This window comes from Fistularia commersonii, chromosome 8 (assembly GCF_037954325.1).
Source record: "Fistularia commersonii isolate RoL2024-O1a breed Wild chromosome 8, RoL_Fcom_v1.0, whole genome shotgun sequence".
Lineage (NCBI taxonomy): Eukaryota > Metazoa > Chordata > Actinopteri > Syngnathiformes > Fistulariidae > Fistularia > Fistularia commersonii.
Window position 1 is genome coordinate 15,090,795 of NC_141291.1, and position 123,850 is coordinate 15,214,644.

The following is a 123,850-nucleotide window of genomic DNA, read 5'->3' on the forward strand; positions in this document are numbered from 1 at the left end:
GCACGAGTTACTATGGAATGAGGGCACATGCAAATAAAACAATGCCCCCCTCCGTCACCACCACCCCCATCCCTTTCAATGAATGCCAGCTGTTTGTCCACCTGCAGAATTATCAGTGACAATGCTTAAATATCATTGTGAATATGCAAATGCTGGTCTTTAAGAATGGCGTGATACCTGATGTTCAAACACCAAATGAGTACAACTCTACAGGCCATCATGTCTTAGAAGTATATTTTCAGCTAAGTTATGCCGCAATGTCATCACCTGTCCATCAGAATTTCTTATGAGATTCAAGTTTAAGATTCAATTTCCCCAAAATACTTGTATTTGTACAATTGCATAATGTAAATTGTTTTTTGCATTTAGTTGGGAATGCCCCAAAGAGTGGACTTTGGTTTGTTGCACTCAGAAAATAGATATCAAAGGGAAGGGAGAGTCCAAGTGTTGGCCTGTGAAATTACTTTGTTTTATTGCCTTTAGCACCTGCTGACACTTTGAGCTGTGAAACATGACACTGGAGACCTACCGGTATTCCTCGGGCTCTGATTATTCAATGAGGATTCCAGAGGAGAAAATATAAGTACACAATTGATCTCAATCTTTTATTTCACCATCACACCAATTTTAAATATACATGAGTTCCATCCTCCTCTGTTCAGTGTATGATAAAGTTATTTTTTAGGTTTCTCTTAGAGCAAAACCAAACGACAAAACAAAAGGAACCGAATACCAAGTTTAGACCCAAGAAAAAAACAAAAAAACACTGCAACACAGAGACAATTTGGAACGGACAGAGAGGGAATTATGATCAGTGTTTCTCTTCAATGTCACGTTACAAAAATGGGCAACAAAAATTCAACAGTAGTGATAATATTCAAAACATAATCTGGACAAAAATATACAGAAAGAAAATAATTAAGTGAAGTGCAAATCTTTGGAAGTTGGAATAAAGTACGTTCTTCATTAAGACATAAATAAGTTATAAAATAGAAGCCATCAAGACAGAGACCAAACAGACCTTGAGGAAATAAAGGCAAGACAACTGTATAATAACTTCAAGTAGGCAATATTCTGAGCCATATAGACACATTATACAGAGGCATTTGGAGAGTCATTTGCGGTTCACACCTTCAGAATTATTTCGGTTTCACGTGCATACTGATGCATACGGTCCACAAACCTTTAGCTCCAAAATGGTAGCCGCTAACAATCCAAGAACAAAATATGACAATATGACAGGCTGTGCTCAAAGTTGTTTTTAGGAGACGGGTGAGACTCTGCTGAAACAAGAAGTTCTGTGATGAAAATTAAAAACAAATTCTGTCCAGAAATATCCAGGAAAAGAAGTCCCTTGTTATTAACTTTGGGTGAGCCACAATACTGTTCAGTTCCATCCTCTCTCTCTCTCGCTCTTTCTCTTTCTCCCTCTCCCTCCCCTTCCTAGTTTCTGACATCAACATATGAACAACACTGACTCATAAAAGCAAATAAACAGTATTGGATGATGATGCTTTCATCATAATTAAGCATTAAAGAGGATATGAGCGGAGAGGAAACCGACAGCTTTCACTGCAAAATAAAACCGGACATTGATGCTCATCAAGCAGGTCCTCCTGCTCCACCGGGTATTTTAAATTAAGTCACTGTCAGGAAACTGTCTGTTTGAAATCAATCTACCAGGAGCAGAACCAACACATTTTCCTTTAAAATGAAATGGTTCCAAAGACTTGCCAGCTACTTCAGGCTCAGTCACCAGGGTTGCTATCACTTCTTTCTCTGGAAGACGTTAGCCAGCATGGCACCCGAAGTGGTCAGCTGACCCATCTTGCTCAGGAATTTGGTCTTGGCATCTTCACCCACCAAGCTGGAGGCAATGGACATGGATCTATGAAAATATCAGTGCCACATTTTCATTTAATCTATATTGCAGCGAAAAGGGGGTGCAAAATTCTGAAAAACACTAGTAAGGTAATCAACCATTGCGTGTGATGATGACGATGATGACGATTTCACAGTTTAAGAAACAGAATAAAATAAGCTTTTTGGGATACAAGTTTTATTCTATATTAGATTTAGGTATTTTAGTAACTTAAGTAAGAATGACTGAACAAGACCAGTTGATAGCAACGGCGGAATTTTGATGCACTATTGTATAACAGCAATTTCAAATTTTGTTAAATTATTTATTCCTCAGGATAGTCGAAAACCAAGACTACTGTATTGTTAATACACCCAACAACCCCCGCTTCTTATCTTATTTGCTGAAGAACTCCTGATAGTATTTGCAGTGTGAGAGGAGAAAAGCAGTTTGCCAGTTTTGCCCCTCCTCATTTCACAATGCAACGGCTTTCTGAGTTCCTCTTTTGACTTTGTAGGAATTCTGAATGGAGCAGGCATCAGTACTGCTGCTTTATTGCTTAATGCGAGGACAAAAAACAAATATCGTCACTGACAGAAAAAAAAAAAACGAGATTTAGTTGGTTAAGCGGTCAACTTCATTTTTGCCTCCACAATAATTCCTCCAAATTGAGGAAAACTTTGGACTTTTCACTATAAAAACACAAGAAGGAATGTAACACAACTTCAAAAACCTCTTTTTGAAATCTAATCTGTTCGTATAAAGAAGCCTTAGAACAGTGACAAAAGAATATCTATGTTTGTCAAAATCTCTTAAAGTTTATGTGTTTAAATTACAGATCCAAGTGAGAGATGCTGCTGACAGACTTGCCAGACCAGATTAAAGAAAGAGAAAATTTTTCGGCACTGACACAAATATTTTGACCTCAAGAGTCACGGGGTATAGGGTTTTGGGAATGGCAACCAGCTACAAACACCTATTTTTAATGTATTAAACACGTTCAAAGAATAGGGGAAATATCACGTCTCATTTTTGTGCTGTTTCTGTGAGCAAACCGCCATAAGGAGTGGGGAGTATACCTATTTATAGGCGTAGTAACCATCTGCTTACACTGGAACTTCCTCCCTATAGGTCTACCATCTTCTTGACAACTATTTAAAAACCATTGCTTGCTACTACACTGTCTCTCATTTATTTAAGAAAATACTCTGTGCTTCATTAAAGATGACGTGACGATGCGAATGGGGGATGTGCGCCTGCTCTTACCCTTGTGCGTCTGCCATGCCCCTGTTTTCCACCTTAATCTCACACTCTTTGATCATGGAGCTCAGAATCACCTGCGAAAGATGTGAGAGATGTTTCCTGAAAATATCACTAGTGAAAATATCACCTGTGCAAAGATGTCAAAATGCAATGATGTTTGTATAAAACTGTAATGAACTAAAACAAAAAGAAAAGTCAATGCTTGGGATGACTTATTGTAGGCAGGCTCCTGTAGAAGACTATCCGGTCGGCTAAGTTTGGAAACAAACTACTAGTCTACAATTGGGTTTGTAGACATCAATAAACAAAGTAAATGAAAAATAAGCTAACTGTTAGTCACCTTGGGGGAAAATACTCACATGAAATAGACTATGAGACACAAATAAAGGTGTATGTGTAAGTTTCCCTGAAAGGAGGTTAAAAGTCAGACTTTGTCATCACGTCATTGCTGGGAGCTGTTACACTACATGAGTGAAGTTGCCCAATTCTGATGTTTTCTATGCATCCTAAAATGCCTACAAGAAAAAGTAAATAAAAGGCCATTGAATACATATTATCATCCTAATTTGCATGTGGAAATAAATCAACAAGACTCATACGATATTTTCTATTACTGTGACCCCCAGGCCAAAAAAATGTGATGACTCTCCTTTTTAATGGGTACAATCAGTTTTCTTTGCTGCTGAAGAAAAGGACAAGGCTCTAAGGATACTTTGGTGGACAACAGCTTGCAAATTTTTCACTTCTGTTGTCATCGTCTACCGAAAATCATCCTGACCAAGTGATAACAAATGTCTCACTTCCTATTCTGCATTGGTGGCTATACCTTTGTGTATTTTCATCTTTGCATGTAAAAATGTGAATAAAACTCATCTCTTACAATCAATTAAAGCAGTCACTATAAAAAAAACAACAAAATAAATAATAGAACACAAACAAAAAAAATAATAATAAAAAAACAAAGTATCATGTATGCCAGCTGACCTCATGCTCAGGAGAGAGTTGCTCCATGTCTGCCCGGAGACACCTGAGGCCTGGAAGGAAGTGGTTAACCATCACCTCCTCAGAAATGACTGCGCAGGATGTTAAGAAAAACTGGCACAGCTTGAAAATTAAGCACCAGGAATGAATAAATGACATTTTTCCATACAGATGGACAGGCCTAATGCACCCCTTTAAAGATTACTATGCATGCCACCCCCTACCTCCAAGACATTAGAATACTTACAAAATGAAATTCCGGTGTTCTTCAAGGTTAAACAGTGAGGAAACCACAGGACAATTCAAAATTATTAAATCTGTCAGCAACCATAAAAACAAGTTATTTCCAAATTCTTTCCTCTTGATTGAATTAAGTCAGCATGCTGCTATGTGGCCAGCTCCACCCTTATGCTGAAGTTGGTTGACCCAAAGGTTCCAGAACAACTCGGTTTCAACCAAGACTGCATGAGTTCTGCCACCTGTCATTGCCACTGTAGCCATATGGGACATTGACCAAGGAAACTTATATTTTTAGAGAAGTGGATGTACAATTTATGGGTATGTTGTACTACTTACAAGACAAGAATTGCAGTGGGAGGTAAATCCTCTGAGTTCATGGCTATATGTTCTGGAGGAGACTCCAGCAGTGTGAAATCATAGCCTAACAAAGATCCACAGGAATGAACCTCAGACCAGCTGTTCTCTATGTCTACGTCTGTGTGTGTGTGTGTGTGTGTGTGTGTGTGTGTTGTAAATTGGAGGGATGGGGCTGCCAGGGGAGAGACAGGAAAGTGTGAAAAAGAAGCCAAAGAAGCAAGAAGAATCAGAGAAGAGAGGGATGGCATAGACCCAGAGGAGAAGGAGAGCAAATGTGAGACCTATTCTGGGAAGTGTAACCGAGGATTGAAGCTGATCCTTAGTTTCTTTTCTCCTCCCTCTGTCACACTCTCACTCTTTCTCTCGCTCTCTCTCCCAACCTTTCCTTTGCCTAACCAACCCTGTAATTATCTCGAGCCCTGAAATGAAGGCAGCTTATTTTCCCCTTTCTCGTCCTGCCAAATGATAGACAAACTGTGCCAACACACACATGCACACACTCAACCACACACTCAAGCACTGAAGACACAGTGATACATAAAGACACAGGCATGACCAGAGGTCCATCTGACCAGTCCAACTACAGTTTTAAGAGTTATTCAAAATGCCACTGACTCACACTTGGGACAACTCACTCTGAACTTTTAGCCAACTTTGACATAGACTTATGGTAAATACACGTGTTCAACATCTCTAGGATTTCTTATAAGAGTACTAAATTGCTACATGCAATTTATGGGAGGTTTCAGACACTTTTAAACAGTTTTGGAAATAATGTAAATTCTAATTCCAGCAGACCACTTCATGTGAGCTATAAAAAGATACAGCAGCAGGAGAGGGCACTGTATGCCTCAAACAGCTGAGTGGCAATGTCGATCCTTTTGCTCTCCACCACCTGACTGTTGTTAGCGAGAGCTAGCTTGTGAAGGTGTGGCAGTACAACTACAGAAATGAAAACAGATAAGAGAATAACTTGCATCATTAGACTTTTGGTGGGAGGACATGGGAAGCTTGAAGACATGGCATCAGATTGGGGGTTATTTTGAAGAATGTATTTGCTTAATACATACATTCATCTCTAAAGCGAGGCTCTGCGTTGGGCCCGACCCTCCCAAATGTCCTGATGATCTCTATGTGCAAAGAGTGTTGATCTTGATACTGTGGGTCTTCCAGGAATGATGCCAGTTGCATTTTGACTCGCTCAAGTAGCTACAGACATAAAAACACTTGCATCAGGGGATTTAAATAGTTAACAGTTTTCTTACACTGATTCTTCATAAATGGACATAACATTTTGGTATCACAACATACTTCACTTCATTTAGTATATGATGATTTTGTCCCATATATAAAGAATGTTTTTCATCATCTGGTGATAGCAAAGAGCCAACAGCACCAATGGGTTTAAACACAATATGGAGACAGTAAATGCTGACCTTAATGTGGACAGGTACTAAAAGTCGTCAATAGTCTAAACTACGAAAATCTGTAGTTTAATGTGTACTATTATAAATACTACTTTTTTTTTAGGTTCTTCTGATTTCAAATAGTTTGGAGAGATTAAAAATGCATGACAAACTAAAGCTCATAGGAAGTTCATGTAGTTTCTAAATTTGTTCATATAAACAGTAGTCTTGAGTGATTGACACTTTTCTGCCCCTACCTCTTTTTGTGTCACAGTCTCCATGATGGTTCCAAAGGCAGGGATAGTGGATATCCTCACAGAACTGAAAACAGCAGGAGAGCAACATACTGGTTTGATTATTCAAATGTTGTATTCAGTAAGTTGTGTGGTTCATTTTGGAAACGTGCAAGAATTTTCATTGCCAGACTAAGTTTACCATTTTTAGATCATGTTATAACTAACTCATAACAGCTAAGGTGGCCTTATGGTGACACACTATCTAATATATAATATTGTCGGACAGTTTTCGGATCAAAAGTCTGAAACTAGTCATGTTCACTTGTGATTTTTGTATCAAAATACTGATGTACTACGGCAATATTGATTGCCAATTATACCAAATTCATGGACAAAAAGTATTGACAATAATCAGTGACTGAAATGATCAGTAGAAGGCAAGGTTAGTGGGCAATGTTAGATAATGTTTCCACTGGCACAACGGTAAAAGAAAGACCATAAAAAATGGTCTATCTTTGGATTTGAAGATCAAAACCAGTTTGTCTACAGAAAGACATGTTCTTTTAATAGCATCTTTATTCTGATCACCATATTTCAAAAAGGTAAAAATAACATAAAATCATCTTTCAGTATATATGTATATATACCCCCCCATCTACCCCCACACACACAGGTAAGCGTTAGCCCATTTGTATGTATGTGTCGATGCAGAGAATGATATGATGAAAAGGGCTGCATTCTGACAGTGGTAATATTTTTCCCTGAATATTCTCTAAAAACAAAAACAAACTGACAAAAAAACATCCACAGGCTGAACCCCATGTGAGGTCTCATCTTTGAATAACTTAAGTCATGGTTAGACTGCCCCCTGTTCATTTGAAAAGGACAAGCATTTCTCATCCAATGTAAACTGTCATCACTGTAGCTCTGTGACTTCTAATCACAGGATTTAGAGGACAGGATGTTGGAGGAGACACAAAAGATGCCAGACTCTTCCACTTAATTTTTATGGCTGGTTAAGGCAGATGCCTTGTCAGCATAGTTATTGGAGCTTGGGAGAGTGTTCTAGGAACATGCTGTGAGACACTGAAAGGATGCTGCCCACAAAATGACAATGTTTAAAGAAAGTTACTTTTGTGTTGACTCACAATTCAGGCCCACTGCACAGAGTTATTAGGGCCGGAGCCGCCCGGCGATCTACTAATGCTTCACTCATGCCTCGGAGAACCAACTGCAAACCCACCACACAGCAGGATGAGAAAGGGAGAGGCAGGGAGGGAGAAGGTAGCAACAGAAAGAGAAGAAATGAGGCAGGCAGAAGAGAGAGGAGAGGTGACAGAAAGATGTGTTGACAGTGGAGATGATATAGAAAAGAAAGAAAGAAGAACGAAAATAGAAAGACAGCAAAACAGAGAAAGTTGAGGTGAAAACCAACTGCTTTTTGGGGGTTTGGCCTGGAGGAGGGGCCCTGCCTCTATGGATCAGAGTAGGAGGGAAGAGGAGGAGGGGGAGGGGTCACAGATGAGCATGCTGGAATTGTGCTATTGCGGCATGCGGGTGACATGCAAACAAATCTGGCATTGGATAACATGACTGAGTAGCGGTCAGTGCTGATGAGACTTAGAAAGCTGCCATGGATTAATGTTGCAGAGTGATAATACAAACATGCTCAGTGTTAGTGTTAACAGTGGTCACAGTGATGCCAGGTCTAATCCTGTATAGGAGCAACTCCATACAACCACTGAAAACTAAACCCTATGGTTAAGAGCAGGAAATCAAATTGGAAAATTAAAAGAAGGCATCAAAGAATTCTGAATGGCGGTGTGGACGTAGTTCTGCTCTGTGCTAAATATGCTCCTGGCAGGCACAGACTTGTTTTCAGTGTGACAGCTCTCAGGCAGCAGCGAGAAGGGGGGAGAGAGACGCGTTGTTGTTGTTGCACTTACATTTCAGGGTCGGAGGATAGTGTGATGAGAGCCGGCACCACTCTTTGAGCTACCAGCGTCTCATTCACCCCCTTCACCAGCAGCTGATCGGTTTGGACATAGCCAGCCGTGATGTCACAGAGGTGGGCAGGGCATTGGGAAAGAGCGAGCAACACCGCCAATAGAGAGAGAAAAAAAAAGGCAAACAGAAAAGGGAGGGGAAAAGATGAACAAACACAAAAAGATTGGAAAGAAGTGATATACAATGACAAGAACCATAGCTGCAAGGCACGGAATGGCACTGTATGTATCAAGCAAGTGTTTGCACACACATTCGCACGCACATACACACATGGAGACACAGTCATGCATACACCGCTATGAAGGGGAAAGGAAGCTACTGAAGCTAAACTGTATAAATATAACTACAACTACAGTAAGGTGAGCTTAAGACTGTGGATTCTTCCCAGACTCCAGGTCAGACTAACCTTAACCAAGTATAAAGCAATTAAGTTGCTGTTAAAGCTAATCTGATTCAGGATCTGTGGCAGAGGACCACACTTCAGTCATATTTGGTTTGGACAATGGTGCAAAAATAAATGTCATGGAATGGTGACAATGGGGTGTGCGAGGAAAGGGCAGGTACATCACAATAAAGGCAAAGGGGGGACGTGAATATATTCCACCACTCCTCCTCCCACGGTTTCAGGTCAACATAAGAGCAGTTGCTCATCTAAAAATATATCCCCATTCCATACATTGGACATTAACATGTGCACTGATCTCAATGGACACGTGCTGTAGATTGGATTGTTTAGACAGACACTTCTAGGCACTGAGTCCCACTTGAACTACAGTGAAGAAAAAGGGGAAATACCCCCCCCCAAAAAAAAAATAAATTGCTGGATTACATTACCTGAGTGACCTGAAAAACTGAAGACACATCAAAAATATTTAAGAGAAACATCTCTGAAAGGAAACAAATGGCTGAACTTGTGACAGCAGGTTGCTGAAGTTAATCCAGGTCAATAATGTAGGGCATTTAGTAATGCAGTCACATTTGAGACCAGTGCACATTAAAATGTCTGACATTAGCTGTAGGAAAAGTGTGACCATACAGGTGGACTGGGCACTGACAGTGACGTAGGAGTAAAAGGGATCTTTCATCACAGCTGGGAAACAGTACACCCCTTAAACAGTAAATGCATATTAAACGGCAGCAACAGCAAGCAGAGCTGGCACACAGAGAGCGAAAGGGTTAACAGTTAGGCATATATAAAAACAGACTCATGGTTAGGTTATTATTAAGCCATCAAAACAATTACATGTAACAGGTATAAATTATGATATCTAGTTTAGACTATATCATTTAACCAATGTTTTTAGATCTATAGAAAAGTTTAAAAACAAATAATATCAAATATTGTAGGTGGCATGCAAATTAATAAATTAACATTTGTGATCATTGCCGATAATATAATTTTTTTTTTTCCCTTTTATGTACCTCAAACATCCGTGCTGCGGTACAGCGGACCAGTGCTGAGGTATGTACCACACCATACCAAAGGACAGTCAGCAGCAATTCATGGTACACTGGGTTAGCACTAAGAAGAGAGCAAAAGTCAGTCTTTAGATCCATTGAGAGGAGGCCTGATTCTGTTCCTGTGTGATTACAATTTCTGATGAGGATGAAAGAGGCACTCTAAAAGGAGGTACAAAAATCAGGTTCTGTGATAAGCTACAATGGACAGAGGTTATCTTGCTGTGGGTGTAGATTTTTTGGAGTGTGAATCTCACCCCAGCTCAACAAAAGAGGCCTTCAGGCTGTCAAGAGGTGCATGGGACAGTGACAATGTTGTCATAACGTCCTCCAAGAAACACACTAACAACTTGCGATCTTCTTCCTTCAAAAACATGACAGGATGTCACGTATATCACATCAACAATGATGGAAATAGACAGTTACAATTTCAAAAATGCACATGTCTTATAATGAAATGCAGTTTGTGTTTGAGAAAACATCTTTTATCAATAAAAAAATAGAGTACTTCTCCAATCCTTCTCCAATTACAAATACCATATAGTTCATACTTTACAAACTGTAACACACACGAGGAAAACCAGTGACTTTTAAACTGCTTTAAGTAATACAGTAATACCAGCAACACAGAGGAAAATCCTAAAATGAATCTGACATGACATGACAGATTTATCTAAGAGGACACTAAAAATGAACCCAGAGGTTAGAACCTTGTGATAAATCATCTGTGATTGCTATTTTCATGGGAGCCTCTATGTACAGAAAACAGACAATAAATTACCTGGTTATAACATGTCAGCACTCCAGTGGCGTAGATAGGGACTGTGGCTTTGGTAAGAATACCATTCCCTGCTGAAGCATCTGATGAAAAAACAAAGCCACATTGAAACGATTACCATTTCAAAAGTAGTTTTTGAAATCTTTTTTGTGCATATGTTGGGTTACATTCTAGAGTGGAAGTAATAATATAAATATGACTCCTTGATGGACTTTTTTTCGTGAGTGTTTTTATCATTACAGTAAAAAAAAGTTGAAAAAAATAATCATAGGATTCGAAGCATATAACAAATAATTCAATAATTTAATTTAATCTGGGAGCATTTAAATTAACTTTCAATAGTCCATGACAATGCTTGAAATTATTGAATGTTTTACACCTTTTATATTATGCAATGCTTTTGATGCCATGACTATTTACGGCAATGTATTTACAGCACATAAAATGATGTGTGGTTTTTAAAAAAATGTATACTGACAGTGAGTCTTGCAATGTAAGTCCAAGATAACCCAAACGCAGACTGGGCCTCAAAACAAAACTCATTTCACATTTCATAAACTGCCACAATACTAGAGATAATTCACTTGGCAGCCCGCTGAAACCAAGCATTTCTTGAGACATGTCCGGAAGGAAAGATAGAAGGGAAAAAAAGGGGGCTGCAACAATCCATGACTGAAACCGAATAGCTTCTGTCTTCAACTAAATTTCACCACAATCTCTTTGAGAGCTGAGAAAAACCATGTACATGTGTTAGTGGAAGTTGATCTGCACTCACCAACATTCTCTTCTGATAGTCTTAGAATCTCCTGGAATTGTGGCTTAACCTGAAAAAGGTCATGAGGTTAAGCTAAAAATCAGATTGGTTTTCACACACACGACATCTATTGTAATTATTTATCCACATTATCTTATCTACATAAAATCAAGCCATCAAAAGTAGTCTTCTACTATGTGTTAGTACTGGAATTTGCTGAATAAAACAAGAGAAGGTGTGGGATTTTTATATATTTTTTTCTTACTGTATATTGAATGTAAGTACTTGATATAAAGAAGTACCTTATTAGCTATGTCTAAACTTGCTCCAATCACAATTTCAAGACTTTTATTGGAGAGTGGGAGCAACAGTTCAAATGTTTTTGTGCTTTGTGATAGTGAAAGATTATATCAGTTTACCTTAGTGTTTGTGAAGATTTTACCAAATGTGCGACAAAACCTCCAAAAGAAGCGGGAAAACTCATGGACGCAGGTGGATGAAGCAACATTGATGCGTCCTACAATCTCAATGAGCTGGGGGAGACTGGAGACAAAGTACATGAAAAGAATCAGCGATTGCCAGTATGTCCATTTCTGGCTTATTTTGATTTGGGTCGGACAAGTCTCGCATATGAATTCTAAACAAACCCCAAATTTGTGTTATGCCTTATGTACCAGGCAACTCACACATCTAAAGGGAAACACAGAAGTGTAGCAATAAAATGCAGAGTTCAATTTCAAGTGGAATATATTGAAATTAAGTAGTAGGGATAGAACTATTCAACTTTGTTGAACCTGGGATTTTGCATCAGTGAGCTGGCCAGGGAGTGGTAAAGCTCCAGATCATTGTATAGCTTCACTGTGATCTGGGCAATGCTGCCAGTTCTCTATGTTGGATCCTTGAGCTGCTTGGGCAACAACTCCTTCATCTCACTAGACAATCCTTAACACATGCTTCTGAAGATTTTTAGGGGAGATATTGAAGCTGCCAGAGCAGAGATATTGTTGTATTTTGACATGATTATTGATCATTAAACTAGTTTATATGTGGGGCTGCACGGTGGGGCAGTGGTTAACGCTTTGAAGGACCTTGGTTCGATTCTAACGGGGGACCTCTCGGTGTGGCATTTGCATGTTCTCCCCGTGTCTGCGTGGGTTTCCTCCCACAGTCCAATATTTGAAAAATTGGGAAAATCGCCAAAGTGTGCGAATGAGAGAGTGCATGTTTGTCTGTCTGTTTGTTGCCCTCCCTCTCGCCCGATGGCAGCTGGGATAGAATCCAGCATCCCTCGCGACCTTGAGTAGGATAAGCCGTAGACAATTGATGGATGGATGGTTTAAATTAAATAGTGCACCCGGGGTCAGGTCACTTAAACATCTAACAAACCAATCATACACTAAGTTATTCCATTTCTGCACCCCACAGTATAATTAATATTAGTAGTCAGAGAATAATAATAATAATATTAATAATTATAATGATAATAATTGCAGCTAGAAAGATAGAATGATGTGATGCTTTACAATTTAAAAAAAAAACTGTTTAGTACGGTTTTAAAGCGAGCAAAAGTTGTATTGAAAAACAGCATGCAATCCAAAGATAAAGAAGTCTCTAAGTATCTACACATGTGTGCATGAATGTTTGTGTGTTCAGAGCTCTCACAGTTGGTTAACCACCCATAGCAAACTTTCCCAGCCAGTAGTTCCTTCATGCTCAAGCTGGTGGTCATAGAGTTGTAGCAAGGCACTAAGCATTTCCCTGCTGCCTATGATGGTTGAAACATCCTGAAGGGGAGAAGCTGGCCTTGGGAACCGTGTTACTGCATGGAAAAAAGACACGGGAACTGTACTAGTTGAAAACAGTCAATCAAATTAAGAAAAAAAAAAACAACTTGTGAACATATGCTAAGAATGCCACCATCTGAGGCAGTTCCCTTCCATATGTGTTGTTTTACCCTCTATTGCAGGCATGTCTCCATGGAGTTTAGCTTGGCTGGTGAAGGGTGCATTCTGCAACACCACAGCAAACAGTGGCGGAATAAGAGACTGCAGGGCTGACAGGAACACGTGAAGCTTGTGTTCATCTAGACCGTGCTCTCCTTGCTGTAGGGTATGCATAAGGATAGAACAAGCAATGATGAGAGTTGAATGATGATTTTGAAATTGACTGGTACATGTCAGAATAGGTTGCCTCATCAAACTTACCATAAGTAGCTTCTCTATTCGTGCCAAGAGAGAAGGGATGAGTGCAGTTTGTAGGGTGCCTAGTTCTGTTGTCCAGGCAGCAAAGGCAGGAATAAAGACCTGGTGGACTGCACTGACCACCCGCTCTGAGGGGTCCCCAAGTGACAGGAGCATCAGCTCAAAACCCTGACAAACATGCAGATATAAACAGATTCTGATGACAAGCTAGTAATTAAGAAGTTGAAATGTGGCAGCCCAATTACTTTTCAGATGATGTACGTTTGAAGTAAGATGAATTATGAGAACAACACATTATCTTACACATTAAATTACTACAAGAAAAGGAAAATAATTCTCATCTGGTTTTGCCAAATTTTCTCCTAAAATATATATACAGACCTGGGAGTATTTGTCTGGGTCATCAATATAACCCATGATTATACCAAGACTCTTGACCACAGCTTCTCTGACCATGTCAGCCTTATCCTCAGCAAGCATCTGCTGTAACATGGACAACACTAGCGAACTACGAATCTCTTTCTGCAAGGACACAATGGTAGACACATTCATATTTATTTTATCAACATATTCTCAAACTGCCCCATGTGTGAACAACAATTTCTTACAGGCAGATACGGCGCTAAGGCTCCACAGGACTCCGCCACCAATAGTCTTCTCTCTGGATATTTGTGGTTAATCTGCAGAGGAAAAGAACAAAAATTTTACAGAAGTTGAGCGAAGCAGACGGGAGGGCAGCCACCATGGAATGGAAACAACTCAAATATCATCAACATGCTGACCCTGTGGAAACCACTATTTGTCTTTCTGGGGAGATTCTCAGCCTCCAAACTGCTGGCAGCTGTTGTCACCATGGCAGCCAATTTTATTTATCATAAAACTGTTGCATAAGGGGACACAGGTGGCAAGGAAAACAATCCCTCACCCCATGTAACTCAGAGATGCCATGGAAGTAGTAGCAGCCACTTTAAGATCCAGGGCCTGCAGTTATAAAAACACTGATGTTCCAAAAGTAAGATAATAATGAGTTTATAATACCATGCTGTATTAAGATGCACAGGAATTTGGTCAAGTCTTAGTTTCTATGAACGAGAAGGCAAGTAAGAGGCCCTCTTTGTGTTAGCAATGCAGCAACACTCAACATCTCAAGCCACCTGTTGTTGATGTACTTTACCTGTTCCCAGCACTGAGGAAGAAGTTCAGCCTCAACACGTGTGGGACCCACATGCCTTGCAAATGCAACACACCCTGTCAGAATCATTTGTCTACAGAAACACAAACATGGGGTGACACAGTTGATTAACTGTATTGCTTCCGTTGGGAAAAAAAAATCCATGAAAAGACCATTTACAGACCAAATATAGATGTATCTTGGCCTGTAAATCTTAATTTGCAGACATACACACCTCTGCTCATCATCTGGTCTCTTGATTAGGTTAAAGAGGATATGAAGGAGTTGGTCTCTTTCTTTAGGCTGTGGGTGAAGGCAGGCTGTACAAAGGATGAGAGGAATCAGCTCCTAAGTAAAGGGGGGGAAAGCAAGACAGAGAGATGGAATCAATTCAAATATTACTAATCCTAAGTGAGACTGCGGTTAGGATTACACAACAAAAGGTCAATAGTAGTCAAGCAGGTCTAAGGTCTTAGGAGTAAAGGCAATAGGGAGCAGGGATTTCACTTTGAGGAGAGAGAAAATGGGAAAACACAGTAGGTCACCACGAAAAGGAACAGGAGACCAAGGAAACAACCTTACCTGAAATACCTTACTGGTGTTATCCCTTGACTCAACTGTTTCAAGTCACACACATAAAATCAGAGCTATATACTGGGCATGCACACACCCAAACACCAGGGGAACCATGTACATGTACGCAAACTGACAGTCACACATAACAAACAAACACACACAAACACACACACACACACGCTCGCAGGCCCCCGCGCACGCGCACACCTCTTGCAAAAGTGGCCTTACAAAAGCAGCTCTATCCGAGAGTTCAGACAAAGTTCATGGACCTTCCAGCCTGAGGAAAAAGCTCAGCTGCCTTTGAAACAGGGCTTCCATGACCATACTGTGGTCAGTCCTACATTCCCGCCACACACACCCAAATTAAAGAGTGCACACAGTTAAAAATATGTATTTTTTCTTTTTCAAATTGTATTTTTTCCAGGAAGACATGATATTTTACTGCCAAGTGCTGGAAGAATAAGCTAAACCCCAACATTGAATGGGCCTGACAGACAGACTTGGTTAAAGATAGGCTGGAATGAGTCACTGGCCCAACCCTTCAAAAAAGTGCCATATTGGTTAGCTTCTAAAAAGAATCCGAAGATCATTTAAAATGTGTTTAAATGTCAAATGAAATGTGGGTTCAATTGGTTCAAACATTATAATGGTGCAAAACCTTTCAAATCACACGACGTGCATGAGTTTTGCACTATGTATTCACAAGAGATGTGTTTTAGAGAGATGAATGCACAGGCCTGATAAACTACTAGTTCATTACTGGTACACCTAAATAGCCAGACCCCGTATTGATTGGGTGCTCTTCCTGCATGAACTTCTGTCAAACTGATGTGAAGACTCCTTCAGGAGACTATATACCTTGCCAGGGAAGGTAAACACCGTGGACAGGTGGGGTAGATGGGATGACGCCTGAACCAAGAGACCAAGGCGCATGATAAATAGTTCTGGTATTTTTCTACAAGGACCAGTACATAAAAAGCCTGTATCCAACATTGCCACCTCCCAACCCTGGGCAAGTGTAAGTATAATGCCACATCATGAATATTAGATAACTGATTAACTGTTACACTGTTCCATGGAGAAACACAATTTGGGCTAACTGTTGTTGATAAGGATGGAAGAGTTTTGCTTTTTTCTTTTCTGGATTAGAAAAGGGGACTATCATGGGGAATATAGGATTATCATTGCTTATATTTATTTCCCTCATCACGGTTTGAAAAGCACATACATTTGTAATTCCTCTTGTATTGGTAGAAATTCAGGTTTTTCAGAATACACAAATGTGTATAATACTTTGTTTTTTTTTTCTAAGATTGACGAATTGATGAAAATATTAAAATTTAACAAAGCTAAAAGACTGCACTTTATAATGAACTACTCTCAGGATAAGGATAATTGGGGGACACACACAACACAATTGTTGTCTAATGATTCACAAAGTTTCTGATAGCGTAGCCAGGTGGTATTTCACGGTTTCAAAAACCTTTTGTTCTTGAGTGTACTCATAATCAAACAGAAGGCGTGTCTCCAGACACTGGCTGAAGAAGTGTTAGGCGTGTGTGTGTATTATGGCTAATGAATCTAACCGACAAAGTACAAAGTCCACTTGTCTCAAACAACTCCCAAGGCCTAAAATGTATGCTGTGTTGTTACTTTCCCTCCATTGTCACCCTTTAGGTTTTTTTCTTTTCTTTTTTTTTTTTGATTTTGCAAAGACCTCAAGTTTTCCATAACTGTTGGTTGATTAAAACAACATTTCTGTGGTGATATGCAAAGCACCCCGACAGGGAACTACTCCAACAAGACTTACCTCTTATCAATTTTCACTGAGTGCCAAATTCAAGTATGCACCATTTACATAGACACGCAAACACAAACTGCATAAGGTATAAAGACGTGGTGAAAGCACCTGTCTAGGTCTTTCTGCATTGCACTTTACAAGAAGTTATAGCACCGCTGAAAAGATGATTAACTTCACCCTTTCAAGGAAGAGCTGAATGACAGAGAGCTACCTGGAGTGTTAAACATTATATGCATACAGTGTTTTGTTATGCTTATTGGAATACAGCCTAAAGCTTCTTATGAAAATGATGAAAATAAAAGGTTAAATTAATCAGATCAAATGCACAGCCAATTAGGCATATATTAGCGCTGTAGTAAATGCAACAAATGAGGACCTAACCAGAAAAGGGTTTTTTGAGGGTACACTGGGTTAAAGAGACCGACATAATCCACCAGAGGCCAAAACTGCATTTCTTAGGTTAATTAATGAAACATACGCCTTAAATTCATTTACATATTTTCTATTACAATTAGTCCCTTTTGAACAGTTCAAACTACACAGAAAGGGCAAACTATAACTCTTTAAGTAAGAATGAGTATGTGAATCACCATCCAAGAAACAGCAGTTTTAGCTATCTGGGGCACTGTTTTTTTTTTTAGTTACTTTTTTTAAAATTCTGGAACGTAGAGCTCATGATACAACCATGCAGATGAGTGTGTGAAAGACTCACCTGGCAAAGATGCGCAACCATTCTCTAGAGGAGAGGCATGCACGAGAGTGAGAGAATGAGTGAGACGAAAAGAGAAGGATAAAAACCAAACCAAAAGGCAAGAGGGCAGCAAATGTGAGTGAGAGACAAAACAGCATAGGTACAAGTGAACAAAAAAGTGAGCACATGAAAGATGATGAATTTTTTTCATCAATAGATGGACACAAATCAGCTGAGCTTTTGCAAGTTGTGGAAATCCATTCCTCCTTCTTTGTGAGTGCTGCACATTTCTTGTAGTGGTCTTACCTAAACATTATTAGGATATTAAAACTAGAGAAATTACCATTAACTAAACCCAACTAAAATACATACTTGTAATTGGGAAAAATTCAAAGCCGCCTTGTGTTGTGTTCGAAGCAGCATTACAGTCAAGCTACATTTTGGGAAGCCCTGTGGCACAAACCAAGAAGAGGGTGGTGTTCCTTCAAAGCAAACAGTTCGAAATCTTCTCAAAACAGCAGATGGTGAAAGGGGTGAACCAGCAACAAAAAAAAAATGTGTTTGAACATGTTTATCTTGTTCAACAAAGCAATTAAACTGAATTCTGATTGAAGCTGTGGCAGCCAGTTTTTGTTATGCATTGAAAATTTGAATTCTGGCAGTACACTCAAACACATTGCAAATCAAATTTCAAACACGATTCACTTTTAGATCATGTGTTTGTTAAAACATCCCAATCAAGTATTAGTATAAATAATAATAAAAACGACAGCTTTACTGTCATGGCACACTTGAGGAGTATTTCCACCCTGCTTGACCTGGCTGCTGTGTGTGTATCTATTGAAGTAGGAGGCGCCGATGATGGTCACAGTAATGAAAGGGCTAACAGAGGGGGTGGGGTGGGGCTGGAAAAGCAGTTGAACAAGTTTTACCTCTCGTTTAGCAAGGAGGACATTCGGGACGATGTGAGGGAGACAGCGGCCCAGCATTAACATCACACTCTCCTCACTATCTGCTATACGGGAAACCTGAAACCAAAATGGGCATTACATTAGCCTGTGTTGTCCCAGTTGCACGGTGTATATGACTGTATCAAAGTATGGGTGCTGACCTCTGCTCCCAAGCGGCTATCTGAACACATTCTGCAGAAAGACAGCAGGGTTTGCTGGAAGGCTGGGGATAACGTCCTAGGACACCACAAATAACAAGTGACTAAAAAACAGTGTCTCCAGCCCACATCATTCAGTTGGAGCTTCAGAGATTTCCTTGACCACTGAATGACAGCGAAATGGGTTAGCCCATCCTGGGAGCTTAGGGTTGCCACTCTCCCATATCAAGGAGGGTGTATTTTAACGAAAAAGACCAGAGCGTCTCTCCATTTGTACTTTTTCTGTCTTTAACAACTAGTAAACTGCAGTTAATCGTAAAAGGGTGGACCTACAGTGTAATTACTGTCTATCATTTTAATCAATCATTATGGTATGGTGGCATTGTGGTTAACACTTCCACCTCACAGCAAGAAGATCCCAGGTTTGCTTCAGACAACAGGCCTGTTGGCAGAGAGTTTCTGTGTTCTCCCCCGTGCCTGCATGATTTTCCTTCAGGTTCTCCAGTTTCGTCTCAAAGTCCCAACATGCAGTAGGTCAACAGGCGAACCTAAATTGCTTGGACGTGTAAATGAGAGTGACTGGCTGCATGTATGTACATGTGGCTCTGTGATCGAGTGGCGACTGCTCCCGGGTGTACCCCCTCTCCTGCCCAACGACAGCTGGGATAGGCTCCACCCACCCCCTGCGCAACCCTGAGTGCAGGAGAAGCAGTATAGATAATGTATGAGTAAATATTATTGTGAATTTTCAACAGCAGCATATGCATTGAGACAGCTATGCAACAACACATTTGTTTCATTAACATGGCAACAGAAAAAAAGACTGAATATTTCTCATATCAGTTTCAAGCTCTGATTCTTGTTTGGAAATCAGCCTGATATGAATGAGTTGTATGTCACCAAGTCTTTGAAATTTTCACTAAATTGAAAATGAGTTATTCAACAGTTTAATGATGCCCAAGCACATTCACAGGACTTGTTGTGCTTGGTACTAGATGAAAAAATGAATAGCCTATGGAAGAGGAGGACTCAGCCCAATACATGATGATGTAACCTCATGCTTTGGAAGGAAAGGCTGCTATTATTTTGCTCATGTGCGTTCACTGCAAATAGTGCCCAATATTTATTTATCTTCTGTTTCAGTTCAATCACTTCCTTTTTTGTGATCACTCGGCAAACCCTCACACAGCATGCACTATATTGAATTAATACATTCTACACACAATTCTAGATTAAGAAGTCCTCATTTTAGTTGAGAGGGATGCCACTTAATGCTGTATTTCATTCATGCCATGTAATACGACCAATATCTCCATCTAGCGGCTACATTCAAAACTGCAGCCAGATGGCATGGCCCGTTTCTCTTCCGTTCGTTTCAATTTCTCTCTTGTGTGAGTGATATTTTATACACACACGCACGCACACACGCGCGCGCGCGCACACACGCACGGACCCACGCACGCACACGATATGGCCAAAAGTATTTGTTCACCTGGCTTGACTTACATATGGAGTGACATCCTGTTCCTACTCCATAGGTTTCTATATGACGCTGACCCACCCTTTGCAGTTATCACAGCTTCAAGTCTTCTGGCAAGGCTGTCCACAAGGTTCAGGAGTGTGCCAGTGGGAATTTTTGACCATTCTTCCAAATGTGCATTTGTGAGGTCACACGCTGATGTTGGACGAGAAAGCCTGGGTCTCCATCTCCGCTCTAACTCATCACAACAAAGGTGTTCAATCGGGTTGAGGTCAGGACTCTGTCCAGACCAGTCAAGTTCATCCACACCAGACTCTGGCACCCATGTCTTCATGGATTTTGCTTTGTGCACTGGTGCACAGTCATGTTGGAAAAGGAAGGGGCCAACTCCAAACTGTTCCCACAAAGTCGGAAGCATGGAATTGTCCAAAATGTCTTGGTATGCTTTCAGAGTTCTTTTCACTAGAAATAAGGGGCCAAGCCCAGCTCCTAAAAAACAACCCCACACCATAATCCCCCCTCCACCAGAGATCACATTTGGCACAATGCAGCCAGACAAGTACTGTTCTCCTGGCAACCGCTAAACTCAGACTGCCAGAAGGAGAAGCACGATTCCTCACTCCAGTGAACGTGTCTCCACTGCTCTAGAGTCCAGTGGCGGTGTGCTTTAACACCAATGCATCCCACATTTTGCATTGCACTTGGTTATGTGTGGCTTGGATACAGCTGCACAGCCATGGAAACCCATTCTGTGAAGCTCTCTGTGCACTATTCCTGAGCTAATCTGAAGGCCACATGAAGTTTAGAGGTCTGCGATTGACTCTGCAGAAGGTTGGCAACCCCTTTGCATTATACACCTCAGCATCTGCTGACCCCACTCTGTCAGTTTATGTGGCTTACTACTTTGTGGCTGAGTCGCTGTCTTTCCAAAACACTCCATGTTCTTATAATACGGCTGACAGTTGACTGTAATATTTAGGAGCGAGGAAATTCCACGACTGGATTTGGTGCACAGGTGGCATCCTATCACAGTTCCACCCTGGAATTCACTGAGCACCTGAAAGCGACACATTCTTTCACAAATGTTTGTAAAAATAGTCTGCAGGCCGAGGTGCTTGATTTTATTCACCTGTGGCCATGAAAGTGATTGGAACCTAATTCCAATTATTCGGATGAGTGATATATGTATGTATATACACACACACGCACGCACGCACGCACGCACGCACGCACGCACGCACGCACGCACGCACGCACGCACGCACGCACACACACACACACACACACGTATATATATAGGGAAAGCCACATTAACATTCAGTTGGAAGTAGTTCTTCCAAACCACCATTGCAATTATTTAGAACATGTGCAGGGATTTCCAAAAATTCCTAAACATATCCCCATCTACTCACCTGTTTGGCTGATCAAATTGGACAGGAGGTCGACTTTTCAACTTGTTGTGAGAGTGCTGTATATCTGGTGTGTTCTGGCTGGAGGCCTGGTGAGGGTGAGTTTCAGGTTCTGAAGCACCCCTGATGTCCAGATATTGGCCGTTGTCTGTAGGGGGCTGATTGTAGGACTCCATCGAGTTAGGTGGTTAACAATTTTGAGGCCCTGATGATTTAACAATTATATACACTGTCTACTTACCAAACAGAGGGGGTCAGTGCAGGAGGGGATGGGGGCGGAAGAGGTTGAGTGGTTAGATATATTCTGGGCACTCAGGTCCAATGTAGCTGGATGTGGATTGGAAACAGCCTGCTTCAGTGTCTGAATCTCACTGTCGGGGAGGGCAGACAGTCATTAAGAAAAAACTGAAAAACTCTTATTCAAGATGTAGCTGGCCAAATACAGTTTTCGAATGTTGTAGCGCAAACTGGTCTAAATCAGAATGGTAGAAATTATATGCTCCTCATGGAAGAGAGATAAGCCAAAAACCCTAGCTGTTTGAGTTTATCTTGTCTTTATCTTAGAGTCGATTTCCCCTGTAGCTTAATGTGTGGCACTGATGCAGGGCGAGTATTTCCATACATGTTACAACTTATGACCTCCTTTGATTTATTTAGATTTACAATGTGGACTCTGAGGAAAAAATGAATTCGATGTTGAACATTTGTCTATAATGGCAGGTAACCATACCAGCCATTGTGTGCATGCAAACGTATATCAAACTTCACTGATGGCAGTGTCTCGTTTCTGTACAAACAACTGACTCACTCACCACTGTAGCTTTTTGATTTGCTCAACAAGGCTCTGCTTCTCGTTGTTGAGAAGGCTGATCTGGTACTCCAACTCTTGGACAACTTCTGTCTGTTGCTGAAGAGGAAAATAAACAATCAGACAATTTACAAACTCAGCTTAAGAACAGATCCGCACTGGCCATATTTCATGTTCTATTAGAGTTGCAGTCACTTCACATGACTTCCTGAGATCACTTTACTGAAATGTGCAAAAACAGAAATGGTAATAAAGATTTTTAATCCTTCTCCCCATCCTCACGGTTCAAGGTTTGTGTCAAAGCACCTGACCTAAGGTATCTGGTGCTGCTGATGCCTCTCTGTCTGTGAGGAATTAGCAAGGATTAGTGGCAAAAATGCCACTAATGATAATTCAGATCGACTTATTTTTTTTTATCTGCGAGACACCCAGCACTATAATTGATGTACTACATGAAAGATGATATGTACCAACAACCATTTTTTTCCTCAAATACAAGGTCTTTTTGGAGCAGCAACAGCACTGTTTCATGTAGGAGACATAGTAACATAGGATGATGAAAACTGCATGCATATACCTGTGCAGTCCTTTCATATCAACAAAAAACCTTAATCACTAATTACATTTTTATTTTGAAAACCTGCCAAAATGCAGCTTAACGTCAGACATTAAGCTGATGTTCTACAGCGTGATTTTTAACTTAATCACACTTCTGCAAATACTGTACCAGCACAATCGCAAAATCACAAAACAACACCCACACACCTGTTGTAACAGGTCCGGCTTCTTCTGAGATTCTTGTGCAGTGCAGTTTCCTGGAAGATCGCCCAAATCTGCTCCCACTGCTACATCCACCGTGTCCCGAGGTGAGGGAAGGGGGGTGCCACAGTTTCGATACAACTGTAGCAGGTCAGGGGGTTTAGGGATGTTGAGGCCAACATCATCCCACAACTCAAAGTCCTTGGGGAAAAACCGAAATGAAGCAGAAATAAATATATATTAAAAAAACTACAGTGACATCTCCCTCAGTCTTTTAAAACACGAGTCAGGGAATGCTGTACCTGATCATCATTTTCATCTGAGAAGGTTATGGATGAGAGTTTGTATTCATTTTTCAATAAATATTCATTCACTAGGAAGTTTAAGGCTCTTTTCTCCAAAGGACGTATAGGCTCCTGAGGAATAAAGGAAAGGAAGCTTTATAAAGATTCCGTGAGCAGTGTCAGAAGCAGGAATCCTCACAGGGTTTAAATCATACACACTTTATCGCCCATTTAATTTTACCGGAGGGTGAGATTGCTCATATATTTCCATTTTCAACAGTTGGCAAATTCACACCTGAATTTCAGTACTTGACTTGAAGTTTTTTCTCTCCTGAGAGGGCACTTCGCTCTCTGAAAAAAATTGGAGAAGATATTAAATGAGTTCCAAAGGACATAGAGGGTTACACATCTAGTGAAATTCTCTAAGAAAAAAAAGAGACAGCTGTAACGAAAGCGGGTTGAGGTGGAAAAGAAGATAGAAGAACGCCACACCTGCTGCCTGAGTCAAGTTGGCGCGCAGAGCCTGAATGGTCTCCTTTGCTTTCCGTAGCTCAAACTCCAGCACTGGACAGAGAATGACAACACAAATACGCACACAAACATGCACCCACAACAGACAAACAAGCACGTGGCAGCATGTGCAAGCACATGCCCACGCAAACACGCGGTCGCATGTGCATGCATGCACACACACGCACGCACACACACGCATACACACAAAGATTGGGGGAAAAACAAAAAGAAACATGGACATGAAATACAAAATAACCACAGAAAAGGTCATAGGATTCATAAAACAAAACAAATGAAAAAGATGCATGCAATTCATGGATTTCAGGAACACATGCAGCAGAGGATCATGAAAAAAGCCAGATAGATGATGGGTCGACAACTGCAGTGTCTTGAGGATTTCTTGTGTTTCTTCCATTAACAGCACTAAATTTCATCAGCATAACAAATTAGTCAGACCAACAAATCCCTTGAATGCTCTATGTGGCCTTTCACAGATAAATTGGATTTGCTTGAATATGTCAACACTAATGTGACAGTTCCACTGGTCTAATAGGAAAAATGAGAGACCACCTACAGTGTCTGACCACTAAAATTATTAAGACATTGACTTATTTGTTGAATGCCTGAGTGAAGTGAGATGATCTAACATAGAATGCAAATGTTGTTTATTTACTTAAAGTATTGAACATTCCCTTATCCATATGTTCAAAACTTACAAATATTAAGTTTCCATACAATTTAAAATGTTAACCTTTTGACCATGATATATAGATGGTTCAAAGTCCAGCAATGGAGATTTACATTATTTATGCATGCTGGATTTTGAGCCACACCAGCTGTATCTGGCTTGTCATAGAAGTGGTGTGAAAATCAGATCTTATATAAAAATATTTTGATGCTACTCATATTTAAAGGATATCATCCATACATGTGACATATTAACCTCCGATAAGACCATTTGAAACCAAAATACTTTGTCCCCAACAGCAACTTTTGGATGGTTAGTACATTATAATCTTATATTTGCTGCATTGATGTAACTCCAAACATTTTAGCAACAGCTTCAAATCTTCAATGTGTGTCAGAAAGTACCATAAAAGCCAGATGACTGAAGTGGAAAAAAAATATTGAAGCAGCCAAATATAGAATTAGACTTTCTAGAAGCTGTCTGACAAAGGATTTCTTTTAAGGCAAATGCCTTACTTTGTCAATAAAGCAAATGGTTACAAGCCACTCAAAAGATAACTACTTTAAAACACACATGCATTTTATGACAAATTGTGTATTGTAAGCCATATAGCTAAGAAAATTGTTTTGCAGCATGGGCATTTTACTTTTTGCTTGGAAAAACATAATACACAATAATGTAAGCAAGTTTCTGATGTCTAATGCAATCAGTAGTATTTTGACTAAAATTAGGATGACATTGGAAAGTGGTTTGTTGTGTAGATTAGAATTTTGAAACACTTAACTAACAGTATATTTGGAAAAAAAAAGTTGTACAAGAGTTTTAGCACCTTAGATTTTGTTAGAAAAATTGATAAATAAAATAAATAAATGAAACAATAAAAGAAAATAAATGAATAAATAGACGGAAATGTAAGGAAATGATGAAGTGAAGTGTTTTGCATAGTTATGCACTCAGAATCTGCGGTCTGATTGGATCCTGGAATGTAAAACTGTCTCCTATAGTCTGTGGTTATGGTTGCGCTACTGCTAAGGATGGTCACGTAGAGATGTTTTAAACATAAAATAATGCTCATACAGTGACAGCAAGCTATACTAGCAGTGTTAGTAAGCACTGTTTAGAATATGAGATCTGGAAAAAAATATCTGGCTAAAAAGGCCATTCTCCCAATCCCTGCTGGCAGACTATGAGTGCAAACCATGCAATAAAATGGGAAATAAAATTGATTAAGTGGTGAATAATACAAAAAAAAAGAGGCAAATTGCTAGTCTAGATGGAGTGACTTGTCCAGTATTGCTCACTGGGGTTTGATCAACGTCAGGAGAAAGTCAGAAAAACCAGAGTCAGACAGCTGGGGGCAGGAAAGGTAGGTTGGGATGAAGAAGGAAACAAGAAAGGGGGAGGTACCAATTTGGAAATTGGGCATATGAAAAACAGTCATTCTGAGAAGAAGCACCATGTGTAGCAGAGGGAATACAGCTATCATCTCTGCAGAATGGTCTTACCTACACCTTGACAATATATTACAAACCAGTGCCAAACCCCAGCACACCAGAAAGTTAGTAACGTGAGGATCAAAATAAACCGAGTTATAAAAGCATTACTTTTGGCACTTTCATATTTTAAACGTGAAAATAAATTACTTTTGCACTTGTATATCTGAAAACAGTTTGCTTGTTGATAACTTTAAGCGTGCAGATCTAATATAATGCTTTTGGCAATAAGAGACAAAATATGGTGGGAAATGAACTGAGGATAGAAATGGTCCCGATGTGGCCGTTTTCCACTGCATGAATGTTAAAATGCTTATTAATATGTTTGCTAGTCACCCATCTGTAAAAACTATCATCAAATAACATCTGCAACTCATCAAGTTGCTAAAACTCAGCAGCTGGTCCGTGGGGAGGCAGCATCAGTTCGACGCAAATGTTAATATATTTGGCTAAGCCCCATCTGCTGGTGTGTCACAACAGAGCCCACTGTGAATTCAAACAAAGACAGCACCAAAAATAACACAATGACTCACAGATGTGAAAACTGACAGGAATAAGAGACACTATTTCTACCTGGTGTTTTTGGAAAAAAAAAAAAAAACTTGGGAAAGCATTGTGATACAGAGATGCACTACTGGAGATTGTTATGCACTTTTACATGTGGATAATCTGTCCCCACAAATTATTACACACTGATTAATTACCATAAACACTAATGCCACAGCAAGATGAAATCAACACAAATCAATTATTTTTGTTGTTGGGTTACATTAAACTAAACTAGACATTGCACTTATTGATGGAACTATACGGTGTTTTTCTTTTTATACCGTAGTATTGTCATTTTTTTTTCAAATTCCTTTTGGTAGTTTGCAACTGGTTTTCTGTCCTGAAAGAACACTTCGTCCTACCTGCCAACCGCTCATCTGACTCTCGGTTGCCATCGTCTGAATAACGTGCAAAGTCCAGAGAGTCCAAGGTGCTGATGCTGCCTGCTCGATCTAAAGAACACAAAGAGAAAGACATCAGTGAGGAAATTGTGTAAATGTAAATTTAGATGAGTCTGGTGGAAAGAGCTTAAAAGTGTGGAAATGGTGCTATGTATAAGCTTCCATCTAAAAGGGAGTTAGACGCTAGGGTCAGTTACCCCCCAGTACACACGCTTTGCAGGGAATCAAATGTTCTTAACAAAGCTGGAAGCTTGAATCTGAGCTGACAGATTGGTGCTTTACCTAAGCCAACTTTTCACTACAAAGAACTTCAACAAAATCAATTAAAATAGATATTTAAACATTGAGTGAAAAGCTTATTTTGGCTCCAACAGTAGGATAAGGAAGGATTGAGAAAATGTTAACATTGCTGGTTTGAAAAAACAATTTCCCAAAGTACTATCTCAAACAATGAACCATCAATGTGTCCTATATACTGTTCACTTGAACAACAGATACATTTGCAACTTAACTGTGCTCTGATTTCACTAACCTAGACAGCCTGAGCTCATCTCACTCAGGTATGAAAGTGGTGGTGAAGTCTATTTGTTTTGTAATGTGAAGTTTGACCATTTTTTTCTTTGAAAGGTCAAGCCGAATGTGGGGTGATTTAGTCTTTGAACAAGTGCTTTTTAAGGAACGATTAAGAGGAGCAAAGTAACCCAGGCTTAAGGAAAATATATTATATTGCAAATGGTAGCATTTAGTGAAATCAAGCTCAGCTCAAGCTTTCCATTACTAATTACCATACATTGCATTTTAGTAGAGGTCTTCCGTGTCTTCCCCTGAATGTGTGTAATGTTTGGTCAGAATGGGGAAAACTAAACAAGAATTTGAGAGTGTTAACAAATCACATACCACTGTGTTTGCCTTAGAAAAGAAATTGTCACACATATTTCCTGAATTTGCACGCCCCCCAAAAAATAGATAAATAAATAAATAAATCAAACCAATGACATTTTTGATAATTTGTGGTTATTCATATACATATTTGCAAGGAAGAATACAATAAATCAGGTTGTAATATAAGTGATAACTGTAATATAACTTATCTGGACTCAATGGAGAGGTGAAATTAACTTACTTTTAATGAAGTTCATTGATTTTTGTTCATATCAATACTATTCTGGTTTATTCACTTTGAGACAAAAATAGTGACCATGTTTGAAGAGAGAACAGAACAGCTTCCTGCGTTAAAACTTGCTCTTGTAACAGTCTCTCTTGTTCCGTCTTATATATAGGACATGACCACCATATACCAATGCATTTTACAATATCATTCAACATCATGCAAGGAAAATATGTTTCAAACATGAAATGTAAACCAGCTTCAATCAAGTTCAGTTAGTTCCAAGCATTAACTTCAGCAATCGTAGTTTAACACTGAAAAAAGAGAGGATTAAAAATCTGTGGTTTTATTGTGTCCAATACGCCAATCCATCAGCATGTCGCCTCATATAGCACACTAACATACTGTGAACAGTCTGAGAATTTCTGCAGTGGCCTTGAGCGTTTGTCATTGATCTGTTCCCCATTATTTCAGCTGTGTTCCTGTGGAGATTGCTTAGCTTACTTGGTCATGTGAGGATGTTATAAATCCTTGGAATCTGGATTGGTAGATAATAGTGTGTTTGATGCACAAGACCACCCTCGCGACCTCTTCCACAGGTTCCACTGATTCTTAAATGTGGATGACCTTTCACTGCTTTGCCTGTGGTGTTTATTGTCTAGCTGTGATGAATATCATACTTCAGACTGATTTCTACACAGGTGTATCCAAGCAGTTACTGTCTCTGACCCAATTTTGAGTGCAAAAATTACATTATTCCAACCAGTCCATTTAATGATTACACATTAGCCTAAAAGTGTGCTAAATATAGGTGGTCTTAAGATCGTGACAAAGGATTTTGAATAAAAATAAACAAATAGTTTAAGACAAAGGGCAGCAAAAGGACAATGGAATGAGGGATAATTTTGTCCTGCTTTGACAAGTAGCATTTTGAGAAAGGTGTGAAAGTTTTTACTGATCACAAAGATAGACTTAAAAACAAAGACTTTATACGAATACAAGCTGACATCAAGCATCTTTTGTAATTCCATCTGTTTTTTTTCCATCAAATCTATTTTTAAGTATATCTACATTACCAGAACTGCTGTACCTCTCCTTCTCTATCCTGTTTAACTGCTTTGTTTCTCTGCTTGTCAAAGCAGAATAATTGAACAAATATATAAGCTATTTCATGTACAGATAGATAAATAAGAGTTAGAGGCAATAAATCATATAGGTCACAGAAAAAAGAAGCCTTAAACTGTTAAATTGTCAAACTATTTTCACTGAACCGTAAAAGTGGATAAAGAATTGCAAATATGACTGTTGTGCATGTTCTAGGGAAATCAGTGTGACAGAATGGATTTACATTTTCTAGGCAACCCATTTCACACATGCTACTTCATAAATAGTAGGTGGTAATGTCATCTCATTGAGCTTAAATGATGAGAGACAGGGAGACAAACAGTAGTTCTAGAACTACAAAGCACCTGGCCATCACTGTAACAGTAGCACTAATAACCTTCATACATAATAAACCAGTAGCAAAAAGAAATAAAAAATAAAACAATGAGTTAATGAATTTAATAAAATGCATAGTGCTTCTCTGGATCTATTTCCATAAACCAATTTTGATTTCACGCTAGTCCTTATTGTGGCAAAGTAATTAGAGCTGATTTCTTTTCATAGCAATAACAAAGAGCCTATTGTGAAAACATACAGTTGACTTACATCAATAATGGCAGGACAAGAAGCAAATAAGACATCAAACTGTATATTTTTCTTTTATTGGCTGCCCTAGAATCATCACAGTTTAGCACTCTTTGGTTTCAAATAATGTGTCATGGCAAACTGTGCAAACAAACTGTAACCACCTTACACATAGCAACTTAAATAACTTTTAACTTTTACTCACAACGTTCTGTCAAGCTAATGAGAGCGTCATATACACTTCCTTGCTGATAATTTACAAAGCTGTGTGACCTCAAACAGCAGCAACGAATCAATCCCACCGCATTCCAACAGCTTCTAACTGATGGTCACACATATTGTTCATCCTCATATGCAGTGGCATCTAGGGCTATGCAGTTAAATGTAATTTGATAGACCAAGATTATGATGGTGTAACTATCGTGTTGAAAGAGATTAGAGAGAAATTTGCTAAATCAGACAGCTCAACAAATGGCCCGATGAAGTACCCCTGTTTTATTTTACCACCGAAAATATACAGGTAAAATTCATTTTAGCAAAATGAAGTGAAGTAAGAATCTTGGTGAAAAGACACAATCATTGCAAAGATAACATGAGGTTAATGTGACCCTATTTGAAGTTGGAGGAGCAATAATATAGCCCTGATCTGTCAGTTTTTCCCTCTTCAACAGTAGTCGGCTACCTCATTCTTTTTCTTTGCCCCCACACTATATCAGACACTTGGTTCTTCAACAGGTTTAAGGGCTATATGAATAATTACTATCATGCAATCATCAATAAATAACAGAATACTGTTTCTCAATAACCATCCTGTCAGATTCACAGCATGTGTTCTGCCATATTCTGTCATATTTTTAGAAAACTTCATAAAACATTCATTCAACAAACTCTCCATGGCTTTGTACGATAATGCAACCATGAAAACTTTGAAGTTACAACATAGTTACGACATAGTTCCAAGACTTATTATACAGTGTGCCAACAATTTTACTGAGTATTCCAACAATTTTACTGGGTGCTGTTTCATACGGATTGTGGACACATCAATGAAAATAGATGCAGTGAAACTGATAGGCTGCAACCCACCTTTTACTACTGTTGTCCTTGAGTCTGTTATTCCGCTCTAAGTTCCCTTTGTTAAGGCACTGTCAGTTGCTATTGCACTAAATAATGGTAAATCCCATGACACTGGCCAGCAAAATTGAACCAAAAAAGGGGGGAAAATCATTGTGACAATACATCATGAAACATAAGTGTGCCATTCTTAGACCAAATACATTGCAGATTCCAACTGAAACATTGTTAAACAGTCTATTGTGACCAGGTTTGATACTGAAGACATAATTTACTTAGTTTGCTTGATAATACAGTCCATTGATGGCTTAGTCCTTAAAGGAATCGTGGCTAAGGAGGTAAAGCCAGTTGACTTGTCACCAAAAGCTTACTCGTCTGATCCCATTATTCAGTTTGTTTAAAGGTAGAGTAGCTGAGTATCCATATGGGTCAGAGGCTTCTCTTACTGTGTGCTCTCCTGAGGATAAAGCCATTCTCTATTGAGAAGAACATCTGAGATTTTTTTGTAAAATAACAGCAGTCAATCAATGTGATATTGTTTTTAAAAACAACAGTTGGTTTTTGCATCTAATAATGTACAATAAATGTAAAGGCAAATTACTAAATGCAAATGAAGATGTATTACAGATTGCACCTGTAGCTTAGGGATGCTGATTTTGCATTGCACTTTAAAATTATAAAAATCATCACTTAAAATTCGAATGAAATTTTTTTTAAAGAATTCGAAATACTAGCAACTTGAAAATATTCACCTGCAAAGAGAACTAATTTGCAAAACAAACATTTAATTATTTCCTAAAAGTGTGAAAAAGGTTAGGCTGTGCCAGTAGATATTAACGGGCCATGAATGAAATTATTCTTTTGAATCAACTGATTGAGGTTATCTAAACATTGACATTAATCAACTAGATTGATGGATCTCAACCTAATAAAACCTTAATAACCATTGCTTTGACAATGTGCATTAAAATCTCGTTCACAAGATGTACTGACTGGTTATTCACGTCTACGAATCAAAATGTGCTGCTGTTTATTTTTCTTCTAGATCTTCATGTAAGCAGCCAATGTGCTGCTTTTAAGCCTCTTGGCACAGTGTGGTTTCTGAGCTAGGTGTGAAAAGACCTGATGGGAATGGACAAGAATAGGATTCTCCTTTTTTACAGGAGTAGTCACTCAGTGTCTCCTCAAATACCATGCTCAATGATTGCCACTGTCACTGAAGTGGTAACACCAGCCCAGCTAAGAGCATCATGTATTTAATGTCAAAATTACAATAACATATATTTTACCTTTCATGTTAACGCCATGATTAATAGAATTTCGTGAAAAACGCAATCCTTGTTCGGGTTCAAAAGAAAAGTATTTTCAACATACTGACCCCCTAACGCGGAAGTCTTCAAATGTACTCATACAAAAGTATGTAAATATTGGTTTTGTATTTTTATCTACAATCAAAGCAGACTATTCTCCTGGTTTCTTATCTAATCCTGACTTCTTGACCTGTGGCTTGAGAGAAACAAAAGCACCTATTTGTTCTTTAAGCCTCAATCTTTTCTCGGAAATCCAAATGAGGCACGATGTGACTGCACGTCTGTCATGGCCTCACCTGTGCGTCAGTCACCACCAAATAATAATACTTCTTTCATGTTGGCTGTGGGCCCTGGACCCGTAGGTTGGGTGCAGTGAGCGGCTATCAACCTGCCCACTGGTTTTCAACTCAGAACGTAGGCTAACGTTAGCTAGCTTGTGGGTTCAGTTAGTAAGAAGAAATGTCATACAGTCAGTGGCTGACGAGCTGTCGGTGCTGCCAATTACTCACTCAGTGGTCCTCCGGGTCCAAGACCTTGGTCTTTGGCAGGCGGGGTGCCGCTCTGGCGCTCGAAGTTGCCGGGGTTGGAGAAATAATCCCTTAGCCTCGGGAGCTCTCTGCCAGCTTCCAGTAGTTCGGTGTGAAACTCCAGGGCCGTCAGGATGTACTGGTCACGCAACAGCTGGGCGGCGATGACATCTACTGACACCCGTGTGTCGCCGATACCTGCCATAGCGGGGGTTGCAGCGGCCGACACCGAGATGCCCTCACCGCTGGGGCTCGTCCGGTTGCTAGACAGCAGGAGCGTCGGAGGCTCAGCGTCTGCGGGCGGGGAGAAAGGATTGCCTGGCGGCGGCCCTGGCGCCCCGTCACTTGGGCTTCGTTCTGTGTCAACTGTTTCATTCGGGCGCCGTTCAGCCTCCTCGTCGGAATCGCTGAGATTAAACGGGTTGATCGACGCCATGTTTGCGATAAAAGGTTTTTTTAGCGGTATAAGCTAAGCTAATCAAACCTGCTGCTTCCTGAATGGATGCTAAGCTAGCTGCAGTTTGGGAAGTGGCTTGGGCGGGGGGATACTGCGATGCTGTGATTGGTCGGGTTTTAGAGACGTCCTCCAAAAGACCGCCCAGTCGACGAGATACTAGAAAATGATTGGATAACTGTGATACAGACTGAAAAACCACGAGTACGGCATTTTGACAGCTGGGTAGTCACTATAGCCTAACTCATTATAAACTGTAAAAGTATTTTTTCACCCGAAAATCCACTGTGCTCAAATATAATTATGTATTTAATATTATTTGATAAAAGAAGACTTCGAGAGGCATGCGTTTGCAAAATAAAGGTGACGTCAATGAGCCTTTCAAACTACATTACCCACAATTCAGGCACACAGACAAACGTCAATGGTCCGGTCACAACAAGGAAGTTAATATCTTGTTATAATCTTCTTAAAAAGAGGGCGACTTGTGAATGCAGGCTTTCAGCGATCGGGTATATTTGACTTATAGCAAATAGCCGTAACATGGTCGGTTCCTGAGGTTATCTCCGAACAGATAATGTTAAGTAAATCAACGTTTCTAGTGCGATGGTGTTGCATATAAATGCCCATGCCCATTCATTCATCTGGGAAAGTACTCTGCCGCTGACTCTATATGCAGGTAAGACTTTTCAGGGTGAAAAGTCCATCTAATTTTAAAATCCAAGGCTTAATGAGTGCACTGATTTTATTTCAGGCGCATCGTGCCAGGAGGATTATCCCTGCTGCTTAGTCTTGTGTCTTCGTACACTGGTGCATGCGATTCAGACAATGTTAAAATGCGTTTTCAGGCCATATAATATCTTCAACCTAATCTAGTTACACCGTTCACGCAATACTATTGTCTCTGATTTATGATGTCATTGTTGCAAGCAGTTTACCTGAATATATGGAATTATGCAATTGCAGCCCATTTTGTGTGTTTATAGTCAGATCTACAAATGTGGACAAGAATGTGCAACTAATTCGAAAATGTTTATTGACAATGTATATGGGTGTAATCAAATCTACATGTGCAGTGATATTTGCCTGTGTGTTACGATTTTCCACGGCTACACGAATCTACCAAAACATATATTCACAAATCTCAATTCATATTTAGCTTCTTTTAGACATTCTGGCATGTTATTGTATTTGCACAAATTTTGACAAAACTACACAATCATCCACATCAATCACATCTATCAATCATTTTCTCCTTCATGTGCAGGGATCGGCAACCTTTAATGCCCAAAGAGCCATTTGGATCCAGTTTCCACGGAAAAGAAAACACTGGGAGCCGCAAGTACTTTTGACATCTAAAATAAAGGTACCACTGTATATATTACCTTTACACTTTGTATAAGCAGGTGTGTAGTGTGTTGCTTATGAAATCCACAAAGTACTACAGAGAAAATTAAATTTTATTTATGTAATGAACACATTTTGAACAGTTTGAGCTTTGGGCTTTGAGAGTGTATAGCAGAGCCTTGACCTGAATTTTAAAAATAAATTGGGAAAAAAATCACTGTGTCAGTAAACAATAAAAAATAAATATTTGCAAAATATCTTCATAAATATTTATTTTACCTGTTTAATGGGACTTCTGCTCATGAACTCCTGCGCAGAGCATCTGCAAATGGGGACTATACCAGCTGACGTGTACACCGGCTTCCGTGAGTGCGACGTTTATTTCAAGCGTCGAAAAATAAGAAATAGAATTTTATTTAAATATTTCAAGATCACAAAAATCTTCCAATTTAGAACTAAAATTAATAAAAGGAACTAAAACAAATAAAATACACTTTAATAAATTACTTATCATTTATTTTCCCAAGCCACTCGGTGCTGCAGTGTAATGATGAAAGAGCCGCATGCTGGTTGCCGACCCCTGTTCATGTGTATCCCAACAAGATGAGCTAAAACCATTTAATGCTATCCTTTTTTTTCTCTTGTCTTATAATCCAGACCGTGTGTGATTTTGACATTCAAAATGAGGACAATTACCTTTTTCATGGTGGGATTGACAGTCCATATAGTCTTCTTCCTCTCCATCTTTGACATCTACTTCACATCTCCGCTCGTCCATGGCATGACACCAAAGGCCACGCCTCTGACACCCCCTGCCTCCAGACTGGTGTTAATTGTTGCTGATGGCCTCAGGGCTGACAGTCTTCTTGCCCTGCTTCCAAATGGCTCATCTGTGGCTCCATACATAAGGTTGGAAAACTAACACCTTTGTATGTGGTCATTAGTTGGGCACATTTAACAGTTGGAAACAAAACATTATTTTGACTATTTGTGTCTTCCTGATGCAGGACAGTCATAGAAGAGAGTGGTACCTGGGGCGTGTCCCATACCCGCGTCCCCACTGAGTCTCGTCCTGGTCATGTTGCTCTCATTGCGGGTTTCTATGAAGATGTTAGTGCTGTTGCCAAAGGTAGGTACCTACCCGTGTGGATGCAGGCTTGTGTGATGTATGTATGTATGTATTTATCTATTTATTTTTTTTATAGAAAAATCAAATAGAAAAAGAAATCTCTTAATTATTGAATAGGGACGTTTAGCATTTAAGTGATAGGAATTGTATTATATACAATGCAGTGTGGATGCTAAGTTTCATATCTGTCCATTTGAGACTTGTTTTTTTGGGTTGTTTGTTTTTGTTGGCCCGTGGTCAGGCTGGAAGGAGAACCCTGTCGAGTTTGATTCTGTTTTTAATGAGAGCAGACACACCTGGAGCTGGGGCAGCCCTGATATCCTTCCTATGTTTGCCAGAGGTACACAAGCACACAAATACTCTGACTTACCTTGAGAAAAGGCCTCAGAGACTCCCTATGCCTGAAATAGATATAATACTAAAGAGCACAACCATACATTTTTGTCATATCTGGATAAGAATTTCATAGAATTTAAATTGGCGCCTTCTTTGAATTTAATTCCTTGCTTTCAGGTGCAAGTGGAGACCATGTGTACACCCACACTTATTCAGCAGAGGAGGAAGACTTTGCTTCCACAGATGCATCTGGGCTCGACAGCTGGGTTTTCACCCAAGTCAAAGTATGCTATTTATATATATATATATATATATATATATATATATATATATATATATATATATATATATATATATGTATGTGTGTTTTACCAAAACATCTTACATGTGCTGTCCTTCTGATGGATTGATCCCTTCCCTGATCCTATCCATTCTCGTTACTCGAGAATTTCGTTCAGAGTAAAGAGAACCTCAACATCTTCATCTCTACGACCTTTACCTCTTTTTCCTGTCTTTTCTTTAGTGCCACTGTCTCCATACCATACAACATTGTCAGTCTCATAATTGTCTTGTACACCTTTCCTTTCATTTTGGCTGATATTTTTCTATCACATAGTACATCTGACCCTTTTCTCCACCCTTTTCAACCTGCTTGAACCCGTTTCTTCACCTTTTTTCCACATTCTCCCTTGCTCTGGAATGTTGACCCTAAGTATTTAAAATCCTCCACCTTCTTTATCTCTAGTCTCCTGTAAACTCACCATTCCACTCATGTCCCTCTCATTCACACAAATATATTCTGTCTTGCTGCGACTGACCTTCATTCCTCACCTTTCCAGGGCATACCTCCACCTCCAGATTTTCTTTCGTCTGCACCCTGCTCTCACTACTGATCACAATTTCATCTGCCAACATCATGGTCTATGGAGATTCCTGTCTAACCTCTTCTGTCCATCACCACTGCAAACAAGAAAGGAGCTCAGAGATGATCCCTGATGTAGTCCCACCTTCACATTGAAGTTCTTTGTCCACTTCTCAGTACACATAATCACTGTCTCAAATCTCTTATACATGTCCTTTACCAGTCATACATACTTCTCTGCAACTCCAGACTTCAAGATAAAATACTATAGTTCATCTCTTGGCAACCTGTCATATGCTTGCTCTAAGTCTATAAAAGCTGTAGTTCTCTACCAGCATTCTGAAAGCAGGTACTGCATCTGTAGTACTCTTTCTAGGCATGAAATCTTACTACTGCTCACGAATGCTGACATCAGTCTAGTTTCCACTATCTAGTTTCTGCCATAATTTCAATGTCTGGCTCATTAGCTTTGTCCTTATATAGATGCTGCAAATCTGCACATCTCCTTTTTTCTTAAAAATGGGCATCATCACACCTCTCCATTCATCAGGCATCTTCTCACTTTCTAAGATCCGTTGAATAGTCTAGCCAGAAACTCTACTGCTGCCTCTCCTAGACACTTCCTTACCTCCACAGGTATATCATCAGGACCAATTGCCTGTCCACTCTTCATCCTCTTCAATGCTCTCCTCACTTAACCTTTACTAATCTCTGCTACTTTGTAGTTCTCAAGACTCGTCTCTTCTACCCATCCCTTTCTTTCGTTGTCCTCAATCATCAGCTCGTCAAAGTACTCATTCCATCTTCCCATCACTCTTCTAGCATCTGTCAATACATTTCCCTCTCTATCCTTAATCACCCGGACCTGTTGTACATCCTTTCCAGTTTTATCTCACTGTTTCACCAACCTGTATAGATCATTCTCTCCCTCATTAGTGTCCATCCGAGCATACAGGGCATTGTATGCCCTTTGTTTTGCCTTTGCTACTTCTATCTTTGCCTTACGTTGTATCTCCCTGTACTCCTGTCTGTTCTCTTCAGTCCTCTCAGTATCTCACTTCTTCTTTGCTAACCACTTTCTCTGTATATACTCCTGCACTTCCTCATTCCACCACCAAGTCTCTATATCTACTTTCCTTCCTGATGATACAGCAAGTACTCTCCTACCTGTCTCCCTGGACACATTAGCTGTAGTCATCTGGAGGCTCTCCCAGACCACCCAGAGCCTTTCTCAACTCCTCACTGAAAACCATACAACACTTCCACCCATTTCAGCTTCCACCACTTCGTCTTTGCTCTTCCTTTGTCCTCTTTACCTTTCTTGCTACCAGATTCATTCTTCAAACCACCATCCTGTGCTGTCTAGTTACACTGTCACCGTCAACTACTTGGAAGGTGACATCTTGATATCCTTCAGATTACATCGTCTATACAAGATGTCGTCTACCTGCATGCTCCTACCTTCCCTCTTATGAATAACCCTATGTTGGAAAAAAGTATTCACTACAGCCCTTTCCATTCTTTTTGCATAGTCTTTTTATATGTATTTTATATGTACGTATATATGTATATATATATGTGTGTGTGCGTGCGCATGCACGTGCGTGTGTGTGTGTGTGTGTGTGTGTGTGCAGCCTTTCTCGTATTTCTTCTCCCTTTTTAATAAAACCAACTTTGATATTTTCCTCCCTTTGTTAGTTGTTTTTTCAGTCGGCCAAATCAAATGAAACCCTTAAGGCCAGCCTGCTGGAGGATAAGAATGTTTTCTTCCTACACCTGCTGGGAATCGATACAAACGGACATGCTCACAGACCAATGTCTCAGTGAGTTCTTGTTTTTTGGGAAAATATGTCATACTTCTTGACTCCATATTCTCTGTCATTAATAGATATATCCTGCATAAAACTTAGTTCAGATAATGTCAAAGTATTATAAATGGAAATATTTGCATTCTGCTTGACAAGATTCAATTAACTTCAAATACTTCAATACTCACTGTTTTTTTTTCTTTAGGGAATACATTAACAATATTGGTCTAGTGGACACTGGAGTATCAGAGCTGGTAGCATTGATAGAGGACTTCTTTGGGCACGATGGCAGAACAGCCTATGTATTTACATCTGACCATGGCATGACCAACTGGGGTAATATTTCATTTTATTTTTCAAAAACTCTTATATGTGTGTACTTTTACCACCCATTATTAAATAAAAAAAATATGCATTAGTTCCTGAGTGATATATTTTTCTATGTGTATATGCAGGATCCCATGGTGCGGGCCATCCATCTGAGACTCTCACCCCTTTAGTGGCATGGGGGGCTGGGGTTCTCAAAGCCCAGAGAGTCATAAAACCTCAAGATTACAAGGATGGGTACTTACAAGGTACTCAATCCTTGCAATGTTCAGGGTTGAACAATAGATATATATCTACATTTGTTTTGTCACATAATGAAGAAGTTGTAAAATGTATTACATCATTCAGTACTTTGGGATCACTAATTACCCTTGGAAGACTCAAAAAAAGGAAATTGGTATGGCAAGAAAATAAACTGTAATAGCTAAAAGTTTACCTAATAAATAAATTAGCTGCTACCGAACCTGGATTTCTCTGCTATGACTAAGTAGAGGTATGGAACCAATTAGTTAAAACTCAACAGACAATTTGTAAAAAGAAAAAAAAAGAAAAATGACGTCTTCCAAATGCAAGAGACAGTATAAAAAAACAACCGTTAAATCGGTACTTGAAATTCATTGAATTTGCAGCTGTGCTGCGCTGCAGTTTTCCTTATATCTTTCTGTTTTTGTTTTGGTTTGATAAGATTGGAAGCTGGGGCATATTAGAAGGGTTGACGTCAATCAGGTAAGATCAATTCTATGGACAAATTTAAGCATTCATTTTTGTCAGTTCCTGGACTGTGTACCGTTTGAAACCAGAAGAATGCAAATGATAAAAGACCAAGTTATGAAATGGAAGTCCAACAATTGTTTTCATTTGTGCTTGTATTCTGCAGGCTGACATTGCTCCGCTCATGGCATCTCTTATTGGTGTACCCATCCCTGTCAACTCTGTTGTAAGTTGAGTGATCAGTTACAGTGTAAAAATAACTACAAAATTATTTATTTCATTTTAAAGTTGCCAGTGTATTGTTTAGTTACCAAACTTTAAAGTCACAACTCTGCATTGCATAGTTGTAAAAAATGTTTTCAAACATGTTCATTGCATACTAGTATTTTTATGTAATCGAGGCTATGTATGAATTTATGTTTCCTCAGGGGGTGTTACCTCTTCTTTACCTGAATAACAGTGATCAGTTCAAGGCACTGAGCATGTACACCAATGCAGTTCAAATATTGGAGCAGTTCAAGGTTTGACAATATGCCATTACTTACAGAATACTTGTTGAACTGGTGCTCATATTTTGATTTCTATATCAGAAACTTTTGTCATATAACTTCAGATCAAGTCATTTTATTCAAGTTGCATTCGCTGGCACTTGGTTTGTGATCACAATAGACAATTAGGGTTAATCTCGATGATATTTCTTTAGGTGAAAATGACCCAGAAAAAGGAGACAACATTATCTTTCCTCTTCACTCCATACCAGTAAGTGTCGTAATCAACCTAATTGTTTTTTTTAACATGTGAGTTGTTACCTTTATTACTTTGATTGGCCTGTTTCTGAAAAACATAATGTAATGGGATCATCTTATTTTTCACTTCTTGTCAAGATCTTTGCGATACAATTCACTAAAGGCAATGACTGTATACTACTGACTGAGAACAGAGCTCAGGAAACATAATAATTCAGTGTTTTGTTGTTCAGCAATCCATGCATCATTTGTATGAGATTTGATTTTGTACAGGTAAATGTCACCAGCCATTTTTAGTCATTATAGGTTACATCCCAGTCAACTAACTCTATACCTTTATCTCCTTTTTGTCAGACAACTCATGGAGTCCCAACAACTAGAATTCCTGCAAAAAGTCCAAATACTAATGCAGCTGGAGAAGTATGATGATGCTGTGAGTTTTGATAGTGAGGCTTGTAAAGTTTGTCGACATTTTCAGCCTTTTTTGAGTAAAATATATAAATGCTTAATGGCAAACTCTTTGAATTTTTGATTTGTGTAAATTACAACCTTATCTCTCCCAATGTCTGTCCGTCTAGATCTCTCTTTGTCAGACTCTGATAACTCGTGCTCTGGAGGGCCTGGTTTACTATCACACATATGACAGGTTTTTCCTGGGTTGCAGTGTAGTGCTTGGATTTATAGGCTGGATTTCATATGTTGTCCTAGTAATTCTGAAGACTCATGCCAGCCTCAACCTTCACCCCAATCTCATCAAACAGGTGAGGGTATTTTGCTGCATTTTATGCATTCTTTGCATATTACGAGTCCTTCATTTTCAACAAAAGTTGATTTTTCTGCTAAACTACATTTTTGCTTTCACTTCTCTTTGTGCAGAATCCTAGGGATACTCTGTTGAAGCTTTCTATTTGTGTCACATTGGTGATCACCATTTTTCTGCTTATTCAGAAGAGTCCTATTACATACTATATTTACTGCCTGTTGCCGGTACCTATATGGTACTCTGTGCTGAAAGAGTGAGTATTACATGAAGGAAAATGTTGGATAGATTATTACATGTAATTATAGACACAATCACACTGGAAGTTACAAACTAATAAATATGTATGGTCCCTCTGTTTTTTCTGAGAAGGAGATGGGGCATCATCACTTAAAAGTAAATATCAAAACATATCAATGGAGATCAGAGCATCCAATTAATATGGCTGTTTTTAGTTGATCTCATGTATCTCTTCATGGTTGTCTGTCTCATGCCTATTGAAATGCAAATTTGATTATTTGAAGTGATGTTCTCTCAACCTCATTTACGAAGGCAGAATTCACCTTTTTAGACACTTTTCTGTCTTTCATCCCAGCCAACATTAAAAGCATGAATTATCCTCTTTCAGGTCTGGAACTCTTTTAAATTTGATTCGCACAGCACCTTCTCTGCCACTGTGGAAATGCTTTTGTTATTTTGTGCTGGTTGCATTTGGGATTGAGCTCCTGGTAAGCATTTTTACATTTGAAATTCTATAAATTTAGTCCTACTTTGTAAGCAGACTGTTGTCAGTCTTTACGTGATCCTCACAAATAGCTTTGCTTAGATTTTTCTCTGCATGTGCAATGGTATTGATATTTTCTGTGCACGGCACATCTCCAATGCTGCCCTCAGGTGGTGAGCTTCTTCCAACGCGCCATGCTGACATTGGGCTTGGCAGTCTTGTCTCTCTGGCCAATGGCTTCTAGACTGTTTGGCAAGGCAATGGTAAAGATAACAGACAGTATCTGTCACCATGTACCAGGACTTGGCACAATACTTGGTTTTTAGCATTTTTTGTGAGCTTTTAATTACCTTTTAGCACAATTATGTTTATGAGGGAGTGGTCTAAGTGAAGCCAGGTTCCTTATTAATTAATTTTTACCGAAAAAGAATCAAGAATGCTCAGTGAAGAAGAACTTAATTATTCCAGTTCTGGCATTTTAGTTACCAACTGTAATAAATAGGAGACCTACTTGGTTGAAGTATATCAGCTTGTCAAGGGTACCCTTTTCAAAGTCAATGCCTATTTTCTTATTTGGATAATGGGTGCAATAGAAGAGGAAACACTGTAAAATTATTCCCAGTCTGATGAGTTTCTTAAAAGACAGGAATTAAATGTCTTATTACTTAATATTGTAAAAGCATGAAAATGTCTTCCAGAGGATTTAGTGCAGCAAATTCAGTTAAACCTTTAGAATAACTTGTAAAATTACTAGTCAGCAAAATATATTTTGTATACTAATTTGTTGTATTGTAATTTGTATTGGGAAAGTATATTTTGGTTTTGTTTGAGTAATAAAATGCTAGAGTTCCTCAACTCACTGTCACAGTAAGATTCAGTCAAATTACAGAGTCAAAACATGTCTTTTTACAATACTTGTACCATTTCCCTATCTTTATAATTTTTTCAGATTCTCTAATGACATTTTTCTTCACACAAGATTGAATCCTGAGAGATAAAAATGAATTTAAGTAACTTGTTGAGAAAATATGGCAACTGAAAAATTACAACCTATTCCTATGGGATTTTGAACTACAATTTGAGTGCAGTTTTTGCTATACATTTTGCATCTGCAGTTTGTTACACACAAGGTTTATTATGAGAGGTATTCAAATACTGTGTCTAACCATATGATCTTCATCCCCGACGAGTTCCGCTCATTGAGCTGGTTTCTCGGCTGTCTGTGTCTAGCGGCGTTCCCCTTGATGCCTGTGGTGGGAAGGGAACCTGCCATACATCTGGTGTGAGTACTTCCTTCCCCATTTTTTTCCACAGATCAAAAGGTTTCTTGTAATGTTTCATTCAAAACCCAATGAATTAAGAAGTTAATGTAAATGACAGACGTAGTCAACGACTTTCAATAATTGTTTTAAATAAAAAAGAAAGAGGTTTTCATATCCTGAGACCCATTTACTAAGAAAGCAATAGAATGTACATATTATTTGTATCTGTAAGAGTATGTATTGCCTATTCCCAGATGCTCCCGAACTACGATAGTTCAAAATTTAAAAAAGATTTGATCTATGATGGCCCAGGCGCAAAATATAAAAACTACATCTATGCACTTACAAATGCATATGTGTATAATAATTTGACATTTAACGTTTACCTGTTTAGGGTCTTTGCAGGTCTGCTATGTCTGTTCACTTCTGCCTGTTACCTCTGGTCATCACAACACCGGACACCATTGCACCGGGGTGATGGTCAGCAGTTTATTGCCCAGGTAACTCGACAAAATGCCCTGTCATACACAAAATTGTATTAGTGTTACTACATTTCAGCAAATGATTCAGGATCAAATTCAACAGATGCTCCATGTAGCAGTGTGTGCATACATGCCATCACTCACACACTCCAGCCTGCTGCGAAAACAAGGCCTGCCGCTTATCAATCAGATAGTCAGCTGGACCACATTGGGTAGGTGTGTGCATGCGTGTGTGTGTGTGTGTGTGTGTTTATGTGAGTGTGATCTGAGTAAGTAACAACTGTATTGTGTATGTGTGCAAGTGCACGTGTGCATGTAAATTATACAAATTGCCCAGACCTTGATCAAGTTCAACAATTTGGGGGGGGAGTTGCAAACAGAATATATCAAAATGTTCCTTTAAAATGTGCTATTCTTCATTTAGTTTTTAATTTTACAAAAGAATTTGGTTGACCAAACCTTGCAGAAAAAATCCCATCCAGTTGTTAAGTCAGGAAACTGTCCCTGTCTCTTGTCTTTTCTCAGCGTCCTCCCTGCTGGTTCCGTTGTTGAGCTCAACACGTCTTTTCCATCGACTTCTCAGCATATCCCTCTCTCTCACAGCCACGTACCTACTGCTCAGTACTGGGTATCACAAGCGCAGATTGCTTATGTCTCATGGAGTTTTATTTCTAAGGCTTCAGCATGTTTTATCGCAGTATAATTAAATACTTGATGTTTGTGCATCCTCCTGCGCAGGTCAGAGGCCTTGTTCCCCCCTGTTTTGTCATGGTTGATGTTTGTGTGGATCAACATGGAACAGGAGGCTATGATCGCTCAAGGTGTCTCTACAAGGCAAGAGGTAGATGTTCTTTGTCTGTAGCTGTTGCTTTTCTGTAATTTTGGTGCATAATTTCCATTTTTATTGTTTTTTTTGAGTGCATAAATATAGATCAGAGATTTTTATAGAGTTGGGATCTATCTACAGTATATTGAAACTTGCACAAGGTATGATTTGAAACAATGAACTGAAAAAGAATTTAATTTTCATGCCGCTTGCTAAAATCCATCCAAGATTGCAGAATTAACTTCTCTAAGTCATTTGTTACTTACACAGTGTTTCCTTTTGGGCTTCATAGCTCATAGTCTGGTCTGCAATACCTGAATTTCGGATTCATTGGCAAAGTGGGATGATAGCCATCATTCTAGTGGGACTGTAGGTTCTACTCATATGTCAGACCAGCTGATTTAATTAGTAATAGGCATATAATTTCCAAATTGTCGAATGAATGGTTCCTTTTACAGTTAATTTTCATTCCTTTAAAACAGCTTTTAATATTACTATGAATTTAAATTTTAGGTGTAAATGTAGGTACTGTATGTAAAAGTTTTGAATGTATGGCTTTGCCCTACTCTTAACTGTTCATATATAACATCATAAATAATATTCTATATGTTTATATAAATAATATAAACATAGTCTAGTCCTTGACATATGTATACATTTCTTGTATATATCATTTTTTCTGAACTTATTTTTGGTTTACAGAATTTTTTTTGTTAAACCAACAGGGGCATTTTTCCTTTGAGTGCTGCTGACCTCAGTATGACCTCATCATTATCATTTTTTCCAGACTAAATATGAATTATTGTGAATATGTATTTTTCAGCTCTGCTCTGTTGATTTCTCCGAAAACATTGATATCACCAAGATCCGACAGCTGAAGCTCGATGACATCAGGAGATCTTACTTTTTTGTATCCTTGTTATTCTATTCAACTGACATCAATCGATGCAAAGAGCATAACGTTTGGCGGACCTATGCCAAAGCTGCAACAACTAAGATGATCTGTTTTGATATGCCAAGATAAAATAAACACCTTTACATATGCAGATGATATTTTTTAGTAAAATCTTTAGATATTCTCTTAACACTATTTTTTTCAGGTATTTTTTATTATAACAGCATTCTTTGGCACAGGGAACATAGCATCTATTAACAGGTATGTATATCTCCGAGTGTATTTTGTCTGGTAAGAGTTAGGGTCTGTGTGTGTGTGTATGTATGTGTGTGTGCGTGTGTGTGTGTCTGAGTAAGTAGCAACTGTATCTTGTATGAGTCTAAATAGAGTGTCATTTAAATTAAGGAAGAAAATGGGGATGTATGAAAATAGCCCTGACTCACATTGTCGTCAATTATTTACACTGAGCAGGCGTACAAGTATGTTTTGTGTAGCATGTGTGTGTTTACTGTATGAAAGAAAATTTAGATATTCCATTATCTCACATGTCAATCAACGCTGTACAACAAAATAATCAAGTTTATCCAGACATTCATGCACCAATGTGTCTGAGATTGATTGAAATTTTGAATGAGTACAGATTTGTATCTCCTATTACTTCCTGCTCTTCTTTCTCCCTTTGTTTAGTTTTGATCCAGCATCTGTATATTGCTTCCTCACTGTTTTCAATCCCTTCATAATGGGGGGCTTGATGATGTGGAAGGTACTCAATTTTAAATAGTTCCCTACTTATTTTTGGTTGTATAGGACTTAACGGCAAACATGTTAATTTCTTTACTTTTTTTGTTTGTTTTGTTTTAGCAGTTTTATCTGCACATTACACTTTTGTGGACTGATATCTTATCCTATGTTATTTCAGGTTATTATTCCATTCATAATTGTGATGTGTGCTTTTGAGACCATTCAAGTTGCAACACAGCTGTCATCAAGAAGGTACTCCCTGTTTTGAGTATTTTAAGATTCTACACCATCACACCCTATTTGTGATGGGAACCATTGCCCATAGAAAAAAAAAAAACTATTCATCAGTTTATAGTGTGGAACAAAACGCTTGCAGCAATATTAAAAAATCCTAATTTGATAAAGCTTTGCTTTTCAAACAACATTGGTCTAATCAACAAATCTTGTTGTAGATGTGCTGATTTTAATTGCCCTTGTATTTCTTTGCAGTTTATTCCTAATTGTCCTCGTCATCTCTGACCTGATGGCTTTGGTGAGACATCTGCTATCAGTTTGCGTTATCTTAAAGCACTATCTTTTTTCTTTAGATTATTTATTTTACATCAAGATCAGCAGTGACATCGACATGGTTCTTATTTGCCCCTTTTCCCATTTCAGCACTTTTTCTTCCTGGTCCAGGACTATGGCAGTTGGTTGGACATTGGAACAAGGTAGCTCAATGGTCTTGTTAACTTTGGCTAAGTAATGTTGTTGCTGTCTGTTTTATTTGTCTATTTATTTATTAATTTTATTTTATTTCCCAAACTGCCTTTTGATTGTCTCCTGCAGCATCAGCCACTATGTAATAGTGATGTCAATGACAATCTTCCTCATGGTTCTCAGCGTTCTAACCCATATCCTCACATCACGAAGACTCATTCTCTGGAAAAGACCCAAGTTGCACTTCCCCTAGAACTTCCCACTGCATAGTGCACTGCTCATTTTACTGTGAAATTATTAGATTAGATTTCATAATATTGAACCTGTTTCCTTATGTGAATTGTTGCATGTACTGTGCACATATTTTACAATTCTTGCATATGCTGAAACTTTAAACTGATGTGGATTTTATCCGCTGCTGGAAATATAACTACCAGTACACGGTTCAGTGCACGGTAGTGATATGTCCTCATCATAAACCTAACACTCTGATACAGTTAGACATTTTAAAAGCCGTTCGAAACTTTTACAAAGCACTTTTTGCAGTGTATTTTGTAAAACAGTATCGGAACTCCAGGGATGGGCGTTGTTTCTTTTTAATTAATCATTTGACACAGAATTCTTGGAATTTTAAATTCAAACTGTGTTTGCCAAGGTTGATGATTGAATTTATATAGGGTATATCAGTAAGGATGCAGTTTTACAGTATGATTTCCAGTAAAATTGCTAAAAGTGTTAAGAGCCACCTTGAAAAGTGGACCTTTCACTGTACATTAGTAATTTTCTCTTCCTGTTGAAAGCCCCCTGTTACTTACATTGAGGAAACAGAGCAAAAAGGAAACTCAAACCTTTATCATCAAGGAAGTAACAATCTTTTTGAATACTAATTGGTTCAGACATGAATGGGCATATTCAACATTCACATTATTTAAGTTGGATTTCTGTATTTTCAAATGCAGTTGAAAGATGTTTAGTCTACTAAAATTGCAACACAACCATAGGTCAAATCCTTGTGAGTGGAGAAAGCTTAAGATTTTGATGTAACAATAGGCTTGAAATTAGAGTTACAAGGTCGCAGCGGGTGGCAATGCTGCGTGGATGGATTTCTTTATAGATCATGATAGAAATGTGATGATTATAAAAAAAATTAATTGACAAGATTTAAAAAATAGATATAGAGATATAGCAAAAATATAATCCCTAACCAAAAAGAATTGTCTGTGTTATTCAAATGATATTGGTAAAGTGTTATGTTGCGTTATGATGCTGCTCAAAGTAAAGGCTGAAAAGTCTCATCAGTGAAAACCGTACCAGGGAAGCTATCAGTGTCAGCAAATGGAATGAACATACCATGTCACATATGACTCACTACTTATTTATCCTTCCTCTAACAGACGGGTTTTGGTCATAAGGGGGAGGTATCAGAGAATTATTCTGAGCAATATTACTCATATTAAGAGTATGTTGATAGTTGCGTAATTTCATAAACCAAATTAAACCAAAATGAAGTACATTTGCATTTTCTTTTTCGCTACCAACAGGAAGATGTGAGAACAGAAAATTAAATATTAGGGAGGCTTTGACAATGCATTTAAATAACTTCTTTCAGTAGTTTATTAACAAGGTATACCAGGTCAAGAATAATTCACACAAGAAACAGCTGTTTAGGTCTTTTGAGTTATCAGAAAATGAATGAGCTGAACATAAATGTCATCCAATTCTGATATATTTGTTAAAAGGGGACTTTGTTGTATTCATTTATTTTTGGCTTTACCAGATCCATACTCAAAAATGGGTTTGACTAAATACATTTTGGTTGAATGGTAACTAAGGGAAATTATTTATGAGTTAAATGTGGTGTTAGTAAAGGTGTGATGGATACTCAAGCTTCGGAATACTAGGTAAGGGGTAAAATTTTCTAAAGGAACTCATTTCACTGCAGTTCTGGTATTCTGGGAAAAAAAGGGTCTTTTTTACATTTGTAAAATGCTTTGATATGGAAAGATGCACTGATAATTGAAATATAATCTCCTTGAACATAATAAAGTTTAAACAAAATTTGCTCTGAGTTGTGACACTGATTTTGTGTTCTTTCTGACCAGCTATGTCATGAAAAATGTGTTGTCACTTTATTTTTCTGTTTTAAATCTATACTTGTCTGTATTCAAATGGCTGTCAACATATCCTCCCCCACTTCTCTTTTCAAATATGATTTGCCTGTCATAGACTGTAAAATATTGACTTCTGGTTTTTACTTTTATGCATTGATAATCTTGATGCTGTATTTCATGGTAAAATTTTAACCAAATGTTCCATGTTGTCACTCTGGATATGGGCTAATTATTATTTTTTCCTCCAGGAATTCCTTCTCACCTCATTGCACATTTTATGTTTGATTGTAAGATGAGTTTTGAGCAGTAAGCGGATGTGGAGGTACCATTGTTTTGTGGTTTCACAAGAGGAAGGAAGTAACTTTGTGAGTGGCCTGTCGCGAATCCAATCACTTTATTTGTCACAAAGCAGCTTCGCAACTCTGGTACAGGACATATGCATCCTGCAAGACACCATTCCAGTTTATGGTCTCACCTTCTGCATAAAGTGGGCACACAGTATCGCATGTGAGCAGGAAAATATTGGTGCTGTCTTAAGGGGTGAAATGGAGAAATTCTGCAGAGGGTTTTAAAAGCAACAGGTACGTAAAGCAACTCTGGCTCTTTCTATGGCTACATGTTTCTCTTGGTAAGTGGCCATCATGATCTGATATCTTTGTTATATTTAATTTGCGTCCATTTAAATTTTTTGTTTGACTTCCCAAGACAACTAACGCCTATACTTTTAGAACTCTTTCCTGCTGTGCACAATACAAAGTTTTAATTTAAGATCCATGCAGACTAACTTATCTTAATACCAGTTAACATGGTATGTGTTTCAATATTTTAAACATGCAGAATCTGTAAAATTGTGCTTCAGGGTACAACAGAGTCAATATCAATTGATAAACCGATTTCATTTTTTTTTGGTCATTTTCCTTTTTCCCCAATTTTACTCTGAAATTCTCTCTTCTTTTCCATGCCTCACCAAATTTATGTAATCCTGTGTGTCACTTTACATTTTTAGCAGAGGAGAATGAATCTTACCCAGACAACTCAGAGGACTCTGTCCACTGCAATTTCCCACGTGGCGACCAACTCCCACCTTACTACTAGTTTGCAACAGGGAACGGAAGCACCAGAAAATAACACGGATAAGTACAACCTGGTCCTCCTGGTCATCTACATTTTGGTTCTGATTGTCGGTACTTTCAGTTTGAGCCTAATGTTGCACTTCAGTAAGTCTGGAGCAACATCTGCTACCTCCGTAGTTGTGCTCAACCTCATATTTGCACACTTCATTTTTCTTCTCACCGTTCCCTTCAGGATTTACTATTATTCAACTGCTAAATGGAGCCTGGGCAATGGATGGTGCAAAGTGGTCAGCAGCATGATCCACATCCACATGTACATGTCTTTCATCCTCTATGTGATCATCCTTGTGACACGCCTGATGATGTTCTACCACAAAGCAGGGCAGCTGGCTTCACCCCCAAGGATCTATGCTTTCTTGCTCAGTGCTACAATGTGGATGCTGGTATTTGTCATGATCACATGCATAATCCATTTCCACTACGGCAATGGTGTAGAGACAAGACCGCTCTCAAATAGCACAAACACCAGGGCAGAATATTGCTTCAGATTTGGCAGAAACATAACATTTGCTGTGAAGGTATTCAACTACATCATAAGCATGCTGATAATAGTCATAGCCATTATGCTGACAGCTCTTCAAGCCCATGTCCTGTGGGTTTTATACTGTAAGCATCGCCAAGGATGTACCTCCCAGCAGGACTTCGGGGCTCAGTTAAAGAGCCTGAGTTTTGCCCTCATCATGCTAATCTGCTTTGTTCCCTACCACATTTTCCGCCTCTTCTACTTGGAACACCTGGAGATGCAGGATCTCAACGAAGTTCTTCTCAGTCTGACCACTTTTAACTGCATGGACATGCTCACGTTCCTGGGAAGGAGAACTTGTTCCGTGTGCATGCCGGGAACCAGTTTTTGAAGACGGCTGACACCATATTTGTCAGACTTGCATGAATTAATTGGCGCATGTAGCTCAGTGATAGAGTGCATGCTTGGCATGTCTGAGGTGCTGGGTTTGATCCCCGGCATCTCCACTATAAGTCGCTTTGGTTAAAAGCGTCTGCAAAATGACTGTAATGTAATTGTTTTTACATTTATTGTTCTGTCAGTATTTCCATGGAAAACACCTCAATAAACGCAAGGAGGTAATGGCGGCATGTATTCGGTGGTCAAACGGAAGGATCATTTGGAAAATAGTGGTATTAAAAAAACATGTAATGTGTATCATTTCTTTCATTGAAAAATTATGTTAAAATGTGTTTCTTTTTCGAATTCTTTTGTGATGCATATTGTTGTATTGTTTTCTCCATGTGTGTCTTAGATGTCACATATCATTGATCCTTGATCTGCCCTTTTTCAGCTTTCCTGTCAAAACTCATGTTTAAACACATTACCACAAATCTATTAAAGATAAACCACAAACGTAAGTCTGTGTTTTCATCTTTTATATTCTAATAAGCACAAATGATAGCCCTGGTGTTTTGCAGCTGGTTAAGAATCAAACTTATTCAATGAGACATAGATACCAAAGTACTAAATGATGCACTCATTTAAGCCATTATAGATTTCAGAGAAAAGACAGATATATATCTAGGTCTTCAGTCAGGTGCCTGACTTCACTGACTTATCTGAAATGACCAGCCTAGCTCTCTCCCCTCTCGTGTAACCATCTGCATTCGCCAGATATATCAACAAAATGCCTTTATCCTACATTGAATCTTTCTTCCAATAACTGCAGGGCATAAAGTGGGAAAGCTGTCCTTGAAACATAGAGCCAAAAGAAAAAGTCTTATATAATTATGCTATTTGTTTTCGCTTGACTTTAAGAAAAATAAACAGATTTAGGATTTTCTATTTTTAAACTGCTTTTTATTCATTTAGGTTTTTCAAGAATTTCACTTGACTGTACACTATCTTCTACTTTTCACCTAAATGGAATGGAAATGGAAGCGCTTTTGATCCCACTGGTCTTTTTGTGTATTCTACAGGTATTGTGAGGTTGTAGGACTGTACTCATTTTTCACTTCTTGACATTCTAAATATGTTCATTCCATTGTATATATATATTAACACTTTGTCAACACTTGAAATATTGAAGCATTTCAACACTCAGTAAGTAAGACTGCAAAAATGTTAAAGTCAACAGGCTGAAGGATCTCAATCAGATAAGGTTTGAATGTTGTCACCAGATCTATATTTCAAGTTGTTATATTTATCTCTAGTAAAGACCTATTTTGCAAATTGGAAGAAAAATCAATATTTATTTCTCATTTTCATTGAGTTGTTATTATGCTAACCATCTTTGTTTAGATGTTATTATGTTCATGTTTGACAAGTTCTCTAATTTTCACAGCAGCTTGATGGAGTTGCAACATGTAAAAATGCAGATATTTCAATATCAAATACATCAAGCTTGATGATCTTTCTATTTTATTTCTTGGTGGTAACATTACAAAGCTTTTTGGAAAATGTTGCTGTTTAGTTTTGTTTTTATCCCTGATATTATTTGCACAAAAATGAAAATGTCAGCTTGACACAAAAGAAATAAAAGTCCAAAAATGTTGCTTTTTTTAACATTGTGTTGGGAAACATTTCCTCATATACCTGAGCTCTGTTCCCTTCTGAGGTGGTGTGAGAAACCTGGTTGAATTTCACACATGCACACTAACTCACCCAAACCTGGTTATCCTTTTGCTTTTGGTTTTATGGCACTGGGTTACTGTTTAACATCCCCACCCTACTTTGAGTTTGTTTAGTAAATCGATCTAATGACAGGGCTATGGTGGCGCCATTCATTGTGTCGCTCTATGAATTATAGGCTACTCGGGTCTTTCAAGCTCCACTTTTGATGAACAATTTCACTATATTTCCATTCTCAGTGTCACTGATTTTCATTTCAGTCAGAGGGCTGCTCTTGCCAAAGTCCATTGGATAAGCTGGATAAATGCACATCCCAGATAGAAACAAAAAGACAGGTAAGTGAAACCCGCCCTTTTAAAAGCACAAGTTGAATTGTAAGATACGAACACGGGCTGGTGGGATGCTTCGCTCTCCCCGGTGTATATTTCTGGCTTTGCAGAGGAAGTGCAGCTTTTCTGTAAATACTTTCTACTTAAGGGTCTGTTCAGAAATATGTTTTGCTTAATCACATGATTTCTGTGTTTTGGTGGTAACATAGTGGTGAACGCTATGCCCACACTTCTGTGCAACATCGTGTAACCAAGTGGCTTACTTACTCTAATCAGAGGCTATGAGATTGTACTTAAGTCTGCCTCCTAATATCATGTATTTTATCAAGTCCCTTTAATAGAATATTATCCTCACCTCTTGGTCCGCAGACACTTTTGTGAGTGTAGATAAGATTAATCTCACATTGTCACGCATGCTGTGCCGTAAAGCTCATGTGATAACACATTTGTATTATGCATGGGGAAATAAGCTGTACCAGGAAGAGCCCAACAGAACTACAGTGGTGAGAGTTAACAAAGCATTTCGACAGCACACATGTTAATGTGTCATCAAAGGAAAAGTAAAATCTATAAAATTAATAAATCCATTCCACTTGGGTTTTTGTGTTCTCGGGGCTTTACTGTTGTGCCTCTCTATTCACAAGAATATTTTGCTGACAAACTTATTGTTATGTCATTTGTTGTTCTACCCTTTCATTTCCTTCTATGACAAATAAAAAATGTCTGTTGTGAAACAATATATTGCAGCAATACCCCAGTTTGCCACAATATAATATTCTGGTTTGAGGAAAAAACAGCATGATATACTTGTTGAATGTGCACAAGAATAAATTGAAATCAATTTTTACTTCTATTTTTGATCTTTCTTTTCTCTGATAATAACCACATTGGTGCCCAGAAAGTTGTGATTTTCATGACTGAGTAGCCATAATCTCTGATATATCACTGTGCTCAAATTTCTCCTTTTTTATTTCTAAAAAAAAAAAACAGCCAAACAAAATGTGCGGATATTAGCAGGACAAATTGAGGTTGATGACATCATTAATTCAGTCTCTAGGCTTTATCTTTGGGCGTCTCACCAGTGGACAAAACCAAATAAAATATTAATATCCTCATGTTATTTTTCAGGATATATCCATGAGCTTGACATCTATGACAGGCAACACATCAGAAAAGCTACTTTCAATCTCAACATCAGAATCAGAATCAGCTTCAGAATATGTTTTTGATATCCAAGGGGGGAAAAACATGATGACAAATTACTGTTTTGTGGAATTCTAATTCTATTCAAATAGTTTCTTAGCTCCTGATTCAAACTGGATAGACATTAAGCTGTTACTTTAAAGGGCACCCGATTGTACAAATTTACTGATTTTTGCACATTTTGCAAATGTAAAATCCATGAGAATTCGTTAAATTTTGTTTTCTGATGGTGTAGTATTGTAAACGCTGTAATACTTATTGTCTGATTCAAAACGAAGAATTAGAAAAATATGAACTCGCATACATTTGATAAACTTCACATCTTACACAAGTACAAAAGCCATGGTAAAACATATTACATCCAATTTTCCCTAAATGGAATGAGACCATGAAATCCTTAAATTCCAATCATAATAGATTACATGAACCAAAGACATCCATTATTCATGGCATTTCACCATTATATAGCTACTATGTGCATAAAATTAAACAATTCATATTATTCTTTTTTATTTAAAGATGTAACAGTCAAACTCAATTGGATTGAATCGTGTGCCACTGTTAAAAAATTATAACTTAAAACAGTTGACAGTATTATAACCTGTTCACACAGAGAAAGCCTATCAACTATGGGTTTTATGGCCACAAACAGCTTGTGGTTGCTAAGTGGAAATAGGTATTCTGAGTAATGTCCTACTTAGCTCTTTCACCGAACAAGACATCAAGTGTTCCTGTAAGTCCCCAAATCATGACTTTCAAACATCCTGAATCGCAGTGACTCGGCAATATTTAAAACTGTATATGCAATGCGTGAAACTATATCCTTTTTCAGTTAGTTTTTAGAAAATAAAATAGCACAGGGGAAAATCGCTATTTTTCTATTTATTTAATCATATTTTTTGATGAACAAAATATGATCATGCCATCAAAGTGAAAAAATACGACAGGCCTTTATGTTTTATTTTTCGATGTTTTGGCATGCTAAAATGTATTTTTCATAACAAAACACAGAAATACCGCATACCGATACTTCTATCTTTATATGTACTGTACAAGCTTGAGTTCCACTTTCAAACCTTATTTCAGAAGGTTTTTTAATTATGTTGGATTCAGCTCCAACTGCTTCCCTTCTCTGAAACAGGTCATCTCAGTTTGTTAGGTGTGAACATGGTGTTAAGTTCTCCTTGGCTCTACAAACCTGATGAGTCAGGAAGACTGACCCCACTGCCTAGTTGTAAATATAAACTTTCTATCATGTCTGTTTTTTCACCCTCTATTGTATGTCTCTCTAAGCATTATTTCAGTCTCTCGGATGATCCGAAATGCTGGGACAGGGTTTGCTCTGTACCTTCACCTCCACTAGGTGATAAAAAATGTGGGTTCTGATTTTGACGCTGATAAAATCAATCCTGTTCATGTCATGTAGATACTTTTCTCATCGCTTTCCTCATTTGTACCACAGGAAATCAATTATCTCATATTACTGCCTCTTATCATTTACAGTCCTCAACAACACAATGCCACAAACTGATTACCTTTAAACAACATGTTTAGATTTAGTGCAATTCATGGTGTAAAAAGGGTTCGATTGGGACATTGTTACTTCTCTATGGCGAGAGTGTTCACTGCATTCCTGGTTAAAAAGAGGAGGGAGCTCAGGGAAAACACTTTTTGAATTCTAGGTCCAGCCGCTACTTCTAAAACTCCTGATATGCGAGAATTAATGCTTTAATACATGGTGCTTCTTAAGTAACATTTATATTTCCCCTCATTTTGCACAATATATTGATCCTAAAGGGAAAAAGAAAAGCGATATTCCCTCTACTATTAAAACTATTATTCCTGTCACTTGTCTCACTTTAATGCTGGCACTTGGTGCTATTTAAATTGTTTGTAAATGAACCCAAAAAAGAATGAGGGAAAATTGTGTCTTGACTTGAGGGTAGTCAGTGTGGTTAACCTACTTTGAATGTTTATAGCATCAGACACATTAAGAAATAAAGTTTTATGAAAGGATTGGATGTAAGCCCACGAGGTGTTCTGAGGAAGACTTAATGGGAGTTATCAGTGTTTTCCCCCTCAGTGTGTGTCTTCATAGATTATATCTGCTGAGGGGGTGGTGCCATTATTGCCCAATTGATTAGATTAGGGATCCTAGGAAGGACATACACACTCACATGGACACATATATTCATGCATCTTCTTGCATCACCCACACAAAATGCAAGTTGTGGTCCTGAATCAGACATGTGCCTCACTTTTAAAAAACAATAAAATGAAATAAGTTGGAGATAGGAGAACAGATAAGCCACGTACAATAAGGTGAGAAGTCTTAGTCATAGCTCCTCCCTTCTCCTTGTCCCCTGCCCAATCAGATGGGAAAATAGACCTTTTATACTTGGGATCTCTCTGGAACTGTCTGTAAGGATTAGATGAGACTGCTAAGTGAGGAAAAAGATCAGTACTTACAGATGAGAAGAGGTGTGAAGACAAATCAGGAATGAAGTATCTGCCTATACCTCAGAGTAAGTCTCTATTAGATATGGAAGTAGCCAATTACAGTGAATGTCTGGATCCCTCATTCAGCACACTGGGCTTTGACACTGCAGAAGTTCTCTATGGAGGAGGTAAGTGTGTACAAATACACCCAGCCACACAGGAAACAAAGCTGAGACACACATGCTCATGAACACATAGTTTGAAGCTCAAAGCTAGAGTTGCATATGATGCATATTATACACAGCATTAAGTCAAATATGTCTGTTTCAAGACCTCTCTTGTTTAGTTTTCATTATTGTGAACTGACACTCTTCCCAGTATTTTTTTTAGATAATAAAAAAATGTGTGATGATATCTGAAGCAATTAACTGTCAACAGCTTAAACTTTTTGACTATCCATGAAGAAAAGCTGGTTGAAAAGCATTGCCATCATTTGTAATCTGATCAGATTCCCACAATTACACATATTCATATTTGAAAATGTGCTCAGTCCAACCTTAGTGTTATGTGCTGGCCACTGAACAGATTAGTGGTAAAGGCCTTGAAGGCACCCAAGTGTGAAAACCCGCTGGTAATGACCCCACTTTTGCTGTGAATGTTATGAAGACGTATGAAGTTGCCTTTCTAGATTAATTTGGAAAATGGACTTGGACTTGGGAACGACTGGAGTTACAGGAGAAAAATTGGCTTAATAATCCAGTGAAAATCCCATAAATCCTATTAATGACCCTACCAAACTTGGTAACATTTCTTAAAGCTTGTCTTTCAAAATCAATATTGAACCACCAATTTTTAAACACCACATAGAGATGTGGGGAAAAATAATTAAGAAAAATAAAATAACCTAACGATGGAAGTGATGACGGCTGGAAAAAAGAAGTCTGTTTCTGGTATACATTGTCATTCCAGCCATTGCAAAATTGAACATGTAGGTAGTGGAGCATCAGTTGAGCCAGTTGTAGATTACATGTTTTTTTTCTCATTTTCATTGCATTCAGAGTCCAGATACCTAGAGGGTTTTAGAGGAATTTTTGACCACTTGATTAGAGCTGCTTATGTTTTTGAACTTGATTGATTTGCATACCTCACTGTATTATATTATTTATTGAAGAAAGACAGCTATAACCATAATGTTTTATGTCATAATCAGTACATTGATAATGTATCTGTATGATTACTTTAGAAATAGTTTGAGATTAGGTGTCCAGTTCCAGCCATTTAAAATTGTGTCTAAAATAAAAAGAGTATTAACCTGAACCTATACGTTTTGCACTTGAATACTCACTCATTTAAGGACTGCATTTTCTTTGGGTATAAGATGACCGATTGATGCTTTTGAAAAGAATTTGTGACAATTCTCTCATATATTTAGTTTCAGGAGAAACATGTTTAATAAAGTTTCTCTTTTGAGTATTAGTATTCATTCTGTGTAGATTAGTATGAGAATACTGATATTTCTCATATTTTCTGATAGACATAAATGATTGTAAAAAGGGAGACCAACCAATTTCAGTGACTCATATTGACTTGGACAGGTGCTGTATGCCTGTGTATCTCATTACTATGATGTTTATAGTATTGTTTCATAGGGTAACCATACATGGTGAGCATATGAAAACAACTACATTTTACATGATGGGGTTAGGAACTCATTATTTTTGACATCTGAGTAAATAGTCGGATATTGACAGATATGGCGAGAGAGACAGAAAGTTGCATACAAGAGGAGGGTAATATGAAAGCATAAATGACATTTTATGTGCACTTGTTATCTTCATGTGATACTCTATTTGGTGGGTGTTAACAGAGCAGGGGATATTTAGCTGATGATGATGATTAGAGTTTTGATTATAGAGACAGATTGGCTCCCCTGATGATAATGATCATGATGATTATGAGAGATTATGTGAGATGATGTTAATGATAAGATACCAACAAGCCTTGTGATTGAACTGTCATCCACTATTTTTTCCTGTGAGGATTACAATATTTATATGCTGTGTATACAAATGTTTTTACAGTTAGAGAAATGCCAAGCAAACATCAGTCACATATTGCAATACATGTCATGGAGGACTATTAGAAGAGACAGCATAATTTCAATCTAACCTTTCCCTTAGTGCCTTTTAAATTCTTAATTCTTCATAATTTAAATAAGATTGTGTTTCAGATAAAGCTTCCATTTAGTACTTTGCTGTGAAATCCGAGCGAAACCCGCATGGGATAGGAAAAACTCCCAGCTACTGTTGCCAGTTTGGCATTAGGACAGAGATTTAACATTTGGAAGAATCTGTATCAGATTTTCATTTGATCAAAAACACATCCTGGTAAACTACATTGTATGACCTATCACCCCACTGAGATGAATATCTGAAGAGCATGGATATCGCGGCTCATACTATATTTCACTGACAATGTATCATTTTTTGACAATAAAAAGCACCATCAGAATTTGATAAACGCTATAACAATGAAGAAGTTCTAAAAAAGCTGGTTTTGATAATATCGTGAGGCGAATGGTTGGCTAACAGATCTGTGTGTATTTTTGTGCTTCAGAGAGCATGCCAACAGAGCCTAGCATACCTGGTCCAGACGGAGTCAACAGTAATTGTGCCATCTGTGGGGACAAAGCCACAGGGAAACATTATGGTGCCTCCAGCTGTGATGGATGCAAGGGTTTCTTCAGACGCTCCATTCGCAAGAGCCATATTTATACCTGCAGGTACAGAAACAATGAGGTTTGACTGAAAGAAATTAGAGCAAGTACAATAAAGCACCAACCAATAACTCCATTACACATGTATACATGATATGGAGGAATAATAAAGAGCCAGTATATTTTCAGTGATCGAAACAGGAACATATAAGCATCCCTTTTACAAAGTATTTGATAAATGTGCTTGAAAATACGTACAACACAACATTTACACCTGTAAAGGAATTTTTGCAGATAGCTTTTCTGCGTAGTTGTCATTTAATAGCACATGAATTGATGTTATGGTGCACGTTGTTATCATATCATTCATATCATGTTAAACTACACTACTGAATGTTCTTACAGGTTCAGTAGACAATGCACTGTCGATAAAGATAAGCGAAACCAGTGTCGTTTCTGCAGACTCAACAAATGCTTCAGAGCTGGCATGAAAAAAGAAGGTAACTTGGGCTACTGGTGACTTGTAGAGTGCCCCAATAATGCACCTGTTACGCTGTCAGACAAAATTGTTGTACATATTGGGGAATGCATTAAGAAAATCAAGGGAATTTGCAAAGCTCTGGAATCTCCAATTGTTCTTTTGGTATTGTTAATTTTATTTTTTGCCAATGAGACAAAGGATTAGCTCTAGACAACTGGTAATGACAAAAGTAAAGCTAATTCCTGGTTGAAATCGTTTGAATGCAAACTTGCATGCTTTTATGAGGGGAATAACCTTGGCACAAGGTTTTATGACACCCAATCATGTGTTATTCAAACATGTTGTTCTGGATTAGAACTGGTTAACGTTTGACTCCCCCAGCTTATGCCAGTCTGTATGACTGTTCTCCTAAATATTAACCACCCAAGTGTCTGCTGTCATCATATTGTATGCTGGATATGCTCACCGTCCAATGTAGATTAGTTGTTATTTAAAGGCAGGGGTGGATTTCCCCTGTTTATGTAGTTACAGTTTGAATTTCTGCTGTTGTTTCTGACATACGTATTTAATCTCTCTTATTATTAGCTGTGCAGAACGAGAGAGATCGTATTAGTTCTCGAAGAAGTATTCCAGACTCCCAAGACCTGCCCCCCATCACAATTTTGGCTCAAGCAGAATCACTGTCTCAACAGGTGACATTCTCACTTATTATTTTTGGATTTCAGATTACCAAATAGAAGTTTAATAAAATATAAACAACATTTTTCTTTTTCTTTTTGGCTCCAGATCATAACTCCAGTTGTAGTAGTAGACATAAGCAAGCAGAAATCTGCCACAGTTGGGGATGTATGTGACTCTATGAGACAACAGTTACTTGTGTTGGTTGAATGGGCCAAATACATACCTTCCTTCGGAGAACTAGCGCTGGATGACCAGGTACTTTGTGATGGGGAAGCCCTGTCAGTGTATTGCTTCATACTTTTTGGATTCTGTCAAATCAAAGTCCTTTGTGCCATGCAAATGTGAAAACAAATAGAAAGTAGTCACTTGTGTGGGTGTGTCTGGTATTCTGACAAAAACTGGCTATGACATGTCCCCTACTTGAACTTCCTTACTTTTATGTCAGCTGTTTTTTTAAAAGAGCATCCAGAGACATACTGATCACCTGTGATTAATTTCGGTTTATTGTTGAACTATGTGCGTACTCTGTTCAACTGTGCGTGTTGTTTGTTACCAGGTGAGCCTGCTACGGGCTCATGCGGGTGAGCACCTCTTGCTTGGGGTCGCCAAAAGGTCAATGCCATTCAAGGACGCCTTGCTTTTGGGTAGGAACTCACTGATAGAATTGCATCTCATTTATATGTGGTGCAATCACCTGGTGAAAACACTGATTAAGTGTTTTGTTTGCTGTCAATGATTAACTGAAGGTTTCTTTTCTTTGTGACTTCAAGTGTCTGCACTTGTTTTTCACACACTTCTTAGGATCTTCCTTACATAAAGACTAATCATTAATTATAGTTAGAAACCTTGTCAAAGTCTGTTATGCTCATTTCACTTTGATTTCAAGGATAAAAGTGACAAACTATTCCACTTAACCTTTCATGTAAGCATAGAGTGACAAACATACTCCAACTCCCCGGCCTCTGACTGATACTCTGTGTCTGCAGGTAATGGCTGTGTGATTCACAGGAACACTCCAGAAGCAGAGATCTGCCGGGCAGCGAACCGAGTGCTTGATGAGCTAGTTCAGCCCTTCCAGGATATTCAAATAGATGACAACGAGTATGCAGCACTAAAAGCGATTGTCTTCTTTGATCCGGGTAATTATAAAATTGAGCTTTTAGTTAATTTCATTGTTCCGGGTGTTTGTTAAATGTAGTTATTAATATTTGTGGATGTTGTTAGTATCCACACCATAGTACCAATAGAAGAAGCGATTACAACATCCACCTTACGTAAACAAGAATCTTGTCTGTTTGACATAGTTTGAAATAGTTACACAAACCTTTGTCAGAGAATGGGAACAGTATTATATTAAAAAAAGATTGAAGTTTAACATGTTAACATTATCTTTAAAATGTCTTACAACCATAGATATCCTTATCTTGTTATGTTTTGTTGGTGGAGGTGTTCTGTGGCGAATGATTATTTCATTCAGTGGCTAAATTCACTAAAAGTCCATATGGTGAAAAACACTGGCATCAAAAAGCTGTATTATTATTATTACAACACAAACAAACTTCCAAAAGGGTATAACACCAATGTAAAGATGAAAATAAATATCATATGTAGCCAAAAATAAGACAAAAAAAAAAACAACAAAAAAAAACTAAACTTTTTCTGTTACTTACATGTTCAGATCCATTGGACTCATGTTTTCCTCATCCATGTATTGGTTACATTTGGAGAGGCCAGAATCGCTTCTCTTATTTCATATTCACTGTCCTCCCTTTTCCTCCCTCATACAAAATCCCCTTTTGCCTTTCACATCTTGGGTTGAACATAATCACTCTTTCAAGTTGACTCATATTCTGCATTCCATCTTGAATCATTTTGTTTATTTCAACTCTTCCCTTCATTCCTCCCTCCCTTACCATATCCACCATCAATTCATTCATCACACCCACACTTGGGCTTCCAATCTAGATGCAAAGTCACTGCGGGAACCACCGAAGATCAAGGCCATGCGACAGCAGGTAGTATTTTTTGACCCTTGTCTTAGGATTGATACATTTTACGACAAAAGAAATCATTCATTTTATCACGTATTTTCCTTATAATAATGTTATCTACTTTGTCTTTCTTCACGTTTTGAAGCCAGTATCACAAGCAAATATTCAATTTATACCAATGACAACGATGTGTTGTTTTGTGATGTGTTTGCAGATCCAAATGAGTCTGGAAGACTACATTAATGACCGTCAGTATGACTCTAGGGGTCGCTTTGGAGAGCTCTTACTCCTGCTGCCGACCCTGCAGAGCATCACCTGGCAAATGATCGAGCAACTGCAGTTCATTAAGCTCTGTGGACTGGCTAAGATCGACAACCTGCTGCAAGAGATGCTGCTGGGAGGTGGGACTTGGCCTGTGCCACTTTCTTTAAATCTGTAAGAAGAAAATTAAGTTGACCTTCAGAGGATTGCAAAAGTGCACTTTTATGATGGATGTCTGGATGCTTCAGAAAAAAAAAAAAAAAAAATCTGTCATAACTGTTTGACACAGAACTCAATTCTCATAAATCTGTTTTATTATTTTATTTTGTTATATCTAATTATATAACATTGAATTTTCCTAATAGAAATAAAATGAAACCATTGTCAATTAATCTGTATTTTTTAGCCATTGTTAAAAAATATAAACCTAAAAAAAGTCATTGAAATAATCTTGATTCTCTGGCCTGTAGTAATCTATATCCACCTTGATCATTTTGATATAAGTATTGGAATATTGGGGGACATAAGCCCCAGAGATGTCTACCTTTTCTCTCCGATGATGGAACTTTTGTCTCCTATAATGGAACTGAAGTGAATTTTCCAAGTGGTGCTGTTACTGCACAGTATTACACTTTACAGATGTTTTTTTTCTTATTCAGAAACTTTTTTGTCGTTATTCATAAAATTCACCACATTATTGCAATTGAATGTTGCAGCATTTAGAGTGGGACTCACTAACAAAAGTGTGTTTGTGTTGTGATCAGGCTTAACATCAGAACCTCCACATCTGCACCATCCGGTACACACACAGCTGGCCCAGGACCCTGTCACTGGACACACTCTGGTCATCAGCACCATGTCCCATGATCACCCCTCACAGATAGGTAAAACAACTATTAATTTATCCAAAAAGCAGTGATACACATGCATACATGTGCACGCATGCAAACACACATGTGGGCACGCAACAGACACACACAATAGAATGTAAAGTCATAGTAATGTCATATAACGAGTCATATAAAAAAGTAAAATTTCATTTTAATAAGCAAACATTTTTCCTTGCAAGAAATGTAATATAGATAAATGAGAGATGTATTTCCATTAACTTAGATAAAATGGACACTGCAGTTGAAAGAAAATTATAAAACCATAGCATTTAGTAGAACTGATCTTGATTGCTGATAATATATATTTCCATTTGAAAATATAAATGTGCATGGTAATATTACAGCACCTAATGGTACCAAACTAGACTGATTAAGACTGGGAGCTGTTTTGGACTCACTGTAAAATGTTGTAACAATTCTATAGAGTCATTTTGGATACTTTTTTGTATCGGAGTCTTTATTATTTTGTTAATCTAAATATGTCAATACCTGACATGTCTTTGTTCCCCCTCCTCTCTTCCTGCAGCCTCTCCAGACACTCCCATTCCATCCCCTCTGCAAGGTCCAAACCAAGACATGTACAAACAGTTTCCTCAGCCTCTTTGTCCTTCAGGCAGTCCTTCTCCCTCCTCACAGACGGACTGACTCCCTCAGAAGTTGAGATTGGATCATCTCCTCTGCGCTGTCATTGTAAAGAAACGATAACTGAAATCCACATTCAGTATGTCTATCATTGCTTAACCGTATCCCCATTTTGAGTTGTATGTCTGACAATTTTAGTTTCAACACTTTTTTTTTTTCTAATATAATAATATTTTGCAAAAGAGAGAAGTATATATATATATTCAACATAGTATACACTAATTTATGAAACAGTCTATTATTGAATATTTATCATTGAATATTATTTACACAGCAAGCTGTTCTTGACCATCTTGGTAGGTTGTAATATAAGTATTATGCTGCAATGCTTGATAAATTTGAAAAACAACATTGGACGGCATATATATTGTATGTACATGATATATGAGTGTATACTGGATATTATAGTTAAGATGTATATAGTAATTCTGATTATCTGTAAAAGTGGAATTTAAAATCTAATCTGTGTGAGTTACAAAAGCAAAAAATACATATCATTGTCCAGAATGTCAAATATCAAATTAACTAATATGTAAAAAGACCTTTATTAATGAGTTTAATGAATGTTGACATTCAATTGTGATTAAAAAAAGTTTAAAGAACAATACATTTTTTGAAATGTAAACTAGAAATAAACCGTTTAGACCGTAAACACTGTAAACACTAAATCAACATTGGGCATAAAATTCAGCCAGTATGATTCTAAACCATTCAGCTTTTGTTTCATGGGACTGTAAAGATATAATTTATTAATAATGTAGATGATATAAAAACCTTGTGATAAATACTGTGAAGGAATGTTGATTAATTATATAACTCTAAAGTTCACTATACTTAAATTAATAGATAGCCTTGGTTTTTGACATTAATTTAAATGATTTAAAATAGATTAATCAACTGTGACTGTTCTTTAAAAATTCTCATTAGCTTATTAGCTATTAACTGATTAGCATAAGCCTTGGACTAATTTTGGAGTATTTCATTAAAAGACCAAAAACAAATAAACATAAACATACAGGTGCATTGCTGTGTGATGCAATGTCATAGCACTCTCTTGCTGTCAAATGCAAAACTACAATAAGTCTATTATCATCCTCTTAAGATGATTGCCCAAGTCATTTTTTGACAAAAATATATAGTTGTCTTTTTTTTGCCTAAATCAACCCATTATTCAACATAAGGCTCATTTTTTTGAGTTTTCTGAAAAACTTGAAAAAATGACTTGGGTGATTATTTTTAAGAGGCAACCATATATGGACAATCCACCCTACATGTTGTGTGTCCTTATTTCAATATAAATAGAAAGAGTAAATAACAAGTATGATGGAAGGAATGACATTCCTTATATTACCGAGGCCACAGCAAATCATCTCTGTTGATATTGCTGAAAAAAATGGAAAAATGCATTTTTTAAATTTCATCCTGAAAGGAATAATATAAAGAAATGGGCAATAAATAATACTTTGACACAAATGTATATTAGAATTGTTTCTCCACATGTAATAATACTGGGTATGGTTCGTCCATTATTTCCTTCATGAATGTCATCATTGTCCCTCACAATTCCATTGGTCAGGGGCAGTTTGTATCCAAAGCATATTGTAAACATATTGACACCTCACTGTTGGATGCTGCTGTTCATCTACACCATCACAGTAACCTCAAAACCAAAGATGCAATATATATAACAGATATCCAAGCTCCAACAGAGAGGAAATGGACAAACAGTATTTTAAAATCTATGACTGAGTTCATAACCATTCTCCTACACTCATAAAGTCAAGGTACGTATGCTTGTGTGTGTGTTTATGTGTGTAGTAAAGGATAAAGCCGAGAGCTCTTATTCTCTGTACATTTGTGTGACTCGGAGAAACACTCAGGTTATTTATGGCAAAGGAGATGATTCTGTCTAGAATCAACATGGCCAAATCCTTCTATCAACTCCATAATGGACAAGCTACCTGGCTTAGGGTCAAAACAACAACACCCTCAATTGTAGAGTGTGCACATATACTTCGTGTGTGCCCCTACTTGCAATTTTTGTATGTGTGCTTGTGCATGTGAGTGATACTGTATGTGTGTTTTTGGATGTATGTGTGTGCCCATGGTACTTTAATCAAAGGTATATAGTGTGGAGATGTGGGGGCCCCGTCTCTTTTTCCTCAGATAAAACTGTGTGTTAGCATTCCAGTCACATATCTCATCTGAGCTCTCCTCCTCACACCTCGCTGCAGCCCACACTGACGGTACACTATTACACCCCAGCATGATGCTTGCTCCACCTGATGACGAGATAGACTGATGGGAGAGAAAAAACTGGACAGGAATATTAATTCATAAAATACATTTTGCAGTTTTCTACCTGTGTTTGTCCATTTAGACAGAAGTTTTCAATTATTAGCAATTATCTACGAATGTACATTAAGATCATGTGTTGTATTATATTTTTAAAAGTTTGAATGTGTTGAATATAATACCAGAGGCTAGAAAGGTCAATATATGAATATTGTTTAAAAAAGAGTGCACAGAAAAGCTGAATAAATTGACAAGTATTCTCAAGATATCAGGGTTATTAACTAGCATTTTCTTATGATTTTCTTATGATTTCCCTTAGCAAAATAATTTGAAAAAAAAAAACTCTTGTTAAAATGAGTAACTTTGGATTCGGAGATTGCCAACCGTGTTTCTACCAAAGAAGATTTTCTTCAATGGTTATCAGGTAGCATCCACCGAACCGTCTCCCTGGCCAGCCTTTTTCTACCACTAGATGACAGTGCAGGTCTGCGGTTCCTCATGTACAAGCTGCCCTTAATGGCTGTTATCAATGTACTTTGGCCTTCTCAAGCCATATTAAAGAAATGTTAAAATTAAATTAACCAAAACATGTCTTCAATTGCATTTGAAGCCTTGAGCGTCATCTTCTAACTAACTCTATGTGTATCATTTAAAGCATGACAATTTACTTAAAATGATATTTAGACTTCTGAGAAATCTGTCAGTTGTTACTCAGATGTTTTAGAGCAGGAGCGCAGGCCACTGTATGTGCCAGTAATCACACTTATAATGATCAAGTTATTAAAACATTTAATGCTTTATTATGATTTTAAATAAATGTAAACATTTGTGGTTATTTAGTAAAAAAGAAAAGGACCACAAAAAAGATCAAAGATCAGTCAAAAACGGCTCTACACTTCCCTACAGAAATGAATGGAAACTGTCAGAGATCTCAGATTACCCAAGTGTGCAGACTATCACTTCTCACTACAACATTTACCCATAATTCCCCTCTGTCTTCAACAAAATCTGATTTTTCCTCTTTTAACAGGACAGTCCCTTCGACTTTAGAATGAATTTAAAACCCCTCCAGATCCACCCTGTGTCTCATCCCAGCAGTGTGTGTATTTGTTTGTCTGTGTTTATGTATTTATGTGTTTATGTCATATGCATGTGCATGCATGGTTTCTTATTATCTTGAAGCACCCATGAAGAGCCATAAAATATGTCAAAATCTTAATTTCCAAAGTGGAGCTCATGTAACCAAGAGATTAAAACAAAGATGAGAGTTAGGGTCAACCTTGGCTCTTAGCGACAGCTTGTATGTTTGGTTCTTTCTGTCTTTATGTGATCATTTTTCCAGCATCTTTACACACACATGCACACTCGCGCACACACACACACACACACACACACACACACACACACACACACACACACACACACACACACACACACACACACACACACACACACACACACACACACACACACAGACACAGACATGGGGATTTACTGTTGCAGGAAGGTAGGATGTATGCTGTACATCATGATGATAGGGACCAGGTTAAGGGAATGAAATTAGGGGTTACCACAAGGCAAAGGAATATGTGTTTCTGTGCATGTGCATGTGCATGTGCATGCGTTGATATGTGTCTGCATATATGGTGGGGTACATTAGGGAAATGAAAAGGGGTGGACCACTGATGGCTTTTGAGATGCAGACTTGTTAGAATAAAGGAATATAAAAAGGACAGGAGACAAAGGAGATGACAGGGTGGATGATAAGATGAGTAGTTCCGTAATGAAAATAGTCCTGTGTACCCTGAGATTACATGGGGGAATGAGATTGGAGTGAGAGAGCAAGGAAGGAGAGAAAGTGGCAAAATTGTTGCAGGAAACACGGGATATCTGGGACTATCTGGAAGGGGAAAGAAAGAATAGAGAATAATGGGGCCTCGTTTGTGATAAACCATGATGAGAGTCAGCTAAAACAGATAGAGGAGAAGAGAAGAGAAGAGAAGAGAAGAGAAGAGAAGAGAAGAGAAGAGAAGAGAAGAGAAGAGAAGAGAAGAGAAGAAGAGGTATTGCAACTCAGGGCGAAGGAGCGCCACTCTGAATGATAAGTGTCTCACGCGCTGCGGGTTATGGGAAGTTCACACAAACAAATGATTCCCATTTGCCAGAGGCGAGGGACACAATTGCGAGAGAAGGGGCGAGAGAGAAAAGAGAAGAAAAGGAAAGAAGGAAGAAGAAAGAGAAGAGGACTGAATATTGGAGACCTGAATTCAGAGCACTCCATCTACATTTAGGAAACACTTACCTTTTTACCCCTCTAATGTTTTCATGGGTTTGTAGTGTAAACTCAAGCACATTCAAACTAAAGGTATTAGGGAACCTGTGGTGACGTACAGAAATATTTTAAATTTAATGCTCCCTATGGACTTTGGACAATAACAATAGATGTATAGCAGATTATTACATGTGGGTGAGCTATGTTTTGCACCATCCAGGTGCAACCAGGTGATGTGGCGTTGTGATGAGGGTCCATGAATACCGACTTTATTTATACACCAGGCAGTGTGGCACCAAAGTGCGTTCTCAGTGGTTGTTTTTAACTATTTGACATGAAGCGCAAAGAGACCAGAGCACTCCATTGTTACCAAAGAAGCACATGATTTGACTTCCTCATCACAGTTTTTTGGGTGAAAAAAAAAAAGCTTTGCACCTTCATACACTAGTATACCTAGTTCTTTCAGCAGTGCGTTAGATACACAAGTTGATTTGATGGTACAACCTCTGGTCACTAAACATAATAGGGAGTGGAATCTTAAACCAAATTCATGATGACCCTTTGTTCTTCTACCAAGGACGCCTACTTTTCTGCATTTATGAATGGTACTAACATAATTAAGAATGCATCGAAAGTGGTGTAAAACCAATGTTAAAACATTTACACAACACGGAGAATAATAATATAAATACAGTTTTTTTTTTGATAATATGAGGTAGTCAAATTTTAGTTGAATGCTCTTAATCTGATCTAGTCTCCTGTTTGTAGAAGAAATTATTAGCTAATTAGCTCTAGATGTAAATTATTGTGATTGTGCTTGGTTTTAGTTAGGATATTTTTCATTGGTTAATTCTGAGAGCACTATGACGACACCAGATACCACTGTGATAAATCACTTGCTTGCGAGAAACAATCATATAAATAAATAAAATGAAAGGTCAGGAGCTTACAGGACCTGTCATCTTTCGTATAACATCCATAACTTTGATAATGAAATTGAAACCACTCAATTTGAGCATTTTTTTCCAAGGTGGTGAACTGATTGTGTGACAAAAACACAGCCCATCAGAGATATACAGGACTGTCTCAGAAAATTAGAATATTGTGATTAAGTTCTTTATCTTCTGTAATGCGATTACAAAAACAAAAATGTCATACATTCTGGATTCATCACAAATCAACTGAAATATTGCAAGCCTTTCATTATTTTAATATTGGTGATTATGGCTTATATTTTATATCTCAAAATATTAGAATATCATGAAAAAGTAATTTTTGTTTTTTTAATTGCATTACAGAAGATAAGGAACTTTATCACAATATTCAAATTTTCTGAGACAGTCCTGTAAATAAAAAGAAACTTTACAGTGGATCATAGACGTATTATCTTATGATTCTATCCAGATGACATAATACTACATAAACAATTTTGGGGACTGATATAAAAATGTTACCAGTCTCAAATAATGTTTCAGTTGGTTTGTTAATGTCGCATGGCTGTTGGCCCCTCAGATCAAGTGCAGCAGCTTCTCCAGTTAAACTATTTTCATTTTCATGAAATAATCCATCACTGAATGAAAAAAAAAAAAAAAAGACACCAATTTCTTCAGTGACAACCATCTCCATGGCGCATAATGTGATAATTCAGCCACAGAGCTGACATGTTGTGTCTTGTATAATGTTTTTTTTTTTCTCACATGGAAAGGCTTGTTTTTCCATCTTTATTGCTTCATCTACCTTTAAAAATCTCCAATAATCATCAAGTTCAACAGCACTGATGGTTACATTTCATATAATATATTTGTATAAAAATTTCTGTATATAAACACGTACATGACGCATTTTGATACAAGCTTAAAATATAAGGGGGATAAAAGTCTCCTTAATAAAATTATCAGGTTCTAGTCTGCTTCAGCAGGCATTTGGTGGAACTATCAGGTTTTTCGGAGTAAATTAAGTTAAATCAGGTAAAGAAAAAAAGGATGTAAATTCACCTGAGGAAGATTAGTTGAATTTGACAATAGGCACTTTTATCTCGAGTTCACAAGACCATTGGGTCTCCCATTTTGAATATTATCATCAGAAACAAACCAAGTGTAAATAATTTGCTTTTCATTGTAGAGGCAGGGCGTTTCATTTCCAAAACAGCCCTGAATCTAATTATATTACATCGAAATGAGACCTAAGTTGAGTTTAAAAAGGTACAAAGGAATTCAGTGTAAGCGTGTAATTAATTTTATATTACTATTTACCCTTACGTCAGTTAATTATGATCTCTATAGAAGTCGGGACTACACACAGACACACACTGACACACACTGACTGAGTACACTAACTACTGACTACACACAGTAGTGGCAAGAAAAAGTGTGAATTTTACACACATGACTTCCTGTCCTAATCAAGGGCTTTCTCAGCCTCTATCTGAAAGATACACATGACTGACTTCTTCAGCAGGATACCTACACACTGTGCATGTGTGTGACGAAACACTGATTGCATGTGTGTATGTGTGCTTACAGAGGCTCACCAATCCAGCAGTGGAGTGGTAAAGGATATTAGGCTGCAATTGCAAAAAGATTGCAAAAAGTGACATCCTTAATAGAGAAAGATTACTGTGTGCAACATCACTTTGATTTGAGCTGCATACATTTGGCTCACACAGACAGGCCTTTGGACAGCTCTGCACTGAGAGCTCTTCAGACTTGTTGGTGTGGCCATTGTGCTTGCGTGTGCAAATGCCAATGTCTGTTAACATGAATAGAAATACTTTCGGTAGCAAGAGACCGAGATGCAAATGTCCTTCTTAGCAATAATTTTTGACTGAGGTTTTATTGTACTGTATCTGTCAGATATTTAGCGAATTGATTGACATTTTTTCCTAACTGTTTCATGCTGGTCCAGCTAAACTCAACTGACAATACAAACAGCCTGCTTGTGCACACTCAGAGGACGTGTGCAATACACTTACAGGAAGGCCTCGATTATTTGTTGGAGAAATGTAATGGACATGAGGAAAAAAAATTATGTTTTCACCACAGTCAGCTTGATCATAAATAAAGTATGCCTCTATCATTATTTGAACATTTGGCAATCACTGACACCCACCTGAACAGGAGGGTCTTTCCATCTCGAGGATTCAGCAGATTTAGATCTATGGATGCAACCCCAGAGAGGATATCTGTTGGAGAATTGTTATTATTTTCCAATCACAGTTTCGAGTCCGTTGCCTAACCTGAGTGGTTTCGGTGTTTACCTGAACAAGTGTTTTTGTACTCAAACTAAAGCAGGCAGTGAAAAATGTGATTGTTTAACATGTGTGCATTTCAGAACACCTCTGTAATAATCATATAAATTATGGTGAACCCTTGGGGGACTCTCAGTGTTAGATACATCCCAACTTTTCTTTCTATGGATACCTGGATACCGATGGATATTCTGCCCTTCAAACCAATTTACAAATCACCCTACATTTCTCAATCAAATTTTGCTTTCAGCCTACCCTGAACACCAAATTTGCAAGCATTATCAATTACTTATTCAGAATCATATGACTTAAGTCTCAGAAAGTGCATAAGCTGGGGGTGCAGATTTTGGTAAGTGGCTCATGTCCCACATGGTAAATGATTTAACAATAACTCCTCAGTGGGTATTTAATATGGCAGTAACATTAGCCCGATAGCTAGAATTACACTGTTGGGCTGGCATAAATGTGTCTTTTCTCTAATGTGACCCAGGTGGCCTCATCTTTTGTTAATAAAAGCGACTAGGCTACTATGGAGTTATTTAAAGTTCTGAGAGCTTTCGATTTGAGAGCATAACTTATTCAGTTCACTTTCAAATAATGTAATGCTCTCTCTTAAGACCCGGTCCTTGCACTCGTATATCCCCTGCTTGGACTTGGATTATCTCTCCACAAGCTCAAAATGTTTGCTTGTAGACAGTTATATTGTTGCCAGCACAAATTTCCTGCTCAAGCCTCATTGCTATTCCCAGGGCCCAGGTGTCCTCAATGTACTTCTCGATAGGCTAATCTCAGATTTTTTTAATTTATTTTTTTTATGTATCAACCCTTCTGTCTTTTAGCATTGCTATCTCAGGAACTTTTAATAATCACAATATAATACTTTGCCCATTTACGATTGATGTAATGAAACAGCGGTGTCATGCAGTGCTTGATGACAACTCTGATCTGGGTAACAGCTACTAAATTCTTGGTCAGTGTTGTGCTATATAGTCTTATCACACTACTCCAAACTTTAATTACAATTATTCATGCAGGAAGATGCCTAAATTGTATTAAGTTTGTCACATAAAATGTCTATAATGTGGAACATTTAAAACTGAACTATGCTGTAAGCTATGTTATAATGAATGTCCAACATTTCTAATGCTCATGCCATTGGTGGAGCGTGCCTCCATGTTGGTAAGCACGCGTCTGTCACTGGCGGAGGTTGCAATTAATACTATGGTTGAGAATTTGTGTCTAATTTATACCATGAATCACATGCCTTTTCAGATGGTCTGCAGCTATAACAGGAAACCTCTTCAAATAATAACTAGAAACTGCACTAACAATGTATTATATACAGGACTGTCTCAGAAATTTGGAATATTGTGATAAAGTTCTTTATCTTCTGTAATGCAATTACAAAAACAAAAATGTCATACATTCTGGATTCATTACAAATCAACTGAAATGTTGCCAGCCTTTTATTATTTTAATATTGCTGATTATGGCTTACATCTTAAGAAAACTCAAAAATCCTATCTCAAAATATTAGAATATCATGAAAAAGTTTTTTTTTTAATTGCATTACAGAAGATAAAGAACTTTATCACAATATTCTAATTTTCTGAGACAGTCCTTAAAACCTGCAATCATCAAAAACCCAAGCCTTCACTCAAAGTAAAGTTCACAGTCAATATGCATCATATCATTTGTGACTTAAATTAAAACACTGCTCTGCCTAAACATATTTAGCTTAAACAAATGACAGACTAACAACACCAAGATACAGCTACAGCACGAGAGTCAGCCTCATTCAGAAACACCATGGAGGCATGATTACTATCATATATGTTTCATCTACTATAACACTGTAATGGATATTAATTCAATTAATTTTTAGCACCTGTTTCCCCCTCCTCAGTCCTTTCAGTTTCTTCAACTGGCCTCATTCAAGCATGAACCCCTTCACAGGGGTCACTTTGTTCAAGAATTATTACTGATTTATACCCCCGGTCGTACCCTTGGTTTTTACTGAATTATTCTTGTACATGTCAAAGTCAAGTCTGTAGATGTAGGATTTCCATGTTTTGTCATTTTTATGTTGTTGAGAGACATTTCTTTTGCTCTTCATTAAATTCTGTTAAGTTTCACACAGGCCCCAGGTCGTGCTTTTGGGTTCTATCCTTCGAGACTCCTCTCTAGTCACCCTTTTGGCCAAAGCCTTGACAAGCATAGCTAAAGCTATCAATGTCCATGAACAGATTGATTCATGGCATTAAAAATAGGGGAAAAAAAGACTCACAAAAAATAGAAACTTGCCTTAGGTTCTTTGCTTTGGCAGAGGTCCATGTCAGCCAGCGATCCTATGGACTCTCCAGCTGACTGCAATGATAAGGGGTTTTTCCATAGATGTATATATGTGTTACATAGCTGTGATTGTGTTGCAAACATAGTTTGAAGTTATGAGGCAGTAAAAAAAGAAGAAAAAATGTTTTTGTGAGATAGCTATGTATATGCTTAAATGGAATGCTCTTGGAAGCAAGGGAAATACATCCTTAACAAGTCAACGATCATTTGAGTGCTTTACCAGAAATCGTCATTGTATTGGCAGGCATTTTTACAGGACTATTTTACTAAAAATTTAATAACAGCTGTTCCATGGGCAAATGGGTGATGACTAAGTGCAAGAGGAAGATGTAAATCTTAAGCTTATTATATCTGTGTGAGCAACAATAAAGGTGTTGCAAAGCAAACATTTGACCATGGATTGAAGAGGCAAATTTGAGCTAAGGCTTTTTAAATTGGGAGAGCTAGGTTTTTGAAGCAAAACACAATTTCAAATAAATAAGAAATGAGCAATCTCATTTCTCAGAGAAGGTTTTTCACTCCTAATGCTCTTAACTAATAAAATATACAATTCAAGATTCAGTTTTATTTCCTGACATTTTTGTGTGCCTAGCCAGCATGGGGCCTATCCACCCTTTTCACCCTGGAAAAAAGTGTGAAAATGAATTCAACCCCATTTTTAGGAACTGGTTCCAGACCCAATGGTGGTCTTGGTGGTGAATCATACTTTACCTTGCTCACACAGCTTTACCTCCCATACAAGCTCGAGCTTGTATTGTATTTGAGAAGCAGCTAAATATGCCAGGAGTTGGCAGCCCCAGGTCCTATGGGATAATGCTGTAGCTGACCCTAAATCTTTTCTCATCTGATGGTAAATCCACATTTTTGCAGTTCTATGTTGTTTATTGAACTGTGCCTATGAGGACCCCATGAAGAGGATACAGCAGTGAAATCCCTCGCTGCCCAGAATGACCAGTCATCAGGGTTCACCTGAATCAATTTTAGTCTGGACCTTTACCTAAGACTACCATACATTGGGGAAGACCACCAGAAGCTTCAAACAACACACCTCCGAGAATACATGGACACAACTCCTTGAACCACATTAACATGCTGTTGATCAGGAGAACATGCAGTAATAAAACTTGAAATTATTTTTTATTTCTTCTCCTGTAACACAGTCAATGTTCTAAATCACAAATGCTGTTTCTGCTCTTACAGGGTGTTAGATCTTGCCCTTAGGTCGAGAGAAATATATGTGCTGTTAAAATGTCCGCTATGACATAGTTCAGGGTCAAATGGGATACAAGTAGAAATAAAAGCATGGCAAGAAGATTTTTTTTGACAAAATTTAACAAATATTTCATTTCCCTTTAAATGCCAAAATTATGCTGACATTTCTGTATATTCTCCGAAACTATTTGAGCCAGACCACATCTGATAAAAGTTACTGAGATATAATTTAGATATAAGATAAGATATTACTGGATATAAGGGATACATAATGGTGGGTAAAACAACAAATCTATCGGCCAGAAATACACAAAATATGATCCAGTCTTCCTCATTAAAATGAAATAAAAAAAAAAAAAGTCTCCATCACAACAACCATTTCATTCAGATGGTGTCAAGTATTGTACAGTGCCAGGGGAGGAGATGTCAGTATTAAAGTCCCCCGCCTCAGGTCAAAATATTCTCAAATCCCTGCGGTGAACTATCAATATCAATCAGAAATGAAGTTTGTTAGCACAGAGCCTGGAATCTGAACAGGACAAAAGCACAGGGGAGGTCCTTTATTTAGCTAATTCTCCTCTATTTGAGATGTACATATTTCTAGTGTGCTTTGATAAGGCCTTGGGGACATGCATGTTTTAATTAGACCTGAGCAGCCCGGTTGAACAGTTCATAGGAAACTTTGAACATTTTTGCTGAAAGCCTCTCTTTTTGTGACAGGCAATGTGTAATTAGCGGCATATGTGCATTTGCATATATGCACCCGGTGACATGTTGCATCTTATTAGAATAAGTAGACATGTTTCAATGTGATATCCCTGATGTGAATACATGAATATGAGCTGCTAATTATACCAATCTTGCAAATGATCTATTTAAATATTAATTTCTTTTCACTATGCATTGTTTGCTGGGAGCTTTTTTCATCAGTGAGCGATGAGTATTTGTTTGTGTCAGTTCCACCTATGCGGCATTGGGTATTGTCCTCTCTGTGTAGCAAGCGTACATGTCTCTGCAAGTCGTTTTATGTGTGTATACATTTGCTGTCTGGATCGCGTACATGGTCTCAGGTGGAGACAAAAAAAAATATTTGAATTGTTATTTTACACACACTATAAAAGCCAATCACTAGCGCAACTTTTTATGACAGGAACAGGTAATTATATAAAATATTGCATGTTGTTTTCACCTAGCCAACAAACTTTCCTTGCTTGTTCCTGGTAATTAGATTGGACTCTTCGCAAATATATGTTTTTATTCATCCTTTTGTTTAAATGCACGGATTTGACGCAAACCTGCAAATTTACATTCGTCTTGAATGTTTCCACCATATGAACAAGGATTACAGATCCACGGTTTTCAGAAATGCTGAAACAATATCTTTTGGAGTCCTGACAGGTTCTTGCTTATTCTGAAAGCTGCACATCCACCAAACCAGGGGAGTCAGTTGTTGGAATTTAATTCCCCCAATTGGAAGTGCAACTAAAACCATGGCATTTATGGATATCTTATTGTCAGGTAATACAAATATTACTGTATTTGATCTCTGATGTCTCGGAAATGAGCGACAAATGTCAAAAACTAGATAAGGACCCTCCCAGAAAGCGTGGGAAGCATCAAAATCAATATTCAAGTAGAATCTGAAACAGGCCATGATTGAAAAGTTAACTGAGGAAACAGCATACAGGGTTATTGGAGAAACAAATATTCAAATAAAGGAGAATGTGATAGCAGGATAAACAGAATAGATAATAAAAAATAAAAAAAAAATTAACAAACGTGGAAAATTAAAGACTGAGACATAACACATTACCAAAAATGATAAACCCAACTCAATAGATCACCTAAGAAAGGGCCGCAACATTAGGGCAGGTTGGGAGCTGATCAGACAAATACCAAGGAGAGGAAACAGTAAGGCAGGTGGACTAAAGTAGGGCAGTGAAGGTGATCACTGAGGAGAGAAATCAAACCAAGATAGGAGCAAGACAAGACACCGGCACTAGGGATGACACTGTGCAAAGTAACAAAGGAAGAGAACACATCACAAATGAACAGAGGGAAATAACTAAAACAAAAAAATGAGGAAGACTCGAAGGGAGTCATGACAGACAAAAACATAGGAAACATCATACAAAATAAAACAGCAAACAATCCCTCTCGAGTACTAAACATATGAAGCAAGTAAATTATTGACCTTTACAACAGAAATGTACAAAACTGGAAATGATGTTCCAACCAACTTATGGTGGCTGATAAGAGAAAACTGGTCTGTTGAGCAAAAAATCAAACAAGACACAAATAATAAAAGAAATTTCAAAAAAGGCCATTCTCAGTTAGACATCTTCTGTTAACCAAACTTATTTTAAACTGCATATTTGAGCACCTTGTGTTTTATGTTCACCAATTTACCAGATAGAAAGGTGTTACCACAAAAAACAAAACAAATACCTTTATATACTGTTTTATGTATTGCAATCATTGTGAACCCAATTTACCTTATTCTGGTGTTCCCTGGGACATCTTAATAAATGATATATTTCTAATATCTGCTCCGCATTCATATATGAAACACAAATGAGCCTATAAAAAGTTTGTTTTCAGCATGCAGGTACAAGTGAATACATTTAAGGTTGAAAATGTAATTAGAATTCAAACCCCAGAGGTGTATGAGCCTATTGTGTTGCTGCTGATTTATTATTATTTGTTGTGTTATGGTGTGGCTTAAATTGCTACGAGCAAGAACAAGCTACAGACATGCTGCTTGTCTCTATTACTAGAAATTACATGCAAGTGGTTTTCAAATAACATGACAAAAATCTTTCATATGGTGGCGCTATAAATAGCATTGGGGGAAAAATCATTTTGAGATGAACAGCATTAATCTCAGTGCACAGTCTTGGCAAAGTGAGAACCACATTTAATTATAAATGACCAAGAGCAGTATGAAAACATAATTAGCGACTCAGCCATTACTGAATTTTTTGCCATAAGTCACCGACCATTTGCCCAGTCATCATTATAACATCAGTGCATTAATGTTAATAGGTTGACCAAAATCTTTTGGCTGACCTAAGGAATGGTCATTCACCAAATCAAACTGTCAAGATGAACATTTATTTACTCATTATTCAAGATACCCTTGATTAATGTTCATTCAGCTTATATCCTGAGAAATGTCTCATAAGTGCGCTCATGATTTCATTTACAGTATATCTGATAAAGAGGGCACATTTTCCTTGGTGGGGTTATTTATGCGTTGGCTCGCTTGACCTGATACTCCTTTAAACAGAATCAAACCATTTGAAGTAACATTTCTGATTTATGAAGATAAGAATGTGCTTGTTGCCATGCGGTGCTTTGTTTACTGATCCAGACTGAGCTGACTGACTGCGTTCCTTCAGTTGCGCGTCTGGATGATTTAAACCTGTGAGTTGAAGTTCTTTACAACACAGTTTAATTGAAAATAAGGATATTCAAGTTCTATGCTATAGTTATACGAACTCGGTCAATTTTTCTTATATTTTCATCATACTTCCAAATCATTCCATTAACTTAAAAAGACTTTTTTTCTCCCCACTTTTTTAAAGAGCACACTAACGATACATAATTATGCCCATCTTTGCTTTCCCACACTGTTTGCTGCTAAATGCAGTGGACAATGAAAAGCATCTGGACAAAGTGGAGCAGTGCTGCTGATGAACACTACTCAGCCCTAATTGCGTGCTAGTTGGGATGTAAGGCAATCACGAGGTCATCTGTTTTAAGTGGATCGTTTTTTTTGATCCTTCTTTGTGTTCTATGCGTGTGGGTGTTTGAATGTCTCGAATCAGATACCTGGTGCGATTAAGTCAGGCATAAAGAACCAGGGAAAGCAAAATGGGACTTTTTGCATGTATAAGCAGATGCAATTGCATGTGCCTACATACATAAAATGAGGTTTAATAAAGGTCTGTCTAAACTTGCGCTCCATAGCCGCAATAGTCAATCAATCCGCAAACTACAGGACATCAATGCCTTCAAACTCATTAAAATGAGCATAGCGTAACAGAGAAACATAGGCTTCGCAAATTAAGTTGTGTGTCCTAATTGTTTTCGTGTTTGTGGGCCTTTCGACAACTTCAGAAGGCATTTGTTGTTGCTTGATGTATGCTTGCTGTGCCTCAGGCAATGTTTTTTATGACCATTATTATTCAAATGAGCTAGAAATGTGTTTTGAAAGTCCTAAATCATTGAGCATGAATGGCTACCCTTGGCGTTTATAAATGACTTTCCACACAAGCAAACCTTCGCCTGCATGGCTTACTCTACTGAGCTGATTTGGGTATTTGAGTTCTGTCAACAGAATTTGTGTCAGTTGTCCATTGGCATGACAAGTTCCATTAGAAAGTTTGACAAGATTTTGTAGCACAGTTTCAGACTTTTGATAAACACCATTGTGTTGGTAAATAGAGAAGAGGGTGAAACTAAGTTCCAGTCCATAAGCAGCAGGTGAAAAACTAAATGGACTCAAATGTATATTTTCAGAAACAGTATCATTAATATGGTGACAGTACTGTGTCAAGTGTTTTTAGGGACAGAAGCTGATGGAAAACAAAACTGCAAAGCCATTAGCCCTTAAATGCGCAAAGTTAGAATAAGCTGATAACGCTATCACTGCCACATTTGTAATGTGCTTGAAACACACAAAGTTTACAGTGAAGTAAAATGGCAAAATATTCAATGCACATGAACAGATGAAATTCAAAAGAATACAGCTGTAGGGGCAGAAAAAGTAAAAAAAAAAAAAAACGAAAAAAAAACCCACTATTTTTCTGAAGATTGTAACACTTCTCATTTATAGTTGTTATAACTGCATAACTTCTATCTCCATTGATAAGATTTGCCATGTAGATATTTCTATATCAGCAAAACTGCTGAGAATAACTGTAACCAATTCTGCAAAGACAGAAGCCACACTTCTACATGTGCACGCACACATAGACATGCACTGTCCTGCAGTCCACGTCCTCACACATCCACACACATCGACACACACACACGTACATGCACACAGACACACAGACACTCAGACACACAGACCACATCTTGATTAGGTTTTCATAAAGTCTGGGACTATGCTGAGTCTGTAATTGACTTTGACAGCAGAAGCCTCCATGTCCTATGGCTATGTTAAACGAACAATTTACATCTTCATTTCAAATTCTACATGGATAAAAAGCTATTAATTACATTAGTCTGCGAAGAGTCGTTCCAGCTGTGTAGAATACATGTGTGTATCTCTGTCAGTGTGTATCTGCCATCCTTGCAAATGCACATTTTTGCTCATTTGTATATTAATTCTATCTTGCGGCCAAACAATGCCCAGTTAGTGCTCCTCTGGAGAGGAGTTTATGAGTTTAGAAAGGAGTTTTACTCACGTGTATTGCTTTGCTAAGCAAGCATACCGGCTGTGCATATTTGGGCAATTCATGGACAGAGGAATATGATTGCAATAGAAGCGTTGATGTCGAAACAATGAGCTTCAGTGTACAAAAATTGCAAATAATTGCTTCTTTCATCCCAACCCAGCCTCAGATTAGCAGTTTGGACAATGAATGGATGAATATTTAAAAACTGTATAAATAGAGAGCAAGATAACTAGAGAACAAATAGAATGATAGATAGCTCAATCAAGGAGAAAAACTTTTTTTCTCTTTGAGTGCCTCCTGACAGCATCAAAGAGTGCTTCAAGAGGCCACGAAAGTGTCTCTCTGAACATCAGCGAGAACAGAAGCATCTCTGCCATCATCTCGGAGCCATCTGCGCGACTTGGGCAAAAATACAGAAACCCTGTGTTTTCTTTGGAGCTAGGACGATCAAAGAACAACACTAACCATATAATGAAGGCACAGATGGACCTTACATGAAGTGGGGAGGGATAGAGCGAGAGAGCAATACAGTGGAATAGGGAGGGAGCGTTGTAGACAGAATCGAACTGCAAATACAACATTTTTTTTTGGAGCGAGTGACGGAGAGGTGTGCAGGTGGGGGGGGGGTGAGATGTGTTGAAAAAGTACGAGCCATCTTGTCGCATGCAGACTGCCTGCACTGAATGAGAAAGCTAAAAGGTAATTTCACGGATAAAGAGGAGGCCTAATGCATAGAGGTAATGTAGCAGGGGATGGAACAAAGGCAAACTTTCATCTCTTTAAGCTTGGATGGAGAGAGAGTGAGAGAAAGCAAGAGAGAAAGCTTTGATGCTTTGAAAATGATAATAACAATCTCAAAGTCAGCCTCAGAAGAGAATGTGCCCCCCTCACTGTGCCCCATCCCCGTCTATTCTGCCCCCTACCACTTAATATAACTGCACAATGACTGTCTAGGACATGGGCTTTGTGTGTGTTTGTGTGTGAGTAGGCTGGGAGTGGAGGTGTAACACTTAACCCACCCCCAAATTACCGAAAGAATAAACATAAAGATGATTACAATTGCCGAGTCATATCTAAGATGAAATGACTTTTATGGACACTCTCAGATCAGATTGAATTTACATACAGTTGATACATGATATATAAGAGCAAAATAGTGCAATATGAATGCCAATGATAGATTCAGGGATTTGTCAATCTCTTTCGGACATTGCTCTATATGAGAAAGAAGAACTGTGGCAATTTCACTCGCAAAGATTTTCCTTTAAGTGCTATAGTTTCTGGAGAGAAAGCCCACATTGTTTTCATGGGCTTGTATTTCTCCTATCCTTAATGTACATCTCCAGTGAAAATGGCAGGCATTATGTCCCACCTGCCTTCAGAATGTGAAATGCAGAGCTATCAGTGAAGTGGCACTAGCTTTTGTCTTTTAAGTCACAGCAGCTACAGGGTACCGTCTCCTGTTTAGGAGCTTGAAGTGTGTGCTCAGCTGCATATTTTTTTTACTGGTATCTGAAATAATGGTACTCGAAAATTGCATGCAGATCTTACGGCTGAGGATGTTCACTTGGAGCGTGATGGTACACGCGGTAATAAAAAGCAAATTGAATTATTATTGTATATATTTAGACATCTAATCATAGACTATATTGGGTGCCTTTTCATGCCATTATGGGGTTCCCCCTCTTTTTTTATAACCTAGAATGAAGCTGTATCTTGTGATAAAAAAAAAAAAAAAAACAGCATTGGAGACTAATTTTTAAATCATCAGTGTCATGATGGCCCCAAGATTCTCAATTATGAGCCAGGCATAGATCATAGTGATTGCCTTTTATTGTCTTCAAATTGAACAGATGATGGATTCTGGTGCTTCACACTGACTGAGTGCTTGAGCTTGTGATCTTTGACCCCAAGAGGCTAGGAGGATAACCCATTAGCCGACTGTGTGCAGCCACTTTCTGTGTTTTGTATGCATTTGAGTGTGTCTAACAAATGAATCACCTCCCCCTCTTTATTTCATGGAAAACACAATTTAACACCCTATCTTCAATTATTCAAACCATTTGCTCTTAAGCGCAACCTTCTCCGCAAATGCTATCACTTTTTGGGGATGTTGAAAGGATTTAACTCCCCTTAACAGGCAATTTATACAGCGGAATGTGATAAATGCTCTTTGCACTTTTAATTGAGCAAATATGTATCGGGTTTTTGGGGAATTTGAAATAGCTCCAACTTGATCACATTGAAATGATCCATATCCTATTTGCTTTGTTGCAATTAGTAGGCTTCTCCTCCTCTTGACGGTGAACATTTGAGCTCTGATCAGCGAATGATCTCCAGCATGAAATGTCCTTGTGTCTTACCTCATTGGTTATTCTGTCCTGGTTAGCACCAATTGCACACAGAGAAAGGACCTTTTTTCATCCTTGCTCCCTCATTTCGTTTTTCTCTCCTGACCCCTCCGAGTATCACCAGACCTCAAAATTGCATTGAATATATAAATGCTAATGCTAATAACTGCTAGCAGGAGCAGATAATGTCCTTGACTGGTACAAGAAAAGATCCTTTTCTCTTACATGACTCACTGCCTCTGAATAACATTAGGGGAGTTCACATCCCAAGCTCTTATTTCTCTACTGTTCTCTCTCATTCTCTTTTTTCTTAATTTACTTGACTTCCCCCTCAACTCTAGAATCCTTGTAGCAGAAAAAAAGAAAAAAAAATCCAGCTTAAGTGTAAAATATTAATTCATTTATCTGTGCGATAAGATCTTGCTGCCTCGTTCGAAATTCGAATGACATCCATTTGCCATTAAGTTAACGCAACACACAAGCAATGGGGCCTCTGGAGCTTGTCTGTCTTGGCACAGCCCCCTCCGTATCCTGTCTCCGTCTTTATGCCTCTGGAAGCTTTTCATGGTAGGAATTAAACTATAATACTTGTTTCACTGGCATGCATGTTAAATGGCTGCAGCAAAGCTGTCATTTAAGAGACACAGGGAAACAGCTGCAGCGAACAAAATGGCCTGCCGTGGAAACACCCAGGACATCTTTGGGACTTTACATTGTCCCTCCAAAGATGGAGATCCTCCCGATACCGAAATCCCCGCCGTTCTGGAATGAGTGTTCAACTTGTTATTTTGCATTCTGATTGGTCTACGTTTAAGAGTGTCCAGCGGGGTCCAAAAAGACTCTTAGGCCTTCCCGCTACGGCTTGTCAGTAACAATAGAGGAATTAGAGGACCCTACACCAGCACAAAGCCCCATGACATGAATAAGAAGGCAAATATTCCATTGTTTCATATAGGAACTTAGTACTCTTTGAAGATGGATGTGAAGGGAGCTGCTCTGCAGAGTTTGCCCTTGCCTCAGTTTCTTAAAAATGAATTATTTCTCGTCTGGCAGGCAGCTCTCCGGAGGTGAGAGGCTGCCTCTTAACACGAGCAGGTATCAGTCTTAAAACCGCTCAAAGTAATTGTAGCTTTGAAGTCACACACATCACAGATGGCACAGTCAATATTGCACCAACTTCTCAGGGTACTTTCTGGCAAACTCTGCGACACCTTTTCTCGTGACGATAAAAATACATAATTTGTCAAAAAAAAACTTTTAGCAAAAGAGCCCAGCCATCAATCAATCCCGCAAGCACTCATGCAATCACATTAATCATTTGTCTGTGTTTTATTTGCATCATTTGGTATGGGTTGGGACGGGTATGAGTTAAAGTGAAATGTACAGTACGTCACAGCTACACCCATTTCAACATTGCCTTTTGATGGCTTATTGTTTGGCAGCGTACACTTCAAATCATGTCAGCAATATGATGTGCAATTGTACATTACATTTCTCAAAGTTTCAAAATAACTTTCCAAGGCCACTTTCTCTTTATCCCACCTACCATTCTGAAGTGAATAGGATGGATTCTTTTTTCTTTTGGAACAAAAGAAGACAAAGAAGCTGTGACACTTGAATTACACTGTGCCATGAGGCCTTTTCTTTTCTTTCTTGTCAGATAATTTGGTGAATTGCAATCATACAAACTTCCAAGATATTCCTCAAATCATTACGGTCACATGTGATCGTTGATGGAAGAACTGTTGGTCTCTTTCGAAACCCTCTTGCATAAACGGGGCTCGCAACGTTCGTCCTTTTACAAGTACTAAAGTAAAACAGACACAAATTGATGCCAAGATAAGGCCCATGACCGGCACTGTCCCGGCGTCCCAAACTGACTATAAAACACGGCAAAAACAGCCTAAGAAGCACTAAATACTAAGATAGCCGGAAGGAGTTACAAACAATCACGGCTGACCACAAAATACTGCAAATACGCACAACCTCGCTCGCAGTTAAGGACAAGGGCATCAATCCTTCTGTGGCTATGAGATGAGATGATGAAACAGATGAATCAGGGAGACACATGAATTCTCGAGTCTGCACAGGTATAACGTTGTAAATCATTACCACTTTTCAGAGCCTCTACGTGAAGAGGTATTGTTTTGAAATCCCTGTGCTGCTATCTGATCTTCCCAGAGACAAAATTTATCAGCAGAGCATGCGAGAGACAGATTGAAATAGTAGTGGAGGTACTGCCAGCGCAGACAGAGCAATGAGGGGAAAAAAAAAAAAAAATCAGACAACACAAACAGAGAAAGAGCATTGAGACAGAAAGCAGACAACGCATGAAAACAGTCTGCAAAGTCTTTAGGCCAAGCTTTAGAGGTTGCACATGTTTCCTGCCTTGATTAATAAAGTCTGGCTGGAACTCAGGTCAGCTCACTGCTCATCTAATACCGCTCGTGTCTCACACACACTTTCAAGAACACACACATGTTTAGCACTGCTTGCCAGCATTCCTGTATTGACAGACATGGCCTAACCCCTTCAATGGAGGCTGTGCCAAAGGCAAAATCTGTTAAAAATACTGAATCAGTAGTTAAGTGTCTGCGAATGTTTATAAGTCTACATAAGTTTATCCTGGCAATTCCTAACAACTGATACGCTTACATAGTGTATTTTTTTTTTTCTTTTTTCTTTTCGTCAGCAGGTGAAAGTGTCTGTTCACGCATGAGTTAACCAGTCATGCAGCCAAAGATAATAAAATATAAGGTCATATCAGTATTCATCTTACAGGCTGGAAAAGGCTGTAGTGTTGATAGGGAAGGTATTAGGCCAGGCAAGATTAAACATTTTTCTCAAACATACACTCAGGTTGTTAAGCCTTGCCCTTCTTAATGGGTCCATCCACCAACTACATAATAGGGCTCCTATTACAAACTGCATGGAAAAGAATCAAATAAAGCATGTAATTTTTTATCAAAAAGTAAGAAACACTCACCAAAATGCATCATTAGGGCAGCCCTTGCCTGTAGTTTAAGACATTAAGGGCATTTAGCCCTAAGGAGTGGTGAGTATAATGGGCCGGGTGGGGGTTCATTGGGTTGTCCGCTCACATTTTTATTGCCATTTTGCTCCATGCTTTACCCATTAAAGAGTTTGAAATGTACAAAATTTGTGTGCTTATTTGTCAGTTATTTGCCCGCTAAATGTCGAAGCACTTTGCTGTCATTTGGGATGATCAATGCTTAATGAATTAGTCTGTTTTTCACCCCCGTTAAAGGCAGACATGCTTAGCACCTTCCTAATCCCTCTGGGGCAATGCCTGATGGAAGCCTTCCGTCCCTAATTTCTAAAAAGTGAGGAGCTAAGCAGTTCATGTGTCTCGAAGTGCTAGCTTTTTGGTAAATTGCTTTTTGTGAATTCACTTGAGTCCAAAACGGAACCCAACCTCAACTTTCATTAAACGGTAGCTGAAAGAATGTCTTCAGAAGTGATGGAAATAGAGGGGGAAACACAGACAGCGAGACCAGAAGATAAATGGCAAGAGCTCAAAGCAATGTTTACATGATGGGCATGACCGTCCTAATGCAGTGATGATTGCAGAGTGTTTCTAGTGATTACATTTAGCCTATTGAATTAGCCTGAGCCGGAGTCTCTATAGTAACACACACTCGGGCATCGAAATGCAATTAAAAACATTTGTTTGATAATGTAATGATTGCCTGAGCATACTTTCCACTTTGACTCCATTTATTTTTTGACATAAAATACCATTGTTTTCTGGGCTTTGGGAAAGGTTATGCAGATTGATAGAATTAATTGTCCGGCAGGCGAAAAATGTCATTTGGACACTTAGATGGCCATGATGGCCCATTTATATCCCCGGCCTGTTAGTGGTCAGGCATTTTAATTTGTAACTTGACATGATAATGTGGTTGGTCACCAGCTTGCGGACACAAATATCATTCACATCGATTAAAAGAGACCATTCCTTTCTCCTCCTGATAGCTGGACAGGCAAAATCTAAACACAGTTAACTTTATCCTGCTAACATTTACTTTCCTATGACTTTAATTGCTTTTGTCTTAATGTAGAGGGCAATATGAATCTATGGTATGCAAATATCAGGTCACGCAGCCATGCAAAAATTACCATTACCAGAAATTACCATTCTGATTATAATCATAAATGTGTTCTTAAATGCAATCAAACTTGAGAACAACCATTTTTGAACAATAAATTGAACCCATTAAGTCACTCTCTCAGCAAAGACAGAGTGTGTCTCCACATTCGGTTTTAGTTGAAAAAGGAACATTAATCCAGTCCCGCATATAATGAGAATTCTCTTTACAACAAAAGAAAAGAAACTTTCTTGACAGTTGTGTCTCTGAAAGATTAATTGTTTCATCATCGTTTATATTACTTAATAAACGTTTTGACAGTCATTTCAGTCTGAACGTTACAGAATGCATTTTGCATGCAGATGTTATTGATTGTCTCATTATTAATTCTTTTACTTAACCTTAAATAATCCTGACACCCGCCTCTGGAAGACGAACAGCACGTCTGTGAATATACTGATCAGACTGAAAACATCTCTTCAGAGGTCACTGACTCAGCTTTACAATGAATTAGACACGGATGGAGTACTCTCCTGCATTATGAGAAGGGAGAAAGGCTATGTTTCCACGGCAACATATTCCAGGATGTGAGAGGATTGGATCATTAAACCTGACTGGAGATTTCAAGGTCAAAGGTCAGAGGCACTGTGGTCCGATGGGTGCAGCTCGCGAAGCTATCGTTACACAGCGTTAAGAAACATACAGCTCATAACACACCAGTTTAATGGAGAAAAAGGGAAGATATTGCTCACGAGGTGATGCAAACTCACAAATCTACACTTCAATTTTTCTGAAAAGGAAAGATAAAGGAAAGATGGACATAGCTATTTTTTCCACTTTAACATCTCGTTTTATGCTTTTTCTTCTCTTGGTTTCAATCTGTCATAAATCAGTCTGTAATGAGCAAATTATAGTCAGGCATATTATGGACCACTGGCAAGTGGCAATGTATAATTTTTTGAAACTGCCATAACATGAAATTCAGAGAACTTGTGTTGCAGCACTTGTACTTTCTCTCCCGACAATATGTGTGACTGCTCTCCATATTCCTCTGCAGTGTTTGTGGTCCTCTTTACAAATGATTTACCTTTAATCCAATCACAGAATTGGATATTTTGACAGAACAAATTATGCTGAAATTATGTGCATTATAAAGTAACACATACATCACTATGTCAGCCTGTCATACACGGGCAATAAATGCAACATTTCTTTTGCCACACTTCCTTCAATAATTAATGTAGAAGACAGTCATTTATTGTTGTTTTCTGCTGAAATTATGATAGCTACGGCTCACAGACCTCTTAACCCTTTCATAGCGTTTTTCTGTGCTAAACAAAAGCAAGCCAAAAATCATCTGCCAGAAGTCAACATTTACAAATTGTATTCACCTACTTCAAGCACTGTATCACCTGAAAGAAATCACAACTAAAGGGGCGAACGGGAGCACAAACAGGGATGTTTTCGGCTTAACAACAATGGATATCTTCATGGAAGTACAGTCTGTTCTCTCCAAAGCATCACAATTTACCAGTTCTCAAGACATGTTTTACAATATTTTCTTTGAACCTGATAAAGCACAATGATCAAACTGTTTAGAAACAAATGAAAAGCCTCTGGTTTGGAGTCTTGATTTGTGAGACTGGAAGGTGCTACACAAAGAAACAATAATGACAGTTTCCACTGTAGTGCTCGAAGTCACTATCAACCCTTATCAACCTATTTTCAAACACAGATGTGTTGCATGTCCCCACTTTACTCTGGATATCTCATGCAAAAAGAAAAAGAGAATATGAGGCATTTAATATGATGTATCTATAAAGACAGTTAAAATTGGGGCCTCAGCTTAACTAATAAACACCGGGCATACAAAGTATTAGCTTTGGCGTTTTAATAATGATCTCCAAACAGGTATTCACAATTCATGTGTCAATTTACAGATACTGTATATTTTTTTGAACCCATCTCTTTTTCATAACCTTAATTCCACCCTCAGGAGAGTACTTTAAAAAGGTTATTGAAGAATTCAAGCTTTCATGCAGAATCCCTATATCAGTCTGTCTTTGAGAAAAATACTGTACCACAAATGATTTGAATCCTTGGTTTGAACAGAATATGATTCGCAAGAGTGAAAGGGTTGCTTTAAAGAAGTCCTTGAGTGTAGATCATCAATGGACTCGAAAATTCTAATACATTATAGAAGATCTTCTGGCCTGGAAACACAACAAATGATATTTATACATCATAAACAAGATGCTTATAAATTCTTGTTGACCTCAACAGAGATTAGAAGAAAATTGTCAAACAGGGTTTCATTAATTGTGGATATACCATTTTCATTTGAGCTGCGGCAGTAAACAGGAATATGTTCCATGTCAATTAGAGAAAACATGCATAAATTTCAATTTTTTTAAACCCATATATTAAAATTTAAGCACTGCTTTTAAGGTTTTAATTGATTATGGTTAAAATCAGAGACAGCGAGGATTAATGGCTCATCTAATTTTAATACAGGGGAAAAGGGAGACGTATCTGACCGCTACAATGCCCAGAATTTGTGTAAGAATATATTTACTGAGTTACCAGCTAGACACGATGGCTGCTACCTCAGAAGCTGTTGCAATTAAGTCATAAAACTGTCACCATTGCAGAAATACAGAACAATGAAAGAATTCAAACTAACACTCACGGGTTGGAATTGGTCCTGTTCTTCTGTTTTTATCTGGCCTATGCGTAAAAAGTTGTCAGATTTTTTCAACATTTGCATGTTTGTAATGATTTTTCACGAGCCAAAAGCAACAAGTAACATTTCTCAAGCAGGTTTTTTTTTTTTTTTTTTTTGCAAAGCATTTATTTCATTTGACTGCATAAAAGCATGACAAAAACTCTTTGGCAAGCAACAGTGTTATTACTAAGCAGATGAGACAAGGAGACTCCAGGAGGTTTCACTGAAAATTAACCGTGTTATTTTAGAAAGTTCTCTGCTACATTAATAATATTTTTCAGATGTACGACTACAGTTGATGCAAGCTAATGAGAAGCAGTGCATTTTACAAATGCAGAAGAAATCCTGGAATAATATTGATAATGTTTTGATATTCTTTCCAAGGAAGCAAGCAGATGGGGGAGTCGAGCCAAGTCCTTCCTGTAGTGCTGGAAGGACTGGGATGGACTATTGATATATTTTTGTACCTTCTGTTTAATCACTTGAAAACATGAATGTCTTTAAGTTCTTACAGTTTTTTTTCAAGCATCAATGAGGAATAGATGGTCTTCCACGCAGCTAGTCACTTCACCTTCTGGAAATAATCTAGTCTAGAATATCAATCCAACTTCACCCAATGCAAATAATGTCACTATCTCTAAAATCCTTTCATGTGATTAGAAAAAATAGATGCATCCATGAAAATTGTAATGCAGACCATAAGGAGCGAGCAAAAGGAGCTGGGTCCACAAAACAAACATCGATGGAGAAGAGACTATTTAAACCATGACTTTCTTGTATCATTATGTTAAGTTTGAGGTTGCTGTATGATGGATGAGAAAGTGAGCAATCAGAAGAATTACTATGTTAGTGATTAGTAATATTTTAGAGTTTGGTGTGACATTGCTAGAGGAAAATATTCCAACCTACATTATTACAATTGTCAGCTTCAGGTGGCAATAAAACAGAGAAATATATATCAGAAAATAAATAAAAAGCAATCAACTAACTGCATTAAGTATCAGATGATGGCGCCATGTGAGACTCCCTTGGTCATATCATTGCTCAGAATGAAGAGTGGCCTTCTGGTAATCAGAAGGATACTGGTTCGATTCACTTGATCCCAAGAGACTGTGTTGAAGTGTCCTTGAGGAAGATACTCAACTGCCTTTCATGGTTGTCTCCACTAGTTGTGTGTGTGTGTGTGTGTGTGTGTGTGTGTGTGTGTGTGTGTGTGTGTGTGTGTGGTGGAGAGTGTGAGTGTGTGTGTGTAAGAGAGAGAGAGAAGAGAGAGAGAGAGAGAGAGAGAGAGAGAGAGAGAGAGAAGGGTGTATGTGTGTGTGTGTGTGTGTGTGTGTGTGTGGTTAAATGAGGCAACCCTGTACAGCTCTCAAAGTGCCGCTAAAGCGGATTTCATTCATTTTTCATCACATGTGTTGTATGAAATCGCATCATAGTATAATGTCAAAATGTTAAAACAATGCAGTGTGAGCAGATATATATTCATTCCAATCAAGAAATTTTGAATGTTACACATATCTTTTTTTAAACATATGTTTTAGTCGTAACAAGGTTGAAACACTCCTTAAAAAATGACATTTTGACGATACTAAATGTGATATTTACTAAAATAAAATATCCTTTTTATCCCCAAAATTATTCAGTATAAATACAGAGATTATCTCCTGACAATGAAGGGAGAAAAACACTCAGATAACTTTTTCTATTGCTTAGCTGAACCGCACACAGAGAGGGTGTGAGATGAATACTCATCACAGCTGAAGGTGACTGAATAACAAGTGTGAAGTAGTGAGGAACAGGTGAAGAAAATAACCTTAATTTACACTCATTTTCACTTCTTCCTTGCTGAATGTTACAACCTATTGGGTTTGGCTGCCCCACAGCCTGCTTTTTCCACTGTGCATATATCTGTGTTTGCGCGTGGTATGTATGGACAATGGGCAGACTCTCCAGGTCCTCTAGTTGTCCTAACCTCCTGCAGAGAAGCTGAATAACACATCTCGTTCTAAGCTATTTTTCCTCCTGCTCATTTTCACTCTGCTCTTTTCTCCTCTTCCAAAACCCTGAGACAAAGCTGGCCTGTTGGTTATTGCCATTATGTGTGTGTGTGTCCATCTATATGGAGGTCCTGTCTCACTCTTTCAGTCCTTCAGCAAGTGGGGCATCAATGGCCATTATGTAGATGTTTGAATAGCTGTCACCTGGGGTCTGTCTGTTTATCTAGGTCCCCACCAATAGCTCTGTCTCCCCAGTAACTTGACAAATAAGAATGAAAAACAATTATCAAAGCTGGAATAGCAGCATATCATCACGGTAGTTACATGGCTTATTATACATAAACATGTATAATAATAATAATAATAATGATAATAATTATTATTATTATACATGTTTATTATTATTATTATTATTATTATTATTATTATTAGTTTTAATAGCAATAACAATAATAATAATAATGATAATAATAATAATAATAATAATATTACATTATATTATCCCTCACCATTGTTTATTCCTCTTAAAACTTAAAAATAATACTGGCATCTTTTAGATGAAAGTGCTAATTTTCTTTTTTGACTTGCACAAAGATACAGTGGGTGAAACCGTTATCCACAACTCAAAACTCACCCAGTCAAACTTATACGGCATGTTCTCTCTGGTTTCCTGCATGCTCCTCTGTCTTTTTGTCTCTCTGCTGCGTCTGCCAATAATGATAATGGTACATATTCAAATCCCAAGCTGGTCAACAATGCATTGTAAAGAATAGTAGCCTAACAGCTAAGAGCTTCATTTTGTGCATATACACTGCTAGATTCCATTGAATGAGTAATTGCAATTTGGTAAAAATTACATACAGCAAAATTTTTTTGAGGCGTTTTTTTGAACAATAACCAAATGTTGCAGAGTAAAATGCATGGGGATTTAGGGTCGAAATTGCCCTAACTTTAAATTCCTGCTAAAAGTACAATCATGCAAAAATAGTTGCCATTGCCTCAACACATTTTGATTTTTTGTCATTTGAAAAAAAGCATGGTCATGTTGAGTACCAGAAATGAGAGCTGCTTAAAACAGTCTTTTTGAATACATATTGTATTACCTGAAGGTATTCAGAAGTGGCTCCGATTCCACTATTGTCCTGGGCCACTTCAATCTCAACGGTGGCATGGATAAAGACTCTGAAAATGATACAAGGTTCTGTTAAATAATTCCAACATTGTATATTTACTTTTTCCTTGATTCGTTTAAAAAAAAATCACTCATTCATAAATATGGATGTCAGTAATAAACAAAAAAATCAATGCCATGATCTACTTACCTTCAGCTCACTATGACTGTTTGTTACTTTAGTTCATAACTCTTGCATTTAATTACATTTCTTATAATTTAAGTCGCCAATAAGAGCTATATCATCTTGGAATTTTTGATTTCCCTCTGCATGCAAGAACTAATCCTTCACTTCCACCGATCTCCCCAATCTCAATGCCTGTCTGCTAATGCCATTTTATGCCTGTTTCAATATTTCACAGGACTTTATAATGAAGTACAGTATCAAGTCAGGTAGAATGCTCATTTTCTGCTCATCAACAGGCTCAGCATGTAAGACTGAGTTTCCTGTGGCGCAGCGGAGGGAACGGATCACTGAGCCTCCCCGAGGTCCTGCAGAGTGATTAGATTTTAGATAGGACATCATCAATTCATACTGGGATCCATACTGGCCATAATGATGTGGGAGTGAACGTGTATGTACAGTGTGTATATGTTTTTGTGTGTGTGTGTGTGTGTGTGTGTGTGTGTGTGTGTGTGTGTGTGTGTGTGAGACGGAGAGAGAGGTGCGTGGGAGATAGTCAATTAAAATGTGAGTCAGGTTAAAGAGAGTGATTATGTGCTGACCTTTCCAGCAGTTTTTGACACCCTGACCGTGAATGGGTTATGAGGCTGTCCAAATGGAAACACACGCACACATAAACACACAGAACTGTAATGCAGGCATTCTATACAATGCACTGATTGAAATGTATTAAACCCTCTTGGTGATATAATGCAATGTGATTGGAAACTAATGTCCCTCTTACTGTTTACCTGCCCAGACTGTCTTTTAAAGGTCTTGCCAGGGGCTTTTAATCATTTTCACAAACAAAATATGTTAAAATGCATCTCAGCTCCTGTTTGATGGGTCATATCTATCAACAGAAAGAGGGATTTGCTTCTCTTAAAAAAGACACATTAAATTAAAGGTAATTACTGCTGAGTAAGCAGACCTTGACAGGGGTATGTGTTGTTAAACATAAACATGGACTTGTAATTAAATAGATAAATAGAAGTAATGATGTAGCCCTGAATGGTAAAAAGATTGGAATATGTACTGATGAAAAAGCATTGCCAAGATCACACAGGTCAGCATGCTTATTACATTTATTATTATTAAAATGCATGAATTTAAAGATTTGTCAGAAAAACCAATCCAATCATTTCCTACCTGTATAACTAGCTGTAAGTAACTGCAGTGTATGAACTGAGAAACCTGGAAATAAAACCTAGCAAAGCAAGGTTGCTCAATATAAATTTTGGTTTCTGTATACACTGTGAGTTTGTACCTCATGTTGTTACAGTGTGTTCCTTGGTCAGGATACACCAGCACCCTAAAACTATCGTCATTCTGGTTTGAATGTTGTGTTTCTGGGTTGCAATATTCACACATTTTGCTGAAAGGCTAATTTACCCCTCTGTTTCAAGCTGGGGCTCAGTTTAACATAAACCACCCAAAATGTAAACACTATGAAATCAAATTTCCTCTGACACAATTCCAACACTAATTGTAACTGCTATGTGTATTCTGGTTTCGAGACTTGAGCTGCATTTCAGAGTGGTATCGTTGTACTCCATATTTAAGCTTAAACTCTTAAGCTGCATTTTTCTGAAGGAGGTGGAGCACTTCAAAAAGATATGTAACCAATTACAGATTTTGAATTCCAGCTGTTGCCCAACACCATCACGGTGATGCAAAAGGTAAACATTCTCTGTCTTTTTTGTGCCTAAAACATAGTGACTGATATGATCATTTGTACAGATATATTCTCCTCTTTGAGTTGATAAGTTCACCTTTATTGCAGCATCGCTAATATGAACATGTATAATCTAATCAGGGTCCAGGCTGCACAGCATAAATGAAGCTGTGGTGAACCTTAAACCATTAAAATAATTGCATCAATTGCTGGAATTGATTCAATTGGTGAATCAATTGTTGAAATTGCAAAGCTTCGTTAAAATCTGATTTGGTTTTGTAACAAAAATCTTTCATTAGGTTTAGCGTGTTGGTTGTTGTTCAGATAAGGACCACTAGTTGTACTTGTTCTGCTAACATCTAGGCTTACACCAAATTGGTCAGTGCCAACACCATCACTAAGGGGCACAGGAATAGCAATGATTTTTTTCTCCTGGTATTTAACAACAAAAATATCAATCATTATCTCTGGAAACCAGTGATTCAGACGATAAGGCCAAAACCTAACACGACACAATTGATTGTACAACAACAACAATCACAGGCATGTAGGCTTTAGAGCGGCAGCAGGCATCAAAAGCCTTGACTGGAAATATCAGCAGATCTGTATCACCTATTCGCTGCTATGTGAGAGATCACAAGCAATTCCATGATGGCTAGATACGTCAAAAAATTGTGGCATGTCAGTTTCCTTGATTGTATGTCCTGCTGCAGCAATATGTGTTGCAAACCATTCATGAAAATTTGAGAAAGTATCTTTCAATGAACTCTAATTCTTCCCTGGAAACATTACATCAGGTATAGACAAAGGTAGAGAAAGACATCTGATAACAATAAATGGACCTACACAGAGATGAGAGTGAGCAATAACAAGAAAAATAGCCGCAGACAGTTAAAGTGGACTTCCTGTATGGGAGACAATCAGCGTGCAGGCTGGCCGTCCTTTACGACTCTCAGGTCTCATAATAACCCAGCTAAACGTTTATATTAACACAGCATATCAGCCTTGCCATCAGAGCAGTCAATGATAGAGAAAAAAGCACACATAATTATACCCAAGCCTCGAAATGAACTGTCGTTAGTTTCATACACATACACAGGGTGGGGGTGGGGGTGAGAGAAGCAAAATCTAATTTACCCCTTCAAATCACATTCATAGGCTGGGACTGTCATGTACCTCCTGAGAGTAAAAGATGACAGAGAGAGAGGGAGAGGGAGAGATGGAGGGAGAGAGACAGACACATAAAGAGAGAGGGGCTTAGGAGGCTGGAAAGGTCAAGGGACCTCAGCTTAGACGAGATAGCCAAATATTATGTTAATATGGACTCCATTTTACATACAGAGCTAATCAGTGTGGCCCAGAATTAAAGGGGCAGATAATTAATTCTGGAGTAAGGGGTTATCCTGCCTGTCTATTGTCTTGGCTGCAGAGAGGAGGGGAAAGAGAGACAGAGGACAGGACAGACGGAAAAGGAGTCCCTCAGCTTGTGTTGAACACGCAATGATAAGGGGCAAGTTGGGACATGGAGGAAGACTAGAAGTGACAAAAAGAACAGAGGGAGGGTTCAAAGGAGAAAGTGCAAAAGTATGTTGGATGGAAGTCACACAAAGGCAAATTATAAGACGGGGTCTATGTGTGGGAATGGGGTCTACAAAGTGATTTTTCCACCTTCTTTCCAGCTGTTTCATTTCTGTCAGTAGAAAATCCCACTGTAGAGAAACAATGATGAACTGGCTAGTTTGGGAAGGTTAGGTGACTATCAGTGTGTCTGAGGGTGTCATGATGGTATCAAATAAGTTCAATTGGGATACAGATGGGTGACAAATTAAATTTTCTGAACTCCAAGTTGTCATATGCGGATGTTGAATTTTGATTCCTTTTCAGATTCGATTCCATCTGATTTAACTATTACTGCTTTTTTATGCAGCATTTTTGGCTGGAAAGGAGCAGACAGAACATCATTCTACAACAGATACGTTCTATAAAATAAAGCATAATGCAAAACCTTTATTTTTCTTAATTATCTTTATTATTCTTAATTTTATATTTCTGTGTGCATTTATGGATGGCTCGTGCATGGAAGTAAGTAAATAACTAATTAAATAAAAGTTAAAAATAAGAACCACAATGTTGATGATACTTGATGCTGATACTTCAAAAAGCACTTGTATATATTTTGACTTGATTTCTTTACTTCAAAATGCACATCAACCACTGTGGATTTGCCTCACAATCATACATTTTAGTTTTACAGGTAATTTTTCTTCACCTATTCAATTTTATTAATCTAGACTATGCTAATGCTAATAATAGAAATTCTTAAAAGTTACACACTTACTCAATTATTAGTAGATAAGCACAGAGAGTGCAAGACTAATCCTAATGTGACTCATTGTTGGCCACAGAATCAAGTAATGTGGGAAGAGCAGTTGAGGAAAATCAGTAAAGATCAGGTTTGAAAATGTTTTTGACACGGGACATGGTGATGACAAAACTTGTGCATTCCTTCAATGTAAAAATAACATGGAAGATGTGTTAGGTAGGAATACTAATGGAGCATGAGATGAGAATATCAAGAAATGTTTATCAAGCAGGGAGGAATATTCGAAATGGATTGCGAATTCTTGCAGATCCTCATGTGGTTACGAGAGGAATGATCATTTGAAAATCATAAAGGTGAGTCATCTTTTATCATATTTTTAACATGTTGCCTCCTGAATCCACTTATTTGGTGATGAAAATAATATTTCACAACAACTGAAACCAAACCACTTTAAAATCAATTACTGCCTTTTTGTCTTTGACAATGTGAAAAGTCTCTGGGATAAAGTCAAGTGAACACAAGACCATGTTTCATTGTGAATGGAGCCAAATCTATTAGAAACGATTGAAAAACTACCATTAAAACATTGAAGTGCTTGGATATCAATAAAACACATAGCTTCACTTTGAACACAGGCACTTAGGTCTTATAACTCAATTACTAAAACATATACACTCAGTAGGATTTGGCAATGAGGAAGTACTTTCAGCGTAGAATCAATCTGTCTTGATGGACATTGGGACTGTGAAGATACATTTGTCATCAACGTAAACTGAAAGCAACACATTGATTTGGGAGGGATGACAGTATTTACATAAAAATGACATTGTTTTGTTTCCTGATGGAAGTCCTTGCTTTTGATTTAATAAATTTGTGTCTTTATTTTCCATAAACTTGCCACGAAATAATCTAAGAGATTTTCCGACTTTTAGATTTCAATCTTTTTTTTTTTTTTTATTTTCCACTACTTGATTTGTTCCTTTTTGTCTGTTGCTTTTATCTGTTACAGCTCGTATGCAGTTTGATATCACACCACAGATGTAAAGTTTAGTATCAGTCCCAGCATGTGAATTCAAACATTCCTCTCTTTCTGTCCATCTATCCATCTTCTACCGCTTATCCGGGATCAGGTCGTGCGGGTATCAGCCAAAGCAGAGGCCCAGATCTCCCTCTCTAAATTTCTTGATTAATGAGGGACTGCAGCTTAGTAATTACAATTAGGATTTTCATTTCCTTGACTCACACTGTTTGGCATTTGGGTTTCAACAACAAACCAAGAGAAGTCAAAAGCCCAGCTTTTGAGGGTGAAAGGTATTGTTAAAGTTGATCTTTCTACAAAATGCAGTGTACAGTTTATATATATATATATATATATATATATATATATATATGTGTGTGTGTATGTATATATATACACATATATCCCTTTTAAACCCTGGCTGCACGCAGAAATTTTGTCAATAAAAGTTATGAACAGAATTAATGACAAAGGAGTTTAGATCCTTACCGGAAACAAGGCTGACTCATGACCAGCAATGGGGACCATGCTTTGGCACCAATCATATAAGCACCGAATGGTCTGTATAACAGGGTTCGGTACTCCATACTCCCGGAGCACCCCCCACAGGATTACTCGCAGGACCTGGTCGAAATTCTTCTCCAGGTCCTCAAAACACTAGGTGGGCAAACTCCCATTGACCCTCAAGGCCACTGCCGGGGGTGTACAGCTGGTCCACTTTTCCAAGACCAGGTTAAAAACTACATAGCTCCTCCTGGGTCTGAGGTTCAACAACCCGTCTGAGTCTTCTCTCCAGTACCCTTGAGTAGACTTTGGAGCACAGACTCCGATCCCCCTTTTTAAAGAGGTGAATCACAACTCCAGTGTGCCAATACAGCTGGGGAGCTTGTTGATAACCTTGGCAACTTCAGCCCCAGAAATAGGAGAGTGCACCCAAGAGTCCACTGACTCTGCTTCCTAATCGGAAGGCGTGTCATCGAGTTTTAGGACACCTTGGAAGTATTTCTTCCACCGATTGACAACGTCCGAAGCTGCTAACCTCGACTGCATACACAGTTTTGATGCAGTACTGAACCAAAATTTCCTTGGCGCCCTCTGAAAGTCATTCCTTAAAGACTCCTCCCATGCCCGAATTATTGCCTTGGCAAACACTGGACTTGATTTACACTTGGCCTGCTGGGACCTTTCAGCTACCTCTGGATCCCCCCAGTTCAGAAAGGCCCGATAGAACTCCTTCAGCTTAATGGCATCCTTCACAGCTGAGGCCCACCAACAGGTTCAGGGGTTACTGCCTCAACAGGCACCGATCAACTAATGTCACAGCCCCGACAATGGAGGCACAGAACATGACCCATTTGGACTCAATGTCCCCTGCCTCCCCCCACGACGTGGTTGAAACCCTTCCTGCGGAGGGAGAACAAGGGGAAGGGAGAACCAGTTCCATTTGTCTTTTTCATCATTTGGGCGGCTTCTTGAGCCACGCTTATTTCCTGTCCCTCACCGGGAAACTATTTGCCTCGGGTGACCTTACCGGGGGCATAAAGCCCCCGGCAATATAGCTCCTGGGGATCTCTGGGACACGTAAACCCCTCCACCATGATAAGATGGCAGCTTGAGGAGGGGCCCTCTTTCTATAAAATTAGATTTTACTACTGCCTGTCTCACAATCTGCTTCAATGTCATTTCGTTGGTTTGTCTGTAATATTGTGATGTTGTTGAACCACAATTTGTGAGCCACTGTATTTTTTTCCCTTGGGCCAAAGGTGCAATTATTTAAAAGAAAAAGAAAAAAAACAAATAATGCTACATTAACATAATTCATTAAGATTTAATGTTCATTTCAGGTATTTGGCAAGATCAGTCGTCAGCCCTTTAAAACTCACACATTATCTCACTGTAGTTGCACTGGGTTTTCACCATTATCTCACGATGAAATGCTCATATTTAGGGTGACAACAGCAATCCAAAAATACAAAAGTATCCAAAAGGAATCAGTTAATCTCTAAATAGTCGAGACACAACGTAAATTATAACTCATGGCCTTTCAGTCATCAGATTTCCACTCCACAGGAGAATGTGTTCTGCACACCAGGCAGAACTTTCTGCCTAAATCGTCAAATCACCAAATAAGGGAACAACTATAGCAAGTATGAAAGACTTGGATGTTTTTTTGTCTTGTAATCAGTCAGTCATGTAGAGCATTTACATCTGATTTTCTCCTCCACAAACAGTGTAACTAAGTGACAGAAGGATGACATCATTGATGGTTTCTGATCCAGCTACCCTTGATTACTTGTCTTGTCTTCATCGTTTAACCTGGAACAAGGAAATTCTTGACATATGCATGGCTCCATACATGTTTTATTACTAAATTTATTTGGTTTGTTTTTTAATCAACATTTTAATCAGGCGACTCACATGGACAAAATAAAAATTCCAATCGTACTCAAAAAGTCCATTCAGATCAATATATTTCAATATTGTAACATTGCATTTGTTTTGGACTGCAATACATACCATGGCAATTGATTGCTTGATTATTATATTCAACTTATTTATTCAAGGGTTAGTGATTATAGTACTGGTTTGGCACAAAAAATCCGAGCAGAAGATCAATGTGAAATACAGTGACACTTTTAGACCTCTCTCTTTCCAAAGATTTATGTTGTTTATGCTCTTAACAAGTTGCTATGTGTGAAGTACCAGAATTCCTGGATGTGAACATCAAATCAACAACATGGACCTACTTCTTTTACATGTGCACACTATATTCAGGTTTATGCTCTTATTTTATGATGCTTTATGCCTTATACACTCCAACACAGGTTATATCAAGTCTGTAAAAGTGATCCATGCAAAAATGTAAGAATACATACTTTTTCCACCACTAGGTTTTCCTTGCTGTAAAATGTGGCAAATTGTTAAGCAGATGAACACTCATACCTCTGTATTCCTTCACCTGCAGAAACAAAACTGGTTCTCTCTCTGTTTCCATCTTTCCAACATGATTAAACTCATGTTTAATCCATAAGGGAGACAACCTCATAACATTTGTCTCCCTCACCTGGCACAGTGGAAGCAATATGACATGCAAACAGACTAAACACACACACACACACACACACACACACACACACACACACACACACACACACACACACACACACACACACACACACACACACACACACACACACACGCACGCACGCTGAAGTGTCCACCTCAGCATGACATAATTTTACAGCTGTACACATTGACATAAACCTATACCCCACAACAGTTTATAATTACATTAATATGCCATTGCACATACACACAAACAAAGTAAATGTGCAAACACACATGAGACGACACACGCAGCTTAGGTAGAGTATGCCCTGTTTACATGGACTAATGTCTGTTAGCAGGTACTTAGTTTGAAGTATCATCCCACCACGCCTGTAGAGCAAGCCAAGATTATGTTGAAGCTGTCACTAAAGGGTATAAACACAGGCCTACACACATGCACACACGTACACACAATCACAAACATACTCACATGCATGCACTCACAGGGCTTACATTGTATCAGCCTCGGTGAGAAGTCTAAACACATTGTTGAGCTGGCCTCAGAAAGTGTGCATCGCAGTTCTGATTTACATACATGAAGTACACAAATGCAGCCTGATGTTTTCACCTATGAAAAAGAAGGGAGATCACGTCGGCTGATGCTTTGAAACATGAAATGTTTCAGCTAAAATGTAATTTTCACCGCTATTGTTGGGAGATGAAACCAGGCAAATGACAAAAGATGGGATATGACAGGAGAGATATGGTGGAAGGTGGAAGAATAAAGGGCTGGAAGGGGAGAGGGGAATAAGGATGAAAGAGGGAAGATCCAAGCCTTTGATTTTCCAGGAAGAGATTCTAAACGTGAGAAAACATACCAGTTGTCAAAGTCAAATTATTCAAACCTGACCTGTGGCTGTAGAAAAAACAAAATAACAAAGCTTCCCAAGTTTCAGCTGTGCCCCACTGTCTCCCTTCCCCTCCCTGTTCTTTTTATTCAAACTCCATCATTTAACACTATTAATCAATTGACCTCCATTGTGGGCTAATCCTTAACTGTGCCTAATTCATTGAGCTGAAAGTGTCATTGGACTTAGTGCCGTTCATGTTTTCAATGACACTTACACTCAAATGGGACTAATGTGGCTTCAATAGATTCATTTAATTTCCATCTGCTCATTTTGGCAGGGATAAGTATTAATATGGGGTAAAATAGATTTGATTCAACCTTTTTTTTTTTATCTTGCTTTAAGCATGTCAGCTGGAAACGTGTGTCTCAAAATAGCATATCAAAGCCGCCACTTTTCAGCAGTTGAAGAAACAGACATAAAAAAAAAAAAGAAACTACATAATTCAAACAATATGTGTGTTTTGTTTAAATTTACTCAAAAGAGAAGTTTTGAATTCCTTGGAAACTGATGTAGGAGGACTATAAAATCCAGCACTGTAAAAGTAGTTCCAACAAGAGAGAATATTTTCCGAAATATTGATCGCCTATGCCAGGGTCTAGAGTGTTAGTGTCTTCATGAATTTAACGTATTTCATGGAAGCAGTGGTTTACTGGTCCAATCTGAGCCTTGTTCAATGTTAATACGATCATCTGAGTTTAACTCCATTTTCTGTCTCTCCTAGCTGAGAGACCAGAGTTTACAGCTCAGTCAAGAGAATGTATGTGTGTCTGTGTGTGAATGCGTGTGAAAGAAACATCTTGCACACCTGCTCGTGCACATAAACATGTGTTATCATATGTATAAATACAGACCGAAGTAAAGCCTTCCTTTGTCTCGCTACCAAGCTTTCCTTTCCTGTTTCATTGAAACATGTTTCTCATCCTGCCAGCTAAAGTTCCAGAGGGAGAGAAGGTGTTTGAGAGGTAGCTGTAGAAAGAGGGAGGAAAGAAAGGGGGAACAGAGGGGAAGAAACAGATAGAGGAAGATATGAGCTGAGAAATAGGGACACGTGTCGAAACAGGGGCAGCAAAAGGAAAAAAAAAAGAAAACAGAAAAGCATATTGAAACAGAGATTGATATCCATCCATGTAGAGGTGCCATTTTAATCTCTGGCAAGAGAAACATCCTATATGGATATTTCCTCTGTTTAATGGTTTTCTCTGGAATCTAATGATCACAATGTAGTTCTATTACATGGCACGGAACGGTATGGCTTTCGTATTTCTCAGAATCTCATTGCTATAATTAAATACAAACAACAGCAAATGATGCACAAATACAGCAACATTTTGTATTCTGAATTAGAGCATTTTGACTTTAAGAGTCGGTGTGTTCATTTGATGTCATGAACATGGCATGTTAGTGTAAACAGTACATTATAGTGTATCATTTTGCCCGTCAGGGTAATATTACCTCCAATTGCCTTAGAACTGGATAGCTCTCCATCCCAACTAGGTGTCTTTGGTTCGCTGCCTCTGATGAATCACAAGTTACTAGGAACTGTAGTTTTGGTTGCTGGCAATAACACATTTCTGGCTCAAATGAAATCCAGCTATGTATTATAATTCTAAGGTTTTTCGCCGTTACTGAGAAGCATTTTGTACAGTTATTCTCATTTCCACTGTCAGATACAGTATAAAAGCCATTGGAAGAAGCAGACTGTGTGATGGTTATCATAACCCAGAAATGCATTAAAAAATAAGTACGCTGTGGCTGTCAAAGACAATTGCGTTCACACACATTCACACATGAGTGAACGCTCCGGCATGCATACACACAGATGCAGGCGCACTCAGGCAAACATGCGCACAAATTTAAGTGCACACACATGGGAAGAGAAGGTGTTCCCACAGATAGTGGAGTCGATGTTCTTAATCCGAAGCAGACCCCATCTGTCTCCCATTATAAAGACTCTGCCTTAGCCCCAAGAATGTCTACATTTCATAAATATTATCTGGGCCTGGCAAAGCAAGCCAGACAAAAGCCAGAGCACAGAGCATTTCTCAGGGCTGTATCAGAGCATAATTAGCAATCATAACATCATCCCTACATGCCATACTGCCTTATTTTCTGGAAGCCACTTAATTGCCTTGAGGTACAAAGAAAAAAAAAATACATACTTCCTTACCCTAGAAAACATAATTAGATAGAAGTAATAACAGCTTAAAAGTGGGTCAAGAAATCTTCACAAAAACAACAAAAAAGTTTAACGAAGTTACTGCACTGGACACGAGGGCAAGTTCTATCGAGTTCTGCTGATTGAAATCCCTGCCGCTGCTGCAAGTGAGGAGCCCTGAGGGAAGAGATGTCTAAGGTCAAATACAGCATGTCCCACTGTATGTAAATGTTGACCTTAAAAACCAGAAACAATATAACAAAAGCAAGTGCTCACCTTTTATTTTCTACAGCTTAGATTTCTGAAACATCCCATAATACCCGCAGGAGAGAGGAAACTGCAGATGACACACTGTATATAGTTGGGAGCAGAAAAAAAAGAAGAAGATGTAAGCTCATTACTGAGACAACTTTAAAAACCAGAGCATGAGAAAGAAGAAAAGTAAAAGTTAAGCACTTCCTGAAACTTCAGCTGCCTTTCTATCTATCTTGAAGAGTTTACCCCCTCCCTGCCATCATCACCACCACTACCACCTGCACCCCCTCCCCTCCTACTCATTCCCTCTCTTCACTCTCTTTGAGTTAAGGAGGGTAAGGTAATCGTAATGAAATGACCCCGTGAGGCACGATGGCAGCCCTTGCCTGATAAGTTATTCCTGACTGGCTTTTAAGCTGCTGTCAAGCAATTTCCCTTGAAACCTCGCTTTGTTTTTTAGGGATTGTGTGTAGTTGTGGTGGTATGTTGGTGGTGTGTGCATGTGTGACAGTGGTGGTGGTGGTGGTGGTGGTGGGGGGTTGCTTTGACACCCCTAGTTCTCTCCCATGAGGGGTACGGATGACAACCTCAAGGTATAGGTATGTGCGCGCGTGTGTGTGAGCCCTAGTGGGTGTGTCTATGTGCGGGTGCAGCAGGAGACATCTCATAGATGACAATCCCACTAATTGAAATGACAGATTATTCTAATGTGCGGAAAGTCATTAAAAACCGAGCAGCCGTTTTCTTCTTTTTTCTCTGTTTCCCCTCTCGCTGAGTATTTCTGCCTCAAAGTCAGAGATGGAGACTCTGTACTTAAAGGAGATGTTAGCTTTCCTTCCTTCAAGCTCATGATTATTATCAGGATCATCTGCCATCCAGGAGTGAACACCCAAGAGATACCGCTCTAAGTTTCACTAAGATGAATACTGCAGATTGGTAATGAAGTTAGAAGGGATGGACAGCAGATTTTCTATTCTATTCGTTGACTTCAGTAGTTGTTACCTGGGCTTAATTTCTAGCTGTATTTACAACTATCCATTATATCCTTTATATGCAGAACTGGGGGCTTTCACTCGACCATGGCTCAGAAGTTCAAGACACTTATATCTACCTAAAATGTAACCGTTTTAAACATGTCTCGTTGGTTTTAGCTGCCTCAATCAAGGTTTCCTAAACTTTTTAACGTTCTGAGCATCGAAGAGTAACAGTGTCAGAGATGCAAAACCTCTAGTTGCCAGTTGGAGGAAAACAAAAGTAGTTGAAGTTATGTCTGGGAAATAAAAAAAACCCAAAGCGAATGACGAGCAATTCAGACAGACTAACCTTCAAAAGTTCTTATGATGAATAAGCATTTAGCAAAATGAAATATTTCTGATGGAAAAGGTAGTTTACTGACTGCAGTAATCATGGGTATGATATTTTCTTTTCAATAGCGTTCATCTCTGGTTACTCACACTTTTAGGTCCCCAGCTAGACGAGAAAGTTCTCTCTCTAGTCAGAAATCGAAGCTAAAACCAGCCATGAACTAAGAAGTGATACTACAGCAACCAAACTGCCTGCACAAAAGTCAGAAGTTGGTCAAGTGTCAAATGTCTATTTGAGTCCCTCCTCAGTGCAGCTCAGAAACATTTTCACTTTGGTTTGAACGCTATTCTTAGCTGCTCCGAGGGGAAAAGACAACCAGTCAAATACTGCTCTGCAACTGTGGGATGAAATAAAAACAAAAAATTCGGGTAGGAGGTTAGCAGTGAAATCATGCAATACATGTCTTGATCCCAACCCACAATTGTAATGTTTGGTTGTTGTTGAAATTACTTTTGCCCAGGCACTGCTGGGGACCTACAGTACTGTTCGTTTTTGAGTCAAAGGCTTCTCTGTACACTGAGGTTTGACACAACAACACACAAGTTTTGTGGATTATATACACAAGGCAGACAGGCACAGGGAATTTTTGGTGCATCCAAATACACCCTGCCTTGTCAGACGCACAAACTACTTTTCCAATTTCCAATTCTAGCCATATTTTTTTCACTCAAGCAAACAGACTAACATTGATATCGCCTTCCTGATATCTAAAACATTCTGCTGGCTGATATGGAATTTCTCTCAGACTGCCATGCAACACATCCAGACAGCTAAAACACCGACCGGGGACACATTTTTAGATTCTCTCTTCTGTCTCCTCTCTACCTACTCCTTCTCCATTGACATTCACTGGAGGTAAATATTTAACAGCATGCTATTGAGTGCCGTGTGCAGTTTGGCACAGGCCAGGCTGCGGCAGAGATATGTATATAGACAAGACTGTTTTATTAAAAGTTGCTGCAGACATATTAAGGTAAAGTATGCCCGACACCTAAGGAGGAAATTGCCAGTATATGACACTATTCCTCAATACTGTGGCAGCTCGCTTCAGTGCAATTTTGCACAAGGCGAGTGACAGAGAATGACATGCAGAGTGGGAGGGAGAGCGAATGAGAGAGATGAAATAGTGAGAAAGTGTGTGGAGTGGTTCGATACTGAAGGGTGTGTCGCCGAGTGTTTGTGCACAGATGTGTGTAATATAGGTAGCATGCTGGGGTGACATGCAGAGTTTGTAATTGCCTAATGCCACGTGAGGGATTGGCCTTGAGATTGTGCTGTTTACTAGTGGCCTGCAATGTTTGCTGGTTATGAGTGTGATGGGGGCTGAGAGGTTGCGTTGAATGATTAAGTTCGTATCGGATGTGTGTAAGTTGACGGCGTGGAAATGTAGATAGAAAAAAGGTAAAGGATGACACACACACACACACACACACCCTAGAATATGATTTGTTTGTTGAAGCAGTTTAGTTCTAGACAGTGGAAATCACATTTTGTGACAATATCTGCAAATAATGTGTGCTGAAAAATATTTTCAATCTGATTCACCAATAATCCTCACATTTATTTGTTTTTAAAAATTGTCGACTGTAATTTTTTTTTTCAAGAGAAACTTCAAAAAAGCTTTTGCCAAACAGTGAAGCTTCTCTAAATATATGAGAAAGGTATTGCCACATTATTTGGACAATATTTTCCAATTTCTTTTTTGTTTCAGGTAAAAATACCATGGATTTCTTTGACATTTAAGTAAACTCTCAGGTATTATTATATACTGCTCAAAAAATAAAGGAAACACTTAGGCAAAACAATGTAAGTACAAGTCAACCACACTTTTGTGAAATCAAACTGTCCACTTAAGAAGCAACACCGATTCATTTTGACTTGTTTTAAGGACATTGCATCAAAGTGTGTTTTTCCACTTTCATTTTGAGTGTGACTCCAAATCCAGACCTCCATGATTTGTTACATTTGATTTCCATTGATGATTTTGGTGTAAGTTTGTTGTCAGCACATTCAACTATGGAAAGGACAAAGTATTTAACAAGAATATTTCATTCATTCAGATCTAGGATGTGCTATTTTGGTGTTCCCTTTATATTTTTGACCAGTGTCAAGTTTCGGCTGAAACTTTGTTTAATTTTGTTATTTTTGCTTGTTGGCAAGACATTTACCGACAGCAATATCCTGTGCTTCTTAAAACAGTAAAGACAATTGAATTGGAAATTTTGATAAATGATTTGAATGAAACAATAACACAAATTTAGTCTGACTCTGCTCATGGGAATTGCCCCGGATTGTTCTTTAGTTCATATCTCAACACCTTTAAGGGATAAATACATTAAAAGCAAACACACAGAAAAAACACACATCACAATCAGTTTCAATTCAGTATGGACTGCTGCTGAGTGAAAAAGCACGCTATTGGGAAAGAGAGAGGATGCACATGAACAGTCCGTTGTCGGAGATGGACAAACAAGATCAGCTGGATTTCTTATTTAAGATCAAACCATTGTTTTACTGGTCACTGTTATTCTTATCTAGACATTTGACATTTTGGGGGGAAAAAGGACATAGCTTCTCTGATTTCATTCATTGTTTCCTGAACATGTGAGAGATGTAGTTGTCACTTCAGGAAATCACACATTAAAATGTTCCATCATTGTCATTCATTTTTCATAAATTTTGACCACTATTCACAGAAAAAAAAAAAAAAAAAACATAGCAGTGAATTAAAGAAGACTTCAAACTTGTGATTGAGACACTAAACTCATTAGGACGTTGTTTACTGAGGTAATAAATCAAGTGTGAAGCAAGGTCATTTTCTCATAGACTTCTTTACAATTAGACTCCAACCAGAGCCTGAGGGGAGCTCCATGCATAAAACATGTGTAATGTGTGTGTGATTATGGGTTATAAGAAATGCAGCTCCTGTCATTAAACCCATCCAAGTCGGAAATATGACCAGACACATCACGTAGGTGTTCTCAGTAATAAGTCCACCGCAAAGTTTTACTGTGATAGCAAACTAACCGTAACATTTCAAAAACTGAAACTTGACCATCCACTCTAAAAATATTACTAAAGTGTAAAATATCAGCTGTGACGCTCCCTGTTTTCCTTACTCTCTCAAGAGGTAACATCAATTAGGCAAATACAGCTTCATTTAAAGATAAATGTTGATGGCTTGTAAAGCTATTAAAGCTAAATCTATTATTTTTGGGCTGTGAAATAAAAGCACAGAAAACAAAGATGACTGTCATTAATTAACCCCATAAAACAATTTAAGGAGGGGAAGCCTCTTTTACCTCACATCATAACACAAATACATTCTCTCATGAGTGTTAATGGGAACATAATACAGGATGTTATTTTTTACACACATAGAGGTAGTGAATGACAGTAAGGTCAGCTGTAACACACGCTTGTATTATGGTTTCTTTTTCAGCATCTAGAGGGCACTGTTGCCTACTGCCTTGGATATTTTAAGTCTGAAGCGCTGTTCTGCCAGTGATTCTCCTTGAAAAGACATCAATTCACACAATTACATTCTAATTAAAAAGAACAACCTAATTAACCCAGGGAATGTATCCCATAATTCGGTATTATTAACATCATCATCCTTGTGCTTGTAAATGATTGGTGATAAAAGCAAATGCAGAAATTAATGCCAGTTACTAATTAAAATGGGGAGATAAATATGGGCTTCTGAAAATGCAGGGATTGGGTGAGACTTTATAGTTTTAAGTAGTTTTATTATTACTGTGTCAAATATGAATTTGAGTCATCATATTTTCTTTGAAGACTCAAAGCTGTGAGATGAGCAGAGCATCACAGCATGCTTTGCTCCCTGCCAACTCCCCAAAGAGACAGATACTCAAGAGCTGCACTATATCTGAAACATGCAGAACAAGAGCCTTGCTAAAAGTGATACACCAGATCAAATTGCTATCATAAATTCTTCATAATTCAATAAAAAAAACAGCATAGACTTTGTGTAACTCATACATTTTCACTGGTGTCTTTTAGTATTCTGAGACATGCGGTTGTGCAGCGGAATGGCAACACTTGACTGCTCCTGACTTGTGATTCGAAAATTGAACCAAAGGACAAAGGGGTGAAGCGATGATGAGGTGGAGAGACACAAGGAGAGAATGAAAGCACAGAATTGTAGTACACTTCTGTGGCTCATCATCACCACCTATTCCCACTTGACAATATATCTGTCAAAGCCCTCATCACCATCCCAAGGTAGAGTCTTCCATTGATAATGACCCATTTAGAGTAAATAGCTTTAGATCATCAGCATAGTAACCATTATCAAAGATATATATCTGAGCATGTGACTATTGAGGTGTCACCAGCATGCTGAATGTTGGTAATATGTAAGCGGTATATGAGAAGTGTGCGCATGCATTACTAAACATTCAGTTAAGCAATATTAAATAGCACCAAGTATATAGCACCTGTGGTTTTGTTTTTTTTTTCCTCACCATTTTCACCAATTTCTGTATCGGGCTAAGGATGTGATCTTTCCATACTGGTGTCATGCTTGTATCATCATAATTAGCTCACACTATTCTTTATGCAAACGTTATCATGTCCCAGGAACAACTGAGACAACTTCATCCCATAAGGTCAGCAGCAGGAACTGGAAGGCTTTTTTTTTTTTTGCAAGGCTGACCCCAAAAGCATTTTTTGCAAGGCATGATAGAGGAACTACATTATTATGAAACAAGACAAAATGACTGATTCTGAAAGCACAAATGAAAATATCATTCTTTTTTTATTCAGTGCTCAAAACTCTGCTCTTGTTTACTCATAGTAATGAGAGGGAATTAACCTTCAGGGAAAATGGGAAATCAATACATTTGACTAATTTGAAGGTATACACAAAACAAATGGAAAATTAGAAACGGTGAGAATTAAGTCTATTTAACATATGACATTGTCACGTCTGTCTCATTTTTTTCATTTCTGAAACTACAAATATGTGCGAAGCATTTTCAAAAATTACATTTTTGGGGTGGCATACAAAGCAGTCAGCTTGCTGGGAGACCTTGGTTAAAACGAGACATTAATGAGTCTTTAAGTGTCATGCATTATTAAAATAAGTAATTCAGGTTTCAATATACATCAAACAGGATTTGAACTTTGTACACTATTGTCCAGATCAGTTATTAAGTGATTAACTGTGGTTTTCACAATGTTTGTTGCATTTGCTCTTGCCAGCACTATCAGTTGCAAAAGAGTCTTTGACTTGATAACAATCAGTAAGGTGCAATGTAGTAGGACCTCTACAGATTTCAAATGATGCAATATAAATAGATAAACTAATTAAAAGGATTTAGCAACATAGAATATGTGACATTGAATTACTAGATCCGTTTGTAGTGGCAATCATGCACATACATTTTTCTTTAAAGAGAGATGTGGAATTTAGCTATCTTGACAACATTTAATATGTGAGGTCCAACATAATTTGCCTACTGACCCAACAAGTATCCAGTGATCCATGTTGAAGGGATTTTATGGCTGCATTCAACGGACAAGATGTTTATTACAAAATAAAATTATTGCTGCCGTGCACCTAAAGGAAGGTGAAAGGATGGTAAATGGCAAATGGACTTAATTCATATAGTGATTTTCTGTTTTAACCTTCAAAGCACTTTGCAGCATTGCCTCATTCACCCATTTGCACACACTCACATTTTAACTTCTTTATCCAGTGTTAACAGGTTACTGTGGGTGTGCAGGGTATACGTTATCAGATGACTTCAACCTACCCTGAAACAAGCGACTCCCACCTTGAAGCACAAACAAAAAACAAACAAACAAACAAACAAACAAAAAGAAATGATGATGTTGAAACTTAGTTAAGGTTAATGGATTTGAGAATAAAAAGTAGATTAAAAAAAAAAATGGTACAAGTTCTGACAAATAAAAGGCCATATGTCAAACAACAAACAAACAAAAAAGTCAGATAAATGTCCTGCTGACAAAACATAGTATTCATTCACCAGACAAAAATGGTAAATCAATTATCCAAACTAGAAAAAAACACCCAAAGGGGGAAAAACCCTCTTGCATTAGCATAACAGCTTAGGTTTCCAAGCCCAGTAGAGGGCTTTGCTTAAAAGTAGCACCAGTAAAGACAGCTGGGTCAGTACTTTACCTCAAACCGGGAAGCAGCAAAAGCTGAGCCCGTTCCAGGCAAGATGGAAATATTACTAAAATAATAAAGGGAAATAAAGGCCGGCTTTTTCTCCTCAGCATGAGAATATGGATCATACTTATCATTCATGCCGTAGTTTCAGTGCAGACCAATGAAATACAACAAAACATTTTTGTCCACACCTGCTCTGAAAGTTGGAGATTAAACTATCCATACATATTGATACAAGTCTTACAGAGCACATTTTGCATATATTTTGATCAAACCCTTTGTTTTTTTCTCAATACGTCTGAACGTGTTGCTGAATTACAAGTGATAAAGTTTGATGATTTTTTTTTACGCTTGTCTCTTACTTGGATTTCTTTTGTTTTCTTGGTAATAAAAGAAGGTGCAGCTGAGTCTACATATATTGTGAATTATTACATATCTGTCTATACTTACTAAACTGAATCATAATATACATATATGTCCATTTATTGATATATATGAATATAAGTGTTGTGCATTTGCATAATTTCATGCATATTGCATGTCTAAGTATTGCATATTTTAGTGCTGGTCACATTAAATTGGGGAACAGCATAAAATAGAGCATTTGTTTTGATAAATTATTCTGTTGCAGCACCACAAGAGAGATGTTTCAAATGTATATTAGACAAATGTAATGTCCAGGAATTAGCTGGAATACGATGTGTGGAGTGTGCACATGTCCCTGTCCTTCATTAGAAATGTAATAAATTATGCCAATGTAACATTTCAATGATGACTATTTAATAAAGCAGCATAATTAAATTTCAACCTTTAGTGGGGTTGTATTTTTCGCTCATTTTTTTTTTCGTGGTGCAATGTGTAGATAGATGTAGATCTGTGGCATCATACTGAAAGCTCTGCAAAATTGCACACTCACACACAACCTGAGACTAGATATCCGCCATGGCTGCTCCTGATGTCCTCAATCCATTCCACTGTCACTCAAACCACAGTTGGTTTTTATAGATATTTATTTTGATTTGAGGGAAAAAAAAAACAAGAAATAGAAAAAATAAGGCACCGGATCCTCTTTCATTAGAGGGAAAATACTGGCTTCAAAAATATTGGCTAAAGTAAGGAAAACCAGAAGCATCAAACCAACAAAACTGACCACATACTTACTAATATGCCATCAATGGTAGATCAGTGTTTATATTGAGTTCTATCCAATACTCCTATCTGTCTTTCATTCGAAAAAACAAGTGCGGCATGGTCAGCTGCAGGCAGATGGAGAGGGCACCACCTACACACACAAAGACACAAAAAGACACACACCCCAGTCACTGGAGAAAATCACATGCTATCATCCCTCCCTTACACTTCATATTTCGCCTTTGGTCCAGTAACTCCACACTCAACGTACCTTCATTATCACTGAACAAAATTACTGGACTATAACTATAAGTGTGCACTGCGGTTGTTCCTTAAACCACTCAGATTCCACAGTGCATCTGAGATGTGGATAATGAAGATTTAGTGAAATTCTGCAGATAGGGACCAACTGTGCTTCAGAACAGCCAATATGAACTTGCCATTCCTCAGTCTGTCAGAATCCACTCAGAAAATGAAGGTAATAAAAACACACTTGCGTTGTTGTAGAAGTTCATGAAAATAAATGTAAACAGTGGGATGCCAGCATTATGTCATGTATATTGCAAAAAGAGGTCCAGGTAGGTTGTCTGGCCTGCGCTGGCAGCAGTGCGTGCTGGAGAGGAGGTAGTTAGGGCCTGGTGGTCTGCCAAGCCAAATTCGTGAAGCATGCAGAGGGCTAATGCTCTGCCTCTGATGTGTGGCATAAAAAAACCACAGGGCTGCTTGCAGGGTCCACCAAAACTCCATCACTCAATCACACCCCGGCAGAGATGAAGAGACGAAGTGAGAGTGAGGCGGACCGAAGGTGGAGGCGGCGGAAGAGCGAGATAGAGGTGAAGAGAGAAATGGTGATGGTGGGATGGCGTACAGTCACTTTGTTAAAACCATATGATTGAGGAATAGCTGCATAAGAGAAGAAAAAAAAGGGGCAGTGCAAGGCAGAAAAATAGAGTGAGTAGTCAAGGTGTCTTAATGTATATTCCATTTGTCTTTTCTCCTCAACTATTTCTCATTCCTCACTGGTGTGGGTAAATCAGATAGCCTGTATCAGATGGAAACCAATGGAAGATTCTGGAGTAGATCAAAGGTGTGGCTGCAGTTTAGATAACACAGTTCATCTGTCTTAAATGGCTGCTCATTTCTCTTCTCAGATAGTAGGAAGGCTATATATAGTTGTGATTAAGATGTCTGGAACAACTCTCTTAGTCTTTATTACTCGGAATGTGTCTCTTGACATTGAAACACTGCCTAATAAGGGTATTTGTTTTCGAGTTAGTAGTTGTTTTGTGGTTCTTCGCTCTCAGACAGACTGCTATCTGACCCTCGCTTTTGAAAGCGGGGGAAAAAAGGCCTTCAGTTACATGCATGGTTTAAACTTCCTTACCTATTCTACAGTGCAAAATGAATTCAGACTTGTATTTATAATATTGTCATTATTATATTGTAAAGACTGAGGAAAAAACTTTTTTTAAATCAAGATCACCAAAACCATGACAAAACCACCAAAACTGGACCGTATTAAGAAACAGATAAGTTTGTGATGTAGACAGAGTGAAACAAAATCAAGAACACATATTGTCACTGGTTCGGGAGCCGTTTCCTCTTTTAGATAACCACCTCCACCACTTCTGTGCGTTCTTATTCTTAGTGAGACTTGACATTCCTTAAGAAAAAAACTTTTGATTTGAAAATAGAAAAAGGGGTTGATTTTCTTTGAATCCAAGTTATGATGTTGACAAATCTGCCAAAACACACATGATGGTATTCTTGAATGGTCCACTTCACAACATCTAGTGTTGAGCTTTTCCTATGCTAAGACATGAAAACACGGTCAATCATAAGACAAGACCGACAGAACAGAAAAAAATTTCTTGTGATCGTTCAAAGATTTTAGCTACTAAAGCACAGATAATTTACTGAATTCAAGTGCAGTTAGAAGAGAAATTAATTATACAACCTTCAGAAAGAAAGAACAATAAGCGAGAAAGTGTTGTAATCAAAAGAGCATGTGCTATGAGCACTCTTTCTTCAGATTGCGAATACAAAAAAATGTAAATATTTACAATTTCTTTTTTGAATTGTAAATGTAAGCCTTTTTAATGGATTAATGTATTAATCATTTATCAAATCGAATTTGATTATTGCTTGCAGAGCACGCAATCATTTTGTTCTGAATCTTATTCACATAATTGCGTTTTGAATATGCTGGAGCAGAAATTTCAGCTGACACACTTGGACTGGACAGCAACCAACAGAGATCGCTTTATTTTAATGGGCGGTCTCTTAGGTTCAAGGCCACAAAAGATTGTGGCTAAAGATGCTTTTTTTTCCCTCCCCTTTTCACTGAAGCCCACAGTGAGTTCTTGTAGTCTCCAAGGCCCCTTCACCAGTTTGTAGGGCACACACTCAGACTCACGCACATACACAGGAGAGGCATGGAGTCTCTTGCTACCGCTGCATGATGTCACTGGCAAACACTAAATGTGGGGAACACACGGCCAAACAGCGAAACAATTTGTTTAATCATAAAGTGCATTTACATAAGGCAACGGCTGCATAAATGAATGCATAATTGAACAGGTTAATGCATAATGTAGTGCTCCCCGGGGACGATAAATAAAGTGCCTTTTGAAAACGTGTGAGACAGAAAAAGATAGAGAGTGAGAGAGACAACACTATCCACCAAAGCGTCAGACAAAACATGAAACACACTCAACAAGACAATGCCAAGGCCACCAAAGTAGAGGGAGGAAGAGAGAAAGAAAGAAAGAAAGAAAGGGATAGGGCAGCAAAAAAATAAATAAAAGGGCGAAGTCATGCTAAGAGGATTTCAGGACATGGTTCGTTTCTTTCCATAATCTGTCTATTAGCACCAAAGTATTTCCAGTTCTCATAACCATGGCAGGGACACTTTTAGTGACAGGCTCACACACCACTACAACTTAACGCGATCTCCTGGGAATCCATCCATCACTCTGTTTGTCCTTGCTGTTTTTGTCTCCCTCTTTCCTAATTCTCTCCTCTTCCATAGCTGACACTCTTTAAAATAGTTTGCGGCTACAAAGCTCTAAACGCTTACAGCAAGTAACATTTCAAATTACTGTAACATTTTTTCAGAATCATTTGAGGTTGTCAGCTGGGGAGAAATGCAATTGTTTATTGCGTCTTTTTTGTGATCATCCTGGTATTCATGGTGCAACTTGTTTTTCTGGAGCTGTGTGTCTAGACTGGGAAGCTGCAAATGACTTACCCCCCTTGGGATCAATAAAGTTGTCCAAATCTTTTTACCTGCAGTTTCTCGCTCTGAATTTCTCTCTTTTTTGTTTCAAACTTCTCTTGTATCCCATTTGTGTATTTAAACACTCTCTCTCTCTCTCTCTCTCTCTCTCTCTGTATTGACTTTGCTGGAACACATTTAGCTCATCGAGCAAGCACAAATATCAGCAACTAAAATTTCCCATCAAGAACAACATAGGAGGCCACTGACTGATCCAGACACAGCTATAATTTTTTTCATGTTATGCTGTCATAGTAAACAGGAAAAACTTTGGAAAGAAAAAAGACACTGATGGGATTTGTAAATGAAAATCTGGATTTGGTGAAGGTCACAGTGAACTTGGCTCAACCAACCTGGAAAATTGATGGATTTGATAAGTTCTAAAGTACACAAACATCCTTGTACGGTAAACTTGGAGAATCACTCTTCCTGGTCCTAACCATGCGCTGAGACTCTCTTTATTTATTTATTCATTTATGTTTTATGTGCTTTGCATTGTGAGAGCAGCAATCTGACCACAGCATAAAAATGGTGAATTGCTATTTCTTCCATAAAAAGAACTGCTCCTGGATGGTAATGTTGATGTTCGTTTGACTCAATAAAGTTAACTGAAAGCATTGGAAGTTTTCAGCAATAACCTTCTTCCTCAATCTTTAATTAACTTATTTGGTTTCAAATTACTTTAAGCACCTAGTAATTAATGTTAATGGAGATTTAATTTTACAATTTTTTGATGATTATTATTATTGTTATTATTTAACAGAGTACATTTAATGCTATTCTGTTCTCACTCCAAAGCAAATATCTTTCTCTGGCAGTTTTGAGTCCGATTTTTGATTATAAATGTCTCATCTAGTGTTTCAAGAATATTTTGCAGTCACATGTTTTGATAAAACATTAGCGTTTGACATGTAAAACTTCCATTTGTTTCCTTTTTCCACGATCTAGTTTCGCAGTCTCAAAACAACAATGACTAACTCAAACCATGTGAGGGGAGTCTTAAGTAACATTGAAAGACAAAACTTGAATTGAAAATTCAAGAATGCTTTTTTTCCTCTAAAAACCATGATAAATTCAGCTTTTTTCACCGTTCAAATAATTTGAATGCAAGTCAAAGTTTTTCTAGTTCGAATACTGGGACCATGGTATCACAGACCAGGAAACAGTTATATTTGGATAAAGAGAGAGGTCTGAAACGTTAACAAGACTACTTTCAAACTGGAATTGAGTTTGACCTCCAGTGTCATAATGTGAAGCAAAAATTCACATCCGAAGTTCATACTAGCTGTCATTGTCTTGGTTTGAGGCATCGCAGGCTTCCACTTACCAAGCTTCTGAATTTGATGGGTTGAAAATGTGAATATGTGGTTTATGTTGCAGTTGTCACAACTGCAAAGGGAACTGTCTGAGGTTTGCTAACATAGCAGTAGAAGTCTGGCTGAAGAAGAAATTGGAGAACAATTTTGTTGTCCGCCATTTATTACAGTTTAGTGATAATGTGCAAAAACTGTGCTGCAGTTGTGTAACTATGAAAATCTAACCACTGTAAACACAGTTGATAAGTCATATTTATTACGAAGAGGCGGGAATAAGTCACACATGTGCAAGTCACAAGTCTGAGGAATCTATTTTGATGATTTAAAGCACATGGTCTAAAGAGCATGGCACATTGAATTTGAATTGATTCAAGTTGGGCCCAAGTCAGGCTCTGCTACTTAGAGGAAACAAATATCAACCAGCAATCTGGGTTGCGAGTTCAAAAGGGCTGTCCAAAGTCTCTCAATGAATTAATTGGTATACTTTGGGCAAAAAAATAAAACGATAAATGAAACAGTCCAGTGATGCAGGCGCCTTGACATTATAGTAGTACTGCGTGTAGGCTTTTCCTCTGTTTTAATTACAAACATAACACTGGCTGACCAACTGACCGACCTGCCGGCCTGCCGGCCAACGGACTGACTGACTGACCAACCAACTGACCGACCAACCGACTGACAGACAGACAGACAGACAGACAGACAGAAGTTGTTATTCAGCCCTCCAGGGGGTAAAGTGAGGTATTTGTGTAGCCAAAAGGGAGTCTCTTATCAATCACAGAGAGGCAACTGTCAAGTCCTCAGATGCTGTTTGAGTTGACCCTGAATCATGCAACTTGTTCGCCTCCAACCTCAGACGTACGCAACGTGATCTTGTTTTGTGTAACTAATCCCCGAGACATAGATTATATTTAAAGTTACTCTGTTGGCTTTGAAAGAATGAATGACGTTTAAAAGATCAGTAACACCGACTTGTGAATTTTTGATGGAAGTCGTACAGAGAGATTTGTTGACACGTGCACACGGCGCTCTAAAGATGATGTCTGCCGACATGAATCGGAAGCCATTTTTTTGACCATCAAACCAACGGCGCTTCAAAACAACTCATAGGACTAATTCCCGTCGATCTCCGCTGGCAACAAAAACCCTGATAGATTCAGTGGGGGATAAAAAAAAAAAAAACATACAAACAAAACAAACTGGTCCTATTCATTAAAGCCACTGTTGTGTGCATCTAAGAATATACTCGGATACCTGTCAGTATCTGTTTCTGTCGCCGTGTCCACAACGCAAACATTGCATGTGTTGTACGTGCACACGGCTGTCAGGTGAGATTGGAGCAATTATGCTGTGATCTGTCACACCTGATTATGGATACATGTTTCTGTCTTTCGCTACCGTGCACCACAAATATGTGTGATGCATTTGCGAGTGTGTCTGTGACAGGCAGACATCAGTGGAGGTTTGGCGGCTGATGACAGCGGCGCGACCTCTGATGACGCCCTCCATTTTGTCACAGACAGCTCGCACAGATTACCCCAAGCGCCATCTTCTTACTCTGTATGCTAATGAAAGGCAGAGAGGGAGTAATGAGAAATGAGTGACAGATAAAAAAGAGGGTGAGCGGAGGAGATGCAGAGGAAATGGAGTTCCGTGGAGTCAGAGAAGAGAGACATGAAAGAAAGTAGGTGTGACAGAGAAGACGGAAAGACAAAGGAGAGAAAGTATAAAAAGACAGGGAGGGCCTCGTCTGTGAACACACGCAGGGAGGACAGTGCTGAAAAAAAAAATACAATCGGTGTGATGTGAGGGATAATGAAAGGTGGGTCTAATGAAGGTCATCACTTGCCTTATCGGGGCTAGCCTGGATAGAAATTTTGGTGGTTGTGGGAGGGGCTTGATCTGGTGAGAGGAATATGATTATAGGTGTGTGACAGTAATGGATCCCGGGTGCTGGATATGAAAAGGATCCAGGTCTTTGAGACTTGAATTTCAAACGTGGACACTGACCGGTCGGCACTGATCCCACTGGATAAATGTGTTTCTTCAATGTGTGTATTTGTGCATGTGCGTGTGTGTGTATGAATAGCTTATTGTCGCATATCGGCCTGCTGTAATTTATGTGAAAACTAACAGAGCTGTCATTAGCTGGGAGGCAAATTTCATTTCCTAATATGGAGGATGATGACTCTTTTTGATGTCTCCCTCCCCTCCCCTCGCCTATCCGTGCTACCTCCCCTCACCACCATATCCACGCCTCCCGCCTGCCTTTTTGTCTCTTTACCACCCCTCATCCTTCCTTCCTTCCTTCTTATTCCCATTGAGAGGATCTCCTTATTCAGAGCAGCCTTCTCTTTCAAGGTTGAAGAAAATGGCCATGTCTGTATGTGTGTGTGTATGTGTGTGTGTGTGTGTGGGTGGGGGGTGATTTTCATTTGTGGTCCCGTTGAAGGAGGTGATGGTGACTCACCTTCAGCCTACTACCCTGCACGCATGCAAACACACACATACACACACACACACACACACACACACACACACACACACACACACACACACACACACACACACACGCACATACGTACACACAAGCTCCTATCCTACGTCTCAGCCTTTGATGTGTGTTCGAGTCGATGGCTAATCAGGTAGCATCAGACCTGGTCCTCATTTCCCCTTCACACCGGCCCCATTAGGGAGCAGCCTTTCTGGAGCAGGCCGATAAGGACAATATGCTCTTCTTTGGTGCCGTTACTTCCATATATACCCTAAATCTGCCACTACTCTCAGTTTTTCTTTCTCTTATTTCACTCTTTTCCCCCACTAAATATCCAGCGCCTCCCTCATTCCTTCATCTCTTATTCTACCATTTGCCCGTCCCTCTCACCTTTTACTCCTTTTTCCATCTCACCACCCGCCCCCTAAATGTCCGATTACTGCCCCCCTCTCACTATTTTGCCTTCTTAACCTCTCTTAATCACGAACTGCATCTTTTTTCCCTTATTCCTTTGTCAGTCTCTCTCTGCATCTGTCTCTCACTTTGCTATTTCCTCCCCATTCCCAAACTTATTCTCTAAATCCTCCAATAACTTTATTTCAGTTTCTTTTCCTCATGTTTTTCTCTTTCACTGCTCTGCTACTTCCTTCACTAAAGTCCCCAACTCTCCCACCACACATTTTTTCTTCCTTCTTCAAATTGTCTTGTAATATCCTCTTTCCTCCACTGACTCAATTTGAACCACATTTCCAATTTCATCTTCTTTCTTGAAGGAACATGGCAATTTTTTTCTTCCAAGACTGACCAAAGTAATTTGATCATTTGAATCCGTTAGCCCAATGCTGTAGTTTGAAAATGTTAAATGGGATTATTTGCTGCTCTTTGCCATTCAGGTGGCAAATGCTATTTAACTAATGTCAATGAATACTATATAAATGCATTATATATATAAAAACATATAATTTTAACTGAAATATTAAATAGATATTAAAAAAGCACATGTTTTACATGTTACATCAGCAGTTTACTTGTGTTGAACAATGATGAGGGCAGGGACAAACAGGAAAATCTTCTCAACAAAAGATGTTGGCAGTAGAATAAGAATTTATGATCTAACAAAGAAAACAGAAAGCTTTTTAGCTGACCTGTAGTGTAACCTTCCCACAGGGACCAAAGGAATATCACACGTTGTCAGCTCACAGCCTGGACTGTCCATCCATCGCTTCCTCTGCCTCTAGCTGTTGCACCCAAGTTATCTTTGACCTCTCTTCTGGGTTTGCTGTAAAACCATTTTGATAAATCTTCATCTTACAAGACATCATCCTCGGTCTCCTGCCATCTTCAATCATCTCAGCAGCTTTTACATACCTAACAATATCTACATATCCCTACGTCACTCAGTTTCAAATGTCTGCTTACAAAATGTAACTGCACCCCTGGTTGGTGAAAATTTAACTGCACTTTTGGTCGGTGAATATTTCACACTGTCAACTAGTAAACATAGATAACTTGGAGAAAGTGATTTACATTGGCAGATCTTCATAAAACCAGTCTGAGCTGTGCTAAAGCAGTCACTGGCCACATCCAAGTGTCATAAGTAAATTTATATTATTTTAAACCTTAATGATAAGGGTGCAATATCAGTAGACAATGCCTGGCTCTAGCTAATCTCATGAATCACTGGAGCCAAATTTAGTGACATAGCATGATTCACATTATCACCGACAGAGAATTTAGATTTTTCAATTTACTGTATATTTTTTGTTCAGTGTGAGGAAGTTGGATAATCTAGGCAGTTGTGGGAAAACTTTTAAATATATATATACCTTTTATCATCTTGTGAAACAAAATTCATCATAAAGTCAAAATCACCATAAGTTGAAGTTGAAACAAGTTGAGGGGGGGCTGGCATATGAATATCTACTATGGTATACAGAAGTTTCTAAATTAAATGTTTCACACTTAAGTTGTATTTATCATAAAAATCATGGTTGCTGGAGCTAATTTAATTGACTGGGTTTATAGTGCAATACTGTATTTCGTTACTTTGTATCCCTACAGGTGTAACCACAATGAAGTTGAATCTAATCTAATCTAATCTAATCTAATCTAATCTAATCTTTTGTTATGACTGCATGAAGGTCTCTGCAGAGTAACTTGAGTTTATGTTTGGGGTCTTGTGTTGTTTAACTGAATGTACAGGAATACCGTATTACATTGGCTCCGCAATAGATTCCATTCCCATTGAGTTAATCTAAAGAAACACAAAGATGCAACTAATGGTGAAATGCACACCAAAACAAAAAAGGACCAGTCTAACCAGCAAAAGAGTGACTTCAGTGAATCACATATTACCTTCTTAGTCCGGAAAAATGGAGAAAAGACTGATAACATGCAGAAAGCAATCAAAAGCTAAAAAGTAAAGTTTATAGTTAACGCTTTACACACAGTTATTGCTAATCATTAATGTAATCAAGGTAACAAAATGTAGGAACAGGTTAATTCTGCAAGCACTGGGTACCAAGGGTCATCTGTCCTTAATGATAACCTGCTGTAAACCTCACTTTGCTCCAGCGGGAATAACATGTTAGACTGCCATTTTCAAATCCCAGCACTGGAGTTGCAGAGACTTGTAGATTCGCTGATAAGATTGTGGTGGCTCATGGTGACCCGACACCTCATTAACACTGTTTCCTTTACAATGAGAACGGCGGATTGTAAATTTGCAGGTTGAGGCAGGGACAGCTTGTGTAAGGACATGCTGTTATTGTGAATAGTAGCCTTCAATCTACATTGAGAAACACTATTAAATATTGCTGTAGAGTGTCTCTTTAAGAGTAACTACACAACAGTTCAAGTTCTTCCTTTTTATTGCAGA

General features: G+C 38.3%; 4 protein-coding genes, 1 long non-coding RNA gene and 1 pseudogene across 12 annotated transcripts; 3 read left to right on the plus strand and 3 right to left on the minus strand.

The window, feature by feature from the left end:
• Positions 1 to 591: 591 nt before the first annotated feature.
• relch (RAB11 binding and LisH domain, coiled-coil and HEAT repeat containing) lies at positions 592 to 33,510 on the minus strand. 7 transcript variants are annotated; one of them, XM_086151364.1, is made up of 31 exons: positions 32,964 to 33,504; positions 27,235 to 27,324; positions 24,122 to 24,193; positions 23,925 to 23,980; positions 23,648 to 23,761; positions 23,352 to 23,546; positions 22,591 to 22,685; positions 22,020 to 22,149; positions 21,782 to 21,936; positions 18,893 to 18,968; positions 18,714 to 18,809; positions 17,803 to 17,826; positions 14,949 to 15,061; positions 14,717 to 14,807; positions 14,151 to 14,222; positions 13,924 to 14,064; positions 13,546 to 13,710; positions 13,296 to 13,443; positions 13,004 to 13,160; positions 11,761 to 11,884; positions 11,363 to 11,411; positions 10,591 to 10,670; positions 10,067 to 10,173; positions 9,774 to 9,873; positions 7,493 to 7,575; positions 6,366 to 6,429; positions 5,773 to 5,911; positions 5,528 to 5,644; positions 4,109 to 4,197; positions 3,128 to 3,198; positions 592 to 1,888 (listed from the first exon to the last, which is right to left on the minus strand). In XM_086151364.1, the coding sequence occupies exons 1-31, from the start codon at positions 33,415 to 33,417 to the stop codon at positions 1,768 to 1,770; spliced, it is 3,588 nt and encodes a 1,195-aa protein (XP_086007490.1). In that variant the 5' UTR covers positions 33,418 to 33,504; the 3' UTR covers positions 592 to 1,767. The 7 variants fall into 7 exon arrangements, with proteins under 7 accessions (XP_086007490.1, XP_086007489.1, XP_086007493.1 ...); XM_086151363.1 differs by lacking the exon at positions 7,493 to 7,575 and adding an exon at positions 8,291 to 8,373 and having other exon boundaries at positions 32,964 to 33,502; XM_086151367.1 differs by lacking the exon at positions 17,803 to 17,826 and having other exon boundaries at positions 32,964 to 33,503.
• A 377-nt stretch (positions 33,511 to 33,887) lies between these two features.
• On the plus strand, positions 33,888 to 47,357 carry pign (phosphatidylinositol glycan anchor biosynthesis, class N). Its single transcript, XM_086151371.1, has 30 exons — positions 33,888 to 34,114; positions 34,703 to 34,801; positions 35,440 to 35,691; positions 35,790 to 35,911; positions 36,153 to 36,251; positions 36,425 to 36,531; positions 38,808 to 38,932; positions 39,123 to 39,253; positions 39,373 to 39,492; positions 39,930 to 39,970; positions 40,122 to 40,181; positions 40,384 to 40,476; positions 40,659 to 40,714; positions 41,056 to 41,134; positions 41,280 to 41,462; positions 41,578 to 41,717; positions 42,090 to 42,189; positions 42,356 to 42,448; positions 43,376 to 43,467; positions 43,842 to 43,947; positions 44,033 to 44,141; positions 44,455 to 44,557; positions 44,668 to 44,770; positions 45,579 to 45,665; positions 45,856 to 45,911; positions 46,338 to 46,413; positions 46,570 to 46,643; positions 46,881 to 46,923; positions 47,049 to 47,101; positions 47,220 to 47,357. The coding sequence occupies exons 3-30, from the start codon at positions 35,465 to 35,467 to the stop codon at positions 47,341 to 47,343; spliced, it is 2,802 nt and encodes a 933-aa protein (XP_086007497.1). The 5' UTR covers positions 33,888 to 34,114; positions 34,703 to 34,801; positions 35,440 to 35,464; the 3' UTR covers positions 47,344 to 47,357.
• On the minus strand, positions 37,640 to 38,782 carry LOC147232085 (uncharacterized; annotated as a pseudogene).
• Positions 47,358 to 49,524: 2,167 nt separating the features above from the next.
• On the plus strand, positions 49,525 to 51,696 carry gpr141 (G protein-coupled receptor 141). Its single transcript, XM_086150402.1, has 2 exons — positions 49,525 to 49,782; positions 50,208 to 51,696. Exon 2 carries the CDS (start codon positions 50,217 to 50,219, stop codon positions 51,186 to 51,188), a length of 972 nt encoding a protein of 323 aa, XP_086006528.1. The 5' UTR covers positions 49,525 to 49,782; positions 50,208 to 50,216; the 3' UTR covers positions 51,189 to 51,696.
• A 1,391-nt stretch (positions 51,697 to 53,087) lies between these two features.
• Positions 53,088 to 68,033, plus strand: hnf4g (hepatocyte nuclear factor 4, gamma). Of its 2 annotated transcripts, none has more exons than XM_086151373.1 (11): positions 53,088 to 53,244; positions 59,497 to 59,662; positions 60,002 to 60,096; positions 60,663 to 60,769; positions 60,864 to 61,013; positions 61,315 to 61,402; positions 61,745 to 61,897; positions 62,724 to 62,773; positions 62,964 to 63,150; positions 63,775 to 63,894; positions 64,427 to 68,033. In XM_086151373.1, exons 1-11 carry the CDS (start codon positions 53,214 to 53,216, stop codon positions 64,543 to 64,545), a joined length of 1,266 nt encoding a protein of 421 aa, XP_086007499.1. In that variant the 5' UTR covers positions 53,088 to 53,213; the 3' UTR covers positions 64,546 to 68,033. The 2 variants fall into 2 exon arrangements, with proteins under 2 accessions (XP_086007499.1, XP_086007498.1); XM_086151372.1 differs by lacking the exon at positions 53,088 to 53,244 and adding an exon at positions 56,905 to 57,068.
• Positions 63,161 to 64,421, minus strand: LOC147232088 (uncharacterized). Its single transcript, XR_015106537.1, has 3 exons — positions 64,390 to 64,421; positions 63,746 to 63,840; positions 63,161 to 63,182 (listed from the first exon to the last, which is right to left on the minus strand). It is a non-coding gene; the product is annotated as an uncharacterized LOC147232088 (long non-coding RNA).
• Positions 68,034 to 123,850: the final 55,817 nt, after the last annotated feature.

Bases quoted from the DNA above. Each gene is read 5' to 3' on its own strand.
- relch (XM_086151364.1), bottom strand. From the start codon at position 33,417: ATGGCGTCGATCAACCCGTTTAATCTCAGCGATTCCGACGAGGAGGCT. The intron at 24,194-27,234 runs GTAGGACGAAGT...TTCTCTGTCCAG, and splicing joins GTCAGATGAGCGGTTGGCAG to TGCTGGAGTTTGAGCTACGG. The intron at 13,444-13,545 runs GTAAGTTTGATG...CATACCCTACAG, and splicing joins GAATAGAGAAGCTACTTATG to CAAGGAGAGCACGGTCTAGA.
- pign (XM_086151371.1), top strand. From the start codon at position 35,465: ATGAGGACAATTACCTTTTTCATGGTGGGATTGACAGTCCATATAGTC. The intron at 35,912-36,152 runs GTAGGTACCTAC...GCCCGTGGTCAG, and splicing joins TGTTAGTGCTGTTGCCAAAG to GCTGGAAGGAGAACCCTGTC. The intron at 40,715-41,055 runs GTAAGTGTCGTA...CCTTTTTGTCAG, and splicing joins TTCCTCTTCACTCCATACCA to ACAACTCATGGAGTCCCAAC.
- gpr141 (XM_086150402.1), top strand. From the start codon at position 50,217: ATGAATCTTACCCAGACAACTCAGAGGACTCTGTCCACTGCAATTTCC.
- hnf4g (XM_086151372.1), top strand. From the start codon at position 56,942: ATGAAGTATCTGCCTATACCTCAGAGTAAGTCTCTATTAGATATGGAA. The intron at 60,097-60,662 runs GTAACTTGGGCT...TCTTATTATTAG, and splicing joins AGCTGGCATGAAAAAAGAAG to CTGTGCAGAACGAGAGAGAT. The intron at 61,014-61,314 runs GTACTTTGTGAT...GTTTGTTACCAG, and splicing joins AACTAGCGCTGGATGACCAG to GTGAGCCTGCTACGGGCTCA.